This window comes from Lutjanus erythropterus, chromosome 7 (assembly GCF_056507025.1).
Source record: "Lutjanus erythropterus isolate fLutEry1 chromosome 7, fLutEry1.hap2, whole genome shotgun sequence".
Taxonomy (NCBI): domain Eukaryota; kingdom Metazoa; phylum Chordata; class Actinopteri; order Lutjaniformes; family Lutjanidae; genus Lutjanus; species Lutjanus erythropterus.
Genome location: NC_139323.1, coordinates 22,816,646 through 22,960,824, shown reverse-complemented (window position 1 = coordinate 22,960,824; position 144,179 = coordinate 22,816,646). Strand labels below are relative to the sequence as shown.

General features: G+C 40.1%; 1 protein-coding gene across 1 annotated transcript; it reads left to right on the top strand.

Moving 5' to 3' along the window:
- Nucleotides 1-51,533: 51,533 nt before the first annotated feature.
- On the top strand, nucleotides 51,534-142,911 carry nr5a2 (nuclear receptor subfamily 5, group A, member 2). The gene is made up of 7 exons (XM_084723233.1): nucleotides 51,534-52,189; nucleotides 55,310-55,428; nucleotides 59,864-60,005; nucleotides 70,276-70,988; nucleotides 105,288-105,407; nucleotides 110,929-111,076; nucleotides 140,493-142,911. Exons 1-7 carry the CDS (start codon nucleotides 52,108-52,110, stop codon nucleotides 140,738-140,740), a joined length of 1,572 nt encoding a protein of 523 aa, XP_084579359.1. The 5' UTR covers nucleotides 51,534-52,107; the 3' UTR covers nucleotides 140,741-142,911.
- Nucleotides 142,912-144,179: the final 1,268 nt, after the last annotated feature.

Sequence of the window (144,179 nt, the reverse complement as noted above, 5' to 3'; positions counted from 1 at the left end):
GACTGCCAGTCTATAGACAAGCAATGGCAGAATATGAATCACACCATAATCCTGAATTCTGATAAAAATGCACAATTTATTGCACCATGCTCACACAGAATATAAACAAAACATGCTCCATAGCACTACTCACAGTCCACAGAATACCTTTGAGACTGTTAAAGTCACATTTAACTTTAGTTTAGTGTAAATATTGTAAATGCATAGCAACTTTTAGTTGGTTGTCTACAACATGTTCTCATCCCAGCTCGGTGGCTATAGAGGCTGCTTTGTCATCCCCCTCAGCGTCTAATACTGACGTACAAGTTACCCTTAAACGGTTAAATAAGACGCCACCAGAGAGTTTTTTTGGTAGATTTAGACAACAACTATTTAGTTGGGTTTAGGGAAAAGATTAGAAATATTCCATTACCATTTTTCCTTCCTGATAAAAAATTCAGTACCTGAACTTTGCGTATTCACTGATACATACAATAAAAGTGTGTTCAACCCACTTGGTAAAAGTCAGATCTAATTTCCCCACAACCCTAAAACAGATAAAGACAACTGAAAAAGTCCACTCAGGGTTTTTACCACAGAAATAACAGCGTCTGCATTCACAGTTCAGAGAGTATGCACAACATATACACCGGGTACTTGTGTATGTCAACCAGTCAGCCAGCAGCTTTGTCAGGTTTAAGGTGTTGTCTGAGCTCTGCCAAGACACAGACAACTCCAGGAGAAACTCAGACCGGGAAATACACAATCCCCCTGATTATTCCTCCTTCTGTTACAGACTCCAGAGACCAGGCTTCTGTTTATCATGAGCAGGCTATAAAATGGAGCAAATATTACATATAATTGCTGGTACAGATGGATGTTTACTAATATGTTCTGCAAGTGGTCAATTAATTATGGTTACTACCAATTTTAATTTTTAAAAAATATCTTTATGCCTTTATTTATAGTTTACAATAGAGAGATGAGGACTGACTTTCAACTAAGTCCCGCCTAATGTTCTTTTGTTTTTACATTTAGAGCAAAGCACTCCACACTTCCTCTGTTCATCGGAGATCATTTTTCAGTCATATACTGGAGTTTAAGTTTTAGGCGATGACACACTTTACTTTATTGGTTTAGCCATGGTACATGGACATTACTGTGCCCTGAGAATCCCAAGACTGACAAGACAGTGGGTGTTTCCTGCAGCAAAAATGAAGGCTCACAGTGACTACAGTTGAGTGCGCTAAAAGTGAGTAGCCAGAGCGAGTTTCAAAACAAACCTACAGTGTGGTTTTGTTTTAATGAGCTGTTTTATAGTTGTTGCCAATCAGCCAGTCATCTGTCAGTATGTCTTTCCTTGCATCCGCCACTCAGGTTCCAATATCAGAAGCACTTTAAAGCACCAACGGAGAGATCAGAGTCGTGACACTCACTCGCCACAAACACATCATGGGTGAAATAATTGGAGCTTGTTTGGGGGTATTTAAGCCGATATAACTACGAGGAAAGATCCTGTCCAGGGAGGGGGACACACATAAAAGGGCTGAGGGGGGGAAAGTGACAAAGAGTTGGCCAGATAGAGAGACCACGACGGGGAAGTGAGTCTGGCCATCGCGTGTTTGAAAGCAGCAGTTGGGACCCTGATGACAGAGTGGTCTTTGGGAATTTAAGAGCAAGGGCTCAGAAGTGGGCGTTTCCCCCCACAGAGGACTGGGCCAGGAAGGAAGGCTTTGGCTTTCAAAGCGTCCACAGCTTTATTTATATTACATATTTTCATCGCCAGGACTCTTTCAAAGGGAGGAGAGTGCTGTTTTCCGATTTCCAATACGCTTTGGCCTCTGTCTTTTATTTCCCTACTCTGTCTCCGACAATGTATTTGTTTCCGGAGCGACGTTCGCCCGGGGTCTGCATGGCAGGACTGTGTTTACTACTGAAAGATACAGTCAGAGTGTTATTTTTGAATGTGGAGGGAGTGATGGGAGGTTGCGTGATTGTTTTGCCTCACCTGTTTTCCAGCGGGGTCCACAACCAGGGAGGAATAGCTAAAACAACAATGGCACAGAGGCCTTGGAACAACTGTATGATGAAAGGTACGGTCCCCACACTGCAGAGACATCAGGTCCTTTTGTTGAAAATAGTCTGTTTTTTTTCTTATAACTGCATTTGTTCCCTGAAATTGTTAACAATGACAGATAGTTTTGGCTGTATTGTTGTTCTGTATTATAATGATAGTGTCAACAGATATGTACTGTGTAAATACTTAGTCATCCAGGGTGAATATTAGTTCAAATCTAAATAAAAACTTCATGGAAAGTTTTCACTGAATGTTTTTCTCCATGCAGCTAAACTGGGATTTATTCATGCAAACAGACTGAATTCAGAAGCTGCAGCTGCTAACATGCTGAACATCAGGCAGGGTCATAACATTGGGTAAGGATGTCCCTGCCAATATCTAGGGAATACTGAAAATATCCCTGGCCATAATTTTGATCAGAAAATTAAAATATAACCCCTCTTGTCTGTCAGTGTAAACAATAAAGAGGTCTCTATACAGAAGTCATTCATAATAAACATGGCATCTTCTTCTGAAAAAAAAAATGCTGTTTATTTCATTACATAGATATAAACTCAACGGTGATGGTAATTTTATAGCTTAGCTAGCTAATATGGAGCAGGCTTAATGACATGACTATCCATCTCATTTATACTTTAATCAAAGAAGAACTGAAGAAAGAACTCTTATACTCCACACATGGTTCCGTTATCCACATAAATTATTTCTTTACTTTGGTTGCTAAGGTCTTTTTTGTTTAACTAATTTAAGTATAAGACCAAGATACTGAAAAAAAGCCTAAATGCTTAATAATCATTTTAAGGAATCCTAATGGAGAAGACTCACAGGTCTTTTGTGCAACTGATCTCATTTTAAGAAAACTAGAACTGAATCTTGAGGTGTTTTGGGCAATCAGCCCTAGACTTTTATTCCCAAAGAGTAAAGTAGCCATTGCACCAAGTTATTTTTTCCAGTCTATCAAGTGCCCAAAAAGGACCAACAGTATACACACCACCTCCCCTTTGACAGTTCACCCCAGCCGAGCCACCAGTGGCATCATTAACCATCATTAGGCCACGACAGCTACTGATAAATTAGTCATCCATCAAAGGCCCCCATATCATCTGGAGTCCCCTGGTCATTATTGGATGCAAACAATGGTGTCACATGTTTTGCTGTCAAAGTGGTGCCTCCTCTCATCTCTGTCTCCTCTTGGGAATGGACAACTCCCACAGCCAATCAGCATACGTGCCTTCAGGGAATAAAAAAAAATCTGAGAGGGCTGCTATTTACCTCTAAATGATAGGAGCAAAGCTGTCGCACTCATGTCCAAAACTCAGGTAGCTGTCTGATAAAGTGGATGGCACCACTTTACGTGTGTGTCAGCTGGACCTCTGAGGACTTTAGGTCTGCTTTAATGCCTGAGGCAGTTTAAGTGATGAGGAGCTGAAAGTAAAAAGAGGCAAAGGTGGAGCAACATGTTGTTTGACTTAGTCCTTTTGTAGTTAGTGTCACACATACAGAAACATTAAAATATAAAATCTGTATAAAATATAGGATTTTTACTGATATGCTCTGATATTTGCAGATATTTTCAAACTCATTTTGGCCAGTTGCAGATGCCAATACTGATATATGCACTTTTTTCCCGCCTAATTGCAGAAAAGATCAAGTCTCTCCTGTAATGGAATTAACATATTATTTTTCCTTCTTTTGCTGTGATGGCCCACTGGCAGACATAAAATACAATGCTTACACATTCACTGATGGGCAGTCAGATTTGTTGTGTTGATGGAATGCTACCTGACTCCTCCATGCATGACTGATGCTGAGCAATCATGGCAAGTAGTAACTTTGCTATCCATTTCAGACACTCAAAAAAAAAAAAAAACACCATAGACATACTTTAAAGCCTTTATTGGTCGATACTCATGACCTGCCGATATTATAGTGCATCACTAATAAAATATATAAATAATGTATTTTTAAAAACCTGGTTGGCTTCATTAGTCAATTCACCCTGTGAACTAAATTAAATCAATTTTTCATACATTCTTATATCAAAATCCCTGTAAAAATGGCATCATTATGGTTTGGCAACTGCATATTGTGTCGATTTTCTTTTTCTGTAATAGAGGGGGTAACCCCAGAAGATTGCTGTACAGAACCTTTAACAGATGTATAACCAATGGGATATGATGGGGTTCCTTTTTGTGAGGATTTGGTTTATAGGGTACTTATTTTATCCCCTGTGTTTCAGTATTGAGTTCAGATTTATTATTCATGACCTTTGAAATTAGATAATTTCATCTGAAGATGGGGAAGAATGAAACATGCGGTTCATTTTTGCAAAGATTTATTTGGTAGACTACCTTATTTTCTCATGTTTATTGAGATCATTGGCATAGTTTAATTAATGGTAATTACATATACAAATTGTGTTCCATCCCTGCGACATAATGGTGCACCTTGCCTGTGATGTGAGTGATATTTATAGGTTTATATGGTGTAAAATGGTAAGATGATGATGTGGACAGTACTCAGTTGTCCCACACTAAGGCGTACATTAAAGTGGACTGTGGTCTTGCTTTTCCCACAGCCCAAAAGTAGTTTAATAATCAAGCTTATAGTTAACACTAAGAGTGACCAGTGTTGCAGAATCATCACTTTGTACTGTAATACAATAATAGGTTGTTACATTTCAAAAGCTGAAAATGTCATGCTACATAAATTCAAAAAAGAATCAACTACTATTGTTATTTAATTAATAAACTGTTGCATTTACAGGCTGTTGATTTATGTAAAAAAAAAAGATACATTACAACGGCATCTATAGTTAAGTCTCTATCAGCAGAACTTTTCAGAGAAGTCTTAATACAAAAAGGCGACATCAGGTAAAGACACTGTGCGTGTGCCTGTGTGTTACGCTCCTGAGACACCTCCCTGCCGGCACAATGCTTAATTAATTAAGAAGGGGGTGCCAATTGCCCCCAGGACCCTGGGGTAATCATACAGGGCAAATTACAGCATGTTGAGCTGTGGGCTGGGAGAGGGGAGCCGCTGACGTTGTTGTCACTGTTGATTAATTTCTCCGTATAGATTCTGACACCGCTGTGCATGTGTAACCTGTCACAGAGCACTCATGTGTCTATTCATCACTGCCTGGGAGGTGTGTGTGTGTGTGTGTGTGTGTGTGTGTGTGTGTGTGCGTGTGTGTGTGTGTGTGTGTGTGTTACAGTCTGTTTCTGTGCTGCACAAACAGATGTATGGGGCATAATTTTGTGTGATCTTGCTGCATCGTGTGTTTGTATATATGTGTATGAGCACATACCGTAAGTGGCAGGTGGTCACTGTGCTTGAATGTGTGTAGGAGCATTTAGGAGTGTTAAAATATCATTTGTGCGTGTACAAAAAAGGTTTATGCATGTGTGCCAGCTATATATAAGCATTATTGTATGTTTGCATGTATCCCTTGTTTGCCCATTTGTGTGTGTGTTCTTATGCGTGTGTGGCGGGCAGCAGCGCCATGTAAACAAGATGGTGATGCCTGATAAGAACAAGTGACATTCCTGATGACAAACGACTGATAACGTCCCGGGACGGGCCTGGTGGGGAGGACTGTGAGGAAGTATATTGATTAGCCTTATTACCCAAAGCATCCGTCTCAGGAACGAGTGAGGGGAGGGAAGAGGGGTGGGAAATTAGCTGGGCTCCACCTCTGTTGACGGACTGATTGCTCTGGGGGCCCTGAGGAGAACAAATGGCCCATTGCCTGTCTACACATAGACACACTCACACACGCACACACACACATCCACAGACACTTCATGAAACATGTCATCCCTTGCTGATTTTTACAATCTTTCATGCTATCTGTATCCCACACAGTCACCCCACTTTTACACTTTTGTAAAGATGTGAAGATGGCATGAATATAAAAAATATGGTTGAATTTAAAACATGCTCAGTAATATAAAGAAAGCAGTCTGTGTTTGTGCTTTTTTTTTTCTTACAATTGCATGGGCGCTAAAATAAAAATAACACAGTTAGTGAAACTCGACACGCAAGGAACAAAACCTCAGCCCAGATCTGCACGACTATAAGCACATTCTCAGCCTCACACTTTTGAAGAAAACAGTGAAAACAGTGTTTTTCAGATCACTAAACACACTTCTCTACATTGGACACAGAAATCTAACATGATGTCACTTTCAAAGCACTGCCTTTTAAAATACCACACAATTCAAACAATTGATCATCATCAATAACAAGTGTATAATTGAATAATTAGGACAGAGGACAGTTTCAGCGGTGAGAAGCATTTTATTCCAGCTATTTTTGTGTGCCATTTTTGCAGTAGTGCAGTCAACACCTCGACTTGAAAAAAAAGTCAACTCAAAGTGGAAAAGCACCTGATGTTCTTTGTGTTGATTTGCTGTTATCCTGTAGAATTAATTGAGAAACGAGCCTTCTGTGGGGGTGATGACAAAGTTTGCCTTCTTGAATTTTTTCATTACATGTTGGTCATTTTTGGGGTACAAGTAGTGTAGTGTAGGACATGTAGTGTACAAATGTCATTTTCCATCACTGGACTGTTAACCTACACACATATGAAGGCAGAAGAATTACCTGTTAATTGATGGATCAGGTGAAAAATGAAAGGTATCTCTATTATCTTACACGCAGCAGCAGAAGCAACACATTTCAAGCTCTTGGCTCATTTTCAGGCAGCACCAACAAATATAAAGTCACCATCAGTACACACAGTAAAGTCTGATCAGTATCCTCTGTCATCATTTTTTAATCAACAGTAATTTGTGCTATGTAAATTATGTAGTACACTTGTTTTATTCCATTTCTCTATATGCCTCCACTACCCTACAACTTCAGTGTTAATCACATTTCACTGTAATGATCTACTTTACCGAGCTTATTGATGAAACAGCTGCAATTACTTAGCTCAATATTTCCCACATTAGTCAGCCTTAGAAGTGTTTCACAAGTCCATTTATCTGCATGGGTTTTTAAAGGGCATAAAATCAGCTTCAAAGTGCATTCATATTTTATTCTATTGAGATATTGCTTGGCTGATGGGCTGCCGGTAATTCATAACCCTAAGTAGGGGTAATAGCCAGATGAGTATGACTTTCCTGATAGGAAAGCTGTTTCCATTGGAAGGAGTTTCTCTTCCACTGCTGAGCTAAAAGATTAATCCATTCAATTACCAGTTTCCCTGTCAAGCAGCTATGAAATATGGTGGTTGTTTTCCTACAGACAGAGGAAATATGATGAAAAGCTTTTTGAAGATGTTCTTTTACAGATTCTGCATTATCACTTCTTGTTTGTGACCGCAGACTGAAAATTACTTCTGTGAAGTGCTGAGATCTGTGATGCTCAGGTCTGTTTGGGTCGCCGTAGGTGTGACCATCTTACTGCTGTAAAAATGAGGTCACTTTTTTCTGCTGTTTCGCCAAATTTCTTCAAAAGGTCAGAGCAGAGGATCCAGAGATATCCAGCTTCTTTTTTCTTTTCCACCAAACACCCTTCCATCTTGTTTTCTATTAGCTCTTACAAATTCACTGTGTAGTTAACAGTTCACAGCTTTTCAAAAGAAAGAAAAATTGAATTATGTCCTCATTTTGCATAATTTCTTCCCGTGCCTTTGTTTTACACTGAAATAACAGATAGTTACCACCACTAATGCTCATCAGATACCAATTACTGGCCCCTGACATCCTCCTTACAGCAAGCCAATTCTTATTCCAAGTCCTTCCCCACTTAACGGAGGGTAAAAATCATTATGTTTTCCTCTGTTTTCTGATTGCATTATTCTTGGTTAAGAAAAGCCCCAGGTTCATTAAGGTACTCCACATGGAGGGAGGGGGAGGGCTGCTGTGTTAGTGGGATCAATCAATAGCCATCTTCCCCTCGCCTTACTGTAAACGTGCTAAAGTATTTATGAATTAATTGACTTCCTTCGGCCAAAGAAGAGGAACCTACCAACAATGTCTCCTGAGCTGTGGTGTGGAGGTCACAGGCACTCTTGGTAATAAATAGAAAAGGGCTCTCTTATAATGGCAGTGGAGTTGGCGGTTACTGCAGCTTTAATGTTGATGAAGTGACAAATAAAGCGATAAATCAACTTGACCTGTTAGTATAGGTAATTATCATTCATTAATCAATCATTAATGTAACATCTCAGGAACGCTTGGAGAAAATTTCTTCAAATTTGGGACAAATATCCACTTGGACTCAAGAATGAATGGATTAGATTTTGGTAGTCGTAAGTCAAGGTCACAAATGCTTGTTTCAGGCCATAAGTCAAGAATTCATGTGCTCACAATGTCAAAATTTCACGCAAATTTCTAATTATACACAGGCAGTGCTGGAACTACTTACATGCAACTAGTCACATGCAATGAATTCACAAACCAAATGTAGTTGTATCTGTTACTGTTATTGAGCAAAAACATGAAATTAAACCAAATTAGTAACCAAAATGTTGGTGACTGCAAAGGGGTTAAATCCAAATATTTTATTTCGAATTACCTGGTGAAGATCTGCACACTACTGAGTGGTCATCAAAATCCTCAAACCCATAATTTATCTGGGCTGTTTACATCTAATTTGTCAGTCTTTCCAGCAATTAACGCAATTCAGTACAACTGTACATTGTTGGCACTTAATGAACTCTTGCAAATCTTAAAATAGGTTCTTTCTATTTACCTGTCATCTATTTGTGTACAAACATCTACAAATTCACTAGCAACATTTGCACACCACAGGGGAGGCTCCTTTCTGTCTTTCATGGAATAGTGAGGCGATGCGCTCGATGAGTTTGTTGATGGCAATGCCTGGTGATTTTGTGGATGGATTGGTATGTGTGTGTCACACAGATCCATTGAATTTTGGTGAAGGTCAGTCCCATTGTGGCCAAGACTGTAATAACCACAGTGACAGATTGGATCGGGGAGGAGGGGTGTATCTTTAATGTCTGCATCGCTTCATAGCCCGTATCACTGAGGTGTAGCAGAGAATGAAGATCACACATTGTAACCCCAGTGCTATGAACAAAGATGGTGCACTGTACGAGGCTCTATAGGCTTGCCCAGTCAACCTTGGAGAGCAGTGCACTGAAATGTTTGTGTGTGTTAAGCTAATCAGGATGGACTTGTGTCAAAATCTTAACCCGTCATCTACAGATTCAGCAACATGAGACGCTGCAGAGAGACGAGGATGAAGGGTTCCATCTGTGCTCATAGAAGGTTAATGATGCACATTGGCTTCAAGGTTTTTTACAGGTTTGTTTCAGATCCAAAGATCTTTCCTACAGACTTTTGAGGACAAAGGTGAATATAACATGTCACTAACACTACAGGATCTCCATGGCCTTATGCAAAAGTGCTGACCACCTTCCAAGACAATTCTCCAGAGGGGTCAGAAGTCTGAATCACATAGTGCCACAAGCAAACCACACACTGGTCATGATTGTCCCCACCGGTGAAAGTGTCAGAAAACAACGTGCATAATCAACATCATCAAATGACAGGTGGAAAGAGCTGCAAGTTGGTGGATATAACTGCTGGTGTGGAATCTGCATTGATGTGCACTGGGCAGCTGAGGCAGAAAGGTCTGTGCTGGATTAAAGAGGACTGTGGAAAAGGCAACCCATCACAAGTTACAGCTGTAATAGGAAGTGCTGTTGTACTCCAGATCGGTCTTTGTCTCAAGACAGGTCATCACTTTTTGAAGGTCTCTGTCGTGTCTTGGTCACACAGCACTCTGTAATGCAACACTGACTGAGATGGCTGGAAACATGTTAAACTTTCATCAGCATTTGAATAAAAAGGATAAAGAAAGGTAAGCTAAGTGTACATCAGCATCACAAAAGCTATTGTCAGCTGTAAACGCTACACACCTTAGTACCACTCCCACACTTTGGTGAGAGAGCTCGAGATGTGACAGCGCTTGTAGTCTATAGTATGGACATCCTTTAAGTCTGACCCAAGTGAAGAGCTCAGTCTAACTGCTACTTTAAGCTTTTCCAACCTGGGAAAATACAGTCATTAAATTAAAAACACTGATTTACTCAAGAGGAAAGATATTTGATATTAGTTAAACCCTAGGACACACAACTCAACAGCAGCACCCACAATAAGTTTTAGAATATATTTGCTGAAGAACCTTTTCTCTTCTGTGTATTTAAACGCTTGTACCTCTGTGAAGTCTTGTGGAACAAAGTTCTGCTTCTGTGGTTGGATATTTCTAATGCATCCCAGATTATGGACCACCGCTGTTTGAGGTGAATTACTTTTTGGGGCACTCAATGTACATCGGCAGTCTGTATTTGAAGCAGTTTAAATCATGTGATGTCACAAGATTCAGTTTGCACACATTTTGCCTACCCCCACTTGGCGTAGGAGGCTCCCCAACACTTGGGTGGTATTGGAGAAGGAGGGAGGGAGCAGGCATTTTTTTTAAAACGGGAAACATGTTGAACAAGCTTCTTCCCCTGCCATGGTCTAGCAACCGCGGGAGGAGAACAGTGTAACCAACCGCCCTGAGAAAACATTGTGGTTCGACCACCACTTATGACGCTGGACTGGATATGAAGAGATGCTGGTGGGGGGGATTCTCAAAGGACAAAGAGAGAGGAGGTTTGCCTGCAGGGAAACACTCTCCATTTAGAGATACAAGATCCACATAAAAAGTTGTGTCTCTCCCTAAAAGCTGTTAGCAAAAACATATCTCTGCTGTCCAAGAGAGTCAAAGATACAGGATGTCTTTTTCCTCTTTATTGGGGAGAAGTGAGATTTTGTTTCTGTTTCTGTTTGGGCACTAACCACAAGGTTTGCCACCTTCCAGCTGTGATATTAACTCTTTTCTTTAAGGTGAGACCACACGTGAAGCCCTCTCACCCCTGAAAAGGGAAACCAAGAGTATTTTTAGAGGAAAAACTCCTCCAGTATGACTTTTCTTGTAAAGATTTATGATCCCCTTTCTCAAGGCAAATAAAAAAGAACACATGAATGAACTAAGAATACCAGCCACCTACGTGGAAAATGATACTGGAAGATATTTGTATCTTTCCTCTTGTATCAAGCGTCACACGCAAAACCAGGGAGTCCCCCCCTTTTTTAGCTTATTTTTTAATTCTGATTTACTAAAGTTTTTAAAAAATATCAATTGTGTTTTCTGCATTGGACGAATTCAAAAATTAAGTTAAATGTGTTTGGATTCAGAGGAAATAGAAAGAGACTTGGTCCTGTTTGAGTGTATAGTGTGTGCATATGTCAGTTTACCCTTGCAGACTGACAGTAGATAAAGTTTAAAGTCAGTCTGAATTGCACAATGCACATTATGCAGCTTCTTGACCTGGTTTTAATTCGGACTGGACACTGGATATACAGGATTGAACAAGTGTTCAATATTTGTTTTCACACAATACAATGATTTGGTCTTAATCCTGGTATATTGGCCGTCTGCTCTGGTCTGCTCAGTGTACTCAGAGATACTTCACTGCAGAATGTACTTCAATCAAAGGAGATTTAATTGAACGAGAGGCTTATTTAAGTTATTTGATGATTTGAACTCACAGTGGCATCATTGTTTTAATCTCATAGTTGTGTAATGAGCTGCACTTGAATAACGCCCCAAAAGAAAATATTGTTCCTTACTTTATTGAGCAGCAGCAGATTTCTAGATAAAATAAATATAATCTAAAAACTAGTCACAGAGCAGGGTTGTGATGTTTTTTTTAATGATTAAGGTGGTTGATGGCCAGCAATAGCCAGAAAAAAAATAATATAGGGTACTTGCAGTATGTGGCCAGCAATGGATGTGATGCTGGTTGGAACACGGAGGCAGGTGGCATCATGGAGGCCTGGGTGGCAGTTAGCATCACCGCTGATGAGGCAGAGGCTAAAACGTTTTCTAGGGACCAAAGGCATGCATCTGTAGCTTGGACCATAGACTGCATAGTGACAATCGAGGTGTCTGCAGTAGAGTGGCCGCCTGGAGTAGCAGGTTGAGGAGCCTGAGATGGATCTCTGGAACGGGGAGTAGGGTAAACTCAGCTGGATCACTGAGGACTGCTTGATCTGCTGGGAGAAAAGGAAGCCTGGGGTTGGAGTGATGCCGCAATCTTTTAGCTGGGACAGTGGAAAATCTGACTCTTCTTGAGGGGAGCCACCATGCAGTGCTTTTGCACTGACCATCCTGAGGAGGTGGATGTGGTCTCCAGCAGAATATCAGTGCTGGCTTTGGGATATAATAGGAGAGGATTATGGTTAGAGCTGGGAAGAAACAGGAAAAGGTCATGTGAACACTTCTGACACTGAAATGACACCTGACAGCAGCAGAGAACAAAAAAAAATGTTTTACAGTTTGACAGCAGTTATGGTAAAAATTTGTTTACTGAAAGAGTGAATGTCCTCAGTCAGATGATTAAGTTGTTAGTAAGAAAAAGAAGAGAGAAAGGGAATGTAAATAAATACAGTGAGCCTGAAGATAGTCTTTGTGACTGCACTTGCACTAATCTTAATTTGTATAATTTTTTCAGTGCTTGCCAAAATGAAATGAAAGTGAAAAATCTGGTTAGCAAATACAGTATATAAGGTGTTTTTAAAGTCTCAGACTGTAGGCCTCTAAGAAAAACTGGGTAGAAATTTCTCTTTTTTTTGTCTTTAAATCAGTCAACTAGTCAATCAATTGCACTCAACAAAGGAAGCGATAGCTGGTCTAAACTAATAAACCTAACAATAAATAAAAAACTTCATATTAGACAAAAAAAATTATCATATTTCATATTGAGGAAATTCTGAAAGTAACCAAAATTAATCATTTAACATTATTTCAAGATTGTGATACATAGATCAGGCTATTTTTTTTTAACAGGTAATCGTATCAGAATACATTTTAAAGTAACCATCATAACCCTGCTAATATTATTTTACATAATGTCAGACTACACCAAATACATAAAAAAAAAGTCTGTACAAAAGTTTTTATTGGTTTCTGAATTTGAAAAAACAGTAAAACTCCCCAAATACTGTACTGTACCTCTGAACATCTTAACCAGATTGCACACATTTAGTCTATTCCATGTGATCATCGTGAAAATGTTTGGAGCTCCCCTGGGGAGGGGCCCGCCTCCCACTTTGAAAACCTCTGTAGTATATTAACATTATCTAGTATAATTCTATGGTTTGGAGTGATGAAAAAATTACAGACAAAAAAGGGTAGGAACCACTAAACTACTCGTTTGAACTGTGAAAATGAAGGCTTGACCGGTGACAGCAGTCTGGTACGAACAGGTAAAGTTTGAAAACTGCATAATTATCCTTTGCTTTGTTTGGCTTTGTGTGTGAAAGCGTTATGAGATACAGTGCCAAAGTAAGTGTGTGCATATTTGTACTGAGCTGTTACCTAAAACATTTCCTTGATCTTTCATTATCACTTCATTGTTGGCCTGTTGCCAAGTTATTTTGTTTCAGACGCAGGTCTGCAACCACAATGTGCTGTAGCTTCACGTCTTTGTGTTGTATCTGGGAGCACTTGTTAAAGTGTGTGTGTGTGTGTGTGTGTGTGTGTGTGAACTGACAACCCTATCTGCATCCTCCTTGGGTTCGGTCCCATTTCCGTCTGGACAGTTCCAAAATAACTGCCCCCTTTTGCTCCATACACACACCCTGCACACGCACACACTCAAACACACACACATTCACACACTTGTTGCTTCCTTTGAACGTAGCAGCACATCGATCAAGACTGGACCTGGACTTTCTATCTCTTCCTGAGATAGCCAGAAGGAACTGGACCAACCACACACTGCTACATACATAGAGACACATGCACAAACAAATAATCAAAGTGTGATTTGTTTCCTAGTTGTTAGTACACACTTTGGCATGCACACTCACTCTAAGACAAGCACAAGAAAATGTCCAAATAAATCATTTCCAAACGCGCATGCAGAGACAGACAGAAGTGGAGGAACTCTGTTGCTGTTTGAACGCCAGCCAGCACACTGGCAAAGACTGACTGAAACACACAATAATTGATTTACATTTTTCTGCATGATTGCTGGCAGTTACAGATGGACGCACAAATTCACACATCCCAACAAGTCACATCTGTATCAAAACTGATCCAGACAAACGCCAAAGAAGAATAAAGACATTAACTCTATTCTACCATCACATTTTTCATACACAGCAACCCGTCTCTTCCTCTCTCCATGTTCCTGGTGGTTTCCTATTTACAGGCTGGCTTCATTGTTTGAGCAGCACAAGAGGTATGCTACCTCCAACCACTGAGTCATTCACCTGCTGTGGCTTCAAAAGTCATCTCACTGTAAACAACCACCCGTCAATGAGGAAAACTTTCCTTGTTTTCCTCAACACCAATACCTAGAAACCAGGAAGTGCGCCAGTGAGGATAATATATACAGTATATAATTAGTAATCCGTTTTACACTTACTGTAAACAAATGAGTCTCAGGTCACAGCAGCTTATCCCACTTCAGAAGTATTGTTGATGCAATAATTACTGTTTGAATAATGCTATAAAGAGGATTTTACTGTCTAGTTTAGTTCCAAGTGATTTTTGGAGGAACTGGATTGGATTTCCTTTTTTACTCTTTGTCAAGTCCAGCCCACTGTGCTCTGGATATATGAGCTGTTACCTTGTTTTACTGTGTTAAAACACTTTTACAATTCCCATTGTGGAGTAGTACAAACAAACAAACAAGCAAACAAATAGTAAACAGTATTTACATGTGCAACACACCCCTGCATTCATGCACTATTTTTGCACTATAACAGATGAACACTGACATTCTCCATAAATGCAGGACATGATAAAAAATATTTTCAGTAACCATTAAAGCTGGGGTGCTTCATTTATTTTAGGCAACACTGGGCAAATGTTCCATAATAACCTTTATAAATAATGAAATTGACAGGTCTGAGAGAAAACTTGTCTTCTGCTCCTCCTTGAGGCTCCGAAGTGAGGGTTTATAAAATCCGACCTGTGACGGGAGAATTTGGCCAATCACAGGTTGGTAAGATTGTTGATTGTTGAGTGTCATTCCAACTGTGCAAGTATTTGACGACCTGGGAATCAGACTAGATTGCCTTTCCAAATTTTAATGAAGAGAACATCTCCTTTAGACTTTGTGCACAATGCAACTGTCTGCTTTTTAGTTTTGTTTAGATTCACTGTTTCACCAGGATGCATTCTGTGTATCCTTAAATAAAATAATGCATTTAATACATATATTGACAGCATTCTCCTCTTCATAAATCAGTGCAGTATACTTCTTCTTCTTTATTTCTACATCAGTGGAATAGCATGAAACCACTGGCATGGGAAGTTCTCATGCACATGCATGAAATACTAACAAAACAGGCACCCACTCCTGAAATAATTTCTCCAGTGGTCAAGAATTCCACCTTGAATATCAAATCTGACTTTCCCCACTCCATCACCTACCATTTTCAGAAACTCTAAAAGCTTTAGTTTTGTTTAAACTGGAAAATCAGCACTCTCCTCTTGTTTTTGTGCAGTATGCAATCCAGAAATTTCTCCACACACAAGATGACCAGGCTGCACACAAAGGCAGTGTAGACACCAGCAGAGGCTGTCAACAAGTGGTGGAAAAAATACTCATATCTTTTCCTTAAGTTAAAGTTGCAGCAGTGAAGAAAGTATGAAGTAGCATAAAATGGAAATACTCTAGTAAAGTACGGAAACTTCAGACTTGAACTTAGGTACAGTTGGATACCTTTCAACACTGGCTTTCAGTCTTAACATTAATTGCTTTATATGTAATGGTATTGTTTGTCATGGTAACTAATGTTTATTTAATGTATTAGTGATTAACTGAAGTTTTTAACCATTTTGAAGGTTGTGTCTCACCTCTGTCACTTTTTATAAACAGATTCCTGGCTGTAATCTTAAATTCCTCTCAACAAAGAACTTGTCACCTGCTATCCTTCAAGAGCAACTCTGTGGATTCTTACAACTCCTCATATGGTTCCTCTCTAAGAAAATTGTGATTATATCCCCGAATTCAAAATGCACAGAATGCTTCCTTAGCTGTGTGTACTGTACGCCCCATTTGTGGATATTCCTATATACGTATGCTTGTGTGTGGTTGTGACTGTGTGTATGTGTCTGTGTGTGAGCTTGTTTCCATATGCATCCTGTTTCACTCCTCTGCGCCGGCTGTTTGATCAAGTTTGAAACATGGAAATCCAGGCCTAATCTCCCATCCTATCCCTCTGTGATCAACAAATGGTGATCCTGGAGGTGCAGACGAGAGGAGTTATAGGACACAAACTCACACACACTCATTTTACATATCCACACAGATTTTTGATTCTCCATATGTTCTCACACACAAATTTAAATGTATATATACCAATACACACAAATGCATATCATTCCAGCACATAAACAAACACTGTAATCCTCACACACACACACCAGTATCTACATAAACATGCACACGTTTAACAAATGAGCTAGCTATATGGGCTTTTGTGGACTCTGGAGAGCTGAGTTTTCTTTCCCAGTCTGGAACCTGTCTTGTCTGTGTCCTCCTTAGTTATTAGGTCTGAATTTAATAAACCATTCAGATACTTCCTGAAAAACACTGATATCACGACACACAGTTAAAGAACGGTACCAGATAATGCTGAATAGTCTAGACACTCATGAGAGGCTCATCAGATTAAAATAAATCTTTTTAATTACACCAGGAGCAGTGTGTTTCACATCATTTGAAAGGTAAATATATCATTGTCAGACTTTTATTATTTTGTATCTTTAAATCTAAAACCACTCTGTAATGGGATTCTCATTTTGTGAATTAAGAGTTTCAGTTAACTTCTTTTAAATTTTATGTTAGTATTTATTTTGTAAGAGGAGACACTTTTTCCAGAGGTGAAAAATATACTCTGGCAAGACACATTTTAAAGACTAAAAGTCAGCACTTAAAATGCAGATTGCTAGTCAAGTAAACTCTTAATTTAACCAGATGTGGACATGGTAGCCTTCACATCCTTTTATATGAAGGCTTTAAAGCTTATTTCTTTTGATTGGAAATTAACCAAGCATAGCAAGCACTATTCTACATTGAAAACATTTTTCTTTGCTCAGGATTAAGGTGCATATAACTACAATATGCAGTATTTGACAAATGCTCAAAATATGTAAACAACTTGTGTTTCATGAAAATATAACTGTTTTATTTTTTTTGAAAGTTTACTTGATGTGTTGAGTGAGTTTTATGACCTCTGTCCATTTTAAAGCATAGTTGTTCAGTGTCAGAATGTATAGACGTCAGTAAAAAATCTGTACCCTTTTATTTATTCTGGAAAAACATACTTTACTGCAGATGCATGTATTTAATCTGAAAAAGGCAATATGTTCATGTCTAACATTGTGGTTTTGCGGTGTATCACAGAACATTATGTTAAAAAAGGCAAGGTCCCGCCAGCCAAAAGTTTAACCAAGAAAATATGTTGAAAAGAATTTAATTTATTTACACCACTCAGCACCTACAGCATACACCTTGCACAAAAACCATGTCAAAGCCCCGTCATGTTGGAGCCCAGCCTGCCTCACTCCTGTCTCTACCCCAGGAAGGGGAGTCTTTTCCTGGGGCTGCTCTGAGCCCTCAGCCCCGCTCCCCCCTCCACCACCCCACGCTCCCTGGCTGCTCACAGCCGGCAGGGCTCCCAGTACTAGACCCACTAGCCTCCACAGATATTTCCTGAGGAAAACATATCACCTCAGGCTAGACCGGTCGGCTGACTATGCTGAGGCAGCAGCAGCCCCAGCCCACAATCCACCACAGGCCTCAACCTCACTCTCCCTCCCTCTTTTTTCTCTCTCTCGTTTTCAGTTTCTCTTTTCTCTCTTTCACTCTGTCTTTCTATCTTTCTCTTTTCCCCTGTTTCTGACAGTTTCTGTTTTCTTCCGTTCCTCCCTTCTGCTCTCGTGCTGCCTGAGAACAAAATCTTACTACAACCACTGGGTAGAAAATAATTACAAACACAAATACAAGTGACGTGAATCAATTTCATAATGTGAAAATATTTGACTGAAGGAAAAAAGTCCTTGAAAATGATCTCCTAGTTGTTAACATGTATAAGAGAGGGCTAATGTACTGAAAAATTCATCAGAGGGTTTCACTCTGGAAAAGCATAAACATGGCCTGGTACTGAAACAGGTGTTTGTGAAGTTGGTGAAGTTCTCTATTTGAAAGATTAATTTATTAAATTAGCATTTTGTTAATGTTTTCAATGTGTAATGTGAGGTCCATTAATGTGTAATGGTGTAATATTGTTTGTGAAGTGCAGAATAAAAAGAATTAATTGCAGTGTGGCATGTGTGTTTTTCATTGTTGTAAAAAGAGATATCTAAAAGAATTATGATAGACATTAAAACATGCTGTCTAATAAATAGTCCATCCCCATAGGGTTTCTAAGGGATATTATTGTGTGTGCCACTGTAGCAAAGATAATCATATGTTTTCCTCTGTGAAGAAATGATCAACACCACTTTGGAAATAAGACAGAAGAAATACAAATGTTCACTTAAGAGGTAAATTAAAGATTGTCACAAATTTATATCTAATTTGGGAATAAGAAAAACTAGTGTAATGATGTGCATTGCATAGAAATAGTTGGAGAAAGGTAGAAGAAAACATTAGGGGAAAAAGTGTCAGCTTGTTCATTCATTTCTTCCCCCTATTCCCAAATTGGGACACACTGCAAGGTTTATGTGAAAAAATGTGATTTGCAAAATACAGGCACAGACTATGTGTGGAAAGAGTTATATATGTCCTCTCAAGCACATCATTCTCATTAACCTGTGTTGAGTATTTAGTTTAAAGTGTATTTTATGTCAAGACTATGTATAAGTGTATGTGTAGAGGGGTCTTAGAAACATGAAAAAAAAAAACCTGGGTATGTACCTGGAGGTTGAATGTTTGAAGTTGTATGGGATTATAAAAAGTTCAGAAAATATTAATTTAGCCTATATTGGAGGTATCAGTTGCCCAGCGGCAGACAGAATTGCATAGTGAACGTGAGGCTTATAAGGGAACTAATTGAAACATGGATGGTGTCATTGTTCTACAGTCATTACACTGTGCAACATATCTTTACTTTAAATGATAAGGTCAGGCTATAAAGTTGTCTATTTCCACTTTGAACACAATTAAATACAGTTTTGTATTGTTCATTCAGAGGTCACTTGTTAGCCACACCAACACATGTCCACCTTTCATAAAGCCCTGATAAGTTATGACAGCTGAGTGAAAAAAGAAAAAAAAAAGATCTCTAGTTAAAGCATGTCTGTAGAATAAAAATATGAAGAAGGAACAACAAACTGTATGGGTTTTTTTTTTCATTGTTTGATGCAGATAATTACTATGCAATATCTGAAAAAAATGTATGTAAGCTTCCTGGAAACTGGCATGGTTTAACAGAATATTGGCCATAAAATGAGAACAACATATTGTATGGTGCAAATCATTATCAAGCTTTTAGTTGGAGATACAGCAGTGATAACGGTCCTCATACTCTTTCAATATTTTCAGCATCAGTCAGAAACCTTGATAGGACAATGCACTGAACTCTGTCCCTGCTTGCTCTTTTTAAGTCACTCTGAATTTGATTTGATTTTTTGTGTAATAAAAAATGACCTTGTATGTTGTTGCCCCTGCATCATTGTGGTGTTCTCTCTTTTTTTTTCCTCAAACGTGATGCAGGTTAAGGAGAAGATAAGACTTTTGCTTTTGGCAACAATCCCCATCCTTGAGTTCAAACTCGTCATCCGTCAAACATCTTTGCAAGCTGCCGAGGAAAGGAAGAACTCGATGATGTGTTTTATGTGGGGAAGGAGGGTGGGAACCCAGTGGTGCAATAGTAAAACAAAGAGGACATGTTAAACGTATTGATACCATCGCCACAGGAAATCCCTTTTACCCCGTGCGTTCTCGTCTCCCTGTCTGTCTTTCTGTTTCCCTGTCCCTTCTCCCCATGAAATCTTTATAAGACCAAGATCTGCCTTCTTTGTCCTCCCACCATTCCCTCTGGATGTTTTTGGAGCAGGTTGCTGTTATTGGATGAAAACTATAAATCCACATAATGTTTAAATTTTCAATATGGTACATTTGATTGTGTTTGAGCAGGTTTACAGAGTTTATTCCTTGGCACTAGATGCATTAAATTCAGAATTTGGAACTAACCTTTCTCTGGGGCTTTTTTTAAGTGTATGCATACGGTAATAAAATTAAGTACATCTTATCCTCATTGAGCTAAAGAACCAGGCTGGCACTATCAATATAAATGCATATCATCAGCAGAAAAAGATATATTGTGCCTGAGTGACCAGGAAGAACTTTTATAGAAAAAAAAGAATGGGTCTAATATTGACCCTTGAGGAACACCACAGGTGATTCTGACAGAAGCTACTCAGTGTTGTCCATAAATGTGCTAAAAATGGGTGTTCATTTAACAGGCTCATGTTTTTAATGAATGATAAACTGAACGCATGTGTTTGCAACTAATTAACATGAGCATGAGCATTGTTAACTCCCACAAGAGTTAGAAACACTCACACACTCTGTTTTATGAAACCATGCCTGCCGTCTTTCACGGCTAGCTCAACTGGCAATTCAGATGTGGCACCCAGTACTGCTAAAGCCAGTTCAAATGAATATTTGAATGAGTTTTATAAACAAATAAGTACAGTAACCCTAACTCTTACCAGTGCTTTCCTCCCATCAGGGTTGAGTCTTTTTTGTATTTAACCACGTTCAAACTCTTTTCTTAACCTTAATCGAGTCTTTCAGGTCCCTAACATTAACCTTTCCAGAAGACTTCCTGGAGTGAAAGAACTTTTAAGAGATTTCTTCCCTTTTACCTTAAAACATATGTGTACATTACTTTTTATTTAATGTATTAATGTTAGAAGCGATACTTTTCTAAAGTGCTCCATTTAACAATGGTGAACACATCAATTTTGCTCCTTTTCACCTAAAAAAAAAACAAAAAAACACAGTTTCGTCTGCTTGGCAAGGTTTATTCCAGTTCTCAAGAAACTTTCCTATTATTTTTTTATTGTTATTGCAATGACTTCCTTGCTCCGAGACTGCTGGCATCACCTCAGCTGTCACAACAAATGCTTTACACACAAAACATTCCCAACATCATTAAAATGCCGGTGTTAGGAGGATAGTATAGGGACACAGGCAGTAGGCACAAACTGTATTATGAATATGTCCTGTTTACTTATCTAATATGAAAAGTTAATACTGCAGTTTTAAAAATGAATGCACTTTTTATGATTTGTGCCATCAATCATTTTGTAATTTTAGAATGGCAGCTATTTCACTTTGGATCAAAACTATTCAGCCGCTGTTTGACCCAGGTCTGCTCTCCACCCCACATTGTCGCTGAGGCCAGAGGAAGTCAAGGCAAAGAGGTCCATTACACCTCGGGGTCTATCTCAGCCTGCGTCAGGACAATCCCACTTAGCATGAAGGATGACTCTATCTGTCCGCTGTCTCATTCTGCCTGTCCGAATGCCCCCACTGGCCCGAGCCTACCTGCCCATCGACCGCTGTGATTTGTCGGGATCTGATCCCAGGAATGATAATTGATTTAATTGGAGGTGATGAATGAAGGGCTTTTATGGAGCATGGATCATAAGTTGGTGACAGTCTGGGGGATAATGGAGAAAGTTTATGGGTCAAAAGGCAGAATGGTCTTGTTGTGGGTTTGATAAGTCATAGCTGAAGCAGTTTGTTTGGTCCGTGCTGGAATTTTCTTTGGAAATGCTTCTTACAGGCAGCATTTTGTCAGCAAGTGATGAATTTGGGAGGTGCAGTTCAAGTCCCTTTGAGCCTTCAAGTTACAGCCTGTGTGTGTGTGTGTGTGTGTGTGTGTATGTTTGTGCATGCATATATCTGTATATGTGGATAACTCTCTCTATATTGTTATAAGTTATAGTTGTGTGTACATGTGTGGAGATAAATAATGAATGCTGATGCTGCCTCAGGGGATAAGGCGGCCACTGAATGGATTGGTGAGTATAAAAATGTGATGAATAATAATATGCATAGTCTTCACAATCACAAGATCACCATCTAATCACCTGTGGAAAATTTTGTCACCAAAAAGAAGATAGAAATCTCCACCAGTATCATCAGACCATTATATGTGGGAATATGGTGAATATGCAGCCCATTCCCACTCACAACAGTGCCCCCACACTTCAAACTATGATGTTAAAAAACCACGGTAGCATCATTTCTGGGGGGTCAACGCTCATGCTTTAATGTGCCATTAAATCTGGTGATGGAGGAACACAGGACTTTTACCCAGGAGACCAGGGTTGGTGTGTGAAAACAAGAGTCAGCATTGACTTCTGTCTAAGCTGTTACGTAAGTTATGAAATGTACATACAAAAGTTACATAACATTACATTACTGCACTGTGCAAACTTATGAAAGTACTCTACTTATTCTAACCCAAATAGTGATTTTTTCTTAAATCAAGGAGTTTTTGTGCATAATATGTTGCATCTGTTATTATTAACTTGACTGTGTAGCCCAGCATGTGCAAAACTGACAATAGAAGAGTGTCCACAGTGTCATAGTTTGAAGGCAGTGAGAACTTGTTGAGCGCCGATTCCTCCAAGACACTATATTTCGTTGGGATTCTCTTCAAATTTGCCCGATTCATGTCACTGTTTCTGTGTTATTATCTCTGCCAAGTGTAAGCCTGGAGGGGATCATGTGATCGCTTGCGTGTGTGTGAGTGAATGATCAACAGACCTGAAACTTGTTGACAGCTTATCTCACATACCACTGAACCAAAGGTCCTTTGTGATAAAGAATTTTTGGAAAACCATGAAAAACCTTTTTTATGGCTCCGCACCTGCAACAGCCATGGCCAGTGGCATCATGTTTTAAAGTTACCGATTTCCTACGAACGGGATACCTCAAGGAATTTCTTCAAGCTTGGAACAAATAACTGCTTGGTAACTTCATGTCCTCCAATGCTGTGTGTATGTAATTAAATTATAAAATAATTATGCAAGTAATGTGTTACAACTACTGAAAAAGAAATATATAATCAAATAACAGTTATTAATCACAATGTTGGTGATTACAAAAGGGTGATTCTTTTCAGGTTGTCTTGCAGAGACTGTGTGCACTCTTCTAGTTATACAGTTTGTTCAGTGATGTACCTGTGAATACATGCATGTATGTCTCTCGTGTATGTGATTAATCTGGGCATTTATTTTTTCGCCTTTGAACTCTCATAGGTTTAAATAAGCAATCTGCATCCGTTTAAAGGGTGACTCTGTGGTGAAGACACAAAAATCCTGTAACAGGAAGTCCCCAATGAGGCCCTGTTTGATGGATAGGTTCCCATTGCTGTTGCACAGGTTACAGATGGCATGTTGAAGTGTGTCTGTGTGTGTGCATGTGTGTGTTTGGTAAGAAAGGGTACAATCAGAGAGAAAGACTTTCACACAAATACAGTATATAAATATTCACTCCCTTCCTTTCACATGGCAAAGAACTGACAAGTTTGGCAAGAGATTTTATGTTGCAGCCAGACTTGGCAGCCTTACTTCAGGATATAAGAAATTAAACCTTGAAAGAAGAAACCTGTTTTAAAATGTCCTGACTTTAATCTCTGAGCAAATGCATTGAAACAATCTGCAATCAATCAATGCAGGAAAAAAATGACATGTATTGAAACCAGTTAGCTGCAAGTGGACTGAGATGATAAAACTAAATTATGCTGAAATAGACTTGATAAGTCTAGATGCAGGATGAACCCACCTAGTTTTTCTCTCATTTTCTGCATTGCTATCTCTACCTCTATATATATTTTTTCTCAGTCTAAAATGTATGCAATTTGCCTTTACTTCCAACTCTCCCTTTTCTCTCTCCCACCACATCTACCTTTCTCTTTCTCTCTGTGTCTGTGGGGAGAGGAAGCGGAAGAAAAGAGGAAAACCTAACAGTTTTTTCCAAACAGATGAGTGGCATCGTGGGTTCAATGTGCCGCTGAGACAGGAAGAGGTTGAGAGAGTAAACTTGGAGGACTGTGACTGGGGGGGGGAAGAAAGAGAAAGACATGCTGAAACAAGAGAGGGAATATTGGGAGATGAGGATAGGAAAATGAGGGAGACACATGAGGATGAGGAGAGGAAAGAGGGAGTGACAGGCAGAAAGGGATAGGGCAAAGATTAAGAGAAGGAAAGCAAGAGAGAGATGAAGACTTACGAAGACAAGAAAAGACAGGAGGAACGTGGTGGAGTAAAAGAGAAAGAAAAAGAAAAAGAAAGAAAGAGAGAGAGCTAGTAGGGTGTGGGCTGCTGGGATCCGATTTCCACATTCTTCCTATCGCCACACCTAAATCCTTAATTGTGTGGCCACAGACAAAGTACTGCAGAGACCACAGCACTCCTGCTAGCCGGCGTTTAGCTGCCGACGAACTCGCTGTTTAAATTGGTCAGCGACCCAGTCTGCATGCGACTGGGGTTTTGGAGCGAGCGAGAGAAAGAAAAGGTTTGAAAAATAATCTCAGGAAAAGAAAGGAGAGACAAATGAGAGAAAATCCTTTTCGGAATTCGAGCTTGGCGAGGGCAACTGAGAAAATAAATACCTACATTTCTGCAAATCAAACGCCACCACACCATCAGTGTGTCAAATGTTTTATTGAGGGAGAGTGGCGCCTAACTTTTTTTTTAATCAAATCATGTTGGAGAGAACATGTTGGAGTCTGCCCCAGTTAGAGCATTTTGGTCAGGTACTTTGACCAAATGATGAGCGCAATTTGGAAAATGAAAACAAAGTGGGAGTGTATTTGCATTGAGCGAAATAATAATAAAGAGCCAGTGGTTCAGCCATGATGGATTAGCCATGATATTTACATACTTGCCTTACATTCATGTGAAAACCAAAGAAAAAACAGCATAGTGTGTCCATGACACCACAACACTTAAATACAGTAATAGGCCAAGCAGGGTCATCAGTCTTGTCTCTATGTAGATGGAGGACGGGTTACTTATTTGTTACTTCCAACAGCTCTCTGTTTTCCTTCAAAGCTTTGTCCTTTTTGAGAATGTTCCCATAAAAAGGCTACTCTGGATCATACAAAAGGTGCCACTTCTTAGCCTCACTAATTAGTTTCTTGCCCTCCCTGCTGACTGCTTTGATGAGGGGAAATACAAACTTCAAGGCTGTCAGCATTGATTTTGATCAGATAAAATATGTTGGAGGTGAAGCAGGAGCACTAAACTTCACAATAATAATACCAGCGTTTCTTCAAACAGGCGACATGTTGCTTAGCCTGTTCGCTGATGCACGGAGCAGATTAGAACAACCACACTGAAGAAAACCAAAGTAATCAGCTGTTCACTCACTCGCTAAAGTTCGCATCCCATGAAGCTGTGTTTCACCCTCCATCTCCTCAAGTTTGCTTGGATCACTTCCTTTCAGGAAGGTCCCCTATTGCAAAAGAGTAGTCCATTGTGCTCTGGAGCTGGGGTACATTCCCTTTGATTTTCACCCCCTTTGCATTGGTTGTGAGGCCTTACAGAGACGCGAGGCCCCGTGCTGGCACACACTGTGCACAGCCCACGGCTGTGAAGCCAAGAACCTTTACAAGAGGAATCAGATTTTCACTGAACCAAATAACCACGTTTTTGATGAGCCACGTTAACTGAAAATTCATTGATTGCCCAGGTATGCCAGTTAGTGTTGTAGAGACTGGTCTCAAGACCAGTTTTTGTAGGTCTCTGTCTCATCTCAGAATCATCTGCATTTTACACGGTCTTGTCTCAGTCTAAGACAAAGATGACTCAGAACTGTATTTCAAAGCCAGCTAAGACCACAGCTGGGGGTATATCACTGAATGTGCATTATTGATTTGTCTGTTAACATCAGGACTGTGATATGATCTTAAACTTCCTGCTTAAAATGTAACCAATAACTTAACTAATTTCTTATTTGATTTTTTTGTTACCGCTACCTGCTATCACCCCGCCCCAGCCCCCTTCACACACACGCCAGGAAACTGAATGCAGGTCACAGAAGAGGAAGCTGTGGCTGTCAACCAAATTGTCTGTTATAAAATTTGACTACCTTAACCACAAGGAACTCACCAACATAACAGCATCCAAGAGAAAACACACAGCATTATGTGGATTCTGCAGTGCAACACTTACAGAGAGGTAAGCTGTAAGTGATACTAGCAAAACTACCTAACTAAGTTCTACTTTTGCGTGTGGTAAATAATGAAATCAACCACACAGTTTAGGTGGTCCTGACTACAACACTGATGCCAGTGACTGTGCAAGTTCAGCTGGTTGTGAAAAGTTGACAAAACAAAAATTTTGTTTTCACAGAATGAGCTATGGGGGGAGAGTGGTGCTCCTTTATGAAGCCAGATAACCATTCTCTTTTTCATTCTAGGAGTTTAAACTTACTGCCATAGCCTACTGTGCAGCAGTCTGAATGACCACAAGAAAAATAACAAAAATGGGTGCAAAAATATCCCCACTGGACCTCACCTTTAACACAAACAAACATCTGAAACGAGCACTGCTGCGTCTCTTTGTGGCCGCAGCCTAACAGCCTCCTAATTATCCACCCATCTATTCAAAAGAACGGTTTGTTGATGTGTGTGTATTGGAAGCAAACGGGACAAGGGGATGAGTGACTTGAAGTGTGTGTTGAGGGGTGGGGGTTTGGTTGTCTATGAAATAGAAAACTCAGAGAGAACATCATTTTCCTGGAGGTCGACGAGCCTCAAACCCCCCACCCCCTCACCACTCCACCCGACATGCTGTCTCTGATCAATAAACCTCTATTTTCTCCCCCACACAAGGTTTCCCATTCAATACAGCTGCCACTGGCTTTAAAAACATAGAAGCATGATCCATTTATTATTGGCTGTTACTATGATCTATCTGCTCACCCCACCCTCGCCACCACCCCATCGCTCTTTATGTTGCTGCCTATTGGGGAAAGGTGGGGGGGTCTGTTTATTTCCTGCCCGTGCTGCTTATTGACAGGCCATCACTGTAGCCCATCAGTCATCACACACTGTACATGAATGTGGTGATATATGGCACATTGTTTGGAAATGTATGCAATTCAGATGGTTTGCTTTAGAATAACAGCAACAGGAGAAAAAGTTCCAAACACTGCGCCCCATGATAGTCCATAATAGAGAAACATCAACTTACTGGGAAAAGAGGAAGCTAGAAAAGTATACAGCAGAAAGAGAAGAATGGTACAATCTATCTTGGTTTCTTACAACCATCCACAGACTGGCACAAACAAATAATGAATTGTACTTATGAACTGCCAGCTAGACAAATGCTTTTTTACTGCCATCTCACTCACATTACTCTTTCACCCATTCTACCGCTCCCAGATCAGTCAGTGGATTTGGATTTCAGGCCAGCTCATAGGCTTCTTGGATGCATAAACAGCTTTTGGAGAACAGATATTTATTCACAGTTTGCATCCTAGTCAGAGCAGAGTATGCTCTAGAGCCAGAGAGAATCTCACTCTGCAGTTTACCCATGAGCTGGGAAGCACTACATGGGAATATCCTCTACATTGTGTATTCACAGGCAAACTGTACATTTACTGCCACTAGACAAGTTAACTGGAAAAGTTGTATCCCTTTGCTCCTATCACCAACACCTGTCTGCTCTGAGAACTGCCACAAGCACTCTTTTTTCCTTTCTCTCTCCTCCTCACTGCTCACTGCTGCTGCTTTGAAATGTGCAGACAAGACAGACCCTACATAGACAGACACTTCAGTGTGGCGTGAATGCAGTCATGTTGCTGACATGACGTTTATGGTCTAGACAAGGGGTAACCCCTCATCTCCATTTGCATGGCTCATTGTGCTTTGCCCCCCTCTATGACATTAAGTTTTTTGTCCTGCCTTCAACAGCTGCCATTCATAACAGGTATACCCACTTTTGCCTTAAGACATAAGCAGATGATTGTTTGACCTGATTAATATTAGGCACAATGAGAGCTTTGACAAGCTTAACTGTGTAAGGTTCAAGATTTTAGTGTTTAATTTATTCCCTTTGGAGTTTTTGTGTGAGTTAATTTTTTGAGCGTGGGCATGGTTTTGCATTTGTATTTTCTGTTTGTTTTGTGGCTCTTCATCTGTGCTGAACCTGTATTTGTGAGCAGCTATATGTGACTGCTAATATCAGTGGCTTTATATTAGCATTTACTTATGAAATTGCATCAAGTTTTTGCATTCATATACATTCATTTGTATGTGTCTCTATATTGGAACAGACAGTATGAACAATTCACACACACACACACACACACACACACACACACACACACACACACACAGTCTTGCCAAACCCAAACTGGCTCACCATTTTCTCCAGAGGACAAAGCTGTCAGCTTCCTGGCCGCCACAGGCCCCACTCTACCTGACCGCTCCAACTGGAGGTCCTCATTAATGTGGTCCATTGCATGCCAACTTTTAATAGCTACACACGACTGTACAGTGTCAGATGATGGGGCCTGCTGCTGTATATAAAAAATAATAATTAAGAACGACCAGAGAAGCCGTCTCACCGCATTCTATAAATACCACACACGACTTTTCTGACTCTGTATTAGTGCCAGCTTTCAATGACCTCATCTTATTTCCAACCCATGGTGGGTTCTTAAGTACTGATGCCATGGGAGAAGATGCAAATGCCAAAGCATGGAGATTCTGTATTCTCCTTTCATTCAAGAGAACAAAAACAAGGTACTGTTTGTAATATTGATGAGGTCAAAGAAAGGTAGAAAACAAGAGAAAAAGAAACCCTACGACACACACTTACACGTCACCTTAAAACTTGCTTACCACAGGATGTTTTGGCTGGTCAGCGGAAAAGGACGAAGGCGACCATTTTGTCCAGATGATGAATGGGCTGGGCTGACAGGTCACTTCTCTCTCCCTTACTCTCCTTCTCTTGTTCCTTCTGTCCTTTCCTCTTCCTCCTGCCTCTCCACCCACCCCCTCCAACTCACAGCCACAATTTGTTCCCTCTGACTGGGGGCCGGGAGACGGATTCTACCAGGTGACAGATTTATCGGCAACGGCACGAGGTAAAACGCCTCAAACCCTCAGTAACGCCCGAAGACCCACTGCCGGGGAGACGAGATTGAAGCACCATTTATATCTGCTGGGGTCCCAGTAAAGGGCAGCTCCTATATATCTCCACAACAGGGGACCGCATTTCTCAGAAAATTGCTCTCACTTCCCTATCCAGCTGGAAAGCTAGAATTCTCTCATTCCTTCAAACATATCTGGATTTCTTTCTTGATGTTTCTTCACTTCTGGACAAATGAGTATATGAACCATATGTGTGAGATTTCCCCCTTGGGCCTGAAGCTGGGAGTCATTTTCACCCTGGCCAACATACCTACCGCCCCATGTCAGGGAGCTGGCTTGAGGTTTGCAGTGACGGAGTTCACAGGTGTAACAACCCCATCCCCACACCCCCCCAACCTGCCACAAAACCACCTCATACAGGGGCCATAATTAATCCAGGTCCAGGCCTCACCCAGAGACGCTTTAGGCCTATGGGTGGTCCACAACGAAGTACGCACATATACACACGTGCATATACTGTACTATATGTATGTGCTGTGCAGCTTATACATCAAATACACTACTTCCTGTCTCTCTAGCAGACACACACACACACATCTCACTTTACTCCTCTGAAAATATACAAAAGGCCTACTGGGCTGCTTTGAAACCCACCAGATAGACTGGCTGCTTTGCTGACTTACTGGTGACTGACTCACTCATTAACCAGCTAACTGAGTGGCTGACCCCATGATTGACCGACAGGTTGTATAACTGGTTGATCAACCTGATCTAACCTGCCTAGCACTCAGGTTGGGCTGACGGTCTTCTGTATTTGAGGTAGTATGTCCCCTCGGAGTTTGCATTGGGTTTTTTTTGTTTGTTTGTTTTTCAAACTCAACTAAGTGGGAGACAGAGACAAAGACAAAGACACTTTTACACCCAGCAATGATATCATCCTCCATCATGATGTATCACTGTACACACCGTCATGTGTCAGTTTGGTAGACATTGCCCAACCCTGTGTCACCCTGCTGGTTTGATCCATCCTCTGCCTTGATTCTGTTGGCTTACTCAGATTTAGTTGATTTCTTTCCTCGCTTTTGTGCTTCTACCTTAAATACATAAGTTACATAGTTAAATAGCTTCATTTTTGTCTGTTTTTATGATTGCAAGTCTGCAAAGGGTCCTTTATTTTGAAAATCAATCAAATTTGCCCTGCTTTTCCCTCGTCTGACTTTCTGCCTGCTCGATCTGGCCTGTGCAGATTCACATGGCACCTGTTAAAAAAAAGACTCAGCATGTTTTTGAAGCGGAGCGGATAGCCACTTCTGGGACAAACCACAGCACTGCTGGTAGAATCACAAGCGTTTTGTAAAACGGCTGCAATCAGCTCCAGCTGACATGGGGTGGCCGTAACGCAACGCAGCCATGCCTATTGAATCTATTCACTAGCTAAGTAACAGACTTACTTCCTTTGGATGTCTGACTCACCAACAAACTGGTTGACTCATTGGCTGACTCTTGTTAATTGTCAGTCAACTCTGTTGGTTACCTCTGACAGCCAGAGCAAGATACTTAACTCATTGGCCAGTTGGTGGACAAGCTGATTTACCCACTGTCTGGCCAACTGGCCCAATCGGTAACTGGTTGTCTCCTCAACTTATTGTCTGGTTGGCTAATGACTGAATCTTGATGGCTGGATTGGCTAATCAACTGACATACAAGCTGTGAACTCAGTGGCCGCCTCACCAACTGGCTGACTGACTGACTTTCTGGCTGAATAAATGATTCAATGCAGAAGGGACTCCATCCAGATAAAATGAACCCACATCTCAACTCTCCTTCTGTCCAAACTTCTGTCAGAAAAGTTGCTGGCCAACCTCCTCTCTCCATTCCTCATGTCAGCTAAGACTGTAAAATGACTGCATTAGTTTCAGTGAGGAACGTAACATTTTTCATGTAAGACATTTAGCTGACTGTCTTATCCAGAGTGATTCAGGATTCAAGATGTTTAGGGAACAGTTCAACAAGATATAGAGTATGACTGTTGTATGGACACAGTGACATGACAGGGATCAAACTGGTGATCTTATAGTTACATTGGGCTTTTATTATGCTATGCTGCTGCCAGACCAGAAAGTAGAAATATGGAGAAAATTATACATCTCAGTAAAGTATCATATAGCATCTTCAAATCTGGGGTCCAGTCCAGTGACGGGTTATCAATGTATAAGTTTATTGTTTAAATTACTTGCTGTGCTTTAGAAAGACCAGTAATTGGTTTTATTGATTTTTTTTTTAGATTTATTTTTAAAACATAAAATTGTCACTTTTTGGCATATGCATGGTTTCAAAAGGTGTTCAGAGAAGTAGCTGCCAAATACTGAAAGACTGAAGTGATTCTTTGGTTGCCAAGAAGTTGGCTCCAAAAACATAGAGAAAAGGGAGCGCCCTTGATGGTATGAGCTGCTACAGCATTGCTGCATATTTAAGAGAATCTTATCTTCTGTGTAAGTCTATAAATATTATTTGTTTTCTCTGGGACTTTTACTTAGTCTGAAGTGTCTCTGTATGGATGTGATAACACTTTGTATTTGTACATGTTTGAGAACAAATGTTTGCTCCTCCTGTGGACCTTTGACTTCATGTTTTCTGTAGTTGCCATGGTTACTGGAGCCGTTCATGTTTATGTCCCTGTTTTTTCTATTTCATTCATGAGAAACCACTTAAAATGAGCCATCTCCTTTGTGTCAGGTGTTGTCCAAGGAAGCACTGTTTACATTTTATTCCCCATGAACCATGTTTGCTCATCTGTGATTTTCGGCATGACTCAGGAGGTAGAGCAGCTGTGTAGTAATCAGAAGGTTCCCGATTTTCTGAACATGGCTTCTCCAGAGAGAGTGTTGAAGTGTCCTTGAGCAAGACACTGAACCCCTAATGGCTCCCATTGTGCAGGTTGGCACCTGGTATTGCATCCTCTGCCATCAATGGGTGAATGTTGGCATGTGTTGTAAATGCATGAATGGTACCCTAGACAAGTGCTATATAAATGCAGTTAATTTACCATTTTTAAACATTCTGTTTGAGCATTGTTGGAAGGAGTCTGCAACTTAAGAATTATTGACTGTAACTGTGCATAGAAGTCAAAACAGTGGTGCAAACAAGCATAAAAAATAGTCCCTTCCTCATCAGTTGGTCACAATTGCAGAATTCTTTTATTTAAATCATATTCTACATTTAAAAAGCTTTCTTCCACCTTTTCCTTATTTGTTGGTTGACAAGGGCTTCTGAAGGAACAAAATCTTAAGTTGAAAGAACCGTCTTTTGACTGAACCATTAGCCAAACTATACCTTTAATTGTTTTAGGAAATTTTGGGATCTGATGCTGCAAAAGGTGTCAAATTGGCTATAAATCTGACATGACCATACATAAAACTATTTGGCTCAAATAAAATTTAAATATAACTTTCTGATCTCATGATTTCTGAGACTTTTCATGTTGTTGTTGCATAACATTACATGGGACAAATAAAGTTTGTCTGTATGACACCAGCAATTAGATTTTGACAGAATACCCACAACTTCATCCGTAAGTGATGGATGGTGGTTAATTAGTGCTACTCCCTTCCTCTAACATTATGCTTCCAGGTGACCTCTTGTTTCAGTTGTGGAGGATTCAAAGAACAAAGGAACATAAATTTCCAGGACCAAATTCCTTCAGTCAAAGAGAGGAACCAGTCATAGATAATGTTTCCTAGTGTCTCCATGACCAAACATTATGGCACAGTTAATGGTTAGGATCTTTGTATTTACTCTCCATTAAGTCTAAGTACACACAGCAACACACACACACACACACACACACACACACACACACACACACACACACACACACACACACACAGACACAAGCTGTCATAATGAACAAGTGACCTGAACATCACCCACTTCTTCAGCCTCTCACTTAGAGGTAAGCAAACATACACAGACACACACACACACACACACACGTCACCAAAAATTATACCTTCAAGCCTCCACTGAGAGGTAAGCAAACACACACACACAGAGTGGAGTGGGGCTTTATCATGGAAGAACAATGCCCACCCCCACCCCCTCTTTAAACCCATAAAGCAGCTCTCTCGGCCTCTTCACCTGCCTGATTTTATGGATCTCAGCACTGCAATTAGGCTTTATTAGCCATTCTCTGAATGACACAGCACAATAGTTGCCCTAATTGAATAGCAACACATTGATTAGAGGTGTTAGCCCTTCAAACTGGGCAGCAGCGGAGGATTTAGGTCAGACATGTTCACATCACAACAGTAAGTGTGCAGGGAGGCAATATGGTGGTAATCCTTGAACTAATTTAATTTTCTTGCAGTAATTCAATCATTATGAGCTGTGTAAGGAGGCATCAGCCTAACAAAGTTCAACCACAGATATGCTTACAATAAATAGAATATAATAAATAAGTAATTATACGTTTTCACGTGCACTGTCTCTGATAGAGGACAACTATCTTCTGTGTATATAATTTTGGCACAAGATGTAATCAGTTTGACATAAAAGTGACTCACTCAGTGTTCTCCATATTAAGCCAGTTAAATTTGTAATCTTGCCATTTCAGTCCTCCGTCTAGACAAAAATGACATTTTTTTCCACCCCAAAACCGAGCTTTTCGGAAACGGTGTCCAGAGTGTATGAATCTTAAAATGTCAGCTTTGTGTTATACTGTGTACAGAGGAAATGGTTATATAAGCCCAGTGAGGGTCTGAGACAGGGTATAAAAGTCTCCAACTTTCTCTGTTTTCACGCAGTTTAGATGTGATGTGGTCAGTATGTATCCCACCTCTCACTACAGTATATATGTTGGCTGAAATGAACAGAAGTATTGTTTGCTAGCTAAAAAAAGGATGAAGAAGAAGAGATTTAACACTGGTGTAGATGTAATCATTTTTATTTAATTTTTTTGTTTTAACAGTTATACTAATATTTAGGATAGACATAAGCCACACTTAAGCTGCAAGGTAGCATTCGACTTGACTCACTCTTTTTTGATTTTGTATTGTAAATAGTACCTGATACTCTTTTTTGTATCACCTCAGTCAAAGGCACAACGGAGCTGAGCAGATACTTAAAGATGGCATAAAAACACTGCAGACTACTGACTGGTCTGAGAGAATCGTAACTTGTGCAACATGGAACACGGGCACAAACTTTTTTAAATAATCAAGCTACTATCAATAATGACCATTTTTGAAATATATTTTGTCATTGGTTGTTTAATGCTGTCAGAGAATATGCAATATGTTGCTGTAGAAATAAATGTTTGATTGAGGGAGAAAAAATGCACTTGGTAAAGCAAATATTTTGCTTTTTTGATAATGATTTATCGATTGATTGATTGTTAATGTTACCAATGATCGATTAAAGAAAATGCTTGCAATTTGCAACCCAAGTTATTGTCCAACTACTGAAAACTGTGGCATTTAAGGTGAGGTAATGCAGTTTCACACAGCGTCATCAGTCTATGTTGAGGGTTTACTATTCAAAGAACTATCTGCAGTGGAAAACTAAACAGAGAAAAGTACTGTTTACCAAAAGCGGGCAGAGTTAAGTTGACCCGTACCATGCAGTTGAAATATTGTTATAGTGTCTTAGCCAGAAACTAGTATTTCTGGAGGGCTTTCACACAACATATGAGTTTTAAAATGTATAAGTATTAAGACTGAGGACTTTGAAAGAAACACTGGCTCAGATCCTAAAAGAAACCCAATATCTCCCACAAATTATTTTACACAAAGTTCATAGATATACTAAGTGCATGTTAGGGTGTGTTTGAAAAGTGAATTGTAAAGTAAATGGGCTCTCAAAGTGCCAATAGTGTTTGCAGGGTCTCTACTACAATAGTTTTTGCAAGATTGTAAATGCAATCATTTTTAGCAATGTGATTTTAATTCCTGATATGCAGTTGTCATAAAATTTCCTTCAAATGCACCCACTCGTTCCTAAAAGAGATTCAAATTTACATCAAAATGTGAAAAACTCAGATTCTACATACAGTAGCTCAAACAGAGGACTACAGACAGAAGCTGGGACTTTCTGCCTAATGTGTAAAATGTAAATGTAAATGTATTGGAGGTGACATCTTAATGTTACACATTTTGGCAGAGGTGGAGCTGTGTGCTTCTTAGATGGCCTTTTAGCTGTTCTGTGTCATTAGCGTAGTGGTGAATGGTGTGGCAGGTTTGTAGAAAGGGACAGGGGTTGGATAAAGGGAGAAGGGAATGGTCCATTGGGCGCAGTTGTGTGTGTATGCATGTGTGTGTGTGTGTGTATATATGTGTGTGTGTTAGCGGCCAAGGGTCAGCCAGAGGGGATACAATGTGTCTGTCACAACTGACCGCTCCACGACCACAGACAACAGTCAACCAGCCGCTACTATTTGTGTGAATGTGTGTGTGTGCGTTACAGGCAGAGTAAGAGCAGTCCATCCTCTCACACACACTTTTTCACTATCCACTGTTACAGCCAACCGCACACTGACCCCAGGGTCGCCGTAAGTGTGTGTGTGTGTAAATGTGTGTTTGTGTGCGTCTAAGACAGAAGAGAAAAGCAGTTAACAACCCTCACTATCACCCAGGATTCACCTATATTAACAGCGATGTGAATAGAGAAGAGACTGTATAGAGTCAGGTGTTTGTGTGTGTGTAAGAGCACCTCTGTCATGAATGACCGCACACTCACCTGGTGGCTGAAACTGCCCCAGTGAGAAGATTTTGTCCTTGTTGTATTCAAAGTCTCTGGAGAGAATGTGACTGATGGGTTTGATGGGAAAATCCATCCAAAGGTTATCTGTTATATATCATTACTCTATGATGCTTGTTCCATTGCAATTCCATTATATATTTGGTGATAAAGTGATGTAGTTTACTCCTGTGTGTACCCGCTTGGCCTCAGCCTTCTGCTTCCGGTAGAGTTAGTGAATCCCTGAATCTCCCAGAATGCTCGTCGAAACTTTCTGCCTGGTTACCCCTTTAAGTTAAGCAGCTGTTGCATGTGATGCCCTGTGTATCTCAGGAGGTGGTGAGCAGAGTGATTTTTCCCCTCTGAGAAAGAAAAAGTCTTTTTTTTCTATTCTGTTACTTGTACCACTGGAAACCAAGTGTTTTTAATTGTGTTTTATTTTCACAGTTAAAGAAAAGTTAGACTCGGACTTGTGGCTTCAACACAGGGACGGTCCATTGTTCCTGTGGCCCGTTACACTAAAACCTCAGTAGTCCGACAAATGACCACACTCTCCCTACAGTTGTTAGTGCAGTGACTGCCAGCCCTGTCCATGGTGCTTAATTGTTGTGGGTTTGCGCTAATAAGGTTTGAGTTTAGGGGTTGGAGTGTGTATTTTCAGAGCAAAGGGCTGCTGGAGCAATGGGCATTTGTTTTTGGGATTACAAACTGTCAGACAAAGGGCCTTCCTGTCGTACGGGACATTTTTCAGACTATTGGGGTTTGAGAATAATAGGTCATCGGAACAATGGCACGGCACCCTTGACTTATGAGGATTTAAAACTGTGAAATTCTGCAAAATCATATGTTTCCAGTGATGTAGTTGCAAACAGAGGATCCACATAGGGTTCAACTTTGGCGTACTTTGACATGAAAATTTGCACCTTTAATGAACCAAGCTGTCTTGACAGTGCTGACCTTTGAGGGGATGGAGAGTCCAAAATAGAGGAAGCTATCACAGCTTATTACTTGTGTCCACCTTTGCTGTTAGGAGCAACAACAGTTCCACAAAAGATAGTATGCAGACAGTTATGAGACAGGAGCTGATGGTACAAATACGTCTTTTGAATAAACCTTATGAATGTATTGTCCTGTTAGCAACTGAACTAAGCTCATAAGCTAATGAGTTTATAAACTGACTAAATGCTCTCAGTGTCACATGTTTAGGAACTGCTGCATAAAGGTTGAGGTATACTCAAAAGAACTACCACATCAGGAGGAGGAAGTGGTGTTTACCTTCCAAGGTGGGCTAAAAACATAACTGCCATGGAGAGAGAGAGGGTTGAGGTCTGTCATTCACATGACTGCATGTATGTTATATTGATTTGTTCAGATTTTGTTGATTTGGTCATATATCCTTGCATTTGTGCTTGTAACCTGGAAAAGTAGGCTATGGAGTTAAATGGATTCTTTATTAGTTTTTTTTGTGATCGCGAGTCTGCATAAGGTGCATTATTTTGAAAATTAATTGGATCTATGTCGTTTTGTATCAGACTTTGATCTGCTCTGTGCAGCTTGACAAATAGACTCAGCGCATATTTGAAGAGGACGAGGGTGGAGAGACTGCTGGAGGAATTACAAACACTGAGTAGAACGGGCGCAATCAGCTCTGGGAGATGCAGCGCAGCCATAACAGCCGTGCTTGGTGGAATCAAGCCATAACAGTGCAAACTTACAGGAGGGTATTCAAGGTCTTGATTAAGAAAACATGAAAACTGACAAAAAGCAGTTGCGTAAAGAATGAAAAGAAGGCGTTTCACAGCAAGATTGACACCATTCTTACTTCTTCACCTCCACACAACTAGCCAGTTGCTGTGTGAAATGGGCATGTTTATCAGAAAGAAAGAACAGAAATTGTCAGATGCTTTCAGACAATTCTGATGTCAGATAGGTGTTTCTAAGGGCTTCAGATGCTGTTCAACAATCCAACAAGCATTTCTGTTGGTGTATACTGCCACCTTAACTTGAACTGTTCCATATGTTGCTGTTGTTAATAGTCACACCCAGCTTATTCATAGACAACCTCCTTTATTTGATCAAAAGACACTGTAATTGTCATAACTAAACCAAAATTGAAATACAAAGCATCAGTCATTACATGCACAATTAAAGAAAATTGTATTCTTTTTCAGTTTCATACCGAACCACCTGCAGTGTGCTAAACAGGAATTTGTGCTTCCCTGCAGGTGTCTCCAGGACTGAAATTTGTTTAATTTAAGGCCTTCAAACAAACTATGACAGGCTGGTTGACCACATTGCACAGCCAAGTTTTGTTTCCCTTTTCAAAAAGACAGAGCCCAGTGGTGACGGGATCAAAGAGAAAGATGAACTTATAACTTCTAGTTATAGTACATAATATATCCTGAACATATGGATGGATTTTATGGATCGAACATATCTTTAGAGAATTGTTCCTCAAAGATATTCATGGGGAGCAGTTTAACAGGCAAAGTCATGAATGTGAAGATTTAATAAAATGAAAATTGTAGAACACGTCCATTTTTACACAGCACAGCTGGCCAGTTGTCCCAGCAATAGCTGTTTGAATCCCACACTAATATTTTCTCAGCTGGCAACTCTGGCTAATTCAAAAAGTTAAATTCAGAAAAGATCCAATTGTCCAATTGTTATGTATTTATTTTTTGATTCTCAATTGTGCGTCTTTAAATCCATCTGTGACAGCTAATAAGCCCATCACAAGAAAAAAGCAGATGTCCTCTGATTTTCTCTGTTGTGCCCAGACGAAACATCCGCTGTGGAGTAAAGAGCTACACTTAAACATGCATGTTCAGATGCCTGTCTGAAGAGAACAATGAAATTCCTTCTACAGCTGTTTTTGGTGTACATGGGACACTCACTTATGGGAACCTTCACCTTATAGAGCAGACTATCCTTGGAATTTCACCTGACGATGCTAACACTACCTCCTGTAAACAAACATCCTTAGATAAGAGAATGCATGGGGCTGATAAGGTGTGTGTAAAATTATTAATCCATGCACAGACTCTCTCTCTCTCTCTCTCTCTCTCTCTCTCTATCTATCTCTCTCTCACACACACACAGAGTAAAAAATGATACAGGAATTCAGTAGAATCAACTAATCTTTTTTCATTGACTTCATGCAAGTATACAAGTTTTATTTATTAAAGTTGATGAACTTAAAATTTCCAGTATTTATTTTTAGAACACTTTGGAACTTTGAATGAGATATGTCATGTCAGTCCCAGGTGATATCTCAGGAATATATTAAATTAAATTGCTTTAAAGTCTTCACTACACACATTATTATGTGTCTGGACAGACATGGATGTAAGCTGCAGCTTGACTGGTCGGTGGAGGCACACAACTGTGAAGCAGCAATTCTATTGTTTGAGTGCTTTGTTTTATACAGCCATTGACTGCTGACTTCTCACTCTTCTTAACCTATGGGCCGCAAGTTATCAACAGCTGCTTTGCTTTGAAATTGTGTTTGAAGTTGTGTTTTTAGCTAAGGACAATGTATGTGGAGGTCATGTTAATGTTGGCAGAACGTTTCAAATCCACGCTGGTTGCATCTGGCGGTTGTGGTGGCATTGCAGTAAGTGCTTCGCCATCCATGCCTGTCCAGCATGTGCACTCTACTGACCGCACTTTTCTTGACCACATTTACTTGAATACAGCTGAATTACTATCATGTTTATTTGACGAGAAAAGTTCGTTTTGAATCATTATATAGTTACCTCAAAAGTTTAAGGAAGCCTGGTCACTAAGTTTTGTTAGTTAACGTTAAAACAAATGGTTTATTTTTACAGTGTACACACACACACAAACACACACATAAATACTATATTTGCAGTGGGACCTCATCCTATGGTTTGTTTGGTTTTCTGTTGCGACCTGAACACCTGACAGTGTTGGCGAGCACTATTGTTCCTCCTGCTGGCTCTTGAAAATAGAAGCTTATACGAAGCGATGAACAATGACTGTTATATGACCTGTTAATGGATCTAGCAGTCGTTCAGTGCATGTCCATGTGTGTGTGTTTGTGGAGTCGTGTGTGCATGTAAATGTATCTGTGTATGCGCAGTATTCAAAGCGCCATCACACGGATTAAGGAAAACATATGGTCTTTAAAGTGACACAACAGCTCTCGGGTCACAGCGTGCATTCCTTTTACAGAAGGTCATAACCTGAAATGGACCGTAGTGTCTGGGATTTGTATTGTGAAGAGGAAAATGCTTTCACATCCTCATTTTCCCATTTGACATTTTAGTCATTGGCCTAATGCTCCTTTTACAGATCCATTTACAGTCTGTCCAACAGTAGTCACTTCTAAATGCCCCATATTACAGTAAAGAAACAAGTAGAAAGGAAGTCAAGGGTCGGAGCTGCAGCAATCTGACAGTAGATATAACAATTATACCTCTGTTCCTAAAGAAGTGCCTGGAAAAGATCCAAGGAGCGGGCAGATTAATTATCATCTTGGACATGCCGGAGTGTGTGTGCGTATCTGTGTGTGTGGGTGTCTGTGGGAGACGATGGAGAAGTGGTTAGGTTGTGTGAGTCACAGTTACCGCAGCATATATTCCTGGACATTCTCCGGGCAAAATGTTTATACTAGGATGAATTATATGTGTGTGTGCTTTCTCACACGTCCCTCTAAACCCTCTCTTATATTCCATATTTAACATGTCCGACCTTAATTGTTTCTTTCCCTTCTCTAATCATAAAATCTTGTCTTGCATTGTCTCTCTGCTCTTTATCTGACAGACAGGGTTCGAACTTTGTAAAATGCATGCACTGTCAAGAATGCAAATGCAACAAACTAGATTTCCTCCAACAAAAGTATTTTATCAAGAAGATAAATTTAGACAGAGACCGTCATTTGACACTGACGGTGCTGTAGAAGTGGACTTATAGACAAATGTTCTTTTGCAGTATAATTTCATCCATATTAAACAATTCTGCACCTCATGCTTTACATTTTTTATAAAACACAGTCATTCCCTAATCTTTAACAATTGTTTTAGTTGCCTAAGTCTAATTATACCTTGATCAACTCTTATTTGCCACAAACATGATCTTTCTCTAACTTTAAAGTCTCCCTCCAGACACAATTTAAAGTATGTAAAACATACCCTGCTTTGATTAATATTTTATTTAATAATATTTTAAAAATATGTTTTAAAAAATATTCTTATAAAGGGCTGGAAGCACATCTACTCTTTCTACCTCATTGAGAAATTTTGGATCTGGCCTTGTGCCCTGCCCATCACCAAGCAGCAGTGGCACTACATTGATCAGAGAAATCGGGGAGAAACATCAGTCAGCCATATGTTTGAGCTGCAGTCAGACCCACACCCAGAGGAGTCTCATAATCATAACTAATGCTAACTCTCGCTCTGTACTGGTTTCAGGTTTCTCTGTCTGCATATTAGACAGCAATTGGCTTTTGAATTTGCAACATACCAAATCCAGCTTGCCCAGGTTGCGCTTGAACCTCAGACTTTAGGCACAAACATCTCCCCCTTCAGTAGCAGCATGTAAAAAACACCTCTCTAGTGACAAACTTTCCACAGATATTACAGTCAGTGTAGCCAAGGTCAAACATTTTAGGGAACATAAAAAAGCACAATTTTAAGTGGAGTTCTCCAACTATACATAGTTGTCATGTAAAAATATTGTAAAAAAAAAAAAAAAAAAAGCGTTTTTTTTAATGTTGGCATTAGAAGGACAAAAAAACAATTTCACTGATGTGGGGTTTTGCAGAATTGTCCAATAACAGCATTCTTGGCTGCTAATTGGGTTGAGTATCCAGCACAGCTGGAAAAATCCCTGAACATTTATTGCACTTGGAAATTGAAGTGATTTTGAGTATAAATCTGGATCTCCTCTCTCCCTGTGTTGGACATGTCAGTGGTCTTTCAACCCGTGGAAGCTTCCTCTTCCCTCTTACCTCTGCTCTTCCCTTTATTTCTCCCCCTCCCCCACCTCCTCCCATCCTTCTGTCAGAGATGTTAGTGGGACATTTAGCTCTGTGTAGATCTTTCTCTTTCATCCTCTTCTCCTCTCCCCTCCTTCTGTCAGAAACATTAACAGGGTAGCCCTCTGTTCCTTCCCTGTCTCTAATGCTCTCCTTTATCCTTCCACTTTTTCTTTGCCTTCCTTTTTATCATCCCTCACTCCAACATGATTGACACTTCATCAGACACGTTGAAGTGCCAAGCCTTGACCTGCTCTATGTCACAGTAGCCACAGTATTTTTATTAACCTCTTATCTCCTGCCAGTCCCACTCCACTCCATTAACCAGTGTTATAACTGCTATGTGTAGCATATTTTATAGACATCATTGTCAAATTAGTTATGATACCTCTCTGTAAGTACCATAAACAAATTAGACTAAAAGATATAATTGGTAATCTGCACCTCAAGGGTTGACATGAATGATTTTTAACCACATAAAGCCTCTCTTCTTGTAGAAAAGAGCATGTTGCTATTTACCCTTCTCCCCCTTCCTATTGTGTCTCTGAGGATCTGTCTGTTCACCTTCATGAAGAACATAAATGTGTTGCCCATTCCACAATCATTCACTGCAAGAAGTAAGTGAGGTCAGGAACAGGACTTTGTACTTTTAGGGATACCGACCAAACTACTCTCCATATATCATTTTTATTTTTATTTTCATAAATCAGCGCTGTTGGTTACCTTTTATGTCTGTCTGTGGGTTCTAAAAATAATGAAAAGTATTAAAAAGAACTACCAACTTTGATGACGCATTTATTTTGCAAAGAGTTTTATTAATTTCCGGAAAAGTAATGGTTCTGATGCACACAAAATTTAAACATATAACATTTGTAATATGAAGTGCAAAGCTGGCCAGGGCAACACATCTAACCTGAGGAAACATCTAATTTAACAAAATATACCTAAAAGCCAAAGAGCGTAGGCCTACTGTGTTTTATAGCCTGACAACCAAGTCCCCTCGCAGCAGCCACAGCTAACATTAGCACACCTGTAGCCAGCACCAAGCAAGTTTAACTTAACCCTCCATGGACAATGAATCTTTAAGTGAGGCACAGATAGTTTCATCAACATCTGCAGGCAATTAATTTTCTTGTTAGACAGGTTTTTAGTCTCTGAATATTATGTTTAGGGCTATACTTAACCAATGAAAATCATAGTCAATTGAAGTCAATTGAAATTCTACTTACTCTTCAACCAATCAATTGATTGATGGGGGGAAAAAAATCTGTATTTTATCGCTACATGAACTAATTCAGCCAGAATGCACTGAGTGCACTTTACCACGTAGCATGAATGGGTGCTAACTGAAGTCACACGGCCTTACCAAGCACATAAATTCCTGCAGTTTGACCATTTTTTTTCACACGAAACTACACCTATATACTTACTCATATACCTTCAGCACATGTTTTTCAAGTAAATTTTGCATACATACAGTACTACTCACCACCAATGAGGTCACGCTGGAACAGGCTTCCATTTACAGACAAACCTGCAACATAAACTCCCCCCAAAAATATTAAGAAATATTAAGATTAAGAATTGCTTCTGTCCTTACTACAGCGACTGTCCAGTCAATGAGAATTTGTTTGGACAAGACCATAATGACAAACTGACCAGAAGGTATCAGCCCTAATTATCTTAGCATTTTTACTAGTGTTAGCCAACACTAAACCACTGACTGTGTCTGACACAATATTTAGTACACGTTAACAGTGTGTGAAATATTTTAATACATCCCAAACCTTAGTATGAAACCAGTAGTATGTGAACTGCATACTATGAGGAAATATTACAGTATACAAGCACTGTGGTAGTGACAATAACAACATAACAGGAAGGATATCACATGTGCTTCCTCCAAAGGAAGGGAGAGGGAGGTAGGGAAATTTTATTTTGTGTTATTTAGTGTGTAAAATGTCTAAAGAACAAGATGGTCTATATAAATAAAAATGCTGCAACTGAGAATTTTGGACTTATTTTTTAATACTGAAATTACATTTTTGTCATTACAGAGAGAGTAAAGTACTGAATAAAGGTACTAGTGGGTACCAGTACCAACTTCCAGGTACCAGTACCAGTACCAGATCAATTCATTTGTGAATGGTACCCAAACCTAGAAATAGGTAGAGCTTATTTTGGAAAGGAAGAACAGCACCTTCTTTCCGTTGTGGCTCACTTTCGGCTCTCAGTGATACTCTCATTTCTTTTAACTGTACTGTCTCAGTACTGATGTTGTAAAATGCAGCACATTCAGTAGGATCTTTAAAAGTTTGTCTGGCTCTACAGTGTTGTTGTGTCAAAAATTCTCTCATATCTGTGTTTCTGTGAGACTTCATATTTGAGCACACAGATGTCAATCAAGCCTGAAAATATTCTGTCTACATGTTTATCATTTATATATTTATATCCCTGTTTTTAGTTTCATAGGAGTATAAATCATTAAAATGTGAGTGCACGTGTGTTCTCCAGCTCCCCTCACTTTAATGTTTTTTTGTCCGTTTGACATGGAGATAACCAAACCCCACAGACAATATCAGCGCCCTTCCACTTTAGGTTGTCAGCAGCAGACTTGCAGCACTGAAACCTCTTTACACAAACAGGCACGCACACACACACACGCACACTCTTTTCCTCAGTCAAAAGGGCCAAGTTTGTTTGATCCCTTGTGAGGTTTATCTCCTAAGCCCAAATGTCAACACTCACTGTTGACAGACTCAGTTTCCTTCAATAATCTAGCGACTGTCTACATCCTCAGACCCGCAGACCGGCAGGTAACAGCAGTTGACCTGGGGCACAATAGAAAGTCAAAGGGATACGAGATATACTGAGGAATTAGGGAGTGACAATCAGAAGTGAGGCAAAAGTGTCTTGCAGGAATTATGCTCACACTTGGTTAAATTTGAAAATGCATCTTTTCTCATACAAAGTCAGTTTTTCCAAACAAAAAACTAAACCTTATGAAAATTCACTTTAAAGTAGATAAATCAGTATACTAGCACAAACAACAGTACTGTGTAGCAGAAATATTAGCAGATTAACTTTTTGTCACTTCTAACTGATCACTCCTTTTTAATGTAAGCATAGCTGGCCACACATTACTGGTGTTGTCACTGATCTGTACCAGTTTATTTAGTCAGACAACTTACTTTATAAAATATAGTGATTTGATCAATATTCAGAGGAACTGCTCTTCACCATGGCTCATAGGTAGCATGTGTTAACCACAACAGGATCACAGTTTTCTGCTTGAACAATTCTCCTACAACAGAAACAGAGAGATTTGTCTCAAGACATTAAATTCTGTGTTTGGTTATATTGCAACATAATACGAGTGCTCATGGAGAGCAGGAAGCAGCAGAACAGTGATTTGAGGGCTATCATGCAAAATTTTATCATTTGTCAACCAAAAGGAGACAAAGAGATGGCAGATAAAATACACAGTCTACTTGCGGAGAAAGATATTCCAAAGCTCAAGCAGTGCTACTATGACACATATGACACATAATATGTTTACATTTAAGCATTTGTATGTGCATTTTGAAATATATTAGAAATTTGCTTCAACAATTTTGAAAATTTGAAGAAAAAAAATTTTGAGGTAGTTTTTGCCTTTTTTGAGAGAGAGAGAGTTGATGCACTTAACGGGAGATGAGTCATGTGTTCCCACCACTCTTTCCCCTTTTTTCTGTCAGTCTACAGCTGTCATATCAAATAAAGGCTAAAACGACCCCAAAATAATCTTTAAAAAGCAATACATTGGATGGAAACATGGCTATTGTAATTCCCTGATGCATTTTAGCAAATATTTTGTTGTATTTGTAGTATTTTGTTGTTGTTTTTACTTGCTTCAAACTGTCTTGTCATCAACCTCTGATGAAGCCACTGTACCCTATACCTGCCCAACACCAAAAAGCAGACAGAAACAGTTAGACGAGCAAATTAATGTAATGAATCACATGAGAGCCACATATTTCCCTCAGGAGTCAGAGACTGAAACAGAACTACAAGGAGAGTGAACACTGGACTCCCATTCATCAGGTGGACAGAAAGTTTACTGGATGTGCGAAATTCACATTCACTGAAAAAACTTGATAAGGTGACAATATGTCAAAGATGTGTTTACAGTTTGTTAAAGTTAATGTAGTTTTAAGGTTTCCATTTGGTTTTATTTTATTCTTTTAGTTCACAGTATTGTATGTAAGAAGAGGTATTATACTATTTGTTCCACTGCTTTAATCGGTATCCACTTCCTACTGTTCAAACTAGAAAGCAGAGCAACTCTGCTGCTTTCATTTTTCCTTGTGTTTGTTTACATCAGTCACGCAATGTTGTTTGTGTCACACTGCCGCCTTCTTTGTTTTGTTTTATGAGTCGTCACTCTGTGCGCTCGGTCCTGCAGTATTTTTAGGGCCAATGACTGTTTACATTACATCTTCAATACAGAAAACAGAGGTAGGTAGGGGGGAGAGGTGTGTATGTGTGTGTGTTTGTATGTCTGTTTGTGTGTGAGTATGTGCGTGGGTGTCAAGGGGGCGGGGGTGGCGAGGGTGATTTCCTGGTTATGAATAGCAAGTGTGTGTTGATTATAATTTAATGATGTTAGTGTGTGTGATACAATTCCAAGGCTATTGTTGTCTGATCAGAACAGATCAGTCACACATGCAGACATACACTCATTCATGAGCACACACACACACACTCATAACACACACTCACTCGGGACTGCATGTAAACAGACCAGCGCGGAAATGCTTCACATGTCGGTAACCACATGGTAATATATATACACATACAACTCCACACACACAGCCACATGCACACACACACACACACACACACACACACACACACATTCAATAATGCATAATAATAATAATGACATTTCTCATTAAAGTCTGTGTGAAACAGTAATAAATGTGTGTTCAGAGTTGTCGCACCACCGAAAAATGTGTTATTAACCACCTAGCGAAATTGGAATGACTGAAAAAATCTCATGGTATATCAATTAGATTTCAAAATCGTGAAAAAAATAAGCAGTTTTCTCTGTCCAGAAATGCTGGGGGCGTGTCTGACCTGTCAAATACTACTACGACCTGAAACATGGATGCTCCATTTAGCAGCTTTATTGGACTCTGGATATTTTTTAGCCGCCAAAATTGGAGGACAGTGACCTACCAAAGGATAATCAACTTGTTCCTCTGAGTTTGCAACAGGATGGTAATTTTTTTTCTTAAACATCAGGTTGTTGGAAATGAAGTGAGCAGAACTGCCATGGGTGAACAAAATAAACCAGGTTACTTAAAATAACCAGTCTTTTCATATCTTGCACTGCTAATGCATTCTGGCTTATATAGCATTAGGATACACATGGTTCCAGTGTGTCATCAAGCCAAGATTTCATAAATGAATTATATCTCATTTGTTCGACCCTTTTCCTGCAAGAAAAATTCTACAGGGTGCCATGGATGTGCATTTTGGGACATACACAGCAATGTGACCTGCACACACACATTTGCAGAATGAAGCAGGGATGCAACATGTTTACATTATTTTTTTTTTCTTTGCGCTGCAGACGTAACCATCCAGCCAGATGAATGATTAAAAAAATGGTGTGGTATATAAAATTAGGTCTCAAAATCATGAAAAACTGTAGTTTTCTCAGCTCTGACATGCTGTTACGCTCCTTGTAGCAATGTTATTGGATTTGTCAAGACATTTTAAGCAACCATACCAGAGGACAGTGACCTACCTGAGAATAATAAACTTGGTCCTCTCAGTCTGTAGCAGATGGTAAGTTTTTCTGAAGCATGGGTTTGCTGGGACTGAAATGAGCAGCAACTGCCATGGGTGAACGAAATGAACCAGGTTACATAAAAGAACTTCTCTTCTCATAACTTGCACTGCTAATGCTAAATGCTAATGTGCTCTAGCTTATATAGTGTTGGGATACATATGACTCCATTGGGTCATTGAGCCATGATTTCAGGTCCACCCAAAAAAATCCTGAACACTGAAATGGTTTAACCAATTCAATTCCAAAAACATAGTCCACAGTCTTTTCATGTGTTTTCATCAGTTGTTTTCTAACACGTATATTGTGTTTAGAAAAAAATCTATGAATTTCCTTGACACAGACTTCAAATAAACAATGACAGACAATAATGTTTTTTACAGCCTGCAATGTTGTTGCTTAAAGTGCAGTCAGTGTATGTGTGTGTGTGTGTGTGTGTGTGTGTGTGTGTGTGTGTGTGTGTGTGTGTGTGTTTGTGTGTGTGTGCCAATCAGATAAATCCAAACTTGGAAGTGAAACGTGGAACAGGATTAGTCCAAAGTTTGAGTCATGGTGTCAGCATAACTTTGCCTCTCTTTTGATCTGACTTATACCACAACAAATTCTAACCTGTCTCCATATTAGTAAGGTGATTCTTTCTTGTATTCTCTGTTTCAATTCAATTTTCAGTTTCAATTATTTTATTCTATTAGTGAATAATAAACAAACCTTGTGCTCTCCTTAGTGTTTGTTGGTCTTTTTGTGTTCAAACCTATTGACCTGTCTTTCATCCTCTCCTTCTTCTTCTGTGTACCTCATTACATTTCCCCACAGCACCCACTATGTGTCTCTCTGCCTCTGTGTCTCTCTCCATACAGGTTAATCATTCCAGCAGTGCTATCTTGCCACAGAAGGCCTTATCAGTCTCTGTGTGTCATTTTACAACCTAACCTGCACCCCCTCTCTCAGCCTCCTGCCCCTACTTGTCCTCTCTCCCTGTCATGCTCTCCCAGACTCCGCCCCCACTGCCTGCAAGTTAGCCAGCTTTAACCAATCGCAATCCAGTATTAGGAGTATGCTGCTGATTGGTGGAACCTCCTGCAGCCTGTCAACAGTGTGGCTGATGTGTTGGCCACCAAATAATGATAAAAACAAAAAGGAATCTGTATCTGTGTGTATATGAAAGGATGGATTGGATGAAAATCACAGAGGGAGAATTCAATTATTTTGACAGTAAAAAGTTTACAGTAAGTTTCGTTTAGTTTCATTTTATTTTATCAGACTTTTTGTCATAAATGCACTGCATCTTACTCATGTTACTGCTTTGCTGCAAGAAACAAAGACATCAGGAGGCAGAAATTATTCAGCAGGGGTAAAATAGGATATTTCCACTAAGGAAATGTTATAGAAAGAGTGGTGGGAGCATGTGTGTGCACTAGGAGTGCATTTTGGGAAATTCTAAAGCTGTGTAACCTGCACACTGTTTGCACAAACTTCCCCTGACAGGGATGCAATTTAGCAACATGTTTACATAAAAATTAAGTTTTTTTGTAATGCAGACACAATCCAGCCTCTTACACTGTTATAATCCATTAAAATGTGAAACCATGTATTACCATCATAGTAATAACAGGATCAGAGACAGAGGACCTGATCGGGACAGGTGAGTATGTTTTGTGAGTGCTGACCATGTACTAAATTACCTTTTATATGAACCAGCTGCAGCTGATGATAGTATATTTTCAGCAGGAAGCACTTGTTAATTTAAACATTTAGTTCTATTGGATTTAAGCTTATATATATATATATATATATATATATATATATATATATATATATATATATATATATAGATATATATATATATATATATATATATATATATATAAAATTTATAATTTTACAATTTTATAATTTTGTTGAAATAACTGAAATAACATCTGGATTGCATAAGAAGCTATTTGAAAACAGACAAAAAAAGAAAAAAGAAACTGAGAAACTGTTGTAGAGGGGTGTAAATATAACTTTTTAAAGACTCCCAGTGGAAAATGTGGCATAATTTTAGCCTACTGGATCACCAAAGGTCCGAAATGTGTTTTGCACTCAGAGATGAAATGCAACAGGTCGGACTGTGTCTGTTTTTAAACTAAGCATGTGGTTTCACACTTTTATTTCTATCGGTTTTGGGAGCCTGTGTTTGTCCTGCTTTTCAGTAAAGGTTTAGAAAACTGGGCGGGTTGTAATCATGTCAGTACAGCCTGATAAATACTCTTCCATAATAAAGTAATAGAAATAAACCGTTTTAGTTAAATATTTCAAACGGAAATTAAATTCAATGCCTACAAATTTTATAAGTAATTAAAAGAAGACGAAGTATAGTGAGGAATTTATTTTAAAAAATGCAATGAATGCAATGTAATACAAAAGGTCGTTTTGGGGTCTGTAGGTTTATGTTTCCCTTATCTTTGGGCCTATAAGTTGATATTAAATTCGTAAAATGTGAAATTCTCTGTGCTCGTTTAAAAGGACTCCCTTTGTTATTTTTAACTACCGGACGCGACTGTGTGCACACACATTTGTGTGTACTGTATGTATGTGTGTCCATGTGTGTTTGTGGTGGTCGCCCTCTGCGACCCCTCAGGTGTGTCTGCTGTTTGCCCCGTGACTTTTCTGTGTTTCCCCCTGCTCGTCCTCACCGGCTCACACCGACGATCAGGATAGACAGTGTTTAAAATAAGGGTGTATGTGTAGAAGGGGGGGGCTTGACGTAGACGTATAATTTTCATGTATTTCTTTATGTATTTATTGTCTGTGTGTGTTTAATTTGTAAGAGGCTAAATAGCCTGAGCCTGACGTCAGATCGCTAATTGATCCCTGCTCAGCCAATTACTGATAATAATTCAGAAGTAAAGGTATAATTTATTGCGTAAGGGGGCTGATTTGATCCGAAAATAAAGGCCGTTTTAAGCCTGAGGCCGCTGCTGCTCACGTTCTCCACAAAACTGAACAAACAAACCCAAAAAGGCACCAATTCTACAGAGGTTATTTTAGATTTTTTTTTATTTATATGGGTCTAATGCAGAATTCACCGTGTCCTTCACCTGCATTTTAAAATGGTCGGAAAGAAAGAAAGAAAGAAAGAAAGAAAGAAAGAAAGAAAGAAAGAAAGAAAGAAAGAAAGGTTATTATGGTTATTGCATTATATGTGATCATATCTTCATAACTTTTTAACGATCAGGTGAATTTTTACTGTTAGAAGCAGAGGAAATAATGCTAAATTTTATTATTGGGGTCAACTAAATAGTGCATCAAAATGTATAAAAGATATATATAAAGATCAAGACTTTTATTTAAAAAAAAAAACCTTTGCGTTATATTGGCGTTTGTACCCACGTGCATGTGTGCATGCGTTTGCTGCAATACACTCCTGTTATAACAGCTCTAACCCACATACCTTGCGCGCTGCCTCTGCGCTCCGTGCGCTCATGGGGAGTCTGCTCTCTCATGCAGTTGCATCACCTCGCTTGATTTCCTTGTTCTCTCGCCGCTTTTAAAGTCCATCATTAACGGGATTAAACAGCTGAGATTTTGGAGAGATGGAACTGGAGGGTTTGAGGCGATGTTTCCCGGTCTCCTCGCCTGATTGGATCGGCGAAAGATGATGTCAGACGACCGCATGCGCCCCGGATTGGAGAGAGCGGAGTAAACAAAGCCGCGAGGAGGAGGAGGAGAGGTCTCCACATCTCCAGACAGTCCGACCGACACACCGAATCCGACTTTACGCACAGGAGAGGGCGGCCCCGGCGGCGCGTACTCGTCTGCTAGCGGCTGAAAGTAACACTGACAGTCCCACTTTAATGGGTAACGCGCTAAAAAGACTTTTGGAAAAGCTGAAAGGAAACTTACCATCGTCTTTTAATCCGGACGCTGCAGTTTTCTCGTTCGAGTAGCGACAGTTGATTCCTAACTCAGCGCGCAACTGTTCGAAAAGTATCGAAGGAATCACTCGTGCGTGTTCTGCGTTATTATTGCGGTTCTGTGCGCAAATGCAATCATGAGAAATTAAATTGGTGAGGTTACATCAGAGCAGACACGCACCGGGTGTGCGACCTGGCTGTTTGGAGACAGTCGCTTAAATCAGGCTTCACATTCAGAGCATGGTCCGATAATAAGAAGACAGAGAGAGAGAGACAGAAATCAAGTAATTACGTGTTTAAAAGACATTTGGGACACTTTGAGGCGTGTTTGTGGGAACGTCTGCTTCTCACGTCCAGGTGTCCCGCCGAGCGGTGCGGAGTCTCCAGCTCAGGCCGGCAGCGCTGACATGCTGCCCAAAGTCGAGACTGAATCCTTGGGACTCTCTCGATCGTATGGGGAGCACGGGCACATGCCAAGGAACATGCAAGGTAAGAACTGTCTCTCATTTTCATCTCTTAAAAGACTAAAACACAGATTCATATGCTTCCACTTCAGTCGATTCACGGAGCGTTATCGTGATTACAGTCCTCAGAGCGCCAAAACTTTTAAACAGTTTTACACAAGACATTTCTGCGGACAATGTAGGCTAATAACTGGTGACTATTAATACAGGCTGTTATTGAACGATGAACACGTTAAATTATTGGGCAGGTCATTAGGTCATTAGTTTTCAGAGATTTCTGGAATTTTGATATCGGTTGTGGATATGTTTTTGTTATTTCTCTCAGTATTTACTCCGTCATACTCATTAAGAAGTATGAAAGTAGATCATACTTGGATAGACTTTTCTAAGGTTTGGCTCGTGATCAAACAATGATTACACCCAGCTGTCACTCATGCTGCAAGTGTGCGGACGCCTGGTGCGTAAAATCGGTGAGACACAGGAGAGGAGATGTGTGCACTAACTAATGTGCAGAATTAACTAGTGATTTTGTCTGTATCCAAAGAGTACTTCAGACAGAGTTGTTGCCAATTTCTGAAAAAGAAAAGAAAAAAAAGCTGCTGATGCGTAATTGCAGAGATTTCATTTAGTGACTGACCTCGGGCCACTTTTGTCTAAGAGGCCAATTAGTTTTGGTCTAATTTATACTTTACAGACACTGTAAAATGCTCATAATTCTGTGTCAAATAAATGCAAGCTAATTTCTATTTTGATATCATCTTAACAAATTTCTGGTTTGTAATTTCTAAAATTTTGGCCTGAAAATTGAACGCAATTTAATTTTAAAAAATCAGTTTGAACTCGTTCAAAAGGGGGCATCTAATACTGCTTTTATGATGTATTAATATTTATGTTTATTATATTTTTTGACAGTTTACCCCAATCTCACTAATTATGTCAAGCATTTAGAATAGTTGCTTTAGATCTTTGAATGTGTGAAATTATTATTTAGAAATCGTGCAGCTTTGATTGAGAAAAAATCATTTTCAGGTTTAGCATATTTAATAAAACTCCCTACGGCATCCTATTTTAAATTATTCTTTTTATTCTCCTGTTTCAAGTTACACATAAATCAGCGAAAATTTAAATAGAGACTGACTCTCTTGCCAAGATAAACTCACGTATCCTCCTCATCCCTCTCATGCCATTTCAGAGCAATATAAACGGTCAATCAATTAGCCCGTTGCAGGTTTATGAGACGCTGATAACATTTACTCACAAGACAAGGAGTGGCTGGTTAGAGAGCCCGTTATCTTACTTTTACGCAGGGCTAAAAACAAGGTAGCTCGGAGTGAAAAACAGGTTTCCCCTTAAAGTCATTAGCGTTTTTGACAAATGTTTCAGCTTTTTTTGAAAACTGCATGAGCAACGGCCGTGGAGGAGAGAGCCAGTGGATGAGAAGACCGGTGTATTTCTGCACCTTCTAAAATGATGTAACCTGCACACACTCAATTTGCACAAAAATCTGCTTGTTTATGGACCAGGGATGCAATTTATCCTCATATTTGCACCAAAATGCAAGTTGTTTTTTTGCAATGCAGTCTGTTAAAATTGCATAAAATGTGAACATCTGACTTACAAGGAGCGGCAGCGTGCAGGCTGTACAATTTTAAGTGAGAAAATATCTGGCTAAAAATCCTGAAAGACATTTTTTTTTAATTTATGACGTTAGGACCATTTCAGATTAAATGTACCAATTAATTTTTTTTTATTTACCACCACCTTGCACACTGCATAACTGCAACCAATGCCCCGTTGATCTTTATTTCCTTTATTAAAACGTGTCCAAATCTGTTGCAGCAGTGCGTCATGAGAACAGGCCCTTCAAATTATCTCCTTTCTGCACTTTAAAGCAGAAAAAAAAAATACTAGGAAACGAGTTCGCTTTGAGCTTCTGTGGAAAAAGAATCGGCAGCAGCTCGGTGGAACTTGTTGCTTCAGCTGGAATATGCAGCGCGGATCCCAGCAGGGCAACGCGTTAACAAACCAGAAATCATGTCTAATTAAAAGGTCTACTAAGTGAGCAGATGAGTGGATTTTGAAGTGGAGCGGTGGCCTTGGAAGTTGACAAAATATTTCCACTTTTACAGCCACATCCACTGAGGTTTTCCTGTTTGATCCTGACTCCTTTTTTATGATTAGAACCATAAATGCTTTTGTAACTGTTGTAAATGTCAGCCTGCGTGTTTGCTTAGCGCTGTCACACACAGTCTTATCAATGCAGGTACTTCTAATACGCAAGGCAACAAATATATCGCAATAATGCCAGATTCGTTGAGTATATTAAGTCGTAAATGTCCAGAAAAAGAAATAGGAAAAATATGCATCTGTCGTGAAATTTCACTTATATTTAACTTGATTTAAATTGCAGTGACTGGTAGCACGTTTTCCGCTTTATCTTTTATTTATTCCTCATTTTTTCCTCATAGTTGCATTGGAAACAACATAAATTATAACGTCAAAATTATATGACGACTTTGAATAAAATTGACATTTTTTTCCAGCTCACGCAGAAAGTCAAATAAAACGTTGCCCCTAGTTTTGCGCAACCAAAGCACATTAAAGAAAGTGCAGGAATTGGTTTGTAGCATTGCGAGTAATTCTTCGAGAAGGAAAAATGATGTTGGTTCAAGTTGGTTTTGGATGTTTTTTCCTCCTCGCCTGCAGAGATAACAGGGCTTCTCTGTGTGTCTTCATTTGTCTGTGGGCGGTAACATTTTCTCCTCCAATCCTTAACTCTAATATCTCTCCATTTCCCCCAGCGATTTCACGACTTAGATGCATGCATATTTATGAGGCTCACTTTCATGCGCTTTTTCCTTTTTTTTGTTGTATTTTTTGGCTCCTGTCTGCAACGAATGTAGCAGAGAAGGCGGCAACAAGGAGAAATAAATTGTCGCGTCCTTTCAACTCGTTCCAAAATCCAGTATTCATCGTCCTCCCCTCCTCAAATTAAACCTCTACAAGTCCAACAGAAGTTAAAAAAAAAAATCACATTCAGTTGCGTCGCGTGGTTCCCCGTGGTTCATCTTGATGGATGAAAGTGGGTTTATGGAGAAGAGACTGAAATAGACTTCTCTCTGTGTGTCCGTGTCTCCTTCCGCAGCACCCCAGTTAAAAATGATGGACTACTCATATGACGAAGACTTGGACGAGATGTGTCCCGTGTGCGGAGACAAGGTTTCAGGATATCACTACGGACTTCTGACCTGCGAGAGCTGCAAGGTTAGTGCCCTCATTCATTCTCTCCCCAGTGGAAAAGCCGTGACACTATGGCAATGATACTGCCACAGACACACGAGAAGTGTTTATGGGCGACCGTATCTAAAATATTCCTGGTGTCTATAATTTTTGGAGGCTTTGAGATCTCAATTATGAATGGTAGCCTAATTATTATAAAGTTCATGTAGTGCATCATAGCCAGAGAGTGTTAGGTTTACAGTGGCTGAACATGGTTTGATTGTATTATCATCTACACTTAAGTATCATTATTTTCCTTGAATGTTGCAGGTACAGCCATATCTGAAGAGTATGATTTTAAAGTACATTTCAGATATGGCTGGGTGATATGGTTTATAAAAAATACCTCAATATTTTGGGGTTATTCAAGTCAAGTCAAGTCAAATTTTTATTTATGTGGCCCAGTATCACAAATCATAATTTGCCTCGGGGGACTTTACAATCTGTACAGTGTGTGACACCCCCTGTCCTGTAGACGTTCAAAACAGCAAGGAAAAACTCTTCCCCCAAAAAAAACTTTCAACAGGGAAAAAATAGACAGCCCATAGATCTCAATGTCCACATTTTCTCTAGAATAATATACCATAGATTATCAAATACTGCAAACATATGATGATGTTATAGAATAAAATTCATAGATTAAACTACACAATTTTATATAAAGCAATTGAGGCTGTGTGATATGAATTGCCGTTCTTTAACAGAATTTTTGATAATTACCAGTGATGTGTATATAATGATTAAGTGGGTTAAGGGAAAAAATAGAACAGAAGTTCAGGAAATTTCATCTTCACTATAATGCAGCCTTTAAAACTCGTAAAAGACTACACATTTGCCATATCATGATATGACGATATCCAAAATCTAAGGCAAGATCTAGTCACATATCACAATATCAATATAATATAAACATATTTCCCAAGCCTATTTAAGTATCATTATTTTCCTTGATTGTTGCAGATACAGCCACATTTGCATTGTGCAGTTTTAAAATACATTACAGACATAGAAATACTGAGGCTCTTATATGTGTCTACAGCTACTTTATTTCAGTGTATTGAACTGGAGATGCATTTTTTGCACACTAGGCGTTTAGCCGGCATTCTTTTCCAGAGTGACTTGCAGCAAGTATAATTCTGCCGCAAAGATTCAGTTCCTCGTCATTAACATGACAGGAAAACCAAAGGTAAAGAGGCCGAGGGTCAAATATTCTTGTGACAATTGATCTAACAAACTTTTCCTGTGACTGTCAGAGGATTTTGTAAAGTGATGAACAGCTTGGCAAAGAAAGAGGAGCTCAAAAGCATGCAAAGGGTTTTTGTAATTTTTGCAACCAGCAAACACAGGAGGTGGGGGAGGAGGACTGAACCCCGGAAGCAAATACTGACTCTGTTTGCCCAAGCCTGTATCCTACTGCCTAAAACTCTCATCACAAGTTCATTAAGAGAACAGCAGCATTGTCTGGCTGCAAAATGTTTCCATACACAGGTTAATAATGAGGCTTCTGCAAAGCAAACTGTTGCTGCTATTAATTTGAGCTCAGTCAGCAACCTGTTTGTCCCTTTCTGCCTCTTTTCACGGGTCTCCTCAACACCGAGCTAATAGGCATTACCCAAGTTTTTTGTTGGGCCAGTAAAGCTGTCAGCACAAAATTAAGCTAAGACAAATGTCTCTGTGTTAACACTATTCAGTGTAAAATTGCAGCTCGCAGTATTGATGCCGCGGCGCACATTTCTTGCCTATGTGGTCATTATTCAAAGCAGATGTTATAGATTTTATCCCATATTATTGACCTTGAGATGCTCAGCACTTGCTCGAAGGGAGACGTCAGTGGCATCTCTGCTGCTTTTCAGCCTCAGCCCAGTTTAGAAACGCTGTGTTGTGTGTATGTGTGTGTGTGTGTGTGTGTGCAGGATGTAGATGAAGAGGTATTTTATAAAGTGCTGCATATCCTTGTTGAAACATGCATAATTTTGATAATTACCTGAAGCTTACCATTGATTATTTTCAAAATGCAGGCAGTCGATTCAGTAAAAGTAAGGTTTGTCAGAGCTGGACTGATGAATCAGTTTGTTGACATGTTACAGGTTCATATTGGCATTAAATATCCCAGTGCTGTGCAATACTTGAGGTTCTTCCTTGCCTACAGCTGCATAAAGACTGGAAAAACCAGCGGTTAAATTTTATTTGTAGTTTAAAAAAAAATAAAAAATACCTCTGTTTCAGTTTTTGCTTTGCACTACAAGAGTAAGATTCATATTTTCCACCTTTTTGGTATCAAAATTTGAAAATACTTAACAATTTATAGGGAGTTTATAGATGGAATCTAATCTAAGGATATTTGCAACGACCCTTAACCTACCCCCCTCTCAACCCCCAAAAAATCATTTTTTCAGGACAGTTTTTTAGATCTTTGGTTGGGTTTCCAGTTTTGGGCTGAAACACACACACACACACACACACACACACACACAGAGAGAGAGAGAGAGAGAGAGAGAGAGAGAGAGAGAGAGAGAGAGAAAGAGAGAAAGCATGAATCACACAAGTGGGTTCCTTAACCCCCTCAAAATCCTACCACCTCCCCGAGCACACAAACACACACACACAACCTTTTATTCATACGCACAGACAGTGTTAGCTCATACTACACGCCATCCCACATAAAGTAAACATGGTGCCACATCATACCTGTTGGAATAACAACATCAAGCTGAAACGGGCTTCATGGTCCTCACAAACAGGCTCCCTGCGTGCTACGTTTTGGGAGACTGAGCTGAGGGAGCTGCAGCAGAATAACCTTATAATCCTAAAACGCTGACATAATTGACAAGAAGGTTAGAGATCAGACCCATAGTGCACAGTGGACATATCAAAAACGATTATAAGAACTGTAAGTTGGAGGGAAATTAATATGAGCAAAGCATGCTGAGGTCAAAGGGATTTTTGCTTTTTTTCAAAGTTAGACAGAACCCATCAGGAGTGTGTGAGACAGAGATCAGAGGAGATAAAGTGATGATGTGAATTATATTTTTCCTGCTTCTTTCTGGCCAGTATTGACAGCTAGTAAAAGTAGTTTCCTGTTTGCTCTTTTTGTGCAGAGAGAGAGTGTTGTGTTTTACAATGGAATTCCAAGGTCGGGAACACCAGTTACACAGATGATTCATCAAATTAAAAGTGGACATTACTTTAATGAAAAACTTGTAGCTACTTTACAGCATACAATTTCACATTAGTGTCATGACTTTAAACTATATTTTAATTTGTGACACTTTTGGGGGTAAATTAGATATTTTTTAATGACAACAGAAACAGGCAAAAATCGCAGCTGTTTCTTCACAAATATGAATCAGTCCTGACAAATGCTCACTCCTGGTTAGACCTGCCGGTCAAATTAAAGCCTTTCAGTTAAATGTTGTCCGCTTAATCTCCAGACGTGATATTGTGTGGTTTTTAAAGCATGCTACAATCCAGTTTGGTTCAGATATTTATAGCACACGCTGTGCACTAAATGGAAAATTGGAGAGAAAGTTCTCTCTGAAGCATGGATTTTTTAGTACTGAGAAGTCGATAATCCAAAACCGAGTGCAGTGGATTTTTTTTTGGGGGGGGGGGAATCAGGCAATGCAGATTGTCAATTAAATTTGTGTTTGGTGAGATATTGACAGCAGCACGTTCTTTTTTATTTTTATTTTTTTAAAGACCAGGTTTTAAGGATTCTCCTCCTAGGTTATGGATCTAGAATACGTTAATACCATCTTCCCTTCGTTTGATTTTCAATGCTGCTGCTGCTTATAATTAATTCCACGTTGCAGGTATGAATCTCTGTAATCCCGGAACTGTGAATTATGGATATAATTTATTGGATCTTTTGGACTCCTGTGCTCATATTTTTCAATAATTAAGTGGAGAGCCGAAAAGATGCTTTCCCTCGTAAATTCTAGAGTCTTTACATGAATGGAGAATATTGAGAATAGTGTAATTTTGACCGGACCCAAATTGTATATCCTTTATGAAGTAGTTTACAATGCAATTAAAACACTAAGTGAGACAGTTGTAGAGAATTTATGGTTTGCTTGTTTGTTCAAAGCTAAATAAAATGATAAATTTTTTTTTTTTTTAAGTTTTTAGAAAGACTGACGTTTTTTCATGTGTAACAAGTGTGTATTCAGGCCCTGCTTTGTATTCTGCATGTGTGTGTCCATAAAGCATCACTTCAATTGGAGCAAAGCTTCCAAAACTTCACTCTGTGTGTGTGTGTGTGTGTGTGTGTGTGTGTGTGTGTGTTTGTGTGTGTGTGTGTGTGTGTGTGTGTGTATCCATTAAGCATGTCCCTCTCCATCTGTCTGGAGTGTGAATGGGCCAATTACCATCACATTGCAGGGGTCAAGCGGGTTGACGTCTTAATTGGTTCTCTCCGTAGGGCTTCTTCAAGCGCACCGTCCAGAACAACAAGCGCTACACATGTATAGAGAACCAGAGCTGCCAGATTGACAAGACCCAGAGGAAGCGCTGCCCGTACTGCCGCTTCCAGAAGTGCCTCACCGTCGGCATGAAGCTAGAAGGTACAGCAACATGTTTACATTATTATTTTTTTGCAGTTCAGGTGTTTGGAGTTATGGCAGAATGACTTCACAAGTTTTGCTGGTGTTTTGGATCTGAGATTCAGTGTGTTTCCAGCTTAAACATGGGGTTACAACACAGGGAGGGGTGTTCGAAAGTGTTTCAAAGTGCAACTATGGCTGAGTAGATAATGTGTGGCTGACTAAAGTTTGGGCTTCTTTAAAATAGATTAACAGTTGCATGAAGGAGAAAGGGTTTGCCAAACAACCAGTGATTATAATGATTATAATGGACTGTCCACTGGAATTTCAATGTCTTGCTCAAGGGCTCTGTTATTACCACTGAACATGTGACTGTCCAGTAACCAGTGATGGAAGAAAGTATTACTTAATAGGAGTGTCACAATTTTACAAATCCATGATTCGAGTTGACTTATGATTTTAAAGTTACGCTTCTATTTTTTTATTTAAACTTATTGCATCTTGATTTGCTAAGATCAACAGGTGATTGGCTTAACGCCCTGACAACTGTCATTTATGTTTTCAAATTCTTCTTTAAAAAGACAGTCTATAGCAGTGGCTCTCAAACGTTTTCAGTTGCGGACACAAAATAATCATGTTGGTGTTTATGACCCCCCCCCCCCACCTCTGTTTACCTGACATTGTTCAGGCAATACTGTAACACATGCAAGCTGCTAAATTCATATTTTTGTATATTTTTTATCTCCACAATTCGTGAATCGTGAATTGCAGACTCTGCCTTTTAAATTTAATTTTTGAAAAGAAGATTTTTCAATTGATTATTTAATATTGACATTGTGACACCCCTATTACTTACGTAAAAGTAGCAATATGAAAATACTCCACAAAGAGAAGTCCTGCACTGAAAATGTCACGTAAGAAAAAGCTGACATTATCAGTGAAATGCAGAAAATGTCCTTAGTGAGTGACATACCATTATATCTTAAATTACCGGATTATTTTACCGATGTAGGAGGTTGAGGTGGAGCTCATTTTACATAATATATACTGTTATGTGATTTATTCTACAACAGTGTTAATTATATAAGATAATCAAATATGATTCTCAGCCGTGGTAGAGTAGAAGGATAAAGTAGACTTAAATAGGGAATACTCAAGTAAAGTACCTCAGATATGTATGAGTATGGAATAACTGTACTTAGTTACATTCCACCACTGCCACATGGCAGCCAAATGCACCGGACAGCCTGCAGGCTCACCAGAAGCCTTTTTAAATTATATTTAAATCTGGGAGAATATTTCTCTTTTTTATAGTGCACATACAGTGCTGTTTTATAGTAACTGTATGATTTTAAGAACAGTTTGCGCACAGATTTAGTCTATTCTGGGGTTTCACAGTAAACACAGCTCACTAAAATATGATCTAGAACTTAACAGTAGACATCTGCGAGAGTGGAAAAGCAGAGCCGGGCAGTGTTACTGCATTCTGTGTGCTGCATCATATATATTTCAAGATATGACTGTTTGCAATTACTGTTACTGAAAGTTGATGAGGGAAAAATTACAACATGGAGCAGCTAAACCTGGAGGTTGACTGCTTCTGGACTTCCACAGAGGTGTAGTGAAATGAAACAGCGAGTCTTTTTCCATTTATTCACAATTGAGCACAGTTAATCGCAGTGCATTAACTTCTTCCAAGAACAATTTGCATGTGAATAGTTTCCTTCCAAACTGAGATGTCCACTATTTAAAAAAGGTTAATACCTGCTCTGACATAATGATTGCCTGTATAAAAAGAGAAGATTATATTTATTTAAACATTTAACAATGAATATCTCAGTAACATCTGTATACCTAGAACTTTGTGGAGTGAAACCTCTCGTTTCTACCACAGCATTGCTTATTAGTATTTAAGATGGGGTCAGGGGGAGTTGGGGGGTATCTGGTAGCTGCTTTGCACTTAAACTTGCCAGACAGAGTAATAGATAAAATATTAAACTTGGCGGCAGAGCGAGAATGGTAATGATGATACTTTTGGCCGGCCGTTTCGAGGCCTCTTTGTTTAATTTGAACGCGGCTCAGAAGCTTGTTCAAACACGCCTATACAGAAGTGACAGGACGGCAAGGCGAGAAACATTCTTCCAATGTTCAAAGATAATATTTTAAATCAACTATTTTTTCCACACATGAGCTAACAAGTTTTATTTTGAAATCGCTAATTGTGGAGTGAATAAAGTGACCTGAAGGTCACATTTAAATAAGTGTAAAATAGGGGATTTAACCGCTAAATGTGATAGTTATTATTTTGTTAAGCGAGAGGTTAAGTTACAATATTGTCCTTAAAAAGAGTGCAAATTGTTTTACTTTGTCCAGTCTTTTTATAAGAGTAGGTGCTGCTACTCATATAGTTTCAGCCTAATATTGAAACAAAATTCTTTGCACATTTGTAATTTAAACCAAATTAAAAATCCCTTGGCTCCTGAAATGATCACATGCAATTGAGAAGAGTTAATGTGTTAAAGAAATAAGACCCTGGGAGGGTGAAAGTAGAGCAAAGACAGCCTAACTAAAATCTTTCCGGAGGCTTCTTCTTCCTCTACCTGCCATGTGCGCTGTAATTAATTGCTGTTAATTGTGAATGGCCGCTGGGCAGAATGTCCCGGCCTGTCATTTTCCAGCTGACACGAGTGGGGAGGTGGGGGGTAGCGTTTCATTTGTTTTGCTGGCGGTAGCTTTCAGCTCGGGGGCAAGACGGGCCCTGCAGCACTTTGTCAGGGGCCAGAAGCTCCAGTGGGTGACTCCTGCCACAACCAGTAAAGACGTCCCGTACAGAAAGGCTGACACCCCTCAGCACGCACACACACACACACACACACACACACACACACATACAGCTCTCCTTGGTAAACACATACATAAATTCATGAGAAGCCCAAAAAGGTGTTCAGAAGGCCACAGGCAAGAGGGAGAAGCTGTCATTTGATCTAAAAAATGTGCAGTGAAAAGAGGAAAGGAGGTTTGGGGTCATGTGCTTTGTTATTGCAATCTTTTCATTCCGTTACACAGCAGCTTGCAGCAACATGTGAATTCAGGATATCGAGTGGAAACCAAATGTTGACAAAAAAATGTGAGGGAAACTTTAAAGTTGACACAAACTGCATTTTTTTTTGACTGTTTACTTTTGCCTTTCTGGTGCTGCTCAGTGTCCTTCCTGTTTGTCGATAAGTCTTCCAACCAATGGGACGCTCTGTGCAGTTTTAAGTTTGCTGCGAGGGTGGAGGCAGTAAAGCAGTCTGTTTGTTGTCGTTTGTGCTTGTTAATATTTTAAAGTTGAGATGAACAAGTTGAAGTAGCAGATGGGCACATCATCAGACATCAGAGTTACAGTAAACAGTGTTGTCACATGACTGTCTCCTCAGATCAGTTGTATTATCTTGAGCTTATTACAAAAGAAAACTAGTTGTGCTGTGCGATTTTGCAACAGGATAAATAAGTTACCCCTGACCCACTGTCAAACATTCAGATCAGTTCATTCAATATCATACTGTGACTTTAAAATGATCACATTTTAACAAAAACTATAATATATACTGAAACAACCTGGGAATGGGGAAGGATACTACACTGTATGGCAAAACTATGCCATGTGCACCATATTACATTACATGTTCTGTCCTCTGAGAAAGAGCCCATTACACAAGCGCTCTATCCAATCGTATCTTTCAAAACAAAAGCCCTACAAAGATCTACATACTGCGCCACCGTTTTACCAGCTGCTTGATCAGAGCAGAGTGGCGTTATCAGTCGTACAGATGTGATTGGTTGCTCTCTAATAACAAATATGGTTTCATTGTGGGTTTATTGAAAAATTATCATTTATACAGGGGCAGGCAGGTCATACTTTCTCTCTTGTATCTCGATGATGATGGAGCCTGGCAGTCACATTGAACCAAACACAAACACACATGCTACCGTGCTGTAAAAATCCTTCACTTCTTGGTATGCACTGTAGCATCTCAGCCAGTGTTGACTCATTCAGAAAAAAAAAAAGCCACATTCCACTAAGGTTTGACCCATTAGCACGCCATTCACTAAAGCTGATGAAGCGTGCCGTATCTGAGCAGCTCCCACTGGTATGATTTTCTTTTTATGCTCGCTGGAAGTTGCCTTGCATCATATGCTTCACTGAGCTGCCTAATATCTCCTTCACTTATGTATCATCTTAAAGACGGAGCGGAACAGCGGCGTTTGTGATCCTGAGAGCTTGACACTTCCTCTGTGTGGTATTTAATGAAGCAGAAGTTACATATGTTTTAAAACAACCATTGAAAATTAAAGCTTAGGACAGACCCCACATTAAAATGGTCTTGATTAATAACATTTAAAAAAAAAAACAAAGCATGCAACCTTTGTCCTCCACTGATAAAATGCTGATTATTTATTATTTGTTGACTGGTTCCTTGCCAGTTAATACTTTTTTTGTGTTTATTCTCAGCTTGGTTCAAAGCTGACTAGAGAGCACTGTCTTGTTTTAACTAGAGCCCGACCGATTTATTGGTTGACTGATATTATCAGCCCAATGTTGGCCTGTAATGGTCTATATCTGTAAGCACGATACGTGTTGTTATGAAACCTTTTTTAACAGAATATAAAGCAGATTTTATATGTTAGTCTTATAAGCAGCATTTATGCATATTTGATTCTTTTTTGTAATTCATGTTTAATATATACATGTCTGTTGTTCTATTTGTGTTTTTTAATTCATAATTGTTTATAGTTATTAAAAAATATTGAAACTTTAATGTTTCAGTGGCCTGATATAGTTTTGGACAATAACGTTTATTGTGAAAGTAAAATATCCTGCCTCCATTACATATCTGTGCCGCAAGCGTTTAGTAACCACTTTTGAGGGATTATTGCAAAAAATGTGTTCACGTAGGCTGCATATTCTATATTCGGTGTAAAGAATATCATTTGATATATCAGTATGAGAATTTTTCTACTCCCTAATCTTTCTGGGACGTCTGCTCCCAAAATCCAGTATCAGTCTGGCCCTATTTTTAACCCAGACATGACAAAGTGGCCTTTTTAGAAAACAGATTAACTCTCAGTTTTATCAGACTTTTCACTGTCAATCTGGATCAATATATCACTTCAGTGTTCCGATCCAACAATCCAATATGATTGATGCGAAGTGAAAATATTGATCTTTATTGTCATCTTTAAGATACACCTTCATATTGAAATTCCCTTAGCATGTCTTTGTCACTCTTCAATCAAAAAATTGTTGAATCATTATTTAATTGCTTTTTGTGAATTGAAATAAATATAATTGAATGTGTTAAATAGACATATGGTATTTAAGCAGCCAGTCTCAGGGATCAGGTGCTGGTCAGTCGCAGGAGCGTCTCAGGTAAAAACATCAACATAAACCACCACACACTGAAATGACTTACTGTGATTTTATTAGAAGTGAACAATGTGTGTCGACCTGTGGTTTCTTCAGGTTTGCGCAACAGCTGAGGACATATGGTATTGTCTCATATTGATCACAGGCCATTGAACTGAATAAAATTTAAATAACATCTCATATATCATATCGTTGTCAAAGAATTGATATGATATTGCATCATGATGAACAGACTTGCGTGGGCTTCATCAGGTATCACTTTTCCCAGCAATTTATAAATTTAACGTTGTTATCATGCAGCTAATCCATCATCAAATCTCAATTAATTAATCACTATAAATGCAAACCCCCTGCAGAGCCATTCAGCACAAATTAGCGACACCATCTGAGTGTTTATACTGTATTTTCCTCTCTGTATCCCTCTCTCCCTTTCAGTGCACTTTTTATTTCCTCCCTGTCTCCATCTTTCTCGCTCTGATTTGTCTTCCATCAGCCTCCCAGTACCTGCGGTAGAAGCCAGGGAGCTGTCCCATTACTTATGCATAGGTATCATAGGTATTCATGTGTGTGCATGGGATAGGGCGCATCCGGAGCAGGGGCCGGGGCTCCGACATGACAAACAGGGTGTCAGCAAGGCTCCGCGGGACCCATTAATATGCCGGCGGCCGACAGGGATCCTCACCTACGCGCGCTTAATATTCCTGTATATTAAACAACCATAAATCAGAGGATATAAGCGCTGAGGGCTGTGTGTATGTGATGTGTTTGAGTGTGTTAGAGGCTATGTGTGCGAAGAAACTGTGTGTGTGAAGGATGCTGTTTGTACATGTTTGAGATGGTGTATAAACGGGGCGCTGGATACTTTTGGGGAAAGACGAAGACGGTTTTGGTTGGGTCAGTTTGTGAATTTATGAATGTGTGTATGCCCGAGTGTGTTTTTGTGTGGATGTGCTCATAGACAGTAAGTCAGGGGAATTCAGAGTGGAAGATGGCGTCAGCCTTTCAGTCTGTCGACATTTCCCCAACTCAGATCCTGTTCACCCTAATAGAAGTTCTCATATATTCAAATAGTGCTTTAGTGATGTTTTCTCTTCATATATTGATTTTCTTCTTGCATCCTCCTTATTTTTTTAGTTTAAAGTTAAATTTTTCCTAAGCTAAGTGCTCCTAGCTGTACTCTTCCTGTCAATCAAGCTGTGTGCGAAGCAATATCCTCATTTTTCATTGCAATTTCTGTTGATGAAGTTTGAATTTCTGTAGGCGTTTGTATTTCTTGTTTTCCTGTTCAGCAATGATGGCTGTCACTGTCATGCTAACTATTCACTTGGTGTTGTTAATGCCAAACAAACCACAAACATCCAGACGTCACTTTCTTGGCACCACAAAAAGACTGTAACCAACACTCTGTAAGCTTTCATGAAAGGGAAATTCAATTAGTTCTGTGTTTTTCTAACATATAAAACATGTGTTTGCAGAAAAACATTGGAAAATTACTAGTTTAGATTATTTAAAGTGGGGTTGTATGAGTTACAATAGATGCTGGTCGGCATGCCCCACATTGTAGAAGCAGACAGGAATCCAGCTGAAGGAGGCTAACCAATGAACTCCTGTGGACAGGGCCCACCTAAAACATCAGTATCAGTTTAAGTGTACACTATATGTAAGATATAATAATACATTTAATTAATATAATTTACCTTGGTGTTGGACAGCCTTCTCTGATGAGAAACTGCTGTTATATAAGCAAACTATTACTCTTTCTCGCCCAACCAGACTCCATTGGCAAAATCAGTAATTTTACCTTGCAGAACAGAGGAGCTGCTGGGTTACCACTGCCTCAACCTGTTAGATTGTGTGTGTTATTATGTGACTTTGGTGAACTGGAACTATCCTTTTAAAATGCCAAAGTCACACAGTAACACGAGGGAAGCTAACTGATCCTGGCAACAGTAGACCAGCAACTGCAAGGTAAATTACTGATTTTGCCAATGGAGTTTGGTTGGTTGGAAGTGAGCAATATTAAGCTTATATGACAGTGGTTTCCTGTTAGAGTAGGCTGTCTGAGGGCAAGGTAAAGTGGTAAAAATATGATAAATATAATATAGACTTTTTTTTAAGTGACTAGAATGCCTTTTGTTGCTGACTACATCCACAGCGGTGCTTAGCTTCCTTCACTGGGACTCCTCTCTGTTTCTCCGAAGTGGGAACATGTCAACCAGCATCTGTTTTCGTTAATACGCTATCGATAAGTACCTCATACAACCCCACCTCAAATAATCCAAACTATCCATTTAAAGCAGCTTTTAATTTTCAACATACATAATTTTAACCCCCTAAAGTTGCAGGGTCACATGGTAACTCTGTCCTCATAAGCTTGGCGCAACAGCGTCTGACCCATTAACATTTCTCCACCTCCATCAAACACACACGTTCATCTTCTCCCCAACACACACACACACACACACACACACACACACACTGTCCTCCTCTCTACCCCTCCCCCGTCCATATTAATCTGTGTTACATGCATGCAAATCACCTTGTTTAATTAGAAAAGAATCTGTGTGTGTCTCTGTGTGTGTGTGTGTGTGTGTGTGTGTGGTGATGGTGAAACCTACATCCCCCAGTCCTGATATTCATGATGTGATGTGGGTCCCTGGGTCCGAGGCAGGCGAGAAGGCAGTCAGGGCCTAATTTTGTTTTCCCAGTAGAGCCCACTATTAGTTTCTCAGCTCATTAATTACGCTGTTGTGCAGGAATCATTAATAGTTAAAGTCGCCCTACAATAATGTATAATGGATACATTTGATGGCTCCTGATATCTGCTTTTTTACCTTTGATGTGTGATCAATTTTTCAGTGTTCATGATAATCCCTGAGCCTGGGTAAGTGGGCACTAGAGTTGACCTCAAGCATGTTGGGAAATAGTCCTGTGTGCGGGTCTGACCGTGTGTCTAAAATCACTGTGTATAAATTATATACCGTTTGAGCTGTCGGGGGCTCTCCAAGGTGGCAGAGCGTCTGGCCGGCTACCAACATCTCCGAGTGATCTGGACTGGTGTGTGTGATGCTTTCCAGTGGGTGTTTTTGTGTGTGTTTTCTTTAAGAATGTATGAGAAAGAGTCAGCATGCGAGTGTGTGTGTGTGTGTGTGTGTGCATGTGCGTGTGTGTTTGTATGTGTGTGTCTCCCCTCACGGCTCCTCTCGCTCAGATCAGTGACAGACACTTTTGTGACGGAGGTCATTAAAATCACTCCCAAGGCAGCTCGGAGTGTGTGAGTGTGTGTGTTTGTGTGTGTGTGTGTGTGTGTGTGTGTGTGCCCCAAACTGCGACCACCCCCCCAAACCCACCCACCCACCTCCACACCCCCTCTTCAATTTTCTTCTTCTGTTCTTTCACTCATCTGTCATGAGCTGAAGTGGACCCAGGCTGACTCTGAATGTTCACTGTGTAGGATCAGGGCAAATCTATGTGCTTTTATTTACATACACAGTTAAATATGTGGGTTTCTTTCAAAGCAGGAGCCAAGACCCTACTGAATACAATGAAAATAAGTCCATATTATTCTACAATATTGGTATTAGTGAGTGTTTTTCTGTTGCGTAGTCTCCCAGACGTCCGTTAGCTCATTGCACGCTGGGCTCGGCGAGCCTCGTCAGAGTAAGAAGTAATTAAGTATGAATAATTAACACCAGCGGCCCCCGACTGGGAGACAGCAGCGCGGCTTCCCCATGGCAGCAGTCGGCCAGATCACACATGGTCCTCGTAGCAGTCCACTTTGTGCCCGGCTCGTTCATTAGAAATACCCACGGCACAGACTCGTTGTGATCCTCACCACAGGATCCTGCACTGAGGGGGGAGGCAAGGAGGGGGCATCATGGGTATGTTTGGTTCATCAGAAACAAAAAAAAAAAAAATCCCAATTTAGTTATTGTCAGTCTTTTTATCCTTTTGGGGTTTTGTAAAGAAAAAAAAGTTTCTGCTAAAGCACAGTGACATTTTGCAGCTTTTAAATGTTGCATCATTTTAAAGCCTGTATTTTGAAAAGAAAACTTTTCTTTGAGTCTGTACTAATATCTGGCTTTTGAGGTGTGTGTTTCCTGAGTGGTAGGCAGAGATAGCCAGCTGTACAATGATCATTTTAGCAGGGCGGTTCATGGAAGTTTGTGTCTCTGGTCAATGAGTAACAGCACTATCTGTTAGACCTGTGGGGTTTAGGAGTCAACAGGTAAATGTCAAGTGTAATCACCACAGGAAAACCTTTGCCCCACATATAAGTTACAATTTAGGAGTTCACTTCCATAACACCATGTTTACATCTACATACATACATGGACAAATCTTACAGCATAATTTTTTTACAACTGAAGTCATATACCTGCTGTCCTCCATGTGACAAACTATTTTTTTCAGAGTACAAAACAAATGGTCCTGTCCTGTCAAATCCTGTCCACAGCAGTCCATTGCTTAGATTCTGTGCTGGTGCCCCTCTCTGCTTCTCTAAACTGGGGAGGTGTTGACTGGTAACTACTGTGCAGGGGCGCCGACAGAAATCTTGGGCCCCCTGAAAGATTAGATAGATAATACTATTAAAATAATATTGATAGCCCTCAAAGGGCCCCCTGTCAGGCCCGGGCACTTAGAATCATCCTAACTTTTCCCCCCCTGGCGGCGCCCCTGCTCCTGTAGCTTATACACTATCACTGAACTATGCATTAAAATGTGAACATGCCAAATACATAACTGTCAGAATAATCATGTATTCTTGTACAGACACTGTCAAGAATGACTAGCATGCAAGACAAAGATTTACATGCTAAAGAGCTAATATTGTCTTCTTCCTTTCTCATCTTTTTTCATCTCTCTTTCTGTCTGTCTCAGCTGTGCGGGCAGACCGTATGCGCGGTGGTCGCAACAAGTTCGGTCCGATGTACAAGCGTGACCGGGCCCTCAAGCAGCAAAAGAAGGCGCTAATCCGAGCCAACGGTCTGAAGATAGAGGCCATGACCCAGGTGATGCAAGCCGTGCCCACCGACCTCACCATCTCCTCAGCCATCCAAAACATCCACTCAGCCGCATCCAAAGGTCTCCCCCTGAGCCACCACGCAGGCCACCACACTGGTCACCACCACCACCACCACCACCATCATCACGCCACTGCCCTGCCCCCCACAGACTACGACCGCAGCCCGTTTGTCACTTCGCCGGTCAGCATGGCGATGCCACCGCACGCCGGCAGCCTGCAGGGCTACCAGGCAGCCTACGGACACTTCCAGGGTACGCGCACCATCAAGTCCGAGTACCCAGACCCGTACACCAGCTCGCCGGAGTCCATCATGGGTTACGCCTACGTCGACGCCTACCAGTCGGGCTCTCCGCCCAGCTTCCCTCACCTGATTGTAGAGCTGCTAAAGTGTGAGCCAGACGAGCCGCAGGTTCAGGCCAAGATCCTGGCGTACCTGCAGCAGGAGCAGGCCAGCCGAGGCAAACACGAGAAGCTCAACACCTTTGGCCTCATGTGCAAGATGGCTGACCAGACGCTCTTCTCCATCGTTGAGTGGGCACGCAGCAGCATCTTCTTCCGTGAACTCAAGGTAGGTTTGCATGATCCATGTGATGAGAGGGATTTTGAGACAGCATACTACTATTTAAGCTTTAATTCTATTTGCAGCTCCTCTGCAGGCCTTTAATAAATTATCCTACGTTTTGTTTCAGTGCTAAATCTTTCACCATGCTGCCATCCATAATTGACAGTCCTTTACACACTTCATGAGCATCATCTGCTCAGTCCTTTATCTTCAACAGGCCTTTAATCTTCCCCTTTTATGCACTGGCTCAACACTAATGCAAAGTACACACACACAGGGCCATGGGGGGCAAGGGGGGTCTGCTGCTCGTAGCTGCCACCGCTGTCTATCCTACTGCCTGATCAAAATTCAACAGAGAGCTGTATTTACTCGGTGTGTGACACATTTTGGCTATGGGTTGTGAAAACTTTGACTATGAGCTTCAGGCACTTTTCATACTAACAGGGTCCGAGTCTGAGGGTTTTTATGTGAACTGAATACAACCCATCTCCCCTTGAAGTATTCCTCAGATGTAAGTGGGAAAACACCGTACACTCTCAGAAATAAGAGATGGGCTGAGGCTCTACCCAGAACCATTTGCTTCTGCAGAACCTTTTTTTTAAGTATGGTTCATCAAGGGTTCTTTGTAAGACTATGTGCTCCGTTAAGAACCCTTTTCATTCAAAGAACCCTTTTCAGGAGTCATATTTCTTTTAGGATTGAAGAACTCTTTCACTGAAGATTCTCTGTACTATAATGTAAAGGAGTTCCCAATAGAACCTCCTAGGTGGGTTCTAGGTAAAATATTTGAAATTTAGAAGCCCTTTGGTGGGTTTGAGTTAAAACCCTCAGAATACAAAAGGGTTCTCAGTAGAGCCCGCTGATTGGGTTTTAGATTAAACCACTGGAATATAAAAGGGTTCTCTTTAAACCCCCCTGGGTGGGGTCTTCTTAGCACCCTTAGAAGGTAAAAAGATTCTGGATAGTACTTCCAGAGAAGGGTCTGTGTGGAACCTTTACACCAAAGAGGGGTTCTCTTTAGAATCTCTCATAGCAGGTTCTGGGTGAAACCTTTCGCAGATGGTTCTAGGTATAACCTTTTATGCTGGGTACTAGGTAGAAATCTCTGCCAAAATAAAAGATTCTGCCAGGAACCAAAATGGCTTCTCCTATGGGAACAAGTAGAACAGCCCCTCTAGTTAGCATCTTTATTTCAAATAATGTATGATGATATGAGATACTGTCCATTCGCATCAGTAGAATAAAATAGATGAGAGAGACATGATCAAAACAAATTTTAATTTCAGATTTAAGATTATATTTAACCTTACTTAGTTATTTGTTATGTGCATTCTTTAAATCATTTTACATGTAATCCACAGTCTGCTGAAACAGCTAAATTGGAGCCACATAAAGACTGAGTCCACTGTGAATGTTCAAAACAGTCAATCCCCGCTGACCAATAGTAACCATCCACCACCGCCTCACTGTAAAAATGTGATAATTCCCGCTTATTCATCACAGAGCCCACGGGAGAGTTTCTGGTGTGTGTTTTCACGCTCGCGGCTTTATTTGCTCTGAATGAAGGTTAATGTTCGGAGCGACATGAAAGGCGTTTGATTAGTCCGTGCTTCACCTGCTTTTCTTCCCGTTGTCTGACTCCTTTGTCTGTTTGTTTCACATCGCATCGCCAAAGGCTCAGCTGCATATTCATGGGCCTGGGCCGGCCTGTTGCGAAAATTCCCTCCAAATATTTAATATTATTTTGTTTTCAAAGGGGAAAATAACACATGAAATAAATGTAATATTAAAAAACAGAGCCAATTACAACACAGACAAGGGTCCTTGAAAAACACATGTTGACATTTAGCATGCGTCATGTCCCTGCTATTGACATTTTCGAGGTCTGTATTTGCATTCAACTGGGGTGCACAGTGCTTCACGCACACACACAGGCTCATCGCAGGGTGTGGCTATAGCTAATAATTGTGTGCGGTCGCCCATTAACTTTGAATGATCATTTTTGCTCCACTCTATTTCTCACACCCTCGTCCTAATTCAATTATCTCAGCCACTTGTGTTTGTCACTCCCTGATTTGCTGCTGAATGAAATGTCATTATGTTTGCCTGCCTAATGACTACCCATATTACTGCAGCTTAATAGTAATTGAGCTGGGTGCCTGTTACAAAGGTACAAAATGACCTGTGAAAGCAGGAGAAACCTCTTCCCAAAAAGCCTCTCCTGCTCCTGTTGCACAGGCCCCATTGGTTTAGTGGAGGTGGGGGCGTATTTCACTTAAGTGAGGGAGATAATTGAACTAAACCCCCCCTTGTCCTGTTTTAGAGAGTCATCTGAAACACAAGGGGGATTGAAATATAATGTGCTAGCTGTGGTTCAGGCAGTTTTTTCCCACACAATGCTCTCTTCCTTGTTTCTTTCTCATTAGTAACTACTGGGAGGACTGCTGAACAAAGCTTAGTGTTGGTGTTGGTGATGAGACTAAGCAAACTACATCTCAGCCAAACTGATCAGCTTTATAGATATTCTGATGCAGAAATATATTCCTCTCTTTGTTTGCTTTAGAGTTTTTTTTCCCAGCTGAGCTTTACTGATTCAATTAGTTTATTAATCATAATTGGAGAGTGTGTACTGTGCAGTGTGTGTGAATGCATTATTATTCTGCTGTGGTGCCACATTTTATGTTTTAGCAGCTCAACACCAAATTACACAGAAAAATCCTACCCATGACCTCCGCCGTCTCCCTGTGATATTTGTCTATGTACGTGTGTTTGTGTTCACACAAATACATGCATGGTAATGGTCTTATATTACTGGTCGAACATGACAAACATTTGCAATGCTGGGGAAATTCATTTCCATATATGCTAAAAATCTTCACACTTGTCTTATTATATGGAGCTTCAGAAAAAAACTACAAATCATGTGCACGTTCCTTAGTTTTAAAGGCGCAGTTTTAACAAGCGCTCAGTTTGGAGAAGCAATCGAGCAAGCAAGCTAAGCAGTGTACCACTGTGGAGAGGGTAAACTTTAAAGTGCACCTAAAAGGGACTGTTTCAGTGAGGATTATGCTGGATTTAGAATATTTTCACTACCTCACAATCAGACAGCCCTTTCTGATGGGAAGCCACCGACATTGTCGCTCTCCTCCAATGAGTCCATACGCAAAATCAACACAAGTTGCTGGTCTACCACTGCCTCAGTATTTTAGGTAGTTAGTGTATTGTGTGACTTTGTTGACTATGAACTATCCTCACCAAAGTCCCACTATAACATAAACCAATCTAACAGATTGAGGCAGCGACAGACCAGCTCCTCCCGTCTTCTGCGAGCTAAAATTACTTTTTTTTCGTCCGCAGAGTTTGGGTGGTTTTGGGAAAGTGATATTTGGCTCGTATAACAGCATATTTTGTTGTAAAAGACTGTCTAAAAATATTCTGTAGATGGCACAGACTTAAACTAATATTGATTGTTTTAGGTGATACTTTTTTAGGTGGCTAAAATACATTTTTCTGCTGACCCCGTCCGCAGCAGCACAATGCTGTCTCTCCTAACTGGGTGCATTCCGACTGACATTCACAATAAGACACTGACAATAGGTAAAGTATCTCGCAATACCTCACTTCAAATAATCCAAGCTATCCCTCTTAACCTATGATCACTAATTTAATTAAAGAAATCATGTTTTTGAATCCTCCTGACCTTTGATGCCTCCTGCTAATATAAATCTGATTATTTGATGTGAGGTCGAGCCTGTGACCACAGAGACAGGAAGCAGAGTAGAATTAAAAGTTTGTCACAGGAGTAGTGTGGCGCTGTAGGAAGCTATAAATACACTTTCATCTCACACACACACTCACACACACAGACATACCCACATTAAGACACAGACACCGCTCACACATAACGAACAGCCCCACTCACTATTATTAGCTCCGTAAGAACAAAAGAATTTCTCTGGTAATAGAGCCAAGCTGGGAGGGTGTGTGTGAGGCGTCTGCCAAAAAAAGTGTTTAAAGATTTAGTTTCCATAAGTTGGCCTCGGTCACGGGACTCATAAATATTTAGCCATTAGGAGTACCTTCTAAAGAGCTCCCCCCATTCTTTTCCAACACGGCACGCTGCCGCTCTCTTAGTACCCTCTCTTTCTGGGAATGAGGCATGACGTGAGGGACGTTTATTTCTAACACCTTGGATCCGAGAAGTTAGGGTGGGCTCTTACCGCCAATCTACTCCAGTTATGATTGATGATTTTAACACATCAACAATTAGAGAAAGTCAGGTGGTGCGCTGGTTTTGAAATCAATGACTCAGTGTCAGGATCACTTGTGGCTGATTTATAAAATTTTAAGTGAGCTGAAGATAGGTGTGTGTGTGTGTGTGTGTGTGTGTGTGGATGTGTGTGTAGATATGTTTGCACCTGCACATAAGAATATTAATTTTTCAGTGTGTGTGCTATACAGTCAATTCATCCCTCAATATGAGTTCCTACTCACAGAGTTGTGTTTTCCAACATATTAATGCTGTCACAAATGCAGAATTTTTCATTTAAAAAATTAATTATTGTCTAATGAAACTGGACTTTCATCTGTTATTTATTTCCACCCAAACTATTGAAAAAGTGTTTTTTTTTATTTTAAAATATACCAATCATTGGTAAAATGACAGTAATTGAACTTATTTTGTTTTTTGATCTTATTTAATGAGCATGTGTTACTGGAAATGTTCTGTTAGATCGGTGCCAATTTCAATAATCAAATGAGTAGAACTGCATTTTAAAATGTCAGTGTACATGTAATACGTTTCCTGTTTCTGAAAACATGTGGCAGTGGATATTTTCAAATGTGTAGATGTGTTTGTATGATGTATTTGAAAGTATACAAGTGTGTGCGTCTATTTATGAGTATATTCCAGTATCTGAGTGCGTTCTAAGGGGGGAAACACATGTGTTTGTCTCTCAGTGACATTTGCTAGCACAGGGCTGGTACTCTGCCACCCCTCCCTTCCCCGTCCTCCCCTGTCCTGCCATGAACCCCTCCGTCGGCCGCTCTGGTGCCAACCACCAACCAGGCAACTTAGCGTGTTAAAGGACAAATCCAATCAAAAACACTTATTAAAGCAGGTTACCGGCAATAGTTGATCTTGACTTGACATGACTTTTAATGTAAAACAGTTTGCAGCCAAATGGATGCTGTGTTTTGTGAGTCTTTGATTTAATTTTTTGTTAAAAAGGAAAGAAAAAAATAATTATAAAGGGCTTAATTGACAGAAGGCATTCTGGGAAATGTAGTAAATCTCCAACTGAAGCAGAAATAGATGAGGCAGGATGAAGAAGATGAGAAACTATACTTAACATTGAAGATTCAGAAATGCATTGATCATCATAGATAAGAAGTGGAATGTGGAATATGCACAAATAATCAGATGTATTTTATTTTTTAAAAATAATTTCTATTTGCCACTGACCTCATGTATTCTGTATGGCATCAAACCAAAAAAACATGTCATACTGCTTGATAAAAAAGTAAAGAAAGATGTGCATTACATAAAAAATACAAATACAGAGTTTAACATATGAGTAAAAAAAGAACAGCTTAGTAAGAATATTTAATGAAAAGAGAAAATAAAAAAAGCAAAGCAAACATATTAGAGTAATGAGCCTGGTAAATTTACATATTTTTCAAAAATTGCTGCATAAAACACAAGAAAATGTAAAAAATAAACTGAACTGCTCCAGGATAAAACTATAAGGCACCACATAGTTGAAGTTACTTGCTGACAAAATTAAAAAACTTGAACCTTCATAATTTAAGAAAGATACTTTCTTTATGAAAACTGTAAACACAGCCTTCTTAAAAACATGTTTTCTAATGTTCTTGTTTGTGTTGTGAGTGCATGACTGCTTGGACATGTGTGTTAACCCTGCGTGCCTCTGTGTGTGTGTGTGAGTGTGTGTGTGTGTGTTTGCATACATGAGTTTGTGTGTGTGTGTGTGTGTGTGTGTGTGTGTGTGTGTGTGTGTGTGTGTGTGTGTGTGTGTGTGTGTGTGTGTGAGGGTGAGTCATACCGTAGTTGCTCCAGTGCTACCCTCTCCTCCATTGTTCCAGTCTTGGGATGGCTGGCCTGACTCCCACCACAAACACAATGAGAGGCAGAATTTAGCAGGGCAATCGGGACTATTGATGATTCATATGTTTATATCTTACCTTCCTAACTCTACTCCCTTTTCACCACACCCCACCTGCCCCCTTTCCTCTCTACACCCTTTAATAAAAAGGATGTGTGTCTGGTGTTGGGACAGCGAGCACTTTTGTGTGCCTTGTCAACACACAACACACAGAGATTGATGAAGTTATGGAAATTGAAACGTCAGACAAGACTTTAAAGTGATCCAATGTATTAAGGCTGCTGTAGTAAAACGAAAATACACCTTCAGATATACAGTGTATCATTATTATTCAGTGTGCCATGTTTTTTAATCTGTTTTTCTGTATCCTATCAGAGCGAGAAAAAGAAAAACAGTCTCATGTTATAATATGGAAAGTTTGTTGTTAAAAGAAGATATTTGTTACATTATAACAAGATGTTTTCATATTATTGCGACATACAAACTTATCACTTTACAACAAGAGACTGTTGTTTATTATAACAAAAGAGTATCTATCTTGTTATAACCTGAAACATATCTTAACAGGTTGTAACATGATAACTCACATATATTGTTACAGGGTTATAATATAACAACATAAGATAAATAGCATACTCTTATAAGTAGATTTTTTGTCATAAAATTATAAGTTTGTGTGTTGTAAAACCTTGGAAATATCTTGATATAACATGAAAATATTCAATCACCATGTGAAAAACATTGTTATAACAATTACATTTTCACATTTTAAGGTGATACTGATCTGTTCTTTGTGGCAGTAATGTGCTTCTGTATGTCCCTGTTAACCTTAGCGTTTTGTCACGTGTACTTTGAGTAGAAATTTACTACAAATGATGTCCCAGAATGCCTTTCAACAGCACAGAGAACAGAGATGTGATCGTGTTGGATTCAATTCAATACAGACAATAGTGACATGCAGATTATCTTGCTTTGGATCCTTGACGTATCTACATTTACAGCCTTGTTTTCCAGAACGAACGTGTCCTAAAACTGCAATCAGTGCAAAATGGTGCTTAGATGTAGGGATGAGTGTTTGAATTTACTGATACAGATATAGATACTGACACTGATTATCAATACCAATACCTATTATTATCAGTACTGTTATTGATAATGCTCACCACAATATGGTGTCAAAAATAAAGACATGACATGAGACGATGACAAGATTCAACAATTTAATTATTTTATGATTACTCTTTTGCAGAAATAACAAGATAAAATGTTTCTTGATGTATTGCACTTAGTTGCATTTAATTAAATTTAGTAAAGTGAGGTTAAACTTCTGAATGTTTTGCCCTGTCAGCTGTTTATGTAATGTTACATAAATATTAGAGCAGTATCATTTGTCCCGGAGCTAATTGATATTTTGGTACCGATCTGTCTGTTTAGTGTCTGTTCTCAATACCCATCCTTAGAAAGAATCATTTGCTTTGTCTTAATCTTGACTGATTTTGGTGTATGAATGCTCACTTATTCACAGAAGTAAGTGTTTGGGCAGGTTTTTGGGAGAGCTGCTAAATGTCAGTTATCAGTATGTGTCAGCCTGCTAACAAATGCCATCTGATGTCTAACACAGTTTTGAGCCGCATAAATAAACCAACCTACAAAACCCTAAGGACAGCAAATAGTTTTCAAACTGCAAGTGCATCACAGAAACAACGTTTACAATGTTAAACAGTGTGGAAATTATTACAACTTGGGCCAACACATGAAACAGGAACGGTGTTTGCATTTTGCATTTTTAGGCATCTCTCTCATGTCATTGTCTGAATCCTGACTGTTAACAGCAGTAAGATGATTGTGTGCAACTCTGACCTCATCAGATCTTGTTACTTGAGTTATTTGCTAAAGATGACATGTTGTTTGGAATCTGTCTTGAGTAAAATGCTGTGTAACTTTATACATATATTTAGTCTGTCCACCTGATAAAAGTGTAGCAGGGAGGAAAATAGCCGTGACGTTTTGAAATGTGGCTTCACCGTTTATTTTAGGCACCCAGGGACAGTTTTTTTGGGGGGATCCAGACAGGTTTTTGTGCTTCTCTGTCTCTTTCGTTTTTTTCTGTTTTGTATCTCTGCATGTAGCGGGAATGGCAAAAGCAGAACTGAGGGCCATTAAGTTGAGGAGGAACTGTATTAGAAGTCTTGTTCCCTGGGAAAGCTCCCAGCTGAGATGGGACGGCCATATTGGATAAACAGATGGCCGGGGAGAGGAAAGGACAGGCGAGGAGAACAGAGGTGAAACAAAGAGGGGAGATGAGAGGAGAGGAGACGAGTAGAGGAGGAATGTGGAGAGAGCGGAGGAAAGGGACGGGAAGGAGAGGGAATAACAAAGAGGAAGAGGTGAAGGAGGAAATATAAAAGGTGATGTGTTGGAGGAGAAGAGAGGAGGATAGTAAAAGACAAGATAAAAGCAAAGAGGAAAAGAGATATGAGAGTTAAAGAAAGTCAACAGGAGGGGCCAAAGGGCAGGAGAGTGATGAGGTAATGCATGTAAAACATGAAACAAGTCAGGTATTATTTAACAGCTGTTTACATTTAACCAGGTCAAAGGCAACAACATATTCTATTACAATATAAAATACTCTAAAATACATTTACATAGGTACACCTGTTCATAAATTTTGCTCACACCATCCTTAATTTGGTGGAGCATCCTAGTGGCCTGGTTTAAGATGCTGACCGTGTAGCTGCAACATCAACAGTTCACATCTGACCTTTGTGCATGTTATCCCCTCCTCTTCTCTTCTCTTCACTTTTTCTTTCTGCTGCCAACTAAGTCCTGTCAAATAAAGGCAGAAATGCAAAATAATAATAATAGTTTGGGAGCGCTTTAATAGGTATACTAATGAGCACAATGTCACATTGTTAAAAATATAGTTCAAACTGTCAAAACATTTAGCAAAACTACAGTTTTTGATTTGAATAAAATGTGGGGAAAACTTAGATTACAAAGGATTTTTACACATTTTGTTATTTCTCTGTACAATGTAATATTATTAACTAGAAAATAATAAATTAAGGTACCCTACTTCAACTGTGTTGTTTTAAGACAATATGTGTTAAAGTATTCATAAAAGATGAATTTTGTTTAAATAATCTGAATTAATTTGAGACACCCTAAATCCAAATAAACAATTTAAAGGAACAGTTCACCCCAAAATCAAAAGTACATATATATTTTTTTATCTTTAATATTTTTTCTACATTGTTTTGGTATGAGTTTCTTTCTACTGCTGGAAGAAAGTTCTTACTTGAAACTATTCACAACAAAGTGTGTGGGTTATCTTGAGTAATCAGGTCCTGATTTCTGTAAAGAGACATTTTGTTGAGTTTTTCAAATGCACTTTTAGTGCTTTGAGCCCCACAAGCTGAGTGCCATCTCCTTCCGTCATATCCATGAGGAGGCAGGTATCTCCAAAACTCAGCAACTCACACCAAATCAATCTGGATGGATAAATAGTACTTCAGGCCAGAGAATTTGTGGTGAACTGTCCTTTTAATGTGGTCACAAATTCTCTTCAAACTCAAATTTCAAAAAGTCTTAAAACTCACAAAATTCACTGCAATCTGCAACAGTCAAAAAAATAAGATGAGCATTTTAAGTGGTAGAATTATTTACAACTCCGACTCTCCTCCGTCAGTTTCTTCGGCTCCTCTAAGCAGCTGCACGTCAGTCAATCACACAGTGTGACAGATCCCCAGGGTGGGGCAGGAGGGGGGCTGATGTTCACATCTCACACCTGAATATTCTCCACTTATAGATTTACCTGAGTGAATAATGTAAGGTCCTCTGATGCAGCCCACTCTGCCCTGCTGCATAATTTAACCCCCTCCTCCCCTCTCTCCCCTCCATCTACATCCATAAATATTACATGAATTTACTTTGGTGAAATTATACTTACACCACCCGCCCGCCCAGTTCAGACTGGAGGCCCTTTTTCTACAGTCTTAGTTATCCTACACACACACACACCTTGTTTTTCATGACCTATCCAGGAGCAGTTTAATTTTCAAGGTGCAACCTAGTGTGTGTGTGTGGACGCTGCACACTTGTGTGTGTATAAGTGTGTGTGTGTGTGTGTGCTGGAGAGGGAAGGGTTGCCCTACTTTGACCGCTGATTGCACCTTTTCTTTTTTTCTTCACACCCCATAACTGAGTGGAAATTAATAAGCCATTTTAGGCGTGATCTGTGATCCCTGGGAAGTGGTATATCTATACCACCTTACACACACACAGATTCAGTGCCTCAGGCTGCAATGTCTGTCTTGTCATAGAGGTCAACAGTCCCCCCTCCGCAACAACCTCCTCCCCCCCCGACACCCCAATCCTGACAAACTGCAAGCGTGATGGGGTTGGCGGCCGCACACAGTTGGCAGAGATTTGTAACCGTGTCCCTGGTCCATTGCATTTGAATTATTCGGCAGGCTGTGCTGCACCCCCCCAACACACACACACACACACACACACACACACACACACACACACACACCCCATAGTGCGCTTGCTTTACCTTAGCTGGGAAGAAAAAGGTTTAGAGAAGGACGGGGGGTGAATGGGATGTATGAGAGGAGACATGGAGTTCAAATGGACTGACAGAGAATGGAAAAGTGTTTTGTGGTCTGACGAGTCCACGTTACCAATTGTTTTTGGAAATCGAGGATGTTGTGTCCTCCTGGATGAAGAGGAAAAGGACCATCTAGATTATTACCAGCACCGACTTCAAAAGCAAGCATCTGTGATGGTATGGGGGTATGTTGGTGCCCATGGCATCATGGCTGACTGTCACATGTGTGAAGGCACCATTAATGCAGAATGGTTTTGGAGCAACATATGCTGCCATCCAGGCGATGTTTTCTTCAAAGATACCTTAGTTGGGAAGAAATAGGTGTAGAGAAGGACAGGGAGTGAATGAGGGATGTATGTAGGACAGCAGATGACATTTCCACATTTTTAATTGTTTTTGGAAATCATGATTGTTGTGTCCTCTGGGCTAAAGACGAAAAGGATCATCCAGATTGTTACCACCGGTAACTTCAAAAGCCAGTGTCAGTGGCCATAGCATCATGGGTAACTGGCACACCTGTGAAGGCACCATTAATGCTCAAAGGTACATACAGGTTTTGAAGCAACACATGATGTCATCCAGATGACTTTTTTTCAGAGACGCCTTAGCTTGGAAAAAAATTTGTGTAAAGAAGAACTGGGAGTGAAAGAGGGTTGTAGGAGAGGAGATGTGGAGTTTAAGAAGGAGTACAGACTGTGATGTGGGGTTGAAACAGAAACAGAAAGAGGGACAGTGTGAACGATTGAGAGCGAGAAAGCGACCGTGAGGGGACAAGGGGACTGAGTCAGAGATGCAGTTAAAGGCAGAGGAGAGAGATATCGCAGTGAAGAAGGAGGGAGGGGAAAAAAAAGTTGACCGTGAGAGATAAAGAGAGATAGAAAGAGATAATGAAGGACAGCCGCAGAAGGACAGAAAGAGGGAAATGAGGAGGAGAAGAAGGTGGTGGGGGTTAAATGGGAGGATGAACAAGGGGCTGCGAGAGGCAACAACCAAGGGCAAGAGGAGGAGGAGGAGGAGGAGAGGGGGTATGGTGAAGGACAACAGGGGAGGAGGGTGTGGGGAGGGGGGGGTGAAAAGAGGACCGCTAGGTTGGGGTAGGGTGGGGTGGGGGTGTAAGGGGGGAACAGGTGGAAGGTTAATGGGCCTGGAGCGGATCCACCAGACGCTCTTGGGCTTGATATATGGGCCCAGGGCCCGGCGCGGGGCGTAGGCTTTCAAAGATATATTATTTCATTTGAGGAGCAGCACCATTCTGGCCGACAACACCCCCCACCCCCACTTCCACCACCAACACCCCCCACAGCCCAGCATTTGTCCAGTGATAGATGACACGCCCCCCCACCGCCACCCCAACACACATGCACAAACACACATACAGTATTGTCCCCCCAGCACACGTACTACTGTCCGTCCTGTACAATTTTTGTTAAAGAGACCTGTCTAAATTTTCACTTACAGCTTCTTTCTTTCATTCTTTCTTTCTTCCTTCCTTTCTTCCTTGTTTTTTTTTTTATGTAAATCCAATATGGAAGGCAAATTCAATTAAAAAGATATTTTCTGATCATTTTTTAAACATTTTTTTTACCTTGAAATAAAAATGCATATAATATTTAAATTTTATTTAAATTTCATATTATATTTCACAGTTTTAAACAATTTTTTAGATTTTTCACAAGTTTTTGTCACTTTTCAGCACAGCATATTATTAAACCCAAAACAGGATTCAAAATGAATGAGTTTTTAAAATTTGTTTGTTTGTTTTGTTTTTGTTTTTTATTCACATGCCGAGTCGTGCAAGTGTTTAAGGAATCTCCTTGCCCAGAGTCACTTTTCATTTGTCCCAGCACATAATATTTTATTTTTTAAATAATTTTAATAACAAGACTTAAGTAACTGTCAGGTTTAATCTAGGCCAACATCTATAATATGTCAGAAAATGATTAAAATACAAAAATTGCATAAAAATTACTTTAATGATTGATCTATTAGCTCAATATTTTAATAGTTACATTTTTTTCCTCCTTGCTTCATCAGGAAACTGAGTTGCCAAATTTACTTGTCTAACATGGCATTTTACTTGTCCCAGGTAAAAAATAAATAATAAATGCTACTGTACTGCAACTGTGATGTTTTAGAAAGAAAAATATTAAGACAATGTGTTGAAATATTCAGAACAGATGACCCCCCCATCACGCCAACATGACACAAATACTTTCTTTATTTCTTTCTTTTTCTTGCTTTCTTTCTTTCACCTAGCCCCATCTCACCCCTCCCCTCTGCTTCTGTGCTGTCAGTCTTTCTCCCAGGCTGCAGGCAGGTCTTATGGCTGCCTGTGTGTTTTTTTAAGTTGCTATTTTAGTGGTAACAATATCTGTTTGATCAGCAGCGCTGGGTAGGAGCAGGAGTTTGGTGGTGGGGGGGTGTTGCAGGGGAGGGAGGAGAGGGTGGACGGGGGTTCACAAAGGCCTCTTTTCATTCATAAATTATTGACCATTGCGGAAGACATCATTCTTTCTTTTTCATAAATACTGTAAAACGGCCCTCCTGATTTCTTTTTTCAATGCTACCAATACAAAATGGGAAAAATTTTCGATTTTTTGATCTGTTTTAAAGACACAGTGTGTGGCCAGCAAAAAAGACAGCATAAATCAGACATAACAGAGGCTGGTCTGTACCTCGAAGGGTACAGGTTGGAACCCCCTCAATGTGTTCCTCCCATTGAAATGTCCCACAAGTGAAACATGTACATATATGCATAGTGTATGTGTCTCAGAAGGATCCTTATTCCACTGCATGCAAAATGACAAGATAGCAATTGCAGACGTGTCTAGTGTGAAGCTCTTATGGTGTAATTTTTTTTTCTCTACATCAGTTTTTATTTCCTGGCGTAGCCAAAGTCTGCATTTTCCAATAGCATCAGCCATGCTTTAGCTGTCTGACTGCAGTCGACCGCTGATCTGACAAAAATCAAATTTTCCAATGTCCTCCTCATGTCCCCTGATGGTTGTAGACAGAGCTTTAAGATACAGCCGTTTCCAAATACTGGAATGGTCCCGTAGGTCCAACCCCAGGGGACTGCAGGAGGCCGGAAGGAAGAACAGGAAACTTGTTAAAAGAGAAGATTTAAGGTTGCCCGTCCCACAGGAGCGGCAGCTATAAGGAGACGACGGGGGTTGGGAGGTTTTTAGCATGCGCAAAGTCTGCTCATCTACTTGTTGCTTTGATGAGGGATGAAAGGCTGTCATGAAGTACAAGTTTACAGAGCTCCCAGCAATGATAGACTCAACTGTCCTCAGCAGTGTTCCCTCTTCCCTGAACTTCTTCATCCACACTCAGGGAAGTTTCTCCTTTAATTTTTTCACAATTTCAACATTTGAAGGGATAGTTCGGATTATTTGATGTCGGGTTGCATGAGGTACTTATCAATAGTCAGTTTAGCAACAGTGGATGCTGGTCAGCACACCCTCAGTTTGGAGAAGCAGAGAGGAGCACCAGCATGGAAGTCAAGCAATGAACTGCTGTGGACGCGGTCAGCAACAAAAGACATTTTAGCCACTTAAAAAAGGTCTGCCTAATAAAATCAACACCATATGCTATATTTAGTATATTTTCACCTCTTTATCCTTTCTTCAGACAACCTTTTCTGATGGAAACCATTGTTATATAAGCCAAATATCGCTCACTCCAGCCCAACCAAATTTCATGGGTGAGAATAGTAATTTTACCTCACAGAACACATGAGCTGCTGGTCTAAAACTACCTCGATCTGTTGATTTGTTGCATTATTGTGACTTCTGTGAATTGAACCTAGCATTTTTTTAAATACCAAAGTCACACAAGAACATAAACAAACTAACAAATCAGTGCATCAGTAGACCAGCAACTCCCCTGCTCTACAAGTCCGAACTATTCCTTCAACTGAAATTCTCACACAGTATGTGAGAAGTACAGTTGCTTGGTCACTGACAAGACAAGTAACCGTTGATGGAGGAAACATTTTCGGACATCTGCACCACCCGACTAAACCTGGAGAAGGGATGTGTTTTTCAACTTCCATCCATCTCTGCCTTTCTCCGTCTCACCCTCCTCTCCAAACCACCGCTGATGAAGTAGCAAAGAAAAGCAAAAATTGCCTCCACCTCTTCTGTAGTTTTTCATTTTCAAGCAAGTTAACACAGCCTGATTCGCATTTGCGAGCACTTTGGGCATTCGGCGAGAGAAAGAGCAGGTTGTGTTTAAGTCTTGTTTGAGGACGATCAGGGTAAAAGCCTTTTTTATTGGCAGGTCATGCTGCTTGTTAAGACAGTGACGCAGGTGACTAGGCTGTGCTGTTAGCCTCGGTGGCCCCGAACTAACATGCTTGTTGTTTCACAAGTTGGCAACAGTCAGTCAAATCAGCAGGGAGAGAGGGAGAGCGATTGAAAAGGCAGAGAGGAAGTGGGAATGAGAGACAAAGAAAATAAAGAAAACAAAGTGGATATGGGGACTTGATTTAGTTGGCCAGGCTGCTAACAAATCAACTCAACAGCGTGCAAACACTTTACACACTCCCCCAAAGTACAAAGCAACTTTCTCCCTCCCCTCTCCTCTTCTCTGCTGTGCTTATAGTTATGAGCCGTGTTAAATCTACAGTTTATGTGGGAGCCTTTCCAAAATGCCTCCCATCCCAAAATCTGCAATCCCAAAAAGTGGTGCTCAAAGCCAAAAAAAGCAAATTGAGAGAAGCAAAGCGATCCTGTTAAACAGTATTGTTATCTGCGGGGGAGGTTGGTGGCAGAGGGTGGCGATATGTTGTCAGACAGAAGTGCTGGCATTTTGCTTCTAAATAGCTCCCGGCTATAGGGTTTCCTGGAGGTCAGAGGGGACGTGGTGTGGTTGCTGCAGCGTTACACCAACCGTCAACCTCTAAACTAAACTCACCACGCAAAACTATGCAAGCCTGTCAGGTAATTTATCTTCCTCTTTTACACTTGCATACGTTTGATGTTTGTGAAAGAAACAGTTTTGAAAGCATCAGAGTAGCTGAAAAAAGAGAGCACGTAATCGTAGGGTTTCACTTTGAAATAAGAAACAAACAGCTGATGGTGACAATTTTACATACAGAAATCACACAATGGAATCTTCAGGGTTGTTTGCTACATAGAAAAAAGAGAATTGTTGGATCAACTTTAATTAAATTTCTTCAGTTAGTAATATAAAAATGAGACACGTTTTTCAAATCAAGTTAACAAGTTATGAATACAGTCAGATTTAATTAATAATTTTATTGTTTTTAAATCAACAGTCAACCTAAATTTAAGGAAAGTCAACTTGAAAATTTCCAACATTCCAACTTAATTATTTGCTTTAACAAAAAGAAAACAACCAAATAGTATGGTTTCCTGAAAACTTTTACTGAAATGAGAATGGCAATTTTATTTATATAGCACATTTCATTACACATAATGTGCTTAGCAGGTAAGGATACGTCAGGTTAAGGGTATGGGATGTCATTTTAAATTGTCATAATCTATAAAAGTGGACTGCCATCACTAAAACAGAGCTGAATGGGACTCATTAAAAACATTAAATTACTTCACCTACAACTGAAATACACTTTTTATCGTATGGGATAGTAGACACTTTATAAGCCCTATATTTCTTAGTTTGAATTACATAATTGAAACCTGAATTATATATCTCAGATATGTCACTGTAGAACAATTAGCTGGCAACAACAACTTCTGTAATTCCGTTAACACGTTGAGTGAAAGTTTAGCTTTGTTTAGTGAGATTACTGAAAGAAAACTTATTTTCCTTTTTTTAAACACTTTATTTTTAGAGGTTTTTCCCATTTATCGTACAATACATAAACAGGCTTTTATCTCAAGGTGCAGATATGTACAAAACATAAAGGATAATGGAAAGTAATAAAAACCAAAACCAACAACAATGTAAAAAACAGGCAAAGGACAAAAAATTATCTTTGGTTTATTAGTGTTTGTATAGTAAAAATTGGATAAAAAATTAAACAAAATGTCCTATGATTATAAAAATAGACATTTATCAGACAAATCTTCTCGTATCATAAGGGATACTACATGGCAAACTTCTTCAAGCAAATATTTTGGTCCATAAACTGTGCTCTAAAACACAATGGCTTTTCAAGTGCAAAAAAAAAAAGTGCCTGTGCCTTCTTATGTTCCGATGTTGCGTGGCATCAATTATCTGCATGTAATCCGGCCTGCCTAGAGGTTGTGCCTGTGTCTGCCGCTTTCGTCACCGGGCTGTCAACAGTTGTCCCCCAACGTCTATTTTTGATGCTTATTTACGGCTTGTCTATTCTGGACAGGGAGTGGGGAAGCATGGCGGGGGAGTGGGGGGACAGGGGTCCAGGAGACAATAGATAAGACAGTAGTGGAGCGGAGTCAACAGCTAGGTTTACACTTAAAGAGTGGACGGGTATTTATATTCAACGGGGAAGGAGGGTGATTGAATTTGCACAGCGATGACTGATGCGCACAGTTCATAGGAGTAACACTAGACATTGTGGTTGTGTTGTGACGACGAGCGAGAAATTTCAATGGGACCGCACGCCAAACGACAACCCAGCCGAGAAAATGGTTTCAGCTCCACTGCTGGTAAAGTAGGACAAAGACACCTGTTCCCTGTCCCTACTTTAAGAACTGCTTTCTCTGCTGGTTTTAATTATGCTCTTGCTCTCCTTATTTCTTTTACACCACACCAGAACCTTTTATTACTCTCACATCATTCCCTCTTCCTCACTTCTCAATCTGTCAATCTCTTTCTCCATTTCTCCCAAAACGCCAGAACTGCAGACCTGGCACGAGCCACGGATAAATGATTCCACACATGTGAAATAAAGGCATGGCACTAATAATAGGCATTACAGTCCTGCGTTCTTTTAGGATTGCGCCCTCTCAGAGGGGGATAAAAAGAGGCTTTTCAAGCAAGCTGAAACAATGACGAGCAATAAACCAAATATGACTTGCTGAGAAGGGTGTCGACAACACCGTTAAACCTCGAGAAATGAACCAGGGATGCTGAACAAAAAGCTAAAATAAAAAGATTTTCAGGTGGCAAGCCGCAGTCTCACCTTCCCTGAGGCCAATACTTTATAGGCCACATGTTGCACTGCACTTCCCATCAGCAGCAGCACCACTAGGCCTCATAGAGAGACATCTTTCTGCTAATACAGTTGCATTCATGGCAGGTTCTGTCAGCCGAGGCCTGGAGATGCACTTCAGGGAGAAGCACGGCTCCATCTGTTCTGCAGCGTTGAGGTTTTGATGCCTCGTCCTCCTTGTACTTCGACTGTTTACATATCACAGGAGCTCCGGAAATGCTCAATTAGTTAATTCAGATATTCAATTTGTGCATCAAGGGCTGTGATCCCTGTGATCTCTGGAGCCATGCCACGTTTGGATTCGGATTCACAGCTGTCTGCTCTAAAACCCAACCCCCCATCAAAAACCCCCCCCAAACCCATCCCAGCGCGTCAAACACTAATGGGAATCTGTGTCTCCCGCCCTCTCAGACAGAAAGCATCACTGCATCAGTCTCTGCATTTTAAAACAGCTCTGGTCGTCTAAGCTGAGTTAAGTTATATTGCATATATGTGTGTCTGTGTGTGTGTAGCAGGGATGTCTCTACTGTTCTAAATAATACAAAAGGGGGAAGCCTTCAGCCTGTTGTCTTCTTTGTCTCCTCTTGTTCTTATCCTATCTTCCTCTTAACGCACACACAGCCAGACAAGAATTATGGGGTCATTTCCTACTGTCAGTCAATTAAAGTCACACAGACACAAAAATACGCAGTTGTACAAAACCACATGTACATACACACATGCAACTAAATCCTCTTCGACACCCACATTTCACAGAGTTCTGACTTTATAATAAAGTGAATGCAGAGACCCGGTTTTAAAAGGAATAGTGTGGATTATTCAATGTGTGGCTGTATAAGGTACTTATCAATAGTCAGTGTCCACCTAAAAAATTCTATATGCATGTACACTAAATTTAGAATATTCTCTTTTCTGACAAGAAACCAATGTTATAAAAGCCAAATATTGCTCTTACCAAACTAACCAAATTCCATTGGAGAAATCAGTAATCTTATCTCACAGAATAGGGGAGTTGCTGGTCTACTGCTTCTTCAATTTGTTAGTTTGCTTGTGTTTTTGTGTGACTTTGGTGTTTTAAAAGAATAATTCAGATTCACCAAAGTCACACAATAACACAAACAAAATAGCTAACCAATGAAAGAAGTGGCTGTGTTCTTCAAGGTAAAATGACTGATCTCATCTATGGAGTTTGGTTGGTTTGGAGAGAGCAAAATGGCTGTCTGATATCAGAGTAAAGTGGGGAAATATTCTAAATATCACATATATTTAAAGTGATATTGACTTTTTTTAGGTGAACCTTTATAAAGTGGCTAAAACACCCTTTGCTGCTGACCCTGTCCACAGCAGTGCATTGCTTAGCATCAGTGCTGGTGCTTCTCTCTGCTTCTCCTAATTGGGAGCATGCCAACCACCATCTACTATGGGTAATACACTGAATATTGCCACCGAATATTGCTTACTACCTCATACAACCCCACTTCAGTTAATCTGAAGTATCCATTTAACCCACACACACCCACAGAAATCTGAAACTCACTCACGCCCATGCCGGCATACATACACAATCACCTCCTCACCTCCTTATATTGCATCTCCTCCACCTGTGTTTCACACTCAAACACAGAGTCATAAATTGCAGCATTAACTCAAATAATGATTGCACGGCATGAAAATTCAATAGATGGAGCTTAATGCCCAGGAATCGCCTGGTAGATTAAGCTCTGGGTGTGTGTTTGTGTGCGCTTTGGGAGTCTGCCGGTTGGGGGGGGGGTTGGGTGTTGATGGATCAATAGGAGTTCAGTGATCAGTACCTCCCAGCCAGGAACCTTATAGACAGTCTACAGGCACAACTCATTTTGCATTTGGATGGCATGCATTTTCTCTGTCTGCAAAGAAGAGAGTGGAGTGGCGGGAAGGAAAGCAGGAGGCTGCGTGTGTGTGTATGTAAAAGTGTGTAAGTATGCAGGTATTACTGTCATGCATTTATATCTCTGTGTAAGTATGCAGGTCTTGACATGATTGCATCTGTGTGTGTGTGTGTGTGTGTGTGTGTGTGTGTTGGAGTGAAGGAGGAGGAAGGGTTACTTTTGGGAGATGCTGTTCCCTGGGCTGCATGTGTATTAGCGGTCTAATGTTCATGTGAATAATTGATTAGGGCCTCTCTGTGTTTTTGATAATTAGTTGATAGCTTCTTAGCTCTAAGCCCTGAGATTTTGTGTGTGTGTGTGTGTGTGTGTGGGTGTGTGTGTGTGTGTGTGATATGAGTATTTGAGTGTGTGTAGTATGGGGGGGTAGTCCACTTCTGAGGTATCCCGAAAATAACAGCTCTCAAAAAGAAGAAAAAACTCGTCTTCCTCTAAGCCATGCAGTCATGGATTAACTTTCTTCATGAGGCAATGAGGCAACAGTACATACATTTGTTTCTCATAACCTCATTTTTTTTTTTGTAGTGCAGGGTTTCTGCATGTCCTTAAAAAGTATTAAACCATCTTAAATCCAGTCATCTAAAATGTAAGCCTTAAAATGTCTTAACATGTTTTGACAGCTCTTAAAATTTGATTGAGTTATGAATTTAACGTGTCTTAAATTTCCTTTAACCTCAGTCTTGCTTTTCAGTGTGTTTTGGGCAAAATTGTACAGATCACTGTAACAACTATAAAACAACTAACATTGAACCAACAGTCACTAATACAAACTTTGCATGAACTTTTATGGCAGTATGGACAATGGCTGCAATGATATGGATTGTTTCTTACTGCGGTGACAAAGTAGCATATTCCTATGGGATGGCTTTTTACTGCAACTATCTTAATAATTAGATTTTATTTATACTTTATTTATATTTTATTTTATTCATACTTTATTTAAGCATACTGTCATAGGTGCGCTGTAGCTCCTTTAAGGAATAGGGCAGTGTGTAAGTGTGAGGTAGTCTGGCAGTGTTGCTCATAGCGGAGCAGAAACTAGTAGTAAGTTGTCAGTCTGGCAGTAAATGTACAGTACAGGTTACAGTGTGTCAGTTAATAAATACTGCAGCTTCTCAACATCAAGAGAAGTCTCGCTGGAAAAGTGAAGGGGGTTTCCCAAGGTGACTTGGTTTGAGTCTACTGACCAATCAGAGTCTGTGTTCCTGACTTGTGTGTGACAGAGCTGATATTTAGGTGTATTAATAGATCAATGCACTGATTTCAACATGAGCTTGACCCTTTAAAATAAAGTTTGTGGTGTTGACGGTAGTGAGGTCAATCTCACAGCATGACCACTGTATTGTGGTATTGCAGTTATTGTCACGCCCCTATAAGTCCTAAATTTAACTTATTGAAATGTAGAGAAACCCTGTGTCGTGCCTCACCCATGATTTCTGAATAAAACTGAGCCCAACTCACCTTCTTTTAGACACTCTGCCATCTAGAATATTGAGATAAACCTTCTCACTTTATATATGATTATAATAGAATGCTGGACATTACCTGATTTTGTACATAACCAGTAAACAGACTGGCCGTAGCAGACAACAATAAACATTGCATGCATGAAAACAACACACATCTATTGAAATTCATGTCTGGCCCCTCACTGGCCAGCTCTCTTGCCTTATTGATTTTTCTATCTTTCATATGCTTATGCATCAAGTAAAAACAGAATAAGAAAGTTTGGGGCGTGCTTAGTTCATCCTCAAATCCCAGTGCTAATATCAGACAGAGAGGAGGGTTTGTTGCCATCGTCAGCGACCTTGAGAAAACAAGACGTTCTTCCCGCTGCAACAGAGAGACCCACTGAGATACTTTGTTTTTCCTGCCTCATGAATGTAGTGCCACGCTTCTTGTAGATTCTCACAGATGTGTGTATGTGCTTAGCTGGCTTAAGCTAACAACTTAACCTTACATGCCGTGATACATCCAAGATTCTTTTGCATCTTATTTATTTATTTATTACCTATTTACATATTTATTAAGCACACACATTGCTACACTGGCTACAAAGCTACTGCATTTCCTGTATCTGTGCTGAGACGAGGTCCAGCCTGAGCAGGAAGTCCTTATTAAGCTCATGTCTTATTTCCTTTTGTCTTGACGAGGCCTGGGACAAGAGGATGCTGTACAGGATCAAAGGACGGGTAGGGGGTGCTACGAGAGACAGAGGGCATGTCCAATCATTGGCTGCGTTTTTGTTTTCCCTTTCTACCATGAGCCAGAGACAAGAGGAAGAATGTCAGGATGTGTAGACGGGTGAGAAGATGTGAAGATGGGGAGTAGGAGAGAGCACAGCCAATCGAAAGCAGAGTGTTCTCAGGGTCAGAGGTCAGCCTCCAGAGTCTGGTAATGCAGTCACCGTGGGAACCGATCAATCTCAGTGCCGCGGCTGTATCGATCAGACGTGGGCACACGTGGACACACACTTAGACAAGCACTAGCATTCTTTCTGACACACACACACACAATACAGCATTCATTTACTCTCTCAAAGTGGTTTCTGCTCCCCAACACACAGTGAGTTCATATTCATTGGCACACACAGACTCACACCTAATGCTTTTCAGAGAAGAAGTTATGGACAGTCACCACCTTAATAGTTTGAAACAGCAGCAACCACCTTTCTTAACTACATTTGAGTTTATTGTCAGAAAAGTAATTTCTAACGAGTGCGACCAATGTGTCACATAATGCTAATGGAGTTATTCCTTGTTATTGCAAGAAACACTATCATTATTTGGGCCATTCTCTAATACCAAAAGGGCTAAATCAGTGTGTGGGGACACAGGACCTCAGTTTCACTTACAGTCTTATAAATAAATAAAATGGAAACATAAAGCGTTCTTTGTCTTGTCCCCACAGGAGAACTCTTTTTGGCTTTATGAAGCTTAGACTTGGAACCCTTTCAGAGAGTTTTACCTAGAATCTAACATAAATGGTTATGCCTAGAACCATCTGTGAAAGGTTCCACCTAGAACATGGAACCAGAAAAATTGGTTGGAACTAAAGAAAAAGTATGTTTTTCGGGAACCAAAGTGGGTGTGTTATAGTCTTCAGGTCAACGCCCTCGGTTAATGACATCATTAATTGCAATGGTTCCACTCAAAACTGGTTTGCTAGATAAACCCGAGGTTCCAAGGATCTTGAACAGAGCTGGTTCAAGATCCAGAACTAATTTGGTGGTAAAGCACCTTGAGAGAGGTTCGAAATGAAAACCCTTTTATGGTGCAATGGCTCCACTCAGAACCATCTCTGAGGGTTCTATCCAGAATCTTTCCACCTTCTAAGGGTGCTAACAAGAATCCACCCTGGGTGTTCTACCACAAATCTTTTTATTTCATGGTACAAATAACCTTTGATGAAAGAGGATTTTAACAGTCCTTGAAGAACTCTTTCTTTTCAATAGGCTTCTTTGGATGAAAATGGTTCTCAGTGGAACCCAAGAGATCCCATAACAAACCCTCTCTATAAAGACAGGTTCTTCAGAAGAAAATTGTTCTGAGTAACACTTCAGCCCTTTAGTTCCAAGAATGTAGTACAATTTCTTTATAAAGTTCACAAAAAACACTTCAGAAGTCGTGTGACCTGCTGTCATCATCATAGACCGAGTCTTTGGTTTGGTTCACACTTGATCCACTTGTTTACTTCTCCAGCATTTCTTGCGCTCTGCATCGTTTCAATTTTCTATACTGAGCTTGTATGACTTCCCAGAGGAATGACAGTAGACCCTGAACCTGTTTGTGTCTTTACAAAAACACAGTGTTCCTTCAAACACCCATTTGCCACATCATTCTAACCTCAGTGTGGTGTCTTTTGTGTCCTAAAAGCAACTGTACATTAAAGTATCTTCTGTGGAAGGAAGGATTGTATGCTCTCTATTGCCTTATATTCTCTTCAATAACTTACTTTTATGTTTAACATTCTCCAGAATATCCTGAATTTGTTGAAACTCCAGCAGTACTATGCTGCATTGCCAAATGAATAGAAAGTATGTATGTAGGTGTTTCCTTCAGAAGAACACACATAATTGCAAAGAGCAAAACAAGCTATATTTTTAGAAAAATAAAATTATTAAAAAATATATTCCTGAAGTTTGTAAAACAGCCTCTCTGCACACAAACACAATGCATTCATGAGACAATGGTGATATTTTGTGAGCTCACAGATGGTCTGTGGCATCTCTATGACTGTTTAGGGACATGAAAACAGTCTAAGGTTTCTGTGGAGATAAACCCACAGGCATTCTCCACTACCTGATATGTTGGATTAGAGATACATGCAACCAACAAACAGGTGCCAGTGACATGAAATGTTGATGGGCACGCACGCAGTGATGTACAGTACATATTGTGTCACACACATGGATACATAGCATACATTCACAGGGCAAATCAAAGTGAGCAGTATCAAGCTGATGTTAAGTCTGTTAGCTTATTGTCTTTTAGAGAGATATGCATTAATGTATCTCTGAATGCCTGATGTATTATTTCTAACATTTGTTTCGGGATCCGTGTTGGCTCATGATCAATCTGGATCATACAAGGTTAAACTGACCACTCTGACTATAGAAAATTAAATTAATGGGGCTTAGTTTCTTTCCCGCAGTCAGTCTAATCTTATGACAGTGTTTGAAATACTGCAGAATATAAAAGAATGTGTATTTGGTGAACGGCCATCTCATGAAAGTCAGTAAAACACATCATAAGAAAAGTGGAAAGAGTTGTTCCAAGGGGCTGTATTTCATCCTTTCACACTCACGAAAAAAGACACCCACTATTTTGTACTATTACCTACTGTACCCTCAGGTTTTTGTGCAAGTTTTACCTCAACTGACCCAGGGAAGGATTTATATTTACTGTCCAAGCATTATCTATAAGCACAATAAGTAAAGTTTTAATGGCTTTCTTTCATTTGCCACGGAAATGACACTTGAAACCAAATTTAGAATGAAATCACAATTGTAGGAGAGTGAAAAGTCCAGTTTTTGCCATTCAGCCCAGTATCAAAGCAGTTCATCCAACAAAATGTAGTCTATAGATGTTTGCACATGACAGTCAATGTAACTTTCAAAGTAAATAATAACATACTATGAAGAGCAAGAAAGTCCGCATAGCGAAGAGGACTTGGTGGATGGGTTGGTCAAAAACATGACACAGGGTTTTGGTTCCTGTGTGAGACCAACAGTCAGTGTTGAGCATTTTAGGAAAATAGTTATTTCAACACACACCATTATCTTTTACTAAACCTAAACTAGTAGTTTTAGTGTCTACCTGAAACCCACAGTGGATAATATATTTGTTTGAAAGTCATACTGAGTGTCACAAAAAAAGTTAAATTTGTGTCTATGTACAGGAGTCTAATAGATTACATTTTGTGACTGTTACATGGAAACTCCTGAGACTGTGATAAGCCACTGAAAAAGGAAAAAGGAAAGGAAAGGAAAGGAAAAAGGAGGTTGCGCTTCAACAAAGAGATTCACAGTGTTTTGTGCTGAAATGCGTAAGCAAACTTGAGATGTGCTACCTTTTCAGTTTTTTGGAAAATGGTCACAGTCTGAGCCATTTTATGCTTCTTTAGCTGGACAGTAATAGGGAATGACAGTCTGAGTTTGCTACCAGTAACATTGGAAAAACTGCACCCTAAAAGTCATCTACACTGTTACGCAGGTAACCAGCAGCCATCCTGGTAGTTTTAATCTCAACCTTGTCTGCTGGCTGACAAACTCAGTTTTGCTGAAGCTGGTTGCTCAGTATATTATCTCCAGTATTATCATTCCTCTCTTCAGGCCCCTTCGTCTAGCAGCGCCACCTGCCACCTGTGTATTTTCCCAGCATTCTTATCAGCCAGCCGGCCGCGGTGTCGAGGCTCACACAAACTTCTGCAGTGTGCAGAGAAAAGCAGGACACAGTTTGAAACATGGACTCCCCCCCCCCCCCCCCCCCACCAGGTCACATAGCTGGAACATCCTGGGGATTTTGTCACTCACGCAGTTGTTTTTTCTGATGGATGTAACTCTATTTGTGGCGTTTGAAAGTTACTGCTGCCACAAATGATTTGCAGCGGGATTTAAGAGGTATTTACTGCTTCATTTAAAGGCACAGTTTACCCCCAAAATCAAAAATACATGTTTCCCCTGGACTGTAGTGCTCATCATTCATCTAGATTATTTTGGACTGTGTTTTGGGGGGTTTTAGAATTTCACTCTTCAATTATGCTGGAAAAATATATTTTATAAATCAAACTCATGGCTAAAAACCCAAACCTTGTAACGGGCCAACCCCCTAGTGATGTAATTTTTCTATTAAATAGCATTTTTTGTGGCCAAGGACTTGAAGTTTGTCAGCTCCATCAGACACACAGAAAGTCATAGTGTTATAATGTAAAAAATGTAGGAAATGTTTAAGTTAGATTTTTTTTTATCCAAGAAATAAATGCCATTATAATGTTGCCCACTTACAATTTCTGTTGATAATGTAATTTCTTTTTTTTTTTTTTTTTGATAAACAACATATAACATCATTTACAACTCAAGTGCCATATAGTTCCAATCTATTCAAGAGAAGGCAAACATCTCTATGCCCATAATTTCCAAAACTCTTCAACGCGCACCAAAACAATCTAGATGGATAAATAGCACTACAGGTAAGAGGGAAAATATGTATTTTTGACTTTGGGGTGAACTGTTTCTTTTGCCCACATTGTAAGTTTGTATTAGTTAAGACAATAGGAAGGATAATAAAGAATCAAACAGACTGAGATTAAGATTTTTATCTCAGATCAGGAGGATTCATGTGCCTCTAAAGGAAAAACTATCAAGCACTCAATCATTTGTGATACATTTATGACAAATTAGTTGAACAAAAATAATATTGTTGGCGTTGGAACCCCTCACTGAGGCTCTTTTCAATTAAATCACCAAACTAAACTGGAAATGAGCTACAGTACATTCAAGCACGACATAATTAAGTGTTCGCACCACTCTGAGAACAACAGGCGCTGTTCTAGGTGAATTAATGCCTGTTCCCAGGTGAATACACGGCCTGTTTGGCTCAAGGCGAACAGATGCCAAGACAGGACTGCACCAAAAGACGGCTGCTAGAGACGCACGAGCATTGATGTCAGCTTCAAACCTCACCTGTAGTAGTCCGAGACAGCATTGATTCCTGTCCAGCATAGAGAGACGGAGAGATAGAAGCACAGCTATTGTTTATGTACAAGTCGTTTGAGGCAGATAAACTCACGGTCTGTGTGTGTGTTTGGTGTTTGGTGTGTGTGTGTGTGTGTTCTCCCCCCTGTGTTAAAAAAAATAGCATGATTCTCTCCATTCATTAAGGCTCCACAGAAGGAGATTCCATTAATCTGTTCATTAGGCCACATCAAAAATGGAACTACTTATTAAAATCAGATCCAGCTGTGTACTCTCGTTAAAGCCCGCCGTACCGTACGAAGCTTAACAATGCTCGTGGCACTAGACCAAAACCCGGCCACAAGAAAGGGGGGAAAAGATTCTACTATATTGGCCTGTTTTGACTCAACACACCATGATAATTGCTCCACTCTTAGCAGGGGGCTATGAATAAACATTACTTTTGTCAGCGAGCCTCTGAATGCTCCATTTCCAATTAATTTACATTTGCCCAGAAATGGAGGGAATATCTGCTCTTAATCACTATGTTTTATTTTCTCAATTTCCCCCAAGTCTTTTCTCATTCTCTCATTCCCTGTCTGGCACTTTCATTCCCCCTCTCACCCACGCTCTCCGTCTTTTTCTACCTCTCTCTCTGGAAAATCCCATTAATCTCAGGCAGTGGTTTTGAACAAAAGCTATGGGCTAAGCGATTGATCCTGGCATTGATCCCACTCGCCTGAACGATCATAAAGGTGTTAAATTGGTTTCTTGGAGGATATGTATTTTTCATTGCCGGCTGCTGCAAGTAGAAGTTCCTGCTTGGAATTTCTCTCATTTTCTTTTTTTTTTTTTTAACCAAACACTGGTGATGATATTAAAATATTAAATAGATCACACCTTGAAAAGTAGCCTTAAATGTGGATTTTGAGGCCCAGTTTGAAGGGATTTCTGGGGAGTGTATTTTCTGCATCAGCTCGAACCTTTAGAAGCTAAATCCTTATAATGAGTTTTGCTCCATCCAAGGACAGGTGGAGGCTTGGGATTGTCCAAATATGTACAGTGGAAACAAAAGTAGAAAACTCCCGCACTTATGTAGCTGAAAATTCTGCTGTGAATTCATACTGTGTAACTAAACTGGTGCATTTAGACTCTAAACGCTAAATTTTTTAACCAATAAAACGATTATGTGTCATTTTCCCATTAGGTCATGGACAGACAACCTTTTACACAATGTCCTCACAATGACATTCAATAGGTTAAGTAAGTTTAAGGCCTATTTATTCTTTACTTAGATCCCCAATAGCTTCCGCAGAGGGGTCACTAGCCTTTCTGAGGTCCACACAAAAACTTGTCCTCCAGTTTGATAAAAAGATATATTAATGTTCATCGGCAGCGCATTTGGTTCATTTGCACATTTATAGTGAAAATACAAAAACTAACAATACAAGGCTATGAAAAGTGTTCAGCTGCTAAGGTCCTTTTGTGTAAGTAGTGTACTGACTCCTATAACCTACTGATATGATAACCTTGAACGCTAAGTTTCTAGAAATTAAAATCAGAATGAAAATCCAATGTTATTTGATAATAAGGAGACATATCTCCTTCACCTTCAAAGTAATTCACTTACAGAATTATCTTTCTGAAGTTTTCTATTTAGCAAATTGAATTTCTCCCAGTGAAACACATGAAAACTGAAGAAATGAGGAGTTTGAACTTTGCCATGTATAGATTTTCATATTTCTATCTTTTCAAGGCAGTTCAGGTTCTATTACATCAGAGCGGCATGAAAATTGCAATGTACTTAATGAAGTAAGGCTTTAAAAAAGCTTTTTAAAAAAGATGCTCATTTATAGAATTTAAATAAATATGCTGCACTTCACAACTTTATGTGGGTTTAGCTAGTTAGTTAGAGGGAACTATGGAGCTATTCATTAAGATAAGAAAAATTACAATCTGGCCTATTTATAACATTTCTGTCCTATAGTGAGTTGCACATAGTGTGCTAAGTATGTGTAATGTATGGTGATTGTAGTGGCTATTTTACCATACGCCAAGTTCCAAGTTCATACTTATTCAGTAGAGTAACTTGTTATGACTTGTTAGCGTTCCACTTAATTAAATACCCTCTTGTGAAAATCCAGTGTATCCTCACTGCAACAAGGCAGGTAAACTTGAATGAGGATTCATTGAATATTAATTACAGCATCACAGCGGAGGATCCAAACTTACATCTCAGTTCGATTTGTTATCGACTTGCTGTTCTGTTCACTCTGGTGCATATATCCATAAGTCGTACATCTTTTTTTTTTACATTCACTGACCTCTAATCACCACCACCTTGTCTAAAATTTTTTGCTCATGTGGATTTTGTCTGACATAAACTTAGCAGAATACAGTCTTCAAAATGTAAATAACTATTGTACAAACTTAAATATGATATGATATGAGAACATTAATCACATGTAATAACAACATATTTACTGAATAAGAATATGTACTAAAGTGGCTCCAAAAGTAAGTCATGATGTTTCTCAGTTACTCACATCAATATATAAAAAAAAAGTTATGTATTCTTTGTTGTAGAATTGCAATAAGCTTTAAAACTACTAGACCACGATATCCTGACTTTCCATGTTGCTATTTTGATTTCCAGAGAGTGATCACTTTTTACAACATTACAGCACTTAGACGCCCTTATCAATAAAAAATACCAGGTGATCTTATATCAAAATTTGTGATGTTAGTAATGAAACAGCAAACAGTTTTATATTGTCATCACAGACGAAAATAGGGAAGTGACACTCAAGAATAACAACACAACAAGAAGTTTGTTTCCTACTGACTCAACATAGCTTTAAACAGTAAATTAACAACTGTAAGCGTTATCTAAATTTTCCATGCGCATGTGTCGAGATAAGAGTTGACCGATTAAATAAATCACCTGTTATATTGCACAGAGTGAAATAAACATTTGAACTTTGTAGCGTCATATTGTGAATGAATCAAATTGTTAAAGCGTGTAATCAGCCTGGCAATCAGCCAGTGTTTTACTGACTGTAGTGACTCATTTTCTCAGTCCGCACAAAGACTGACTTGCGTGAAAACACAAGACGAAGCCGTCGTCGCCTCCATGTCAGAAAGTTCATACTATCTGAGTGAGCAGGCAGCAGATCTTGTAAGATCAGGCGCCATGAGCGTTGCTCATTTGACAGAGCAAAGGAAGAGCTTGTCAGGGAAACAGCTCGTGTCGCCGGCACTTAAAAGGTCAGCGAACTGAACCCCAACCCCTGGCCCGCCCTCACGCCTGTCTGTCTGTCTGTCACCAGTCCCCCCTCTTCCAGGCGGGTGTCCCCAGCCCTCGTCTCGGCTGCTATCACCCGCCGTCATCCCCTCTGAGCCGCCCCCCTTTGATGACCCAGGCCTCTTGTCAGAGAAGAGCTTCCAGGCAGGCAGAGTGAGGACAGCCCTTTGATGAGGACCCCGACACTTGCCAGCCCCGCTGACATGCAGGGGGGGTCCTTTGAAGAGCCTGGGCCTTACATGTACCCATCCGTCCACACACACACGCACACACACACTGATTCACGTGCTTCCAGGGTGGATGGAGTAACGAACAGAAGAGGATTGGGGCACAGTGCAGAGAACTCCCTCCTTTGACTGCGTTTCTGCCTCTCTGATGGTTTTAATGAAGGCATTTGAATTTTTTCATCCTGTGCCTGAGACGCCTTCAGTGTGGGACCACAAAAAGCAGATGTATAGAAAGGCGGCGGAAGGAGACAAAAAGAGTCCATGATGCTGTCAAAAACGTCAGCAAAGGTCACAGAAGCTTTGTTGTATTTTGTCACTTTTGACTGTCACTGATGAAAGAGGAAAGGGAGACATGAGGCAATACAAGACTGGGTACTTTGGGGAATTTTTTTGCTGTATAATTTCACCATATCTATTATGGTTGTCACGATTTCCACGGTTCGGTATGACCTTCGATTTTAAGGTCATTTACGTTTTCTTTATTTTGCACTGACAATTATGCCATTGTTAGACTATCAAGTTTTGATTTGCAAAGATCAACAGATAATTGGCTTTGTACCCTGACAACTGTCATTTACATTTTTTGAAATTCTTCTTTAAAAAGATTGTCTCCATGGTAACACGTGTGACATAATGGCCGATAAGCTATGCTGCGCTGTCTCTGAAGTGTTTTTATCCTCTGATGTCGCAATTAGGCAGGGATCAAGTGAAATACACTTAAAAAATCAGATTCTGCCCTTTCAATTCAATTCGTGAAATTGAAAGCTCCTTTTAACCGATTTTTAATTTACAGTATTTCCGTTTAAGCATAATCGAGCCATGATGAGCAGTTTGGGGTCCTAGAGACCTTGGCCCTCTGAATAGCACAAAAACTGCTCATAAAAATGAAAAGCAGCATGCATTACTTCGGTGTAAGACTTTTTGACATACAAAATGAATATTTATTTGTTCACACATAGCCCACATTAGATATGAAACATGAAATAGTTCATAATTTGGTGCTCATATTTTGTAATCTTCATCTGAAAAGTTTTAAATTTAAGGGTCAGAAGAAAATGTTTTTAAGAAGTATTTAAAACACAACATATGGTTAATTTGGAAATTTTACAACTATTTCTACACATACAAAGTTGAGGAAATAAAGGCAGTCTCAACAGATGGTTCAAGCTGGACCCATATAACATAAAATAAAGGAGTTCCTCACTTAAATCAGAGTCAGTACAGCTTCCAAATGGCAGCTGTGGCCAAAGACAGCCACAGCTGGGCAGCCCAAGTGTTCATGTCCTCTACAGTGTGCATGATTTGGCTTTGCTAGGTCAATGTTACGGCACAGCTATTGTTATGTCTGCCTTTTAAGTAAACAGACAGTATGACAGCAGCCCTGAATCACCAGTCATAACAACCTTAATCAACAAGCAGTAGTCTTCAGGCTTGGCCACAGACACTGCCCTGTCATACAAGGTAATAAAGAGTCTGTTGTTTGTTGGCAGAGCCTCAGTTGTTGACATCAAATCAGTACCTAAGGTCATTGTAGAGTTCAACAGATCCCTGTACGATTTCCAGACAGCACAGAAAGAAATTCCTTTCAGCAGTGTTCATGCTGCACCTGCCTGTGTCGCAGAGTTTTAACATCGATCCACATTCTTCACCCTTCAAGTGACGTCGGAGATGAACATCACAGACGGTTCTCACAGACTCAAAGCAACAAAGTAATTCACATCACCACAAAACCACAGTGTGCCCAGAAAGACACATTATTCCCAATGATACCACAAAGAGCACAATGTTTGTTGATAGAAAAAAAAAAAAAACTCTCAAATATTTTCCTCATTCCTTCCTTCTCAATGCAGCCTTTTTCTATCTGACTCTGGCTATGTGGAGTAATGATTAACACAGCCAGGCATGGGAAGAGACTAACGGTTACAATGGAGGGGGTTGTTTTGGTGTAGAGAACCACCGATTGACCTGCCGCAGCTTCCCAAACTCACCTGGCAGATCCCTGGGAGCCAGCGGCTGGCATTCAGGAAGAAAAAAAAAATGGCTACTTAATCATTATCATTGGTGGAATCACTCAGAAACTGCTGGCAATGTGCAAACAGATAAACCTGGCAACATTGTTAAATCAGGCACGTAACAAAGTGCTTAACTGAGTGTGGAAAGGTTCACATGAGAAAGCTTTAGAGTGTGTACAGGGGACTTTTGAGCTTTGTGTAAGGTTGAAAAAACAGTCTGTGGTGTGCAACTCATTGACCTGTGAGCAAGCTCACCTTGCAAACAGCTGCCTGTGATATTTACAAGCCGCTGAGGCTGACACAGTGCCTGAACCTTTTCTTTTAAGGGTGAAACACTTGTTTTTATCTTAGATTTGAGTGCAAGCTTTTAATGTGTCAATGTATACACATATAAAGTAAGCCTTTATTTCTCAAGGTTATCTTTCTCTGTCACCAGCACTGACAATTTTAAATGATTTTATCCACCAAGGACAATAAATGTTCACTGATTTGTGATGAAGGGACAAATCAACAGTTTACATTGTGACCAAGTACATATAGAAGAGTTTGATGTTTACAAGCAATCCAAGGACAGTTAGAGAGGCCACAACAGTTTTTTTTTTATGTTTTAACTATTTAGAAAAGAAACAACTTGAAAGAAACCTGAAAAATAGAGATGAATTTGTATGCAGCACTCATCCTCAGAATCATGTCAAACTGATCACCAAGACACAGATAAAGTATTGAAGCGTTTTCTGAGATTTCAAGGCAGTTTTTTTCATTCTAAAGTGCAAATAAACATGCCCACACGTGTGTACAAGGCTAGATTTTGTGTGAATACAGCCGAAGAGATCCTCAGTCTGCTCCACCGTGTGTGTGTGTGTGTGTGTGTGTGTGTGTGTGTGTGTGTGTGTGTGTGTGTGTGTGTGTGTGTGTGTGTGTGTGTGTGTGTGTGTAGGTGTGTGTATCTCTCTGTGCAGCTCTCACAGACAGAGAGCAGAGGAAAGAGACAGGGAATGTGATGTAACTGTTGGTTACTCAGTTTCTATAGAGTCCTGACCTCAAAATCTGCATACTGTATTGTCTGGGGGCTACAAACAGGCTGAAGCCTAGAAAAGTCCAGAACACAGCAAAATATGAGAAAACAAGAAAATACAGCTAGAGGGGGCCTGGAGATGCAGACACGCTTCTAGTGGGTCGTAAGTGATGACTTAGTGGGACTATGTTCAGAAGTCTTGTTTTTGTTAGAGAAAATGCTGTATAGTATGCCTTTAAACAGGCCGAACATACTAACAGTGTGACTTGTCTTACTTTAAATTAGACTTTTACTTGCTCGTCAGCTTCTGTGCAAAACTATAAACTATTTATTAAAATCCAGGGTTCTGGCCTATTTTTTACATTGTCATTGTGATGTCTCTTTTGTTACTACCTGCCTAGGGACTACAGATGAAAATGAGCACTTTTGCCATAATCTGATGTGTTTACATCATGTAATTTTATACTGATGTTCATTAATGTGCACTATCCCTATCAAATAAACACATAAAGTAAATATATGCACTTTGAGCTTACCTTCTTGGGATCTTCTTGATGTCTTTACTTTTTGCAGTGTTTCAGGCACAAACTTGACCTTCTAAAGAGATGACAGGCCTTGACACAAAATAAATGGTTACAGTGAAACACATACAATCTACAGCAATGACAGGGCATGTGATTATAGATACTACTATCTACTATTGATCACTCCAACATTGACTGTTGTTACAGTTTTGTAAGGGCAGAAAGTCTAGTAGTTGACCGGATGTGTTTATTTCTTACCAGGTGGACGACCAGATGAAGCTGCTGCAGAACTGCTGGAGTGAACTCCTCATCCTTGACCACGTCTTCCGGCAGGTGGTGCACGCCAAGGAGGGCTCCATCCTATTGGTCACTGGCCAGCAGGTGAGTTGGTTCAACAATACTCCAGAAACTTCCATCTCTACCCTTCCCTTTCTCCTCCAAAACTGTACCAACCGTGCATCAGTTGTTCCTCCAGGGACTCTGCAACAGCTCTTCAACATTTCCCCTGAAAGCCTTATTGATCATTTAGCCACACAGGAGTCACCGCTTCATTAAAAATAGATTATGCTTATAGATAAATACTCATGTCACCAGAATAATCAATTTTGCATTTTTTTTCCTCCGCCAGCGAATAAATAAAGCACTCGGTTACGCATGCTGCAGCATAGTGAGTGGGTGGACAGATAAAGAATGTGGCTAAGTGTGTGTTTTTGTTTTACTGGGGCCTTTGACGAAGTTGGTGGGAGCTGATGCCTTAGGCCCAAAATGGAGGTGATTCTGTTTTTGCTTCACACACACTCACAAAACACACCGTCAGACAGTGAACGCACAAACCCAGAGCACACAGCGAAGACCTCTTCAACGTTCAGTGATTTTCATAATCTCATGCACACACAAACACATGAAACCGCTCATCATGAAAGTGCCTCTGACCAGTGGCATGGCTGTCAGTGAGATGAGAAGTCATAAATTATTGATTGGCTGGCTCTCCAAAACATTGCTCTTCAACAAAATGTTTTACAACAATAGATGCTGGTATAAATATTGAAGCAAGGCAAGTGCAGTGTGTACAGAGAAGTCCTGCTTTATTCCATGATTCTGAATTGAAGACAAGGTCAGGGTGAAGATGCACTGCCTGTGGTAAACATGCAGTAGTAGTACAAACCTGGTAAATAATGCTATCATAGTGGAAGTATCAGGAGAAATTTAAGTACGTCATAGCAGAAGACAGTTCTGCTAAATCAGTTCCAGTCTGGTAGTATCACCAAGTCAATCTAGACTGATGAAAGAAAAGAAAAGAAGTATTTTGGTAACAAGTGGCGGTGATAAAAGATGGAAGAGAAGTGATGCATGATGTGGGTGGGAGAAAAGGAAATTGATGGAAGGAGATGGCAAAGAAGAAGAAAGGATACAGATGGGGAGTGACGAAGGGTAGAGATGGAGGAGTGAGAATGGGACAGCGTGGCAGACAGGAGAGGAAAGATAGAGAAAAGAAACGGAAGGAAGAAGGAAGAGGCAAAGGGGAACAAAGAGGGAAAAGAAAGGTGACAGGAAGATGGTCCAGAGGTGCTGGCATGAAGAAAGAAGAGGAAAGAGAGGAAGGAGAAAGAAGAGACAGAACACAAGAATGGTCCGACTGGAGAGGTCGTGAGATGGAAAAAGGTGGTCGTGGACAAGAGGGGATAAAGAAGGAGAAGAAACGAGGAGGAGATGATGAGGCAAAGAGATCGAGGCAGTTTGAAGCAACCAGAGCGGTAAGGAGAAGGAGGAGGAGGAGGAGGAAGAGAAGGAGGAGGAGGAGCTGATAATCAGGGGAGGCACAGGACGGCAGTTTCGTTTGCATACTTTGGTTAATGAACAGCTGGTGTTGGGGGTGGGTGGTGTGTGTGTATGTGTGTGTGTGTGTGTGTGTGTAGCTGTGAAACAGTTCATTATTTCCTATTATTCTCTGCCTGGCCGGGGGTGACAGCACAGCAATAACACCAGGGATATTTAGAACACGGTATCAGCATCACCTAAAGCAAATGATACACACACACACATGCACACACACACAACAAACAGATAACAAATCACACAATGACTGTTTGGGCTGTGCATTGACCACACTGGTCTCTAATGTGCTAATAACTTAATTGTTACAATATGGTCATCATATTGGTCTATATGGGATGTTACAAAAGCTTGATGAGTGTGAAGCCACATGTTGAAGTGTTGTAGTCAGAGAAGAGAGAACATTACATTAATGAAATATCTAAGAATCACGTTGCTCACGCTCGCAATCGGACTCCATAGGCACAAGTGAGGATTCTGGGTATAGGCCAAAACAGCACGTGGTGTGACATACACAAAGGTCCTGGTAGTTTGTTGATGTTACCAGGCTCCCCTGTAAGGTAACTAATGTTAAGTTAATGTTACATTTACTAAACTAACTTTAGCAACACTTTTGGTGCTTAAGAGGAGCTGAAGACACCCATGATCATGCATATATATCACATCCTTTGGATTTTTACAGAAAAACAGTCTCATTTTTTTAAGTTACATTACAATCCATTCACAAATTAAGTGATTAAAACATGTAAATTGCTTCACATGGTACCTTAAAAATCAAAACTTGGACCATCTAAGACTGACTGTCACTCCGTCACGTGAATCGAAACTGAGCATCAAATCAAAAGTCAAATTAAATTACGACACACCTATTAAAGTCACATCTTGCTAAGAAAAAGTCTACATTACCCTTTTGGTTCATGGTGGTCTATTTCCTGAATACCAAAATTGGTATATTTGCATTTTTGTGAAAATGTTTGAGGTCAAAATTTTTGGTATCAAAAAACTGATCATTTTCTTTTAAATACAACGAGGCAGATCAGGCCACTCATGCGATAGAAGTTTTATAGAGGATAAAGTTTGCACTGGCAAAAAAAAGTCCCTACTTTGAGGGATATTTTCAGTTCTTTTTGAAAGATTTGTTCAAATGTAAATCTGGACAGATGTTTCTCTCCTTTTGCTTTGAATCAAGCAGCTTCTTTGCTCTTGTCAGTGAAAAGCTGCACTCATACTGACCTTTGAAAAGAAATCCACGGTACCAGCAGATTTATTCTTGTAGCCTGTCAGTCTTGCTCTTTCTCTTGTGTTCCTCGCTTGCTAATTTCTGCCTTTGTCTTATTTTCTGTCCCTCTCTCTGAACTGCTGCTTGTCATCATGTCACCAGCAGCAGAGAGAAATGGCCATGAGTATTTTTTGTGTGTGTGTGTTTGGAGGAGGCTTTTTCTTTTATCCTGTCATAGGATCAAACGCACAGTGTAACTTGTACAAATGCGTGCAAACATAAAATGACTAAGATTGGACTGAACTGTTGAATGATTAAGCGAGGCCTTGCAGCTTGGCAGCCAGTTTTCAGTATAAAAATCCTGATATTCTGATAGCACAGTGCTCCTGGTGTACATGAAATTCAAATGATGCAAAAAAAGAAATGCAAAAACAGACGTTCCCCGGCTGGTCACAAATTTCTGTGCTCTCAAACAAGGTACATTTTCCATCCCCGTCTTCCACACATACACACATCAAAGCCCCGTATGCATCAAACCAATCTCACCTTCCATATTCATCTTTAATGTTCTGCTAAGATTGTTAATCGTATTCATGATGGGTGAAGATTTGAAGGTTTATTCATATATTTACTCTCTATGTCTCTCCAGGAGGGATAATAAAGTAGTATTGATTGATTGACTGATACGCAGGTCACCAGGGTTAGTGCTAAGTCTGCTATAGTGACATTATAGCGTTTTTTTCTTCTCTCTTTTTACTTAAGGCTAGAAGGCAATAACCCAAGGCATCGCCATCAACAGTCCAATCCTTCAATGAAGTTATTTCATGCACAGTTGATTTTATGTAAATTGATTGACACCTTGGAGGGGGGGGGCAGTGTCTGCTTTTCACCAAGTCATAACTCTTATCGTCTCGAAGGTGGGAAGAAAGAAAGAAAGAGAAGGGGACAAAGGAGTTAAGGATTAACTGGGAGAGGGGTACAGTGGTGCAGTAGAAGAAAAAGGAAAGGAAAAGGAGGGAAAGAAGACAGGGGATGAAAAACATGGTGTATTGTTAACATTTCCTTTACTTCAACCCTCCCCTTCCTCAGACAGATGAAAAACTGGCTCCAATCATACTGTTTACAGGATAAATAAATTCCAAATCCAGGGGTGTTTTTAATTGCAAATGGGTGCTCACAGGGACCCTCTTCCTCCCTGAGCTTTAGGAACTGCGCACGCCAACATCTACCTTCCCCTGGAAACCCGAGCACAGTCAATTATGGTAATGAATTGTCAATAAATATAAAAATTTAATATGGTCCTGCTTACTTTGAGTGGCAGCTAAGGACTTGCCTCCCAGACAAATGTGCTGCGGCTGCAGATATGAAGTGCACCTGAAAAAGGAGCGTGTGAGTGTGTGTGTTCAGACCCAAGAAAGATGGGTTTATGAAAAATCTATCTATCTTGTTTTTTGTCGTGTCTCAGCGTGCATGTTTTTTGTTTTTGCTGTATAACAAAGAACAGAGAGAGAAGTCAAATCTGGCAGCTCTAGTCAGTCAGAGGTGAACTCCCGTGCTCTCTCCATATGCCCGCAGCATGTTGTCATAAAAAACTGTTAAACTGCAAAAACCTACTGCCTGCAGCGGCCTTTTTTTTTTTACACACCCACCAGTGTCTCACACTCTGACAGACAGACCAAAGTGTTTGACTCCGTGTTGAGAGTGTAGTACAGCAGGTACAGGAATAAAATAAATCATTACATGAACCTCATGGTGGTGTTGTGTTCAGAGCACGGTCATGTGTTGTTTAGCTGTCATTCATCATTTTTGCTATTTGGGGTTTTACTTACATTTGCATTGGTTGAAATAATGCTTGAATAGTCAGAAAGAAGCTGCACAAAGAAAGCAAATTTCCACAGTCAGATACACCAGCTGCATTTTCATCTAATTTGAAGAGAATTTAAATTAAAAAAGTTTCCATGCATTAAGTGGTTGTAGCAAATAAGCTACACAAAGCGTAGTTTTGTCAGAAGTTGGTGGTATAGGCTACATTATAATGTTTGCCAAAGAACTGATTTTAAGACACTGCTGTCGGTTTACAAAGCACTGTATAGTTTAAGGCCATAAGGCCATTCCCAGCTTCTGCTGTTATGAACTATGCAGACGTCTCAAGTAATCTGGGACAGGTCTACTTTTTGTCCCCAAATAGCCAAACATCTTAGCTCTTTTAAATTAAGGCTGAAGAGTTTTCTGTTTGCAGATTGGTTTGCATTAAACCAAATCTGAGGTTTTGATCAGTATCTTAAAATTCACTGTAACTTTTATATTCCTGTTTTATCTTATTTTTATTTTCTATTCAACTCCTTTAATTGTACTGATGTACTTAATCTTTCATTAAGCCCACTAATCTTTAGAAAGAGGCAAACGTCACCTCAAAGAAGTGTAAAAAGAGCTTTGCAATTTTTTTGTCTCCAAAATTTCCACTAACTTTTTCTAATGTGATACTTCAAAAGCACTTCAGTGTCACTGAAACAAATTGAAAAAGGCAAAAAAGCAGGAGAAGAGGAAGATTATGTATTAAGTTTGCCGGATCTAAACATGCTAAGTTATCTATTTAGCAGGCGAGCCAAGCAATCCTGCAAGCTGTAGCTAGCTGGAGGTCGGATGCAACATCCACGAATCAATGAAAGAGTCTTTGGCATTGTTTTCTACTGTATATATACTGATGGACTATACTAGTGGTCAAAAACTCTAAGGTACCTTTAATCCATGAAACTGTCTTCAGAGGAGATCTGTTGGTGCTTAAACTCTGGTCTGGCTCTCTTTGGTGTTGAACTTCTCCTTACGTCCCTCTCTTCCTGCTTATTCCAGGTGGACTATGCAGTGATTGCATCACAGGCAGGAGCCACCCTCAACAACCTGTTGAGCCACGCCCAGGAGCTGGTGGCTAAGCTACGCTCTCTGCAGCTGGACCAACGGGAGTTCGTCTGCCTCAAGTTCCTGGTCCTATTCAGCTTGGGTGAGTTTCTGATGGCACTGCAGATTATGAGGGGAGGTAGAGTAAAAGAGGAAATAGTGGTTCATGGTCCTCCAAAGCTTTAGCGGGTTTCTACGTGACCTTTTCTAGGAATGTAGGAATGAATTTAGGAAATTTAGGAATTTTAGTAATTATCCATGCCTTTTTAGGAACCTGGGTAATCCCAAAATCATTGCTCCCAAGGTAGGAGTACAGGAAGAGGATCAAAGTGATGTAATGTGATAGAAAGAAGATGATGGGAAAGAAAGGAAATGGAAGGAAGAAGGGAGGGAGAGGGTAAACAGGTTCCTGGTATTGGTAAAAGATCTATAGGCGGGGAGAGGGAGGCGAGTGGAAAGGAGGAAAGGGAGGAAGGAAGAGGAGAGGAGGTGGGAGGGGAGGAAGGAAGGGACCAGTGGTGTAGATTGGACAAAAGAGAAAGTGAGGGAGGAAGGAAAGAGGGGAGGAATGGTGCTCAAGCATTTACACACAACTAGGCAAGTTTCTTTTTCTGCAAAACAACTGTAAATAAAAGCTTAATAAGTTTATTAATAAGGTCATGTTTTTTATTCATTTGCTTGCGATATTCAACATAGCCAAGTTTGCTTTCTAACTATTAGCTGTCTCATTAAAAAAAAAAGAAAAGGAAAACAAAAAAGCAATAATTGGCAGCACCAGCAGCAAATTACACTCATCAAACCATATTAATTTCAGGCTTAAATTAACAACTTTCAGCTAATGCTGTACCTGCTTATTGCTGTTACAGCAGAAGCAATACATGTTATAATATGTATGATTAAGATTTGCAAAATTCCAAGAAACTTTCATATTTTGTTGATTTTGAATGTTCCTGTGGACAAAATTGGTGCTATTTTCACCATAATAACAGCAAAATATCACATAAAAAAATTATTATCTAAATAAAAAACTTCTCCTGCTTTTTTTTAACTGGCTAGTGTACTGCTCACTGTAAATGTGTGGGGGAAATGTAAACACAGGCTTGTTTCATCTGATTTCATGATTTCAATGTTACCAAGAACTTCTGAAGAATTTCATAGATCATCTTATGGATAGTCTTAGTTTGCTTATGTAGATCACATAGAGGCATCAGTATGAAATTGAGACCAATAAAACCAATAAAAACTCCTAGTAGTAGGTTAGAGAGGGAATAAAGGGATTTTATTTAGTTTTGAGACACAGGAACAGGCCAAGAAGTGAGCTGGTGGGGCGAAAATAAGTATACGAGACAGTGAAGATGGAGAGTTGGAAGGGAATAGGAGTTATATTTAATCTTTTTATTGGTTCAAAGGGGGTTTTTAGTTTTTTTCCTCTCCAATTGAGCTTGGAGGATCGGAAAGGAAAGGAGGGAGTTGGAGAGCGTAGAGATCAACTGAGGAGGGGAGAAGAGAGGAAGGAAAGGCTGAGTAGGAGGAGATACGAGGATGATGAAGTGGAAGAGAGTGGGAGGCAGGCAGGTACCGTGAAGCTTTTGGGATGGACAGAGAGGGAGCAAGGGATTTGGGAAGGGAGCGAAGAGGAGGGATAAGTAGCCAAATGAGTTAAGGGACGAAGAGAAGGCAGTTCATTGTTGTGTGTGTGTGTGTGTGTGTGTGTGTGTGTGCGTGTGTGCGTGTGCTCAGATCCCAAAGCTGCTCTCCACTCTCTAAGCCGAGGTCAGACATTGCCAGGAGACTGTCATCTCTGTCTCTTTCCTAACAAGTCTGCAACAAACGGCCTCTGAGGAATACACACACACACACACACACACACACACACACACACACTCTCCCAAATCTACTTTAACATCCTACACTCTTAGAAATAATGATGCTAACGAAAAACCATAAGGGGTTCTTTGGCTTGTCCCAATGGGAGAACCTTTTTCAGACATAAAGGGTTTTACCAAGAACCATCAGTGAAAGCTTTCCCCCAGAACCCCTTTTCTAACCACTAAGGGTGCTAACAAGAACCCACCCAAGGGGATCTACCGATAACCTTTTTCAATAACCTTTCGATAACCATAAAATGCTTCCACACTGTTTGTCTGGTGTAATCCAAGTCAATTTGACTTGAGAGACTTTAGATCCTCAGCTTGGAGCCACATTCATGTGCATGAATGAACTGGGTGTGCATGGTGTGAAAGTGAACAGCATGGCAGGGCTTTAGGAGACTTGGATTACACCAGATGAGCAGCATGAGGTCATTTTATGATTTTTCTTTTGAGTTGTTTTTTCTATGATTGAAAACTGGATGCTTTCACTTCTGTTGTTTGGGAGATTCTGCAACACTGTTTTCCTGTGAAACTCCAACAGTATTTTGTGGACTTAAAAACTAAACCTGACCTTTTTAGGTGAACCATCCCTTTAATGGAACCCTCAGTCTTACAAAGAACCCTTGACAGATCATTTCTTCCAAAAAGGGTTCATTAGAAACAAATGGTTGTGGGTAGAACCTCAGCCGTTCAGGAAGGACCCTTTTGGAACCCTTATTTCTGAGTGTACACGACTGAAGCCAGTGATGTTAAGGAAGCTTCTCTCGACGTGGCCCGTCTGTGGCACTGCTGTGGCACACAAATGATGAATATTTACCTCATTTTTAACCACCCCATTCTCCATCCATCTGTAAACCACACAGGTCACACAGGTTGCTTGTTTGCCTTCTCTAAACAAAGAAAGAGGAGTAATGAACTCGACAAAAGCGCACACACACACACACACACACACACACTGAGGTGATCAGGCAGGATTAATGTTTGTGTTAGTGGTGTTTGTGGTACAGCAAAGAAAGAGGGAGGGATGGGGAGGACTGCAGCGGGGCTTTGGGGTGTGTATGTGTGTGTGGCGGGGTTGATGCTGGGGCTCAGGGTCTAAATAATTTGGCAGAAGCATCATCCATAATGAAAGGCTCACCTGAGGGATGTGTATCGCCCCCGGCAGTGCCTGTTCTCCGGCGTGCCCAGGCCTCCCGCAAAAGAAGCCCGACACAGACGCCATAGAGCTGGCTGAGGGATCAGTGTTGGAGGAGGAGGAGGAGGAGGTGGGGAGGGGCTTGAGTATTGTAAAGTCAGGAGATTTAGAATTGATCTGATTAATATCACACACAGCTGAACGGAGACGTGTGTGTGATACATACATTTACCAGAGGGGAAGTGCATAATGTGTGTGTGGCGATGAGAGAGCAGGTGTGTGTGTGTGTGTGTGTGTTGACACAGTTGCTTTTGAACTACAAGCAGAGCCAATTAATAAGGATTGTAGTGAAATGAGGCATGAAAGTAGCACTGCACTGACTGCTGAACTAAAACATTAGACTCTCCCTCCTTTATTAGCTTTATTTAATCTCCACCACTGGTCACTGTACACTCTGGTGAGGCTCATATAAATGGGATGTATTCATTATGACACAGCAAAGGTGTAGAGGTTGGGGTTGACTGGATTGCATGTCCTTTTATAGACCTGATGTTTGCCTCTTAATTAACTGTAACCGTGATCTTTCTCTAGCACTTAATTCATGTTTAACTTTCCTACCTTTAACCATGAATAACCATACTTTTATTTGGCATGAATGATATATGAATGGTATGAGATACTTATCAATGATCAGTGTAGTATCTACAGTAGAGGCAGTCGGTATGCCCCCAGTTTCGAGAAGCAAAGAGGCATAAAAGCACGGAAACTAAGAGATGTACTGCTGTGGACAGGATCAGCAACAAGAGGTATTTTAGGCACTTAAATAAAGCACATCTAAAAGAGTTTTAAGTGTACAGTATATTTAGAATATTTTAACCACTTAACCTTGCCATCAGATAGCCTATTCCAGTGGGAAACCACCATTATATAACCAACCAAACTCCACAGGTAAAAACATTTTTGTGTCATTTGTTTGTGTTATTGTGTCACTTCGGTCAATCTGAACTAACCTTTTAAAACACCGAAGTCACACAGTAACACAAAAAAAAGTGACGCAGTGGTAGACCAGCAACTCCCACTAAACTCCCGCTAAATAAAATTACTGATTTCACCAATGAAGTCTGGTTGGTGTGGAGGAAGGGCAGTATTTGGCTTACATCAGCGCAGTTTTCCACCGCGAAAGGCTGTCTGACAGCAAGGTAAAATGGTGAAAATATCTGACATAGTTTCTTTTTTTAGGTAAGCCTTATTTTAGATAGTTAAAATACATTTTTCTTCTGATCGTGTCCACAGTTCTCCCCCAAACTGGGAGCATGCTGACCACCATCTACAGTGGGTAATACACTGAAAAGAGATAAGTACCTCATACAACCCCACTTAAAAAAAACAAACAAAAAAACACCTGTGATGATCATTTTCCTAACCTTAAAAAAAATGTACAGCCCCAGTTCTAGAAAAGTTGTGACATTGAGTAAAACCTAAATAAACACAAAATGCAATGCTTTGCATGCAACTGTTTATTTTTATGTTTTACACAGCATCACAACTTTATTGGAATTAAGGTTGTATAAGGAAAAAAATGTGATAGCAGAGGTACTGTCGTGGTGCAGTCTATATATCTCCATCTTTCTTCCTCTTTTTCTCCTTTTCTATCATTCTGTTTGTGTCTTGATTTCTCTCAGTAATTCTCGCTCTACAGCTCTCTCTCTCTCTGAGCATGGTCAATCAGTCACCTCCTCCCTGCCACGGGAGCTGTTAGTTAAGCCAGTTGTCGATAAAGACAGGGATATAGATGTCACTCCGGCTGAGAGGAGACACTTGTCCTGATCTGTGTGCGTATGTTTGTTGTCAGGGTTAGACAACCCTTTTTTTTCTAACTTTTTATTTTTATATTTTCTCTCTGTCTTTATCTATCTACCGCTGTCTCACTCTGTCCCTTGTCGCTCTTCGCTTGACTTAAGTGAAGGCTTTCACCCTCTATCAAGGAGGAGATTATCACTCGAGGAGCATTGATCTCTTAAGTGTTGGTAAGACTTCGAGCAATGATTGTGCGTGTTGGCTGTAGAGCAAGAGACGCACAAATCGGCAGGGACGGAGAGAGTGAGTGCTGCCCGGGTCAGAGTTCAGTAAAGGATTACTACCAGTTGTTGAATGGTGTCAGAACACTGTTAATGGCTCTTTGATTTCCTTTAAAAGGCTTAAAGGCCTAATAGAAAGACTGACAGGTTGTTTTATATATGACCAGGTGACAGGGGAAACCCAGAGGTGAGAACTGGGTCACACAAGTTCAAATTCAGGCTGAAAAAAGTTTTTAAAAAGAGACTCTCTTTTATCTATTTTACTACACTGTATAGGCTCAGTATAAATTCGTGTTTGCAACAGGCAGGTCACAGGTGTGAAGTTATAGAGGTTTGTAAGAGGACAGTGTGCTTCCTAAAATAAGTGAATTTGGTGATACTGTGCAGCTTGAAACCTGCTTAAACCTCCCCCGAAGGAAAAAAAAAAAAAAACGTTATCCATGTCAGTAAGTATGCATGATACATGCCACCACACGGATAGTTTCCATAGTGGCAAAGCAGACGCAGTGACAGAGGTCAGAGAGTGTTCAGCCAGCAACCAGTTAACCCAGCTGTGCAGGTCAGACCCCGTCAGGTGTAATTGGGTGAGACAGGCGCTGCCAGTCCTTGTCAGCCGAGAGGAGAACCAGAGTAGCTGCCAGACCAACGCGGGGTGGTAAATGCTCCCAGTGGAGAGAGCAGATTTGTGGACATAGCCCTAAATAATGCTCCCATATTGAAGCCTTTAAGAGGAACAAAGCCAGTGAAAAGCTGCTAAAACAGAGAATTTAGCTTTGATTCTTCAGTAGTGAAGGTTTATTTGAAGAAGTCTCATTGGTAGTTTAAAGTTAACGTCCAAGTGATTCTCCTTATGTTGCTTAAAACACAAGAACAGGTTAAAAGAATGTATTATGCATTAGGGTTGCAACTAACAATTACTTTCATTATCAATTAATCTGCTGATTGTTTTCAAGATTAATTGATTAATTGTTTAAATGAAAAACAATTCATGTACTATAAATGACAAAGAAAAGGTAAACAACAGCATCTTTACATTTAAGAAGCTGCAACCAGCAAACATTTGAAATGTTTGCTTTGTAAACTCTGCAAATACACTGATCCATAATGACATGCATGTTTCATTTATATGAATATGACCGCAGCTCATCATTGATGAATCTGCTGATTATTTTCTCAATTAATCGATTAATCATTTGATCCAAAACACATACATTAAGGCAAATAATTCCCATGACAATTTCTAAAAACCCAAGCTGACATATTCAAATTGCTTCTTTTGTCCCAAAACCAAAGGTAATTTAGTTTAATATTATAGATTAATTAATAAAATTCACAAATATTTGCATTTTATGAGCTGGAACAGTTTCATTTTTGGAGTTTATTGAGTTATCAGATAATAGAAAAGTAATAGTAGAAAATTATGCATATTTTCCTATTAGCCTATAGTGCACAGTTGGCACCTGAAAACTGCTGGTTAGGTTAAAATGATGTGTGATTTGAAAGCCAACCAAGAAGTTAATCTCAAGATAATGGACTAGAGCACAAAACATGCATTTTTACAATTTAAAGCCAATTGATGCACTGAAATAAATATTCAAAACACAATGAAATGATGTGTACTGTTGGCCGTTCTTTATTCCAGGTCAGTGAAATCAGTGGTGTTGTCCATTCATAACAAACCAGGACAGCCAGTGATTCAAGAGCTGCCTCAGCACCACATTAGCTGTCCGTCAAGTGATTAGTCAGGCTCTGAGGTTGGAGTTTAGAGACACCCACCTATCCATCCCTCCTGCACCCCATCCCTCACCATCCATCCAGCCCCTCTGCATTGTCTCTCCTCTCAATGCACTACCGTCTGTCTTTTTTTTCACATCCGTCTTTGTATGCCTCGATCTATCACAACTCCATCCTCACATCTGCCTCAATCGCCTCCTCGTTTATCTTAACCCACGTCTGGACTGCAATTTATCTCTTTTCCTCCCCCACTCAACTTTTCCTCCACCCATTTCCTTCCGTAAAATGTCTTAACTATGGTTATTTAAACTTGTGTTAAGTCTCCCTCTGTAATTTCTTCTTCAAATAACTGAAATCAAGTATAATATAGGGCTTAGGTCACTTCACAAGTCTCTAAATAAATATTTTTTCTGTAACAAGTGACATGACTTTGATAATTAACATGTAACATAGGGGTTAGGGGTAATTTAGAGGTAATTTCAAAGAAATTTCAAACACTTCACTAGCTAATTACCACCTACTTTACAGGTCCTCATGAAATTTTGGACCTGTAAAATGAAGCGTTACCTTTTATGGAAAAATAATTGAAATTGTGGCATAAAGATTTAGATTTCCCATCTTTCTTTATTGCTTTAACTCACCTTTCCATTTAACTTTGTCCTCCTACACTTCATCTGCCCCCAGACTCGTATGCTAGGACGCGTCTCTCATTAGCATGTTTAGCGCGCCACACACTGAAGGCAGACTTTTTCTGTTTTGTGCACCGCGAGGTCAGACACCAATCTGCTGACAACAACACAAACACAGCAAACGTGATTAACCTTGATGAAAAAAGACAAGTATTTTCTCTCTCTCTCTCTCTAAATCTCCATCATATTTGTCTTTCCACACAATGAGAGAAAAAAAAACCACATAATTCCCAGACAGGTACGTCCTAATTAAGCAACAGCCGAGGCTGCTCAGAATCAATGCCCTGATCCCTGGCCAGCGAGCAAGGGAGCTGGCTAATTCATGCAGACCACCCTCCCTCTCCCCCCATAAAGCCTGGCAAATATTCATTTCCTGAAATGAACCGAATCATTTAGAATTCGGTTGGGGATTGATTAACATCGAGAGGCGGCGACGGTTCAATATTTATACCCATTGAGACCGATGTAGGGGCCAAATAATGGAGCATATAACCAGCACAACGCTTTACAACTTAATTAAAAAGCAACATAACAGGGACTTTTTTGTACTGCGTGCTGTGTGGGACCCACGCTTTTTGTTGGGCCATAAGTCAACAGAATAGAGTCATCATGTGTACCTTTGACCTGATCAATACATGTATAAAGGTAGGGTAAGTGTGTGTGTGAGTTGTTGGGCCTACGGGAAGCGTTGACGCAACATGAAATGTGACTGTCATTTCCTGCTCTCACGAGGGACTGGACATATCAGAATCAGCCAGTAAAGCATATATTTCTCAGAATTTAGGGAGTGCTGCTTAATAGGAACACAGCAGCTAAAAAGACACATGCAACGTAACTTCATCCATTTAACCTTTACCGTTAAATACAGGTGCCAATTATAGAACAAATATGACAGATAACTTACAGAAACTCCCAACTCAAACAAACAGCAGAAATTATTTCCCATTCATTCACGCCATTTATGTACTAGAAAATCCTTAGGAAAAAGTTTTTAAGCGTGGAACCAATCAACCAACTATGAGATGAATTGTGACCATAAAACATTTGAATCAAAGCAAAAAAGAGCTTGAAAAACAGAAAAAAAGGGAAAGCTACAGATAGGTAATGGACTGTGTACATAATCACTGAAGGAACTGCTTATCCCATAAACCATTGCTAATGATATTGTTTCTTCTTAAATTCATTTTTTGTCATAATTATAGTACAATACAAATATTGTTAACAGTATTGCAATATATTGTAGTTTCTGCTTTTACTATACTAGAAGTTAATGAGAAAAAACAAAGATACTATACGACAGTTGCATGAAAGGTGGCACAAATCGTGCTCCATACTGTGTGTTTGTGTGTGTGTGTGTGTGTACGGGCATGCAGCCCCTATGCTTGACTAATGTTTGTGTGTCCCCCAAATTACAGACTCAGTGACTGGATTGGTGCAATGGCAGCAGTAATGGAAAATACAGTAGTGGTGATTGCAGTGGAGCTAAGACAATAAATGTATGTATAAGGTTCATAAAGTGCAATCCATGCACAGAGCGGCTGCATCTAGTGCTTTTTCATCACTCTGTTTTGAAACTTGGTGAAGTGCTCGGCAAACACGTGCTGATTGAAAAGTATTGGACTCTCATCTTTCAAACAAATCTTTTTACCCCCATCAGCTTCCATCGGGCATCAATGTGACCCGGGAAACAAACAAACAAAAAAAAAAATTGCTCAAACTTTGTCCCCGACAGAAAAGCCAAACCCAGCTAATCATGTTTGAGTGTCCCGACTTTTCTTTCATCTTAACAGGAGTAGGTGGGAGTGTGCCCTTAAGCAATGAACCTAATACTTCTGCCTATTTTCTGTCAATTTTAGCCTAAGAAATCTAACATGGCGTGCTGTCGCCTTCTGATGCCGGCCGCCACTTTGTAGGGAATTCCATGTAATGAGGCTGCCTAAAAGGCTTTCAGACTTTATCAAGCAATAAAAGCTCCAAGTCTCCAGCCTGCCACTATTACCTGGCAATACTGCAGGCTGTTGTCATTAAGCAGCAGTTGCGGTGAGTTGTGGTGGTGGCAGCGGGGATATTGAGGACCGCTGCCTCTCACCCTTGACCTGACTCCCGCCTTTAGCCTCAGCCTTATATCTCGCCAGTCAGAGATACATTACAGTTTCCTGATGGATTTCAACATTTCCCAGATTATCACCAAAGTATCTTTCCAATTTACAGCTCACGCGTGCCTTTTTTCTTCTCTTTTTAGTTCTTATCACAGTCATACAAGGATTTATATGGTGATTATGTTGACACTGTTCTTTATCTGGTTCCAAACAAGCACAGTTATCAGAGACTAAAGCAACATAATGGGGGGGGGGTTGTTTAAATGGGGATTTCTAAATTGACAGACCTCAGTATTAACCACTTGAGTGATAAATATAAGTGATAAGACAAAAAGCCACATCATTGTTGTTCTCCACAGGAGATCTTGTAGATAGAGAGCATAGGCTATCGCTGACCCTGAGAATGGTCACATAATTAAACATATTTATGTGGATTTAATACTCCTGAAAACCAAACTAAAGAAAGAATAGACAGCAGACTCAGTGTCTCACATATAAAATGTATGCTAAGTCTAATATAGGTGAACAGTCCTATGTTAACAAATAAAATGGAAGCTGAGGCCGGTTTTAGGGATTTTAGCTATTAGTTACCTACATTTTTTGTTTGTTTGTTTGTTTGTTTTTGCACAGTTCTTCCTGTGGCTCAAGAGTATCGAAACTGAACCCAAGAGACCTGGTTTCGAAATGTAGTAAGAAAAGATAAATTTTCACAACAACAGTGGTGGGCAAGTTACTTTCAAAATGTAACATATTGGATATTACTACTTACCATCATTTGAAAGTAATGGTTACTAAGATACTTAAGTTATTAATATTACTGTCTGTATAGAATAAAGCCTTACACCACTTTTATGTCACTTTCACCAGAATAATCACAGAACTACAGCCGGGCATTATAAAATGGGTGAAGGTAATCTTGCTTCATAGGGGTATTCTGCAAATACTACAACAGTTGCGGTAAAAAGACATTTCCAATCGTTCCTGTCCTCTCCACATCTGCAACTCTGTGTGAGCTCACATCTCAGCTGTCTCTCAACCCCAACCTGAAACATTTATTTCCACTTTGTCTTTTTTTTTTCTTTTTTTAAAATACAAGCGTAAACACAAGGCTAATGCCAAATAAAAAGTAACTGAATACATGTATTTATGTACTTTTTGTTTTGAGTGTGCTGCTCTCCACTCCCACTTGTAATGTAGGTTAAAATATCTTTGATCGCCCACGTTACCCATCAGTCATAGTGGATAAAAAAAGGAACAAACTCAGTAGACTGATTAGTTTAAGTTTGTTTATGTTTAAAAATGCAAACATTGCTTCTTGTTAGTGTTTGTAATGTGTCCAAAACATGGTGGTTTATGTTGGTAATTGTCATTTCTGTGCCAGTATACAATTTTAACCATTAGTGAGGTGGCCGTTGCATTTCTTGACACCAGCTATGTTTTTCTACATGAATCCAAAGCATGCAACTTCATCACAACAGAGTGCTCCTGCAACAGTGTGGGCCAACAAAGTGGCAATGCAGATGCACATTCTCTCACCATCTACCAGTGGTGTTACAAGCGTAGTAATCTCTCTATGAATTTCAACACACCCAGTAAACAGTCAAGACACGTGCAGCCCAGGTCTGCACTCCTACCTGAATATGGTGACATCTGCACGGTGGCAGTTGGATTTAATACACACTTTAAGTCACTGCCCTGCCAAAGCAATACAGGACATATCCCCCTAAACTTCTGCTCCCCTCCATCAATACACTCTCTAACTACCGTAGCATTGAGTACAACCAGACAAATGCCCCTGCAAAAGTTTTTTTCTACTCAAGAAAAAACCTCTTCCTTCCTCCTACCTCCTCCTCTGCTCCTCTCCTGCACTCCCATGTGGGGTGATTTAAGACAGGCAAGCTATGGAGAAACTGTTGCCCTCCATCTCTCCCCTCCTCCCTCCCTCTCATTCTCTCTCTCCTTTGGCCTTATTACAGGCTGTCAGTTTATTATAAAACATTAGGAAAGCAGAGGGACACTTGCAGTTACTGTCCTATCGATCGGCAGGGATAGATTCTGTGATTTAGAGTCAGCCTCTGCTCGCGCCCTCCACATTCTCGGTCTCCTATTAAGGCACCAGCGCTTTGCTTTGGCTATTGATGTCTCAACATTAACAGTTACAAGCTGCTACAGAAAATCAATGTTCAACTTTTATTACCGACTGCATAACGCAGAGGACCTCCCGCCAGCTGGTACTTAGCAGTCAAAAGGAGGCGCGGATGGTCCACACGGCACGTCAGGTGTTTTCTAAGTGATATCTGCAGTAATATCAATCATGTGTACAGCATATAGGGGCTTTCAGGGGCCAGTTGAGGGCCGAAGAACTTAGGGGTATAGCATAGGAAGGTATAGATCGCCAAACGAATTAGCATAATGTGCCTGAACACTTGAAAGTGTGAATGTAAGACAGACAGGGAAGTTTTTATCAGAAATTCTCACACTCAATAGTTTTTTCCAAACGCCTGCAACTTTCTGGAATCTCTTTGAACATCGCTGTCAACACACCTTCAGCTCTCCGCCACAGAAACACACACAAACAGTACACCATCTAAATGTCATCAAGCTAAAATACGATCGATCCCTTCAACCACCACCACCGAGCAGCCATCCATCCATCATCAGCATCAACCTGGATGTGTTTGTGTTGTAACCCAGGTAGCGTGGATCTAGAGCGGCTCAGGCCTCTCAAACATTTATGAGGGGCTACTGAGTAGCAGTACGGCAGCCCTTCTGGGACAAACAGCCCCCGGTCCTATACTCTCAGTCCCGATCAATGGAACTGAAGTTCATTACACACACTTTTCAGCCGAACGGCGGCAACTGTTTTTTTTTCCCCCCTCTCCTTACCCGATCGTCGAGCAGCCAACCGCTGGGGCTGCATTACACTTGCTTGTTTACGTGACTGCGTGTGCAGGGGGAGACGGGGGCAGGGAGTGTGTACCGGTGTGGATTTGTGTGTAGAGAGTGTATGTGTGTGTGTGTGCGTGCTTGTGTGTGTGTGTGTGTGTGAACAGCAGCTGCTCCCAGTGGCCAAAGCTTGAGGTTATCATTATGTACAGGTCGGTTTGCTGCAATGCTAATGCTAATGCATTCTCAGTGGCCGCAGCTCGGGTCCCAGTGCTGTGCTAGCTAGGTTGCTACTCCTCTCCAATTAAAGACTGAGGGATGTGTGTTTGGGGTAGGGAGGACAGGCCTGGGCTATCTAGGGCCCTGCGGAGAACAGGCTCACATTAGTCGGGGAAAACAGACTCAGAGAACAAATTGTGCATACATTGGAGCGCTGCAGAAAATCCCACTCTTGATTTGAATGATTTGTTGACTGGAGATCATCTATTCCCTGGCTGTGATTTCGTGCAGTTTAATAATTTGTTTAGAAGACTTATTTACTTTTACTCTGCATCACGTAATCTTACTGTTACCTCACTTAGCCAGCTGGCTTCAAACTGAACCAAAGTTTGGTCATGCTAGACAGTAATTTTCTTGATTCAAAAAGCATGGTCTCAGGAGCATTTTGAACCAAAAAACATGAGCTGTTGATAAATCTGAGCTGATTCTAGCAATCGAAAGAACATCAATTTTTCACTCACAAGCTGTAGCAGCAGCGCTGCAAGATAAAGACTGTGCGTGTGCATCTGTGTGTGTGGTTTCCAGTATTACATGACAGCAGGGAAAGAACAACTGCCACAGTCATGCAGTGTATTGATCAGACCGCCTGCCTCGACCTTACTTAAACATTACATACGAACAGCAGCAAAGAGTTACACAACCCTCCCCATGGAGCTTTCTCAACCATTGATCACTCTTTCTCGGTTGCCTTTTCTTGTGATACTGCAAGCATGCAGAATATATTTTCTTTAACACAGAGAATTCTTTGTTATTCTGCCACAAATTTTGCAACTTAACTCCTCATTCAAACATCATAATATTCAACTCAATTAAGACATTATTGCTATTTCTTTTCTCATTTGTTCCTTCCATACTTTCCAAAATATTCCAGAAATTATTTTTCATTCAAATGAATGGACTGAATGTTCAAAACAGACTTATTTTCAAACTTTTTCAACTTTTCAGTCTACTCATTCATACTTTCAGCTTGAAATTTTACAAATTCATGACACTTCATACTTCCTCAGCTGCCTCTTCATACAATTTAAAGCAATTCATTTTTGTGTCAGCTTAATAACAAATGTTAAAATATTCAACACCTGTCATATATTATTGGTATTACTCAACCTTTAAAGCCAGCAATGCAGTTTTGCATCAATACTGGTGTTAATCAACTTTTGAAGCCAGTAATGTAGTTTTGAATCAGTTTTTCAACAAACATTAAAATATTCCACATCTTTCGTACATAAGCCTACTGGTATCATTCAACTTTTAAAACAAGCATTGCAGTTTAGCTTCAGCTTTTCAACATCCAGCATTCACACCGAAATCTCTTGCCTTCTCTAGTTTTTCTTTCTTTCACTCATTCAAGGAAGCCCTCACTGACTGAGGCAGTTACATATATGCATGCACATACACACACAGACACAGTATACTGTGGTGTAGCACACGCAGGTAGACACTCATGTAAACACACACACCATGAGGCCCTTAAAGCATTTAAGTGTGTAACAGGTCAGATGTTCAAAAATATGTACAAATGCAATCAGATGAACCCCCAGCTTTACACACCCGCCTTGTCAATCATTTGTAAAGTTGTAAATGTGAATGGCAGCCCTTCACTCCTTCAATCCGTGTCGCAGTAGTTGCTACAGTATTAGTGCTGTTGTTTCCGCTGTGAAGACAAATCTTTATGACAAGATGTTTATGGCCACTATAGCTCAAGATGTGTCATTTATGTTACTCATTGGAGAATCATTAGTATACAAGAAATGTAAAAGACAAAGGCGTGGAATGAACTCAGAGGTGTAATGACTGAAAAAGATAAGAGCGATGAAGCAATTTGAAAAGACTTAATGCTCATTTAGGATACTACTGTAATTGATGTGCTTCACTTTGTAGTTTAAAGATGCTGATTTTTAAAATCAAACTTTTCATTTGCATCTAATTTCTGACCGACTTCACTTAGCGTGTGAGCCTCCGCATGAGAAAACGCTGACGATTAGAGTAGAAGTAAAAATAATCCTCTGCATTCACCTGCCGCCCTGATATCACAAATGGAGCTCAGTGGCATCACAGCACTGCGTGGCATGTGGATTGTCAGCCATTGTGTTCCTGTGTGAATGTGTACAGTGCAGAGGCATGTGTTGAAACTATGGTGGTGGTAAGCTATATGGTAGTCAGGTGGCTGCTATAAGATTATACACCCTCTTGCCTTTGCTCTTTGAGCTTCTGTGCATGTGTGTGTGTGTGTGTGTGCGTGTGTGTGTGTGACTCTGGACAATGTGGTTACAAGATACTTCTGGCAGCAGGGCAGAGAACAGCAGAGCTTTAAGGTGATGTGTGGTGTATGCATGCTGTGGCGTGTGTGTGTGTGCGTAACCAGAGACAGTGATTAAACGTTTTAAAGCACAGATGATCCAACAGGTGCTCTGGCTCACTGTCTCTTGTCCTCCCACCCTTCTTTCTCTCTCTCTACTCTGAGCCCCCACCCACTCTGTGACCCCCAACCCCCACCCCACCCACCCCGCACACCCGAACCATCACAGCTCCTTTCTTGTCTCTTGTAGTGGAGGATATTTTAAGCAACAAAGCCCTGCGAGTCCACTGTCTTGAGCACAAAGACACACACACATGTTGGGCATAGCTGTTCCTTGCGTTGCATTAAAAAGTGTGGTGCAATGGAAACCTTCAGAGCTGCTGGCAAATGTTAGAAACGAGGGTCAGGGAGTCAACACATGCTGAAACACAAGAGGGCATTAATCAATCAGCCTTTTCTTCACAAACTCAAACCTACAGTACACACACATACATCATCAGAAAATGATGTTGTGTAATGTAAAGGAATATTCCTAGGCACTGCCAGACATTTGTCATGCCAGCTCTTTGGCCTGTGCAAGCTGCCTTAGAGCATAAAGTTGCACTTTAGTGCCACCTGGCACTGATATCCATAGCTACTGTTGACATTACACTGTAAGCCTGTAAATTCTGTGCTCAGTGATGAGAAATTTTTGTCTGACACATAGACACCAAACTCAACAACCTTCATATAAAGCCTTACAACAAAGATTTAAAACAGAATAATCAGACACTCAGCATCAGCAAAGATTTGCACTGGAAATATAATAGAATAAAAGAGCAGGTTGTCTTGGAGGAAACAAGCATTATAAAAGGAGAGCAGTCACTTTAAAGATGAGCCACAAGTTTGACACAGATTATATTTGTAGACTATTGATTTTCAAAGGAATAGTTCGGATTGTGGGGTTGTATGAGCTACATCAGTAGTCAGTGTATTAGCTACATTAGATGCTGGTCGGCACGTCCGCAGTTTGGGGAAACAGAGAGGGACAAAAGCACAGAGGCAAAGCAATGAACTGCTGTGGACAGGCTCAGCCACAAAAGACATTTTAGCCCTATTATACAAGGTCCACCCCAAAAAATCAATGTCAGTTTATGTGTACACTAGACTTAGAACATTTTCACCACTTTATCTTGCCATCAATTGGAAACTGCCAAATATCACTCTCTGCAAAACAACCAGACTCTATGAGTGCAATCAGTAATTTTTACCTCACAGAACAGAGGAGCTGTTGCCCTATTTGCTTGTGTTATTTAGCAACTTTGGTGAATCCAAACTATCCTTTTAAAACACCAAAGTCAAACAGATCGAGGCGGCGGAAGTGCAGAAACTCCCAGTTCCTTCAAGTAAAATGATTTCATCCATGGAGTCTGGTTGGTTTGGACAGAGTGGTATTTGGTTTATGTTACGGCAGTTTCCCATCAGAAAAGAGTTTTTAACAGCAAAGTTAACTGGTGAAAATATTCTAAATATAGCCTATATTTAAACTGATACTGATTTTTTTTTTAAGGCGGCTAAAACACCTTTTGTTGCTGACCCTGTCCACAGCAGTATATTGCTTAGTTTCTGTGCTGGTGTCCCTCTCTGTCTTAACTGGGGGCTTGTTGACTGGCATCTACGGTAGGTAATACACTGACAAGCAATAAGGACCTCATACAACCCCACTTCAAAAAATAAGATCTATTCTTTTTTTGGCATGCTTGTAAGTTTTCCTAGATATTTCAGCCGATTTTGTTCGGTAGAATGTTAAACAATTTCGGCACAAGCTGGTTTCTGTTCTAATTGGTAAAGTTGCCATCCCATGACTCCTCTGGAAAGTAAACATCCTTTCTTTCTCTTTCTCTTCATGTTATGTTGTTTTTGGAATTTTACTTTTATGGTTAGAAATTGCGGTAAAAGTATAATGGAGGACCCAAGAGCACACAGCGAAATAAGCCCATTTTGTCTCTTAGAAATCTCAAACCACAGTGGGTGCAGAACACAAACAGACACCCACAACCACAGATAAACACACTCCACAATATCTTTTTTTTTTTATTAAGCAAGCCTCTTTGTGGTTTCTCCTTAAATTACTCATTTCCTCTTATTTCCTTGTATTGTGCATTTGAATGTCCTAACATTTGGCACAGTAGAAACATCCAGTAAAACCCCACTTCTCTAAATCAAGTCCAGCTTTGAGAGGCAGTGTGCAAACATGTCATCTTACATTAGCCCTGAGGGGGAGGAGAGAACAGCCACCGCCATCCAATACTTTCGAATAAATTAAACTCCAATTTGCACTTAAGTCGACTCCACTTGTCACATGACAGGGGACAAAAATCACACAGAGAAAAAAGAAGTTAAAAGACAGCGTGGAAAACACGCAGGACACTCTTTTCTCCTTAGTCCGCACTCTACCTGCGGGCTGCCATCATCAAATGAAGCAAGGGAGGTGGGAGAGAGCGGGGTAGATGTAAAACCAGAGTGCAGAAAAGAGGAAGGAGTGAGAGGGTGAGAAGGGGGGAAAATGACGCTATGGATTAACTGTCCTTCATGCTGAAAATATACATCCCCAGGCGCTTGGCACTGAATTATTAATTCAAATTTGTCAGAGAAAGAATGAGAGAAATCTATTGACGGGGAGACGGGCCCTTTAATGGTCTCATTAAAGGGGAGGCTTCCCACACCAGGCACCTTCTATACTGCTGCAGGAGTTTTCGGGGCAGCGGAGGGTTGGAGGGGGGTACTTGACCCCCCAATGATTTTCTGTCACTTTATCATAAACAAGAAAGGTTGACATGCCCCTCCGCTCCCCACGCCCTCCCTCCACCGCCAAACAAACCCTGTGTGTAATTAGCCAAGGGGTGCAAAAGTGCACTGAATGTAAACGAGGTTCACACGCATGCATGGCAATGGCACACACACACACACACACACACACACACACACACACACACACACACACACACACACACACACACACACACGCTGCTGCTACTGTTGCTGACAGGCACAAATGAAGTGAGGGGTAATGTCTACGCTGTTAGAAATAAAGGTGCTAACATTTAACAAGGTTCGACATGGAAACTCTTCAGAAAGTTCGACCTAAACCCAACATAAAGGATTAAACATCTGTGAATGGTTTCATCCAGAACCCGCAAACAGAGGTTCTACAGAGAACCCTTCCATGGTGTAATGGTTCCACCCAGCACCCACCAAGAACCCTTACTTATATTATGAAAGTTTCATCTAGAATTGACCCAGGGTTTAAAAGGGTTTCACCAGGAACCCACCCTGGGTGTACTACCAAGAATCTTTTTATATTACGAAGGGTTCAGCTAGAATCCAGCTAGAGAATTCCACCAAAATCCTTTTTTATATTACAAAGGTTTCATTTAGAAAAGAAAAAGTTCTTCAAGGATCTGGATTAAATGGTTCATAATGGACTCTTAGTTTTATGAAGAACCCTTGACGAACACTTTCCTCAAAAGAAGGGCTCTAGGAACCAACTGGTTGTGAGTAGAGCCTCAGCACTTCAGGAAGAACCATTTTGGAACCCTTATTTCTAAGAGTGTAGAAGAACCTGACCTCACAGGTGCGGCCATATTGATTTCTGATTCAACAGATTTTTATTTTTCTCCATTTCACCGCTCCATAGATCATTTCCTCAGGTTTACACCAGACTCAGTGACTTTCCGTCTGGATCGTTGTCCATTAGGTTTGAGCCTGTCAGTCAAGTGTTAGCATCATTAGCTGCATATAGCTACATGACTGGGAGCTGTTTGGGTGAGGGTGGGGGGGGGGGGGGGGGGTTAACTGTCCGTACAATCCAGACGGCATTAGGAAGGTGAGAGAGCAGGGACCTGTGGGGTGCACCGCGCCGTCCGAGGTCGGCTCATTGAAAGGCATTTGGTTCCGCCTCCAGGGGGACTAAAGAAGGGGGCAATAAGGAGTGGAGGGCAGGAGGACTGGAGGGACCACAGAGGGCTAAGCACCAGGTTCATTGCTGATTCAAGTCTCCCAGTCTCCCTCTGGCAAGTGGATTTTCATAATGCTGAGACAATGTGATTTTTTTTTTTCTCCCCAGCAATGTGACTTTAATCCCAGCGAGTCCACAGCTCATCAGAAATGAACAACTAGGGCCAATTAACAAAAATATTTTAAGCCACAACACAGAACTAAAAATAGTTTAACAAGTCAACAAATGAAGGTTTTTTTGGAGGTGTACTTTTGTCTTAATTTTTGCCTCACAAACTGTAAGCTCACTGGCTTATCTCCAACCAAAAGAGATGCAGTCTAAGTTAATGTCCATCAAGGTTGTGAGAAGTGCTACACGGTATGGTAAAGAAAAAATCATACTGCAATTATTTTGACCGATATTGCGATTGTGATATGGTTCTCACTTAGTGGGAATTATAATTTTTGCACCACAATTTTCATTTTCACAAACAAATAATTTCCAGCTGTGAAATTTTGGACTTATGTTAAAATTTGTCATATGATGCTTGATAAATATATACATAATATTATGAAACATATCATATCAGGGCATCTCATTCAATACTTCATGCTGTTTTGTCACTCATTCCTCCTTTATCAAAAAGTTGCACCTCCTGCAACTTGGCCATATTGTGATTAAGATAACATTTTGGGTAATTGTGCAGCCCTATGAATATATATTTTCTGATTAATCATTTAGCATATAACTGATTTGATTAATCATTTAGCATATAACATGTCTGAAAATGCATACTGCAAGTCCCCTGAGCCCAAGTTTACATTTCAAAATTACATATTTTGTCCAATCAGTACCCTGAAGGCAAAAGATATTCAGATACTTGTAACCACAGAAAAACAGAAAACAGCAAATCCTGATATGTGAGAAGCTGAAGAACCAGAAAATATTCTGCCTAGTTTGCCTGAAGAATGACTTAACTTATAAATCAATTATTACAATTTTTACTGATTTCTTTTTTTATGATGGACACATCGATTAAAGCCGGTGTAGGTAGCTTATTTTTGGCATCATTGGGCAAGTTGTCTGAGAAAAAACTAGACTTCTGCTCCTCTTCTTGGCTCTGCTTTCAGGCTTTAGAAAATCTAGCCAGTGACAGGAGACTTTGGCCAATCACATGTCTGCAAAGTAGCTGATTGATTAGTCTTGTTCCTAAGATGTCAGTAGTTGATAACCTGAGAATGAAGTAACTATATTTCTCCAGAATCACCTTTAATCGATTAATTGTTGCAGCTCCAATGTCCTTGCATCAATATGACAGGAAATAACTATCACCGTCATTTGTAAAAGAACAATCCCTTTAACATTTATTTATTTAGCATTTATTCCCACTAATATTATCCTCCCTGGCTGCACCCATCTGTTGAAGCCCTCAAAGTCCATAATAACACAGGCACAGACAGGATCAACTGATAGAGGATGTAAATTTGTTTTCCCCTCCACCTCGGGATAAATCCCCAACACCTTCCAGCCAGCATAGGCAATGAGAGAAGCTTGTCTCCTTCCTGCTCCGAGCGCCTTTTCTCTTGTTTATTTTATCGGACCTAAGGCACTTTTCCCTTCCTCTCAATATCTCTCGACCTCTCTCCATCGCCCCGCCGAGCCCGCCAACCCGTCCTTGGGCGACAGAACTGAACCAGCCGCTACCTGTTTAGCTTAACAACAATAGCGATGTTGTCGGCAGAGGTTTAGATTTGACTTAATATATCCCCAACTGGACCGTACCTGCTTAATTCTCTTTCATAGCTGCATGGCATTTGGCCCCCTGAGTGGCTAAAGGGAGGGTTTGATGAGTCGGTGGGCAAATTGAGCCTTCATGCTTTATTCTGACACGCTGACAATAACCCATCCCCATTGGTGGCCTGTTTCCAGAGCCGGGAACTGTGAGATAGTTGTTATTATGCATTGTTAGCGCAGAGGATATTTGGCCTCTGGACATCAGGCTCTATGTTAGCTTGAGGGCATGTAGCAACAGTATGTTACTGTGTGCCAATGAAATAAAGGGTCACTTTTCAAGATGAAGGGTCACTGTTCAGTGCTTAATGAGGCCTTTGTTAAATGAGTTAAAAGTTAATGAGTGTAAAGGAGACTTCCTGAGATCCTTTCACTCCATTAGATACAGGAGAAAATAAGACTCAGAATTAGCTTTGGCTGACAGTTGCTCTGTGGGCTCAGATAAAACTGTCAACCAAGGACTATACGTCAGGTTGTTCTAACTATAATGAAGACTTGCATAATGTAAAGAGGCAATTAACAATACACAGTGTATGCAGATATTACATTTAACCCCAATTCACAATAAAAATAAATATATTCTTATCACATGAAAGCAAAAAACACAAAAAACTTCAATGTTAACCCTAGCCTAACCTTATTTTATTGCCTAAGGGCACCAGCATGCTCCAACCAAAGTGCTTCTTGGATGGTCGAATAGCATCTTAAACCTTCAACCCCTACACCTCTCTGACGTATTCTGACAGACGCTGTGTTCAACAATTTATGTAACTTTCTGAAAATTAAAACAAACCCACCTCATGCAGTGCTTGGCTAGGAGAGCAGAGGTGAGAAAATAAGCAGGGCTTGAACTTTTGACTCTTTTTTTTTTTTTCATTATTTCCAACTATTTCTGTCACTTTTTGCATATAGACCGAATCACTGTGATGGCACACTAACAACAACAGTCACTTGTGGGCAGACAACTGACAGTTGAGTTGAATTATGGAGATGTAAAAAAGACAAATTTGTTTATTTCTGATGTCAATTTCAGCTGTAACTGTATTGTTTATAGATAAGTAGTTAAACACTGTGGTCCAATCTATCTGATGTTCCTGCTGTGCTTTTTTTATGCACTGTGTTGCTGTTACAACAGTGACCAGCATTAAGACGTCAGTCAGAAATATCACTGAAAACGGACGTTATCCAGGCAAATGATGATAATCTCTCAGTTGTGCCTGCAATAACTTGCACTTTATGCTGCAAAATAGCAATAACCAAGAAGCTTCCTTTAGCTTGTGTTCATTAGTTTCAGGGGAGAGAGAGCACTCAACAGTGGTCCAACAAGGTAGAGACTGAATAGCAGTGGTACCTAAAAAGCCAGTGAATCAAAGAAATAAAACGTTATTTTATGATTGTTTCACAGCAGTTTAAAGTACAAATAAACACCCCCTACCCCCCACGACGCCACACAACCCTGCGCATAGATTTGGTCCAAATGTAGCATAACTGCTAATTTGGGTAAACTCAAGATGTCATCTTCTTTAGTCTGTGGCCCAACAAGTAAATTATTCTCATTTAAGTGTTAATAATGTGATATGAAAGCATAAAACATGCATTCTAGATGAATGAGACATACACACTTTGAAATTACATCATGAAAAAAGAAAACACTCAACATATTGTTGCCATTAAATTGTTACTGGTTCCATAATATGCCACAGCTATTATCTTTTTTTTTTTTTTTGAGTATATCCCCGAACAGCAGCACAATCAAAATTCAGCTGATAAAACTGACAACACATACACTCTATTGCAGCTTTACATGATTCTCTTGTATCCAAAGGTACTATAGTTATGATGCTATTTATCCTGTTAGACTTTGGTGTATCAAGTCTGAAGGACCTCACATTAAATGTTTAGGAGCATACATCTCCAGTTTTACCTCTCCTGTCTCCTGACGCCTCTAACGTGGAGGCGTCGTATCGGAGAAAGGGAATTCCCCAAATGGGACTTGCAGGAAAACAAGGAAGCAGAGAGCTCCGGGGAGCAGGGAAACTTGTTTGCTGGCAAACATGGATAGATGAGGACTGAAATACTCTAATGGAGAAGCTGTAGAGGGAAAAAAAATACACACACACTTCCACGTGAAATGCTGTCAGTGGAGTATTGATGGGAGCTGTGGTGAGTGTGTGTGTAGCTGTTTGTGTACTTCATGACTTTATGGCGATGTCAGGGCAAAACGAGTGTTAGCTTTTCTCCAACACAAAAGACCAGCTTACGTATCAGTGCAGTGCACCGCAACACAGATAATAGCCTACTTAAACGATACCGTTAACCATGCGGCCATTGCCCCTTGCCCCGTGAACCTTATTTGCTTTGTTTGCCCTTGCTGCCCTGTTTTTTAACACCACGCTCACACACAAACACACAGACACATTGTGAACACGTAGCTCTACATGTTGCCTATTGAAGGCAGTCCTCAGTCCTCACTTGGTCTCTTGGAGTTAAAGGTTATTGGGTTCTCTTCTTTCAACGCCCCTGCCTCTGATTGGAGACAAGCTGCCAGGCAGATTAATAATGAATAAAGTAGCAGTGTCGACTTGATAACAATCCAGTATGGGGCAATAAAGAGGACTTGGCCTGGACATGGGTTCAACTACTTGCTCTTTGAAGCACCGCTGCCATAGTAAAAGGTGCCTCAGTTTTGATAGGCTCGTATAAACGGCTGTGAAAGTCCCTATTGGAAGAGCCAAGCCCCTAATTCCCGCTTGTACAGGAAGTAACCAGTTTGTCTTCCACTCACGTTTAATTGGCCAAGTTTACTGACAGCACTTGACTCAATAACTGTTTATGACCCAAGAGTTTTATGTGTTGTTTTTGGACCCAGCAGGAAACACGTTGTGAAGTTTTGAAAGGCAGAGTGAATTGGCAGCATGTGACTGAGAGGTTTATTGATTGGGGCACTAAATGTATAATGTGAGACAGCATGGTGTTATTTTGTTATTGTAAGTGTTGCCCTATAGCAGTGTCTTACATGAAGATAACATGATGGGAAATGGTGATAGCTTGATGAGGAAAATAAAGGTGTGGGAGGGCTTATTTTAGACTTAATGTATACCAAAATGTTTTTAATGCCAAAGGGTTTTTCAGTAAACGTGACCTTACCCTTATCTTAATACAGTTTTATCTAAACAACAGTAGTTTTAAGTGACTGAATCTGAGCAGAGAGACAAACAAAATCATTTTAATATTAATAGTGGGGGTAAAGTTAAGTGTTTGTCCAGGTGAATTCCCAACTTACGCCACAAGATTTTCTTCCCTGATGTCAGCCATAGCCTAATACCCAGCTCTGTTGGTGGCGCTGAGGCAGCCGAATGAAGTGGCTTCCTAGTGGCTAGCCACCTGTGATGTGGCCACACCCTTAATTATGCATAACTTTAAGCCTTACTATAACTTCGATGGGTTACATAAAAATTCACCCCCCATACTGTACCAGGATGTAAATGTGTATTTTGCTGTGGGCATTTTAATATGGGGGTCTAGGGGGTCTAACTCACATGTGGAGCAGGCCTCAAGTGGCCATTTGAGGAACTGCAGTTGCCACTTGACCTTAACGCATTTCTGTCGAACGAAATGTTTTTTTTAAGTGATTAAATCTTAGCAAATAAAGCATTAATTCTCACGTGGCCAATCATCATTTATGACCTACATAATCTACCTTTTTGATCCTTTTGTTGTCATGTTTTCATTCATTTTTTATTTTTTTAATGACGTTTCACACTTACCATGAATGTACTAGTCTTGTTTGATTTGACTGATTTAAATTGAGTTGTGTAAAAAGTAGGAATATTCAAGTTTAATACAAAGTTTATTGATCAAATATACAAGAAAGTGATAGGTATTTACCTCTTCCTACTCTTGTTGTTGTTCTTGTGAATTTGCTAAATGTTTGCTGTTAATTTTTGGCATCACTGGGCATCTCCTTCTTATCATTTCTAATTTTTCACACGTTTAAAATAAAATTTAATCTAACCGAAAGTCAACTTAGATCTGTTACCATGCTGCCTCACAGTACAGTGCAGTATTTTTCTACCTCTTTGGCTCTTTTCAGCCATAAACAAAGTGATGCCTGTTTGCTTTTGGACAGAATGTTGAACTCTGACACCAAATTATGTTTATTTTATTTTTTCACATCAGTGTCCACTCTGTGAGGCATTATTGAGATCAGAGTGAAGTAATGAAGCGCGTATTTGCATGAATGTGAATGTGTATCTAAATGCTGTGTGTGTGTGTGTGTGTGTGTGTGTGTGTGTGTGTGTGTGTGTGTGTCCCTAGAGCAGGTTGATTGTAAGGGGCAGTGAAAGAGTAAAGAAAAGCACATGCGGACACACAAACACACACACATGCACTCATAGCGCAGAGCAGATCTAGTCTAATTAAAAAGCACAGCGGTGATTTCAGGGGCTTTGTGAAAGAGAGAATGAATGTGAAAATGTGTGTGTGTTTGTGTGTGTGTGTGTGTGCTCCTGCATTAGGTCGCTGGCTTCAGCATGATCGCCCGTCAAATGAAACAATGTATTCCGTGGGACCTCGGGGTTTCCATTTGAGTATTCAGACGCGGCGCTGCAACGAACTGTGGCTGTTTTATGTGAAAAAAAGTTGATAATTAGTCCCACAGTGACTGAACAATGAAATGGAGAGAGATGGAGAGAGGAGGGGGGGCAATGAAGGAAGAGGAGAGAGTGCTTAGCACACTTAATGCTCCGACCTGACACTGTCTGGGAATCATTGATCAATTGTTGATTTTTTTTCTGTTTTTTAAATTCCCCCTAACCCTTTTCACTCCTCCATCATGCCTCTCCTGTCTTTGACTAATCAGTAAATTAGAATCAATCCACTTGTCTGATTTGATTAGCAACAAAATTAAGAAACATTTCCCATCAACCTGAGTGGGTTTTCTCTGGTTTCTCACTTGCCCACTGGTTTTGCAAACGGGAGTAGATATCAAACTATTGTCATTTATGCTTTTTTTTTTTTCTTTTTTAGGAGCCCTCATTCATTATTTTTTCAAAAGGGGCTCTGGTAATAATTAGCAATTAAAATGCTGTCTTTTTGCCTCACTTTCCCCTAATTAGCTTGACAGAGACATTGGGTACTAATTCTCCCCCCCTCCAACATCCACACATACCCCAACAAACTCCCCTCCACATGCAGACACACACACACAAACACACACAGACAAATCTCTCTGAGAAACCATGGCAACACCTCACATGTTTTTGCCGTGATCTGGGCTCACCTTGTCATGTTTCTGCTGATTTAACCAAATCAAACTCAGAAGAGGCTCTGACATCCCTGAATTGATTATTAAGCAGCATGAGATGTTTGTTATCGACAGTGTCTGTGCTGCAGAGAACACTCGTCCACACTTGTCATACATTACATTAACACATTTATAGACTTTTGCGCCTAAAAATATACTGCATTATCTCTACTGTGCTAAACAAAATTTTGCAGTTTCATCTTCTAAATTTACACACACTAATCAACTTCATACTTTTTCTTTGGCCTTGAATTTGAAGATTTAATCAATGTCCAATATTCAGAGGTTGTACAGGTTGAGGGGATGAAATGAGGTGATGTTTTTGGTATTTTTCTGCAAAGAGTTCCACATTTGAAAACTTATTCATTATTATTTTATATAATAATTCCAGTAGGTTTAGACCTAATTTACTTGAATTTAACTACCTTTAAAACCCACAAAAAATAATTTAATACATACAACACATACAGCAGGGCACTGATATCTAATCCATATAAAACCTCTCATAGGAGGATAAAACAAGTTATGACTTTTAGTCTTTTCCTTTAACAAAATATATCAAACTGTTCAATTCAGGGTCACACTTTGTATAAACCAAATGCAGCTAACAAATAAGTCAAGAAGAATATGATGCCACATTTAATTTCTTAACTTAATTTAATTAATTTAATGCCAACATTAAATACAGCTTAAGGACCCACACAATACATACAAATTAGACCATACACCGAGTTTGAGAGGATTTTGTCATAAGGAATCCCCAGAGTATTTTTATTTTATTTTATTTTTATGTCTGAAGATAATAAAGTCTTCATCAATGTTCAACTAGGATCACTATAAATTACAACGTTCAATGTTCAACTGTGATAAAAGTTAAAATATTCTCTCTTCTCTTATAGCTGGGGATCCCTAACAACCCACTCAAGGAGCTCTGTTGGTCCCCAGACCCCAGTTTGAAAACCACTCTCACATACAATTAACAGTCAGGATGTATTTAGGTTTGGTAACTTGCACTAGACAGGGCTCGGTATTTAAACAACATTTAGAGAATAAAATTTACAGACAATATTGTTGAATGTTTATCATAGTAAATAAAATATACCCAGTTTGGAGATTTAGATGTGAGGGGAGATGCAGCAATAAGCATAAAAATGTTGTTCTAAACTTACAAACCCATGTCTTTTCTGCATTTGTATAGTGTGCAGATGAAAACAAGTCTGTTCTTCTTCTTGCTGACCTGCGTAGGACGTCTGTGTGTTAAAGCCTACAGCCCACACTCTGAGCTTATGTAAGGCTATATCACTGCTTCTCGGAGGTTTTGGCCGCGTAAAAGGCGGTTCAGGAGTGCGATAGGGGGTCAGACAGCTGAGTGGCAGCAGGAAAAAGCACATGTCATGTTTGTTTGGAGCCTCCTTTGTCACAGGCCACACCCCCTCCCCCTTTTCCTGCCCTCCTCTTGGCCTTATTTAGCCCCCCGCCGTGTCACCCAGAGGTCAGGGTGAGCACGCACACGCTACACGCCAGCTCATACATACACAGGCAACACAAGAACACACGCACACACACACACATACAGATTGTAATAGCATGGTAGAGTGCATCATAGATGGAAGTGCCTTGAAGGACCTGCTTCTCATTCTCTAGACCTCATTAGCTGCTGATTTATCTCCCCCTCCTTCCTCCTAATGCTCTGGGTGGGTGGATGGGGTGTATGTGTGTGTGTGTGTGTGTGTGTGTGTGTGAGAGTGTGTGGGAAGGGGATACTGTGTGAGAGAGAGAGAAATATCATGTGTATTTCCATGGATTAGTGTCAGTACTGTATGTGTGTGCGTTTGAGAGAAAAGCAGAGATTTGGCGTGAAAGATGGTATATTTTAGTGCGTGTTGGTCCGGAGGTGTCAACTAGACACAGGGACTCTGTCATTCCACATTAGCTTGCTGTGAGCACACTCAACCTGGGGTCAAACCGATTAATAAAAGATCACACACACACACATTCACAGAGAGAGAGAGAGAGAGCGAGAGCTAGTATCTGATTAAATATTCTGCAGCCCTGCGCTTCATAATCATGACAAGTACACACAGCGCTGTGGTCCACCATTATCCATTTAGCAAATTTTTGTCTTGTCTTGCAATAATCTGCTCAAACCCCCAGTGATCTTATTATTGTCAAGGAAAAGTGCTTATAGCTGCGTGTAAAGGTGGGATTTTGGAAAGATGCTAAATGTATTTTGCACAAGGAATTAATAGAGAAAAAAATGACTTCCCACCAGGATGGATGTTTTGCACCTTGCAGTTAGAGTGATTCTGTTTCTCATTGGATTGACGCTTTAAAAAAAAACAAAAAAACCCAACTTTTTTTTACTCACTAATAATGGCGACACATTGTGTTTTTTTGTTATGGTATAAAGAGGATGGTGAAGGCGTTAGGTTAAGGAGCAGCTCTGGTGCTAATATGACTGTAACTCTGCCCTACATAATTCATGTACTCCTGGGGAATGAATCTCTCAGGAGGAGAACCTTTTTTGCCTTTACCTGATTCTCTTTACATCGCAGTCTCAAGAGAGGAAAAAAGGAGAGGAGGTGGGGATATTTCGTCATGCGGTGCAGTTTGAAGTCCTCTTAAAAGTAAAAAAAACATAAGCCACAACTGAAGATGTCAAGTTGTAGCACTGTCCCCTGATAAATGAGAATATTCTTTATTCTAACCTTTTTGTCTTTGAAATATCAACCATTACGGTCCCTTAATTTATCTACAAATTGAGGATACTGTGACACTACTAACTGTTGCAATTTGACATAACATGAGACAAAGGCAGCTGATATTTAAATGGCTGCAACTAATGATTTTTCAGTCATTTAGTCTATAAAATGTTTTTAAAAATGCCCAAAAGAAACCCAATAATTACTTTTACACATATTACCAAGTGGGTTTTATCCATGTGAGGATGCTTTTAATGCATCTATTCTATATTCTGTTTGTCATTTTATCTAATTTTTACGAGTGGGTTTTATTTTTCATCTTATTTTACATTATGGCATTCTATTCCTGTTTTTATGTTAATTGTATGTCTTTTATATTAAGCATCCTGTGTATGTAATTTCTTAGTTTCTTTTTCATTTGTAAGAGTATTATTATGTTTTATCATTATTTAGTAGTAGTATTATTATAGTACTGTGTGATAGTGCTGTGGTTACGCCTTTTCCCCCCCCTAAATTAAACTACTGTCATGATCCCGGCATAATACAGGGCACCACTACCTGTCTGCAACATAAACCTACCAGGCTCCATTATTATTTTCATTACATTGTTCTTCTCAACAGCCCCCACAGAGATTGTTCATCTTATCTTACCTTTTTTCTTGCTTCCTCTTGTAGATGTGAAGAACCTGGAGAACTTCCACCTGGTAGAAAGTGTCCAGGAGCAGGTCAACGCAGCGCTGCTGGACTACGTCATGTGCAACTACCCGCAGCAAACGGACAAGTTTGGCCAGCTGCTCCTCCGGCTGCCGGAGATCCGAGCCATCAGCCTGCAGGCCGAAGAATACCTTTACTACAAACACCTGAACGGCGACGTTCCGTGCAACAACCTGCTCATTGAAATGCTACATGCCAAGAGAGCTTAGGAGGGGACTGCGCTACCCACAATGCAGTTTTGCTGCAGCCCAAAAACTCCAAGTAATGCTTTCACCAAACTGAACCTCCAGCTCAGACTTGACACAAGAACATATGGATCCCTTTATTCTAAAAAAAAAAGAAAAAAAAAAGAAAGAAGAGCCGCTTCTCCTCAACCACACAAGACAATATTGAAAGGAAAAAAACACTTGAAACTAACACTGCATTTGACACTTCGAGATGGGATGTAATCGTCTGCACAAGCACGGACTATCAAGACTGGCAGGCTGCAACTTAAAGAATTAACAACCCTTGAGTGTTTTAGCGCTGGTGACACTGTGAGAGGATTTTTGTGCTGAGACAGGAAGCTGAGTAACAGCAGCCATCTTTCAGACAGCTTTGCGGCCAGGGAGGTGGCTTCTTTTGGTTCGACTCTCACTGAAACCAGCTTTTAGCTGTTGTTGGTACTGTAAAGTAAAACGGACACGCAGTCAACCAGGCCAGAGACTCTTACTGTACCGTCACGTCTGTCTGTTTTTCAAACTCACATAAGACGCCTGCCACGGCAGCTTGACCTGACTCAAAAGGGTGGACTGACGGTTAAAAAATAAAGGTCTAAAAAAAGGAACATTCTTTAATGAACAAAATGATAAATAGGCCAATAAGAAGAAAAATAAGATGTTTTTTTTTCTCTTGTACTGGAAGTCATTTGCTTCTCATGGTCACCTTGTGGTTCCCCTTTCGTATTCCACCTCCCTGAATCATCTTAAACTATGTACCTCAGAAAGACCAGTGTTAAATAAATTCAATTAATAATGTCAGCTGAAACAATTGTATTTATAGCCCTTTTTTCCTGCAAAAAAACACCCTCTTCCCTCCTTTTTATTATTTCTCTACAACTGGAACAAAACAAAGTGTGATTCTGGAGACAGAGAAGGATCGACCCTGCCTTTGTCCGCAAAGACCAAAGCCTGCTGCAGAACAGAAGAAGGAAATTACAAAAAACCTTAATAATCAGTATTATAAGAGAAAAAAAAGATTTGTGATGTCACAGTTATGTGAGTCTTGCCTTATTTCATTACCATGCTAGCTAACCGTGCAGATGTGAATGGAAATATGTACAAATATATATATAAAGTATTAATGTTGTAAAAAATTTAAAAAAGAATAATTCAACAGGTGTTTACATTCACGTGGTCATATGGGAGAGAACTGTGATGAAGCATAAATTGCAAAGCAATGATTTCCTAAAAAATGAAATCAACGAAATGAAAAAAAAAAGATCCCTCTGGTTTGCTTTCTTTGGTGTGTGTACAGTGTTTTATTTTTTATTTGTTTCGAGCAGTACTTAAATTATGTCGTGAGACACTAAAATCAAAAAGGAATCACACTTAAAATATTAATTTCTACCTGTGTCTGCTGGCATTCAAACATTTGTTTCTTAACCATTTCTGTACAAGGGTTCCGTTTCACTTTCAACCTTTTTTTGTAGACTTTTTTTTTATTTACAGTGCTTTTACCTTTTTGATGTACAGTATGTCACTGGTTACGCTTAATAATGAAGATAATTTATTGCGTCTCTGGGTTTCCATCTATGTGTTACATGACGTGAGGTGTCCGCGCCACAATAAATTTGTTTACTGTAGCATGTTCTTGTTTTGTTTCCATAAATAGTTCAGAGATGCAGGTCTGGAGCAAAAAATATTGGGCTTTTAAAAGGGAGAAAGTCACCACAATTTTCTTTTTTTCTTTTTAAGTGTTTATGCAAGTGTGTACATTCAGTATTGTATTTAAGCGAGTAGGTGTGAAAGATGTTTGTGCCACATCGGTTTTTCTTAATGAATTTCAACCTGCATCATTGTTCTGTCCAGTCTGCTCTTGTACCAAAGACTGCATCCCCCCCATGTGAGCTGTGACTTCGAGTATTGTGTCCAAAATGAACAAAACTGGCTTGTTTTTATTTTTCTTAAAACAACCTAAATTATTCTCATGTGGAAGTTTTTCACATGTACAGTAGTTGTTGTTACTGCTTTTTAAAATGTCCCAACACTTGCCTCCCACAAAAACCTGTGGTGTTTATTTGTTTACCTGTTGACATTTTGTTGACGGAGTCACGATCACAAGTCTTTCAGTGGCATGTTTAATGTATAGAAGATTGACGTAAACCCCATGTCATGAAGCAGTTCCTGGTCCCGAGCTCCATTTTTTCACACCTTCATTAATTGTGTCTAATGATCAGACAATCTTTTATCACCCACTTCCTCGAATTCTGTGTTTAGGTTCTGCAGCTGCCTTGGACTCCCTATAACATACAGATGAACTCTACACAGTACCACATGCAGGCAATGCAGTCATGCACATAAATGTGGTCATTGCAGAAGTCCCATGTTTTGACTATATGTTTGGTGAAACTTTGGAAGTCCTGCTCTGTTGCTAACAGGAGTTTGTTTGGAGATGACATTTCGTAAAAGCTTAGGGAAATTGTTTTCTGTCACTCCAGCTGTAATAAGTTAAAATTTAGCTGTTTGCTTTACAACAAACCAATCTGTAGCTTAAATGGATAGTTGTGGTTATTTGAAGTGGGGTTGTGCGACTGCTTATTTGTAGTCAGTGTATTACCTACATTAGATGACAGTCAACACACCCCCAGTTTGGAAAAGCAATGCACTGCTGAGGACATGGTCAGCAGCAAAATATTCTTCACTTCAAAAAAGGCCCACCTAAAGAAAAAAAAAGATATCAGTTTAAATGTATGCTATATTTAGAACACTTTAACTGCTTTATTTTGCTGTCAGTCAGCCTTTTCTGACCATAAACCTCTCTCTCTCCAAACCAGTGAAAGGTAAAATTAATAATTTTACAATGTGGTAAAGTTATCTGGTTGAGGTACAATTAATGTTTTTGCCAGAGGAGTGGTTGAGCGCAAGAAAGCGATATTTGGCTTATAATATAACAGTGGTTTCCTGTTGGACCAGGCTGCCTGACAGCAAGGTAAAGCCCCGACAATATCATAAATATAGTGTATGTTTAAACAGATATTGAATTTTTTTAAGCGGCTAAAATATGTTTTGCTGCTAACCACAGAAGTACATCGTTTGGCCTATGACACTGGGACTCCACTGCTGCTCCTCCACACTGGGGGTGTGTGGACCGCCATCTACTGTAGGTAATACACTGACAATCGATAAGTACCTCATACAACCCCACTTCAGATAATCTGAACTATCCCTTAGACTTGTATGCAGGATAAATGCTTTGACAAGGACTTACACAATGCTTTCCTTTGTGCAGTTACACGCTCATGTACACTGTCACCACATGAATACACACAATGCATCAAAATGCCTCCCCCCACCCCCATTTGTGTGTGACTTTTGCCCCTCCAACTGACACCCTGACTCCCCCCCATCACTACCCCTGTCCTGGGGAGTGTCTCTCTGAGGCTAATTG

What these genes read in the sequence shown, in the direction of transcription:
- nr5a2 (XM_084723233.1), top strand. Translation starts at nt 52,108, where the DNA reads ATGCTGCCCAAAGTCGAGACTGAATCCTTGGGACTCTCTCGATCGTAT. An exon ending in TGACCTGCGAGAGCTGCAAG is followed by an intron (nt 55,429 to 59,863) that starts GTTAGTGCCCTC and finishes TTCTCTCCGTAG; the next exon opens with GGCTTCTTCAAGCGCACCGT. An exon ending in CGTCGGCATGAAGCTAGAAG is followed by an intron (nt 60,006 to 70,275) that starts GTACAGCAACAT and finishes TGTCTGTCTCAG; the next exon opens with CTGTGCGGGCAGACCGTATG.